This window comes from Aquarana catesbeiana, linkage group LG05 (genome assembly GCF_042186555.1).
Source record: "Aquarana catesbeiana isolate 2022-GZ linkage group LG05, ASM4218655v1, whole genome shotgun sequence".
NCBI classification, from domain to species: domain Eukaryota; kingdom Metazoa; phylum Chordata; class Amphibia; order Anura; family Ranidae; genus Aquarana; species Aquarana catesbeiana.
Window position 1 is genome coordinate 559130617 of NC_133328.1, and position 144179 is coordinate 559274795.

The 144179-nt window shown below is 43.4% G+C and overlaps 1 protein-coding gene and 1 pseudogene across 2 annotated transcripts; one reads left to right on the forward strand and one right to left on the reverse strand.

Annotated features, from left to right (window-relative positions):
• Positions 1 to 1520: 1520 nt before the first annotated feature.
• On the reverse strand, positions 1521 to 1976 carry LOC141146070 (ER lumen protein-retaining receptor 2 pseudogene; annotated as a pseudogene).
• Positions 1977 to 15748: 13772 nt separating this feature from the next.
• On the forward strand, positions 15749 to 119952 carry CPNE3 (copine 3). Of its 2 annotated transcripts, none has more exons than XM_073631914.1 (16): positions 15749 to 15885; positions 58566 to 58705; positions 64621 to 64800; positions 66404 to 66478; positions 67310 to 67381; positions 68066 to 68149; positions 69806 to 69895; positions 76950 to 77048; positions 78819 to 78905; positions 80498 to 80557; positions 84888 to 85021; positions 95187 to 95241; positions 98190 to 98241; positions 105731 to 105864; positions 107527 to 107763; positions 112517 to 119952. In XM_073631914.1, the coding sequence occupies exons 2-16, from the start codon at positions 58574 to 58576 to the stop codon at positions 112625 to 112627; spliced, it is 1602 nt and encodes a 533-aa protein (XP_073488015.1). In that variant the 5' UTR covers positions 15749 to 15885; positions 58566 to 58573; the 3' UTR covers positions 112628 to 119952. The 2 variants fall into 2 exon arrangements, with proteins under 2 accessions (XP_073488015.1, XP_073488014.1); XM_073631913.1 differs by lacking the exon at positions 15749 to 15885 and adding an exon at positions 16816 to 16928.
• Positions 119953 to 144179: the final 24227 nt, after the last annotated feature.

The following is a 144179-nucleotide window of genomic DNA, read 5'->3' on the forward strand; positions in this document are numbered from 1 at the left end:
AGTGACGTTCCGTCACGGCCATTTTGGTACACCCCACATCCGGCCGCAGTAAGGATACAGTGAGAAGGTGGTAAGCGGGGACATCTTTTTACACCCACCGAAGTCTTGCATTTCACACTTATATAGTGAAATGCAGTATTTTGAAATCCTTCTCACTGTTTTGATGTTGAATTTCAAAAGCAGCGGTGTTCTGTCAGATTAGCAAACCTGTGAGATCAACAGGCTTTTGCCACTGCTTTTAAAATTCAACATCAAAACAGTGTCACAGATTTCTAAAAACTGTATTTCACAATAGAAGCTCAGTTTACTGTTAAAAATAAGTTTAAAATGCCTTCTCACTGTATCTTTACTGCGGCTGAGTGCGGGGTGTGCCAAGGTGGCCGTGCGGCAACATCACTTCTGTTACAAAATCTGACAGGTCGCCTAATCTGATGGAACACCGGCAAGCGAACATCTTTTTACACCCACCGAAGTCAGCAGACATCTTTTTACACCTACCGAAGTCTTGCATTTCACACTTATTTTTACCAGTAAACTGAGCTTATATTGTGAAAGACAGTATTTAGAAATCCGTGACACTGTTTTGATGTTGAATTTTAAAAGCAGCAGTAAGCCTGCTGATCTTACAGCTTTGCTAATTGACAGAACACCGCTGCTTTTAAAATTCAACATCAAAACAGTCAGATGGATCTTTAAATACTGCATTTCACTATATAAGCCCAGGTAAAAATAGTAAAAACGTCACGGGGAATGCCACAGGGAAGTCCCCGTCAAGTCCCCGTGCGTCAGAGGGGGGCAGGGTCCCCCTTTTGGCACGGGGTTCCCCTTAAAATCCATACCAAACCTGTTGGGTCTTGTATAGATTTTGAGGGGGGCCACACGCCATTTTTTTTTTTTAATTTTGGCCGGGGTTCTCCTTAATATTCATACCAGACCTGAAGGGCCTGGTATGGAATTTAGGGGGACCCCCACGCCATTTTTTAAAAAATTTTGGTTCGGGGTTCCCCTGTGGGGAATTCCCATGCCGTTTTTATCAATGAACCTTTATGTGTATTGCCGGACCGGCAATTCATTAATAGCCGCGAGTAGTTTTAAATGACTTTTTTTTTTTTGAAATGTCATTTTGCTGTCAGACTGTTCTAAACATGGGAAACATGCGCCCCTTTACAGGCATACTATAGACACCCCCCAGGTACGAAATTTAAAGGGATATTACACTTTTATTGTTTCACTTTAAGCATTATTAAAATCACTGCTCCCGAAAAAACGGCCGTTATTAAAACTTTTTTTTGCATTGATCCATGTCCCCTGGGGCAGGACCCAGGTCCCCAAACACTTTTTATGACAATACCATGAATATATTTAAAATTAGCACTTTTGATTTCTCCATAGACTTTTAAAGGGTGTTCCGCGGCTTTCAAATTTGCCGCGAACACCCCAAATTGTTCGCTGTTCGGCGAACTGGCGAACAGCCGATGTTCGAGTCGAACATGAGTTCGACTCAAGCTCAAAGCTCATCACTAATAATGAGTAGTGATTGTCTCCGCTTCACCTGTTTTACTAATAATTAAGAGTTGAGGCAGGATGGCCACAGACTCCAGGTAAATAAAAAAGGTCCATATGATCTCAAGGGGAGAGAAGTCATCATTGACAAAGACGGACAATTCAGCAACAGGAAAGATGAGAAATTCCACTCTGAATGTGTCATGATTTCCATTGTAGGGAGGCTTGAACTTCATGTATATGAGATAAACTGTTGGATATGCACAACCAATGTAGATCAGCTTCATAAAAGTGTTGTAGAGTGAAATGAACGAAGTGAAGAGATCAAGGTACCGAGTGGTAAACACCAGTGCAAACAGAAGCTGACTCTTTCCAGAAATACCGGCACAGGATCGGCTCTTCCAGATCTTCAGCAGCAGGATGATGGTGGCTGCCATATGGGACAAGTCCCCGTTGAGTCGGAAGATATTCATGGTGTGCCAAGAGGTGGGTGAGCAGGGGGAGAAGACAGGGCACAGGTGACCCGGGGGCCGCGGAGACTGCCTCTGACGCCTCTCACTTCAATCCCTAAAGCTTGATATCAACGTGCAGTTGGAGGGCTGCAAAAATGTGCATCTCTGCCATCTGCCCACCCCCCCTCCCCTTAAATTGCAATAGGCAGCAGGTAAAGATTACATGCAGTGATTGCGATACTTTGCACCCATGGCAAAGTTTACACCAAACGCTAGCAACTGGCAAATCCCCTGCAATCACGTTCACGGCTGTGGCACGTTTGTTAAAATAGGCAGTGAGGAGACATTCAGAGGAAACTGATATTTAGACGCACATATAAATCTACCCCAACATGTCCACTCTTTTTGGGTCAGTGGCATGAAAATGGAAAATGAGTTCAAATACTTACAGTAAAATTCCTTCCCTAGAGCTAATTCTTGCCAACTCACATGTGGTAGTATGCTGCCATGTTGGCACCAGGAAAGAAGTGGTCATGCCCCACTGCATTCTGGGATTGCTACATTATGCCTATCCCAGGAGGCAGTGTGTCCCCAGAGGTATACACATGCAGCAAGATGCAGTGCATGCGCAGAGCAGATGCACACTCGCAGCACATGCGCAGATGAGTTTCCAACTTTTTGAGATGGGAACGAGGGCCACTTATTAGCAAACGTATGTAGGCATGGGACACACCCCCACCACACCCCCTTAAAGGAGAATTATATTATTATAAGTTAAACCCACAAGTGCTTCTTTTTACTACTATTCATTTATACTGGCTTTTGAAATGTACAAATGCAGCAATTTAGAAAGTGAATGAAGAGTTTAGCTTTGTGAAACACTTTTTGAAATATAAAAAGTGCATTTTATATACAACAATATAGATCAGACCAAAATGAGGGACACGTGAGGAGGAAAGAGGGACAGAGGGACATTGTTCCAAATCAGGGACAGTTTATTTATTTTTTATTTCAGGTACTTATATAGCGCCATCAATGCAGCGCTTTACATATACATTGTACATTTACATCAGTCCCTACCCTCAAGGAGCTTACAATCTAAGGTCCCTATCTCACATTCATACATACTAGGGACAATTTAGACAGGATCCAATTAACCTACCAGCATGTCTTTGGAGTGTGGGACGAAGCCGGAGTACCCGGAGGAAACCCACGCAGGCACAGGGAGAACATGCAAACTCCAGGCAAGTAGTGTTGTGGTTGGGATTCGAACCAGCGACCCTTCTTACTGCTAGGTGAAAGTGCTACCCACTACACCACTGTGCTGCCCAGTTGGGAGCTATGCGCATGTGCACAAACACTGTGGACCAATATAGTGCAGGATTTTTAAAGCTGGCGACGTGGACGAGGGGGGAAGATACCTACTAATTCCCCCACTCATGTAATGGAGATAAAGAGAGAAGAACGTGTTTTTAGTACTGTGAATTACCCATAAAGTGGGTAATCCACAGTATCGCCAATTAAAAATAAAGGAAAGAAAGCCTAAAAATAAAGCAAGAAAGAAAACAAATATAGTCACTGTTTCTAAGGACTGCTAAGCTGCAATTAAATACATTTTTGTTTTTGGGTTTATTTAAAGTGCATACTGTACTTGTTTGCAGTAATTAGAGACAATTTCTGAACTGCTGCTTCCAACCTCAAGAGGGCAGCAGACCCCAACAATTTGCCCATAGTTACTTACTACAAAGTAACAAGTTTTTTTATACAGAAGGCAGTATGAACAGTCAGTGCTTACATTCTTTTGCTTCGCTACCAGCCTGATGCTATAAAGCCCAATGAAGACTTGTAAAAGGACTAGTAGATTGTCACACAAAATGTAGGTAGCAATCTCATTCATTATTAAGTGGCTGGTTCACATCTATGTACATTTTTATAAAAAGAGGACAATATTTGTGCATTCACTCTCCTTAAAGCGGACCTTCAGTCATTTTTGCAACTTTCCATCTATTGAATCTTCTGCCCTTGTGGTTTTAACTTTGGATAGTAAAACATTTTTTTTTTCTGCCAGTAAATACCTTATACAGCTCACTTCCTGTTTCGTGTCTGGTAAAAAGCCTAGGATCTTTCTTTCTTTCTTGTTAAAAAAAAAGCCTAGGATTATGAAATCATGCACAGTGTAGCGTCACATATTGCGACCCATCACATTTCGCTACCCGCTGGAGTGCGCATGCACGACGCTGCCATATGCATTCCAACACTTTTACTACAAAACTCCACCCCTGAGTCCAGGTTCAAGCCCCACCATCCAAGTGGACATAGAGTCAGAATATAATTATGTTGAGCAAAGCGAGGCCGTGCTCGAATCGTGGCGAGCGAAGCGAGCCCGGGAGGGCTGTGGAGTTTTGTCGTAAAAGTGTTGGAACGCATATGGCGGCGTTGCGCATGCGCACTCCAGCGGGTAGCAAACTGTGACGGGTCGCCATATTTGACACTACACACAGCTCTCTCTCTCACTGTCCTGAGAGTTTGCCAGGAAGGGAGGGGGGGTGAGTCATAAAAGGGCCAATGAGAGCTGCAGAGCTGGAGGTGTGCCTCTGTGTAAATCCAGGAAGTGAACAGACAGCAGCTTCAGCTGCCCACATTTAAAATGGTTGCAGCCAGACTCAGTGGAGGGATATTTTTGCAGCATATTTGGCAAGTACAGAATCACAGTATATGCAAAGTGGTTGCAGGGAAGCTTCAGAATGGCAAAGATGTTTTTATTACAAATTATGTGAGCAGACTGAAGTTCCTCTTTAGGTCTTTATCTAACCTTGTCCTGGGAGGTCTCCAGAGTGTGTTAGTCAGGTAGACTGGGAAGAAGAAGCAGCCAGATGGGCTGGTAAAATGGCAGTCAGGTGGGCAATCATTTCTGCAGGATGTGGAGCTGGGACCAGTATCTACAGGAAAGCAGATGGTGTTGCAGAAAGCAGTTCACCCCACATGTACTACTTTCCACAAGGGACTGAGAGTTCCTAGACTGTAATAGGCTGTTGCTGAGCTAACTAAAAGACTGTTAGTTCCAAAGGAATGAACCCAGCAGAGCTGTGCATTGGAGCAAGATTTGTGCAGGAGGATGAAGTGGAAGCTGTAAATAGGGAGGAAGTTTTCCCTGGTTCTGTTGTAATTATCAAGTTGGGCATCCCATAATCCCTAACCCCATCCAAGTTCTTATCCCCAATAAAAAACAAACAAAAACAAGCTCAAGGACTGGTCTTCTGTCTGGATGCAAGAAGAAAATGCTATGTGACTGGCTGTGCAGCAATGAGGAACCGTGACATTCGCAACTCCTTCAAGGGTAGTGCCACAATTATCACACCTAGCGGACTGGAAAAGCATGTTTTTCAATGTGCTGCCATACGTGCATCAAACATGCAAAAGTAGCTCAATGATCTTTTTGCCACACCCCGGTTTGTGTGTTTTTAAAATTAATTTACTGCACACTTTTTCTCATTTGTTGCGTGTTTATGTGCCCAGTAAAATGTGCACCAGCTTCCCCGGTATGGAGTTCCATTAACAAACAATGGCACAGTAAGCGTGACACACACTTTTTGCATGTTCCCGGAAGGCACAGAAATGCTTCTGTGCGCATTCCCGCAACACTCAGATGTGAACAGAGCCTGTGTGATCAATAAGATGAAGAATTAATGAAGTCGTCCCCTGCACACCTCCTTCTCCTTCTTTAGATTGGAAGCTCTTATGATAAGGCCCCTCCTGTATTGAATTGTATTGTAACTGCCTCCCTTAGTTTGTGAAATGCTGTTCAAACCGTTGGTGGTACATTAATCCTGTATAATAATAATAATAATATGCACATTCAACAAGCCATCTTTCACTCCAACGATGAGAACATAGTATGTCAGACAAGCACACCATAAGTAAAGCAGAGTGCAGAAGTCAGGAGTAAGTATATGTAGCACCCTCTAGATAGGTAGGTGCTAGAGGTAGGATTTTTGTTAGGACATTAAAAATTAGGCAGGCCTGGCTGGCTGTCAGGCTTGTTTGTTTTGTTCTGATCTGGGCTGGGAGTGGCTCAGGGTAGCAGCTGGTGACTCACAGGAAGCGTCACTAGCACCTCCCTCTTCTTTCCAGAGTCTGCTAGAAAGATCTGGAAGAAGAGGAGGAGAGAAGAGCTGGAGCTGTCTGGGGTGTTTTAGGGAGCCCTGACCAATCCCCAACCTGGATTGGCAGGGGGCAGGCCTCCCTAAATGTCCAGGGTCATCCCAGCTGGGGGGGGGGGGGGTTGTCGGGTGGAAGAGCTGGAGTGAGAGAAGTGTGGAGGCTGTCAGGGCCTTGAGGGAGCTCCTCGGTCTGGGGGATGACCTTGGGCCTGGGCTCAGGTGCAATCGGGACCACCTTCAGGAATGCATGGAGAGGTCCTGGACTGGAGGCACAGGAGAGAACAAGGAGAGGAAAGCGGGAGACAGCACTGCTAGAGGAGAGGAGTACTAGTCACAGCCAGGAGGGCTGGTGAGTGAGGCACAGTCAGGAGGACTATGGAGGCACACCTGAGAGGACTGTGAATTTGCAGTCTGAGATGGGTGCAGAACCAGAAGAGTGGACTGTGGTGAAAGAGGCAGCTGCAGCCAAGAGGGTTGGCAGGGCCTGAAGAGGACTTGCTGGGATCAGTAGCTGCATTAGGATAGCTAGCACAAGGACTTTTGCTATCTTCTCAGCTAGACTATAGGGGCCAGTGGTCCTTGCCTGCAAAAGGCATTTGCTAAGGCCTGGCTGAGCCAGTGTCAGGCCTACCCATACAAATGTGCTAGCTGGTCCTGGGAACTAAGTGATGTGCTGGAGGTGATAAAGAGTAACAGTCTGCAGCAAGTGATGTGCTGGAGGAGTGAGGAAAGGTAACTTCAAGCAAGAGTGTGCAAGAGGAAGTTGAAGGAATATGTACAGGGAGTGTACATAGTTTGTCCCAAGCAAATTGTTGTTGAACCAATTGCTATTGATTCTTTACTCGGCATCTCATATACTCCATCCCCATCCAAGTTATATCCCTCAGTAAAAAATCACCTTCCAGGTTTTATTGTCAAAGCTTAATTCAACAAGCTGAAGTTAGAAGCTGATTGGCCGCCATGCAGAGCTGCTCCAGATCTTGCACTCTCTAGTTTTAGTAAATCAATCTCAGAGTGTAAAGGTTAAAAGTAAATAAAGCACAGAGTGTCTCTCAAGCAAAAAATCCCCCTCCTGATATAACCCCCTACCCTCCATGTCAAAACCGCCTCCAGAAAAAACTGCCCCTTCCTTTTTCGAATTGTACTCACTGGACCTTGGCATTGCATCTACTAGAGAGTTCCCCAGGTCCCCACACCGTGACCACCCACATACAAATGGTCATGTATGTATGTATGTAATGAAGAGTACAGAGATCAGTAGTAAGTAACACGGACTGCAGAGGTCAGTAGTATGCAACGTGGGGGTACAGAGGTCAGCAGTAAGTAAAACAGAATTCAGAGTTCAGTAGTAATGTAAAGTTCAGAAGTCATTTGTAAGTAATGTAGATTTCAGAGGTCAGTGGTAAGTGACAAAGTTCAGAGGTCAGTAATGAGCAACTGTGGGGTCAGTACTAAGTAACGCAGGGGTCAAAGTAACGCAGAGTGCAGTAGTAAGTAACCCCTGTACAATGCAGTGTTCAGTAGTAAGTAATATAGAGTTTGAAGATCAGTAGTAAGTATCACAGAAGGGTTGATTTACTAAAGGCAAATCCACGCTGCACTACAATTGCACTGCAAATACACTTGAAAGTGCACTTGTAAGTGCAGTCACTGTAGATTGCTGTAGATCTGAGGGGAAGCTCTGCTGATTTTATTATCCAATCATGTGCAAGCTAAAATGCTGTTTTTTATTTTCCTTGCATGTCCTCCTCAGATCTACAACGACTGCGCTTCCAAGTGCACTTTCAGTGCACTTGTAGTGCAAAGTGGAGTTGCCTTTAGTAAATAACCCCCCAGAGTGTATTAGTAAGTAACAAAGAGTGCAGGGATCAGTAGTAAGGGCATTCATGCCCACCTCATTACTGGCCATGCCTATTTTTTTTACAGACACACAATTAATGAATGCAAACTGCATTGTCCAGGACCAGACAGCATCTCCTCAAACTACCCACCTCCTCATCTACACAAGCCGGGTAGCGGTAACCACCTGATATCGGCACAACCAATAGAAGAGGACACTGATGCCATTGAAGCAGGGAAGTCTCCTCCATCCAGAGCAGAGCAGATTTCAATCCAGTGCCCTAATCTGGGGATGACAGCGTTGAAAAGGATAATGAGATAACAAAACCGGGGATGAGATTTTAAAAGTGGGGATTAAATCTGAGTTGTAAACCAGAAAATTACAGACAGTTCGTAAAAAACAGACACTTTTCTTTTTGTCTATAAATGTCCGTAGACAAGCGAAAAGTGACCCTAATAAATCTCCTGATCTCTGGCTCTGAACTGGGCATGCGTGGTACCAGAGCTGGCTGAGTCATAGGCTGCTGGGCTCGGCCTCAATTCGGGCAGTGGGGCAAGTTCTAGTGGTGATGACAGCCAGCTGGCACACCCTTCGCAGAGGAGCCTGCCAGTCCTTCCTTGCCTGGGACTCATTTGTTTAGGGAGGAGGGCCAAGCTCCCCCCCATGTCTAACGCAGCGCTTCAAGTTCTCTCCAGCCAGGGGCATGTACTAGTGGTAGCTATGTTTACATACAGCCTTGTGCTTACCTCTCCTCGTCAGTGAGGACTGGGGGAAGTCTCTGTGATATGTGGGGCAGTCTCTGTGACATGGTGGGCAGTCCTTGTGATAGCACTCTATGGTACAGTCTCTGTGACTGGCCCCCCACAGAGCCTATGAGGCAGCTTGATGAAAAGGGGGACTCTGATGTAAGGTAGACTCTGCGGACTCTGATGTAAGGAGGGAATGCTGAAGACTCTGATGTAAGGGGTGAATTCTGGGGACTTTAATATAAATCGGTACTCTGATGTAAACAGAGGGTTCACCCTTACTGCTACACTTTATATGTTGTTTTGTATGTTACTTACTTCTGACCCCTGCACGCTATACTATGGTGTTTATTTACTCAAGCTGGAAAGTGCCAAATCAGGCTCACTTCTGCATAGAAACCAATCAGCTTCCAGGTTTTATTGTGAAAATATATAAACTAAATATATGTGCTTGCGCTAATGGTGTATCCAAAAAATATATATAATACAAAATGCAGCTGCTATACACAAAGTGCTAATCACTTGGGAAACATATGAATATAAATATAGGGCTCGCAAACACAATGAGTGAAAATATAATAGATGATGAACAAAACAAAGTCCAAATAAAGTGACTAAAGGTGCTCCAATCCAAAGTGAAGGAAATGTAAGGTGCTTCAGAAATATTCAGGTGTACAACACCCCCTCATGTATCCCCACTCACCAGATCAGAACGACCCCCAGCTTTTCAGTCTGGTGGGTCACTTAAAGCTTGGTAAAGATATCCTGGGATGGCGGATATGGTGTCAGGTCATCAGGTCCAGAATTCCTTTATGAAGTTTCTGAGCCAGAGAACAGGTACCCAGAAGTAAAAAAGTACCATTAAAAAAGGTTTTATTATAAAAAGGGTGTACTTACTTACAAAAAGTAAGATCAAACAAACCTCAAACATGGAGCTGTGAGTGTAAAAACGCTGTTCCTGGCGTGCGTTTCACGGGACCTGAAGTGACGTCAGTGATACCGGAAATAGCATCTAATTGAAATGAATGGCTGCGCTGCTATCAATCTATCCAATCAAGAATCGAGAACCCGTGGAGAGAGGGACGGTGGGGACACGCCAACGGAAATTCGGGGCTCAGGTAAGTAAAACAGGGGGGCTAGGGGGCCGATGACTGCCAGGTGTTTTTTCACCTTAGGTCGGGTTCACACCTATGTGAATTAGATGTGCGGTTTCCCCACATCTAATTCGTATAGCAGGAGAATGTGACTGGCTCCCTATGGAGCCGGTTCACATATCTCCGTTGCAGCTGCGGAGCGCACTGCACAGAAACATTGTGCGTCTTTGGCTCCGTTTCAGGGCCGAATTCAGGCAAAGATTCTGCCCTGATTCATCCCTGAAACGGAGAACAGGGACGGATAGCGATGCTGTGCGATCCGCGGCCGGTTGAGGTGTGAACTGAGCCTGAATGCATAGGATGCATTAAGGTGAAAAAACACAAGCCTTTACAACCCCATTAATTGAACAAGCTGAGGTTAGAAGCTGATTGGCTACCATGCACAGCTGCACCCAATCCTGAGTGAACCAGCTTTAGTAACTCTACTCCATTACATTGTACATTACACAGTCATGACCAAGGTGTTCATTGTCTCAACAGTTGCAGGGTCTAAAGAAGTTATTTTTAAAAAGAGAAGTATGGGATTTAAAAAACAAACACACATACTCACCTAGGTGGATGCAGCATCGGTCCAATGCTACATCTGTCCCCTCTAGTCTGAGAACTGAGTGATCAAAGACTGCTGATCTCTCAGTGAACAGAGAGTTAGTGACTGTCAGTCACCGGTTCTCTGCTTTGTCCCTCCAGCACTCACTGGAGCATCGGGCTGTGCTGTGGATGGGGCAGGAGAAGCTGGCTCTGGATGAATGATGATAATAAAGTAAGGATCCCTCCAGAGCCTGGACTGGCTGAGTGATGTCAGCCGACAGTGGACTTTAGCCTGCTGTCGGCTGAATATGGGTCACGGGAGTGCAAAATGGAGTGCACTCCTGTGACCCACAGAAGAAGTAAGGCCAAAGGAGCTTCTCCTCTCCCTGTTAACAACGATGCAAATTCTTTGCGGATTTCATCCAATCTGAAAGGCATAGATTTGCATGTCATCTGAAAAAACATTGTTTTCAATAAAGGCTGTTCATATTTATGTGGTGCAATTCTGATCCGATCAAAAAAAAGGGTCCTGTTCGGGTTCACAGCAGTGTGAATTTAATCTTCATAGACTGCAGAAGGACTGGATTGAAGTCGCAATACTATGTTCACATCAATGCGAATCCAGCTGTCTTTTTTCTAGATTTTACATATTTCCCTCCTCCAGCTCCTCCCCTCCTCTCCTGTGAATAGCGGGTTGTTAAGGAGTGGGCGGCCACCACGTCCTTAACTTCTTCACACCCGTGCTATACCTGAAAGACGGCTACAGCGTGGGCCTTAATTGCTGGGACGGCGGGGCATGTGTGGCGCGCTCTGTGATCAGTGAGTCAATGAGACCCAACTGATCATAGATCGGAGTAGGGGGCCGATTCTGTCCCCTTACCATGTGATCAGCTGTGAGCCAATGACAGCTGCTCACGTGATGTAAACAGAGCTGGTAATCGGCTATTTTTTTCCTCACGCTGATAGCGTGAGGAAAAAAAAAAAAAACAGATCAACGGCTTCTGTCAGACGGACATCGGTCCCAAATGCGGAGAGCCCCTGCCGACTCATCTGTGCCCACCAGTGCCACCTGTCAGTGCCCTCCAGTGCCAATCAGTGCTGCCTATCAATGCCCACCAGTGCCACCTATTAGTGCCAATCAGAGCCTCATCATCAGTGCTGCCCATCAGTGTCACCTACCAGTGCCTATCAGTGCCCATCAGTGCAACCTATCAGTGCCACCTATTAGTGCTCTTCAGTGCCACCTATTAGTGCCATCTATCAGTGCCCACCAGTGCCGCCTCATCAGTGCCCAGCAGTGCTGCCTTATCAGTGCCTATCAGTGCAGCCCATCAGTGCCCATCAGTACAGCCTATCAGTGCAGCCTCATCAGCGCACATCAATGAAGCAGAAAAAATGACCTGTTTGCAAAATGTTATAACAAACTTTGAAAAACTGTTTTTTCTTTGTTTCTCAATATTTTTGGTCTTTTTTGTTTGTTTAACAAAAAATAAAAATCGCACTGGTGATTAAATACCACCAAAAGAAAGTTCTATTTGTGTGAAAAATAAAATGATAAAAATTTCACTTGGGTACAGTGTAGCATGACCGCGCAATTGTCATTTAAAGTGAGACAGCGCTGCATACAGAATCTGGTGCAGCTGCGCATAGTAACCAATCAGCTTCTAACATCAGCTTGTTCTATTAAAGCATAACTAAAGGCAAAACTTTTTTTTTTTTTTTTTTTTTAGTTTTGAATAGAGTGAAGAGGGATTAGAACCCCTGGTAGTTTTAATTGCTGTCTGTGGCCCTGTTAAGGAATTTCACCCTCTCTATTTGTCCTGTTTAGGCTGCAGTCACACCTGAGCGTATCGTCTTTAAACTTTTTTTCGGCGTTATTTTCACGTGTTTTTATGCACAATTTTGGCGCATTTATACAGCCTTTTTGAGCTTTGGCCTTTTTTTATTAGCCAATAGAGAAAACTATCATCTGTTGCATCATTTGTTGCAAGGTTTTTTAGCTTTTACAGCTTTTCCATCAGCTCTTTTAAAAATTATTTTATTATTATTATTCACTTATTATTATTATTATTATTATTATTATTATTATTATTATTATTATTTTAGGGTAAGGGGTTATAGTTAAAGTTAGGTTACGATTAGGATTAGGGGTTGGGGTTTGGGTTATGGGTTAATATTTTATTTATTGTCTTATTATTTATTTTTATTTTTTTGTTAGGTTTAGTATGTTAATACTACTACTACTACTACTACTACTAATAATAATAATAATAATATTAAATGAATAAATAAATGTAAAATAAATAAAAACACAAATAAATAAAAATAATCATAAATAATGAATAAAATACAATAACTGAATACTATGTAATAATAAATAATTAACCCCTAACCTTAACTTCAACTCTTAAAAAATAAAAATATAATAATAATAATAAACACCCTAAATACATTATTATTATTATAATTGTTAATAATGACAACACATTATTATCATTATTTGTTATTATTATTATAATTATTATAAATATTAATGTTATTGTAATAGTATATTTTATTTTTTGTTCAGGTTTGATTGTTTATTATTTTATTGTTATTTATTATTATTAATAATAATAATAATAATAATAATAATAATAATAATAATAATAATAATAATAATTCATTTTTTAAATATATTTTTATAAAGTGATACTAAAGCACCCCCTTTTTTTTTTTAAATAACAAACATATACTTACCTCCTTTGGGCAGTGGATTTGCACAGAGCAGCCCCGATCCTCCTCTTCTCGGGTCCTCTTCAGTACTCCTGGCCCCCTCCCTCCTGCTAAGTGCCCCCACAGCAATCAGCTTGCTATGGGGGCACCCGAATCGAGCCACAGCTCCCTGTATCCATTCAGACACTGAGCAGGGTTTGGCCCTCTCCTGATTGGCTAACTGACTTTGCTTGACAACAGTGGGGGCCAATGGTGCCGATGCTGTGTCTCAGCCAGTCAGAAAGGAGAGTCCTGGACGGCCAAGGCACTTGTGTTCATCGCTGGATAGAGATGGGGCTCAGGTAAGTATTAGGGGGCCTTGAGAGGCTGCAGCACAAAGAAGGCTTTTTATCAGAATGGATAGAAAGCATTAAAGTGATTGTAAACCCCATACTAGCACTTTTACTTACAGGTAAACCTATAATAAGGCTTACCTGTAGGTACCGTGAATATCTCCTAAACCTGCACCGTTTAGGAGATATTCACTGTATCCGCATGTGCCAACGTGATCGGCACATGCACACTGAAGAAACGGCTCATTCCTGCCATTTCTTCAGCAGCTGTACCATGACCGATGGCGCTTGTGCATGTGCGGGAGTGACATCACCGCAGCTCCAGCCAATCACAGCGCTGGGGCCCACGAACCTGGAAATAACTCCGGAGAGACCTGTTGCCGTGTACGGTGTACGGGGTGTACGGGGACCGCTGCAACAGCTTCGGTCTAAGGCAGGGGTGTCCAAACTTTTTTCAAAGAGGGCCAGATTTGATGAAGTGAACATGCGTGAGGGCCGAACATTTTGCCTTTTTACATTATTTGAACCATTAAAATTCGGTCTAAGTATGTTCGTTCGAGCACTAATACGCTGCCCAACAAGAATTCTCTTGCCTTTGTGCTGTGTGTGGTGAAAAGATGAGCTTGTGTTATTTAAATATACTGTATTTATTGGCGTATAATACGCACCTTCACTTTAAGAGGGAAGTTTCAGGAAAAAAACTTAAATTTTAAATAAAGAACTGTGAAGCAAAAGGGTCAGTGCCCATCTGCAGCCTCACAAGTGCCAGGAATGCAGCATCCACCATTGCCAGGAATGCAGCCCCACCATTGCCATGAATGCAGCACCCACTATTGCCAGGAATGCAGCACCCACCATTGCCAAGAATGCAGCACCCACCATTGCCAGGAATGCAGCACCCACCATTGCCAGGAATGCAGCACCCACCATTGCCAAGAATGCAGCACCCACCATTGCCAAGAATGCAGCACCCACCATTGCCAGGAATGCAGCACCCACCATTGCCAAGAATGCTGCACCCACCATTGCCAAGAATGCAGCACCACCATTACTATGAATGCAGCACCCACCATTGCCAGGAATGCCGCACCCACTATTGCCAGGAATGCAGCACCACCATTGCCATGAATGCAGCACCCACTATTGCCATGAATGCAGCACCCACTATTGCCAAGAATGCAGCACCCACCATTGCCAGGAATGCAGCACCCACCATTGCCAGGAATGCAGCACCCATCATTGCCAAGAATGCAGCACCCACAATTGCCAAGAATGCAGCACCCACCATTGCCAAGAATGCAGCACCCACCATTGCCAGGAATGCAGTACCCACTATTGCCAGGAATGCAGCACCACCATTGCCAGGAATGCAGCACCACCATTGCCATGAATGCAGCCCCACCGTTGCCATGAATGCAGCACCCACTATTGTCAGGAATACAGCCCCACCATTGCCATGAATGCAGCACCCACTATTGCCAGGAATACAGCCCCACCATTGCCATGAATGCAGCACCCACTATTGCCAGGAATACAGCCCCACCATTGCCATGAATGCAGCACCCACCATTGCCAAGAATGCAGCATCCACCATTGGCAAGAATGCAGCACCCACTATTGCCATGAATGCAGCACACACTATTGCCAAGAATGCAGCACCCACCATTGCCAGGAATGCAGCACCTACTATTGCCAGGAATGCAGCACCACCATTTACAGGAATGCAGCACCATCATTGCCATGAATGCAGCCCCACCATTGCCATGAATGCAGCACCCACTATTGCCAGGAATACAGCCCCACCATTTCCATGAATGCAGCACCCACTATTGCCAGGAATACAGCCCCACCATTGCCAAGAATGCAGCACCCACCATTGGCAAGAATGCAGCACCCACCATTGCCAGGAATGCAGCACCCACCATTACCAGGAATGCAGCCCCACCATTGCCATGAATGCAGCACCCACCATAGCCAGGAATGCAGCACCACCATTGCCAGGAATGCAGCACCCACTTTTGCCAGGAATGCAGCACCACTATTGCCATGAATGCAGACTCACCATTGCCATCAGTGCAGCCTGATGCCCATCTGCAGCCTTGGAGGGGACAGGGAGGGGGCGCCAAAAGATTACATACAGGAAAAACTCCTGTTTTCTCAGCGGCCTCTTTAATAGAAAGTCCCACCCCCTTTGATGGACAGAACAGTCGTCCAATGGCAGCGCAGGAGACTGAACTTCCTATTACAGAGGCTGCCGTGTAAACAGGAAATACTCCTGTGTGTACGGCACTCGTCCCACCCCCTCCCTGCCCCCTCCAAGGCAGCCAGCATATATACCTATTGTGGCCCCGGCGCTGGGAGCCACAAAAGATACATACTGTATGTCCAAATAATCAGGCGATCAGGCCATTCAAAACTGGAACGCGGGCCGGACTTTGGACATGCCTGGTCTAAGGTGAGTATTTCATAATGAGCCGGTATGCAATGCATACTAGCTCATTATGCCTTTGTCTTGCAGGTTCTTGTTTTTTGTGTGTTTCAATTAATTTCTATGAGAATAAAAATGTGCAAATCTGCCCAATCTGACCTACAAAAAAGCACCAGAACTTTTTTGAGCTTCAGGCGTTTGGCTTCAGGCGACATGGAGTGGAGATGTGAACCATCTCCATAGAGAATAATTGATTTTTTCTCCTCCAGTGCTTTGGAGCTTCAAGCTGCAAATCACTGAGGTGTGAATGGGGCCTTACTGTTACCAGTGAAAGTAAAAGAAAATCACAAACATTGGGTTGTCCCCAGAAAAGTAATAGAGGGGAAATCCTCCAAGGGGCACACTTGTTCTGGTGACCTGGGGGTCCCCAAGGAATCCCCTTAATTTGAAGGGATTTCTAATCACTTCCTGTTTGGCTATGGGACAGGAAGTTAAAGGAAATCTCCGCAAAAATCTGACAGGGGTTATAATCCATTATGAAAAAAAAAAGTTTTCCCTATAGTAGTTCTTCTTTAAAGGATCTGCTACTGACAGTTTAGAGTCAGAGCCCAGAGGTCTAGGGGTGTCCATGCCTGGAAAGGTCAGGGCTGTTTTGGTGGTTACTCATATATCTGGTGGGTGGTCATAACGTTATGGCTGATCGGTATTTATCTCTGCATGGCATGCTCTGCTCATGAGGACTGTAGAATTCTGCAGACAGATGTCTGATGACAGTATGCTGCTTGCAACTTCTACAACAAGCAGGATGAAAGATGGAAGCCATGTTCTCGGGGATACAGAACGAATCTCACACTGCAATGTGAAAGAGAAAGGCTTCTACCAGCAGCACTCCCTCCCCCCTGATCACATCCACACACTCAGCACTCCCCATTCCGGGGATCAGAGGAGGAAATGCTCTCACTAGTGTGTGTGGAATGTGGGCGGGGCAGGGGCGGGGCTCCTGACTACACGACACTCTCCCTGTACGGAGCAATCACATCGGAAGAAGATCTGGAGGAGTCCGTACAGAGGTGAGTGTCATCGGGGTGACCGGCTGTGATTGGTGACAAGAGGACCGGTCCTGTCCGGGGTGTGCTGCCTGCTCAGTGTTGTGTGATTTCTATCTGGAGCTCCTTCTTCTGCATTGTGTCTGATCACTACGAGAAACTTTCCTTATGGTGGGAGGGGCCCCCTTTACATAGGAGGAAGGTGGAGGGGCCCCCTTTACATAGGAGGAAGGTGGAGGGGCCCCCTTTACATAGGAGGAAGGTGGAGGGACCCCCTTTACATAGGAGGAAGGTGGAGGGACCCCCTTTACATAGGGGGAAGGTGGAGGGACCCCCTTTACATAGGAGGAAGGTGGAGGGGCCCCCTTTACATAGGAGGAAGGTGGAGGGGCCCCCTTTACATAGGAGGAAGGTGGAGGGGCCCCCTTTACATAGGAGGAAGGTGGAGGGGCCCCCTTTACATAGGAGGAAGGTGGAGGGGCCCCCTTTACATAGGAGGAAAGTGGAGGGGCCCCCTTTACATAGGAGGAAGGTGGAGGGGCCCCCTTTACATAGAAGAAAGGTGGAGGGGCCCCCTTTACATAGGAGGAAGGTAGAGGGACCCCCTTTACATAGGAGGAAAGTGGAGGGGCCCCCTTTACATAGGAGGAAGGTGGAGGGGCCCCCTTTACATAGGAGGAAGGTGGAGGGGCCCCCTTTACATAGAAGAAAGGTGGAGGGGCCCCCTTTACATAGGAGGAAGGTGGAGGGGCCCCCTTTACATAGGAGGAAGGTGGAGGGGCCCCCTTTACATAGGAGGAAGGTGGAGGGGCCCCCTTTACATAGGAGGAAGGTGGAGGGGCCCCCTTTACATAGGAGGAAGGTGGAGGGGCCCCCTTTACATAGGAGGAAGGTTAAGAGGTATTTATAGCCACAAACGTTTTTTCTTTTTGTATTAGATGGACCGGGGAAGGATTAGACCCCCTGTCTGGTATGTACTGAGACACCATTAGACATATACAGTGGTGTTTACTGCCCCTCTGAAGAGCGATCACATTTGACAGGTGGCTCAGAGGTGATGTGCTTCCTCCCGAACAGGGGTGAGCTCAGGCAGATTTCAGACACAAGCCCTGAACCCGCTTGAGCTATCCCACTAGGAAGCTGTCAAAGTGGACAGCCAATCATAGGCAGCGGAGGTGTTCTTGAGCTCATCCCTACTCCTGAACGCCTGTTTAAGACCCCTTTCACACTGGGGCAGTTTTCAGGCCCTGTAGCGCTGGAAATAGCCTCTGCTAAGCGCCTGAAAACCACCTCTCATTCATTCCAGTGTGCCTTTTCACACTCGGGCGGTGCGCTTGAGGGACGGGAAAAAAAAGTCCTGCAGGCAGCATTTTTGGGGCGGGTTGCCAAAAGGCCCCTGCCCATTAGAATGAATGGGTAGCGCCTTCAGAGCGCCTTAAAAGCGATTTGAGAGCGCCACAAAACGGGTGTTTTTAACTCCTTATTTGGGGTTAAGAGTGCCCCTCTAGCGGGGGAAAAGCTGCACAAAAGTGCTGCTTAAACAACGGTAAATTGCCGCTGTTTAAGGGGTCTTAAAGTGGGAAGCTTAAAGGTTAGTTCACCTTTACAAAAAAAACTGCCTATGTAGGTAAGGGGTGTCTGTACATAAAAACAAGATGTGCAGCTCTGGCTAAAGTTGAATAATGCCCTTGCTGTAGGTGTAGGCCATTTACATACCACCCGAAGCCTGACTGCAATACCCCCAGGATATTTCTAGGATGTTGCTAAGAGAGGCCTAGTCATTACTATTCACCTTCAGCATCACAGAAGTGAGCTCCTTCTCCAATTCAAAGCCCCATACATGCTCTTTCTCTATCCTGTGATGGAGGAGATGAGCAGTAATGACTAAGCCTCACTTAGCAACATCCTGGGATTATTACAGCCAGGATTCAGGAGGTATGTAAATAGCCTACACCTATAGCAAGGGCATTATTCCACTTTAAACAAAGCTGCTTTGTTTGTTTTTAATCTACAGAGACCCCTTATCTGCATAGGTGGTTCTTAAGTAAAGGTGAACTAACCCATAAAAAAAAGCTGACAGGCAGGCGTTTTATGGCAGAGAAGATCCTATTGGTCTCTTCCGCCATACATTCTTCTTCCTGCTTGCACAGGAGAGGTTGTACAAATGTCCCCGCGCATGCACAGCTCACAGTATATTATGACACCCACTTTGCAGGAGGGACATCATCACAGCCCCGCCATTCAAGCCGGCCAAACAGAGCAAACCTGGAAGGAAGATGAAAGTGCCCCTGTGCTGACAGGTGAGTCTGTCATAATGTGCTAGTATGTGGTGCGTACTAGCATATTATGGCATAAAGCTGCTAAGGGCCCGGATAAAAAAAAAAAAAACATTAACAAGCCTTGAAGTTAACCTCTTTTCTGCCAGTGTCATTAGTACAATAACAGTGCATATTTTTTTAGCACTGATTACTGTAATAATGTCACCTTGTTCCCAAAAATGTCAGGTAGGTGTCCGATCTGTCCGCCGCAATGTCGCAGTCCCGCTAAAAATCGCAGATCACTGCCATTACTAATAAAAATGCCATAAATCTATTCCCTGTTTTGTAGACGCTATAATTTTTGCGCAATCCAATCAACATATGCTTATCGTGTGTGTGTGTATGCATATATTATATGTATGTTAGTATAGTATTTTGTGTGTGTGTGTGTGTGTGTATATATATATATATAATTTTTTTTTTTATATGTAGAAGAATATATATCGGCCTAAACTGAGGAAGAATTTTTATTTTTTTTTTAAAGCGGGGTTCCACTCAAATTTTTAGCTTAATCTTACCCCTTTCAGTTAATTGCATAGATGTTCAAATGCCGCACAAAGTTTTTTTTTATCGCTGTAATTACCTTTATATTGTACTTTATTGTGGCACTTCCTGTCTCTCCTCCCATGGGAGTAGGCGTGTTTATTGCCTTTCCCCGGCGCCGCACTGTCTCCTGGGAGCTTAGTGTCAGGCTTCCCAAGATTTAGTGCGGAAACAATGATCATGCGTGTGAACAAGCTGTGAATGAACAGCATTCACCGCATCCAGGAAATCAATGCTTGTGGTCTTCGTATGCCCACAAGCAAGATGGAAACAGCCAGCATCACATTTGTTAAGTTATTCTTCAGTACGAAAACAGACAGAGGCGGAAATATTACACCCAAACTGTGAGTATTATTTTGGGATTAGCAAAGTGTCTCAATGACCTAAAAAAAAAAAAAAAAAAAAAAAAAAAAAAGATTGGTCGCCGGACTCCCGCTTTAATATATATATTTTTGGGGATATTTATAGCAAAAAGTAAAAAATTATTGCTTTTTTTTTTTTTTCAAAATTGTTGCTCTTTTTTGTTTATAGCACAAAAAATAAAAACCACAGAGGTGATCAAATAACACCAAAAGAAAGCTCTATCTGTGGGATAAAAAAGGGTACAGTGTCGCATGAACGCGCAATTGTCAGTTAAAGCGGCGCAGTGCCGTATCACATAAAAATGGCGTGGTCATTAAGGGGGAAAATCTTCTGGTCCATCTCTTGGAAAATGATTTCAAAATATTTCTAACTACCTGTTTGACGACTTTGGATACTGTAGTGTATTTGTCCTCCTGTGATATTTATTCTCTTTTGTATATCACTAATAATAGCACACTGTGGCCACATGTCTGTTGACATAAGGATGGGCTGGGTATGCCCGCTGTTGGCTTTTTTACGTTTATAGACTTTTTTCAGTGAGTGATCGAATAAAGTGAGATCTCATTATGTTTATTTACTGATTTGTTTAACGAGCAGAATACAGTGTTATCAAACATGCTTTGTGTACATAAGAGATGACAACCTTTTATTGTGTTTATAAATAAATGAAGTTTTACAATGGCTTTGATGTGGAATGGCAGAATGGACCCAGGTCAGGTCTCCATATACAAGGCAAGGTCGGGGGGGGGTTATCAACCTGTTGTAGGAATAGAAGTGATTGTATGGAAAGAGGCAGCATATCATCTAGTACAGTCAGACGGAGCCCAGCGATAAGTCACTGTTTACATTTACACAATATTTCTGATTGTAGAAATAATTTCATAACTGTTCCTGACGTGAGATTGTGACATAAACAGATCCTCTTGTCTGTTATCCTGCCTGGCAAGGAATACTTTGTCATGGAATTATCACATACAAGTCATTTCTGGAGTTCAAAAGTCGAAGAAGTGTGACCTTCATGATTCATCCCTTGCTGTAATCATCTGGAAAATGGAAAAGTATGACACGTGTGTGTGTGTGTGTGTCATAAGGGCCCATTCATACCAACGGACATGTGTTATGGTCTGGTTAATGAGCACCCGTTGGTGTGCGCTGTGGAGGGGTGGTGCTATGGCTTATTACAGTGCTTCTTTTTTTTTGTTATTTATTTTTTTTTACTTTGCTTTATTGAAACTTCATAAAATGACATTGCATTCTTGGCTTTGCGATGCATTGTAGTGTGACATAAAAATGCAGCACATCCTTCTCTTTTTAAGTGCACAGCAACCCAACACATGGTGTGAATAGAAAGTATAGTCAATTGCCTTGTCTGTGCATTGGGACTGTTATAGGCAACCGAGTCCTTGCTAGTTTTTTTTTTTTTTTTCGGGGGGGGGGGTCTAATGGAGATTGTACAGTCAGATTCTATAGTCCATGGTCAGCTTTAGGGCTCTTTCACACACTGATGTCCGTTTTCACGGACTCCGCTGGCTGGACTCCGCTGGCCCATCCTTTTCATCTGATCCGATCAGGATACCGATGGAAAAAAAGGGTTTCCATCCATCTGCATTTAGCGGATTGGATGTCAGCGGACATGTCACCGCTGACTTCCGTCGCTCCATAGAGGTACATGGAGCGTCTGTTCAGGTCCGCCTGACAAACTGACAGGTGGATCTGAACGGTCCGCATGTGTGAAAGAGCCCTAGTAAGGCTCACAATCTGATAATACAATATTCAACTTTAGACAAACTAAAGCTATGTGTATGCAGATTATAAATAATTATATTATTAACAAATTATGCGGTTAGTTTGTATCCATTCAGTCAGGTTTTGCGCTACATTTTGCTGGTGGCTCCTATACTCCGAATTGCTGTTACTGAAACTTGGCTTCAGGAATCTGTCTCTGCCTCTCCATCTGCTCTCTCACATGGTGGCCTCCACTGGACTCATTTAGAGCAAGTAGCCAAAAGGGAGATGAACGTAGAATCCTTCCATCCCCACAGAGCACTTTTTAAGTTCTTCCTACATCATTGTCTTCTGATTTGAAGCTTACTGTATTTTTGTTCAGTTTCTCTGAATATTGCTGAGGTTTATTGTCCTCCTGGACCATTATCACGTTTCCTTGATGACTTCTCTGTCTTGTTACTTTACTTCCTCTCCTGTGAAATACATACTATTATCCCTATTAATTCTAACACCCAGTTACCTCCTAAGCTTCTCAAACTAACCTTATCTTTTGACCTTAAGCAAAGGACACACATTCCTCCTAGTCACTGTGATGACAACACCATCAACCATGTTCTCCCACCTCTGCACTCCCTTCAGCCTCTCAAACACCCCTTTTCCTCTTTCTAATAGCAACCTAATTGGTTTCACATTCTCCCTGTCATCAATGTCCTATTTCTCCCACCAGCAAACAGTTACCCATAGAAACCTTTTGCTACTTCGACCCCTGTCTTCTCTTTTCTGCTACAGACTACCTATAGGACAAAATCTTACCCCTGTCCTGACCTGGCCACTTCTGTCTACAGCTCACCCTCATCCTCCCTGGACACACTTGTCTCCCTCACGAAACACATAATCAGGCTCTCATAAGACATAGCCATGCTCTTGAGCGAGTGTGGCAAGACAATCTCTATATGACTTCCCCCTCTATAAATCTGCCCTCCTAACATATCATTCCTGCCTCCGTATACCAGACTGACCTATTTCATCTCTCTCATTAACACCCTCTTATCCAGTTCTCATCAACTCTTTTCTACCATGTAGAAGAAGTAGAGCATGCACTCTGTGGGGGCAATGCTGCAGAGGCTCTATGAGCCTGCAGATTATTGCCACCAGTAATAATGAAGGATGAATGACTGTGCATTATAATAACAGATAATTTATCTATAAGGAAAGTGCTCATAAGCAGAGAGAGCACAGAGACACGAAATATTAGTTGTAATGTTTTTTACTTTTTTTTTTGGGGGGGGGGGGTTCTGACACTTTTTAAAAAGCACCCGCTGGACAACTGCTACCTGACCATCTTGGGACCTTGCTCCAGTTTACTTCCACACTCCTCCAACTCCTAGTGTACAACTGTCTGAGTTACTACCTCACTGATAACAGCCTTTTAACCCCCTAAAGTCTGACTTTCACCCACTCCACAGGAACTACCCTACTAAAACTCATTCATGAATTTTTATAACTAAGAGGAAGTTAACACTGCTTCTTTTTTTTGGTCACCTGCAAAGTAAAGGCATAATGTGCTAGTATGCATCACATACTAGCACATTATGTGAAACTTACCTGCAAACGAAGCCCTTGTCATCCCTGCTTGAGGCCTCATCCATCTGGGGGAGGCATGGGAGGCCGTTACTTCAGAGCGCATGCGGCGATGACGTCATTGGAACAGTATACAGTAAATATCTCCTAAACTGCAAGTTTAGGAGATATTTACAGTGCTAATAATAATAATAATAATACAAACATTAGAGGGAAGTTTACTTCCTCTTAAAACCAATAGCTGCTACTCTGCAAACATACTATTAGTCCTTTGACACCGTTAACCACCCACTCCTCCTCAAAATGCCTCCACCCTGTTGGCCTCCCAAGACTCTAATCTTTCCTGGTTCTCCTCTTACTTAACTTTCAATGTTGCCTACAAATCTTTTCTTCTTGTCTCTTCTTTCCATAGGGGCTCTCGAAGGCTCTGTCCTTAGACCCCCCCCCCCCCTCATTCTCTATCAACACCTACTCCCTTTTGTCACTTGATAATCCCCTATGGCTTCCAATACTATCTCTATGCTGATTATGCTGATTACTAACTGACATATCGGTATAGATGTTACACCACTTCCTAAAACTCTATAGTTCTAAAACGAATATTTCATTAGTATGTCTGCTTGGCTGTGACCACTTATGTTGACTAATACTACGTGGAATTTCAGCTCTTGGGTGCCACCCTTTGGGCACCTTCTGCTAATGTCGTGTTTGGTGAGCATTGATTCCGAGCAAGCGTGTTTGTACTTTGGACTTTTGTGTGATGGACTTGTGTACAGACGATACGAAAATCTGACAACAGACCGTTGTCTGCCGAAAATTTACTAGCCTGCCATCCAACATTTGTTGGCTGAAAGTTGGACATTTGTCTGAAGGAGCGTACTAACGGTCAGATTTTAGGCAAACAGTCTGTCATCACACAATTCCCTTCCCGAAAATCCGATCGTGTGTACGAGGTTTAAGACTTGAAGTACTCGTATTTTGGAAATAGAGCTCCTCACATTCACCTGACAAGTTTTCCTCACACCAAGCAGTACATGAAGTATAATGTAATTATAGTGTAGGAGTGTACTGTATTACTCCTGAGGCTAGGGTTGTGTGTCGGGAATTTGGCCCACGTGACAGTAAGGTGAGAGAGTGGTTTTAACTGATGTGTTGCATCAGTGCATGTGTTACATAATCTTTGTGCAGTGTCAGAATGTTGTACAGTTCTATTACTCCTATATCTGGCTCTCATTTATATATTCACTGGGTAGAATGGAAATGAGGAAGGTCCAACAATAATTCATCATTTGCTGCTTGTTCACACCATGTAGGCTACCTTGTATTGCATAAGTCATTGCATGCACACATAGAAAACAATTGTATTTTATGTGCCCTGTTCACTCCATAATGTTAAGTTCACGTGCATTGCATAAAAATGACACATGTCTGCATTGTTACACAGTAGAATGCATGACACTGCAAATCACCGCAGTGAATCGGGACACGCTGCAGTGCATAAAGTTGAATGAAGCGTAATTTCGTGACACGTCAATAAAGTAAAAAAAAAAGGGAAATAGCAAACCATGCAATGTGTTGTAAGAAGGCATTACACCGCCCATCCATGCCTCTACACAACGCACACCAGCGTGCATGTGTATTATCGTACAGGCTGGTATGAATGAGGCCTAATGCCACGTACACACGGTCGGACTTTTCGGTTACAAAAGTCCGACAGCCCGTCCGACAGACTTTTGACTGACTTTCGACGGACTTTCGGCGGACATTCTAACGAACGGACTTAACTACATACGATCACACAAAAGTCCGACGCATTCGTACGTGATGACGTACATCAGACTAAAATAAGGAAGTTGATAGCCAGTAGCCAATAGCTGCCCTAGCGTCGGTTTTTGTCCATCGGACTAGCATACAGACGAGCGGATTTCTGGGTCCGGCTGAGTTACGACGTAAAGATTTTAAGCAAGTTCCAAATCTAAAGTCCGTCAGATTTGCGACTGGAAAAGTCCGCTAAAGGTCCGGTGGAGCCCACACACGATCAGATTGTCTGCCGGATTTGGTCCGTCAGCGTCCGTCGGACCAGTCCGGTCGAAAAGTCTGACCGTGTGTACGCGGCATAAGGCTTAGTGACAGAGGTGAGAGTATGTACACATCCTAATGGCTCAGTATGGAAACGTGTACTAAATGAAATGTTGAGGTTGTCATTGTAACTCTAAAAATACTAGTTGCCTGGCTTTTTCTAGCTTCAAGTCCTATGTTCAGCCAAAACTCTCTTTTTTTTTTTTTTAAATTAATTTTGGATAGACGGGAAGGCTTAGAACCCCTGTCATGTTTACTGCTATCCAGGCCTCGTTTCCTTTCCTGCTGACATTTTACCTGACAGGAAGTGAGGTGAATTCTCCAACAGCAACACCGAGAAGTGTCAAAGTCTCTGCTTATGCAGACGATCAACTATTTTCTCTGACCAATCCTCACGTTTCTTTGCTGAATCTTCTGAAAGAAATTGATCATTATGGAGCACTATCAAATATGAAAATGAACTATTCCAAATCGGAGGCAATGGGAGTCGCCTTGCCCTCCCCTTTGCGGCACACCCTCCAGCTCAACTTTAACTCTAAATGGACCTCTTTGGCGTTGAAGTATCTGGGCACCCACATCCCACCAAATTTAGTGGATACGTTTAAGGTGAACTTTCCACCCCCTGCTCAGTGAAGTCTGCTCCCTTTTTAGACAAATGGAATCGATAATTGCATTCATGGTTTGGCCACTGTAACATCATCAAAATGAGAATCCTGCCAAAGTTCCTGTTACTCTTTCAGACTCTACCCATCTCTGTCCCTTAAACCTTCTTTTGCCAAATCAATTCCCTCTTTACCAAGTTCACAAATGGCCTAAGATCTGTAGATACCTCCTGACACTACCTAAAATCTATGGGGGGGGTAGCGCCCTGGACGCTTTCAAATACTACCAAGCGGCCCATCTGGGCAGGGTAATAGACTGGTGCAGACACAAAGGCCTTAAACTATGGACGCACACATAACAACAGTTTAGCCCTATCCCTTTGAACAGGACGCCATGGTGCTATGCTTCCTTACCAGCTTCCCTCGAGTCTCATACCACTATAGGACCTACTCGTTATGTCGGTCATATGGCTTGTACGAAACTGGAGCTTCCTTCCGCCCATTCTCCACTATTTCCCATATTGGGAAACCCCGGATTCCTGCCAGGGGTGGAACATGGCTCATTCCGGAATCTCCGGGAGGGGGACTGCTTTCAAACATCCCGCTTTTTGATTACTAATGCCTGGCCCACGCGCTCCATGTTGCTGCTGCTGAATGGTCAGTTTAAGCTACCTTTCTGGCAAGCGCATCAGCTTCACCACTTCTTCCGAACCCTGGGTCCCCCGACTCATTTCCTTAGCCAGCAGACTCTGTTTGAATCTTACTGTGAAGACAGAGACCCCTCCCCCACACCCTTTTGAAGATGTATGCTTTGCTCATCTCCCCTCCTGATGATTTTATCATGCCGAGCCCGAGCACGTGGGAAAGGGACCTCGATAGGACCTTCACAGCCACTCAACGCAAAAACATCATCCACCTTTGCCTAAAGTCATCCATCTGCACGCGTACACATTTACGTCGGCTTTGAGTAAATGATTTCCGGAGGCTTCGGAGCATTGGAGATGTGGAGACGAGAAGGGAACCTTTCTTCATATCTTCTGGTCCTGTTTTGAAGCTCCAACAGTATTGGTGAGAGGTACAGAGGATTTCCCAACAATTTACAGACTTCCCTATACAGGATCCTGCCTTCCTGCTCCACTGCTCACAAATACCGATTCGGACATACAAAAAATCAATCCTCCGTCACTTGACTAACGCTGCCAAAGCTTGTGTTGGAAAGACCCCAATCCTCCTTCCATTGCCTTGTTTGCTCAATAGGGTTAGGAGCGTCAATACCCTGGAAGATCTAGTACTTACTGCTCAAAATAAAAGAGAACGATATTCGAAGATATGGACATACTGGGACATGTTTGTGTATTTGGTAGGGTTGCACCGATACCACTTTTTTAAGACCGAGTACAAGTACAGATACTTTTATTCAAGTACTCGCCGATACCGAATACCGATTAAAAAAAAAAGTATGTGACAGTTTTCAAAGCACAATACAGATTAATGATATCTTTTCAGCACTGATGGGTGGCACTGACTGATGGGTACTGATATGCAACACTGATGGCTGGCACTGACTGATGGGCACTGAGATGCTGGCTCTGATAGGTGGCACTGATGGGCGGCACTTATGGGCAATGACAGGTGATGGGCAGACAGTGGCAATAAAATAGCATTGGCAGTTTCTGGCAGCCTGGCATGATGAGAGACAATCAATGATGTGACGCCCATCTTGGTACACCCTGCATTCGGCCTCAGTAAGCAGCAGCCACAAGGCACCAGTGGACATCTTGTTACACCCAGCCCATATAGTTGGTGAACTATATGGGCTGGGTGTAACAAGATGTCCGCTGCCGCCTTGTGAATGTTGCTTACTGAGGTCGAGCGCAGGGTGTACCAAGATGGGTGACGCGCTGCTCAATCTCCATTGGAGACCGGGGCCGTCGATTCAATTAACGAATGTGACGACCCTGGTCACCGATGCTGTGACCCACACGCCTGCCCCCGGCCAGCTTACCTTCCGCTGCTGCCAGCCTGCCAGGACTCACTCTCCACTCCGCCCACTGACTTCCGAGAGCCGCCTCTTCATGCAAAGGTATCAGGTCAGGCATCGGGAGTGTGTGCCCGAGTACAAGTACTCGGGCAAACACTTAGTATGGTGCAACCCTAGTATTCAGATGAAGGGAAGTCCCTCCTGGAGAGTTGCTCTGAGGATTGAAGTCCTCCTATGATTCGTACTGTTGCATCCAAGCGTCCCATCGCCCTGGCTCCTTCTCCCCCCACCCCCACAGTACAGTGCTTTTTTTTTTTTTTTTTTTTTCCCTCTTTTTTTCTTAACCATAAATAAGGACATGTGTGTTCCAGTGCATTTAGGTGCATTCCTGTGCATTTTATAGCGGTCCAGTGCAGAACAAATGCAGCATGTTCTACTTTTTTTTTCTGGAACGCACTGGAACTGCAAGCACTGATGTAAACTATGCCATTGAAAATCAAATAACCTACTTTCCATGCGTTTTTGATGCAGAAAAAAATGCACTGGACTGCATGTGGTGTGAACTGGCCCTAAAAGTAACAAACATGTTATACTTACCATAGTCTGTGCAGTGGTTTTGCACAGAGCAGCCCTGATCCTCCTCTTCTTGGGTCCCTCGCTAGCGCTTCTGGCCCCTCCCTCCTGCCCGAGTGCCCCCACAGCAGCTGCTTGCTATGGGGGAACCCAAGCCAAGCCGCTTGGGTGCCCCCATTCAGACACTGAGCCGCAGTTCAACCTTGCCCCCTCTATCTCCTCATTGGCTCACTGACTTCGACAGCACCGGGAGCCAATGGCGCCATGCTGCTGTTAAAGCCAATGAGGAGGCACAGTCCAAGGCAGCCGAGACTCTCCTGCAACATTGCTGGATCGAGATGGGGCTCAGGTAAGTATTAGGGGGGCTGGGGGCTGCTGCACACAGAATAGAGACATAGAATGTATTAATATTTAAAAAAAAACAAAAAACTTCTAACTTTACAACCACTTTAAGCTTCACTTTGCCAAGACTATCCAGTCATATGCAAGGAGAATTAAAAAAACATTGTTATTACTTGCACGTGATTGGATGATGGGAGTCAGCAGAGCTTCCCCTCATTTACTAAGCTCTGGGGCAACTGTACTTGCAAAGTGCACAGTCTACTTGCCTTTAGTAAATCCACCCCTGTATTTCAGATTTTGTTTGCTATTGCACTGATTTATTTGAGTTGAGTATTGTTTATCCACCAGTTCTATGGTGACACTTGTTTTGTGTATACACAATATCTTTCATAATATCTTTTATGTCCATTGTTTTGTATATATGGAGCTTGAAGTTAGAGGCACATTATAAGGAAAAAGTTATATACATTTTTTTTATATTTTGAATATCTAAGGCTGCCATCTCTCATTTCACAAAAAAACACAGGTCTGGCCTTCCTTTTCTGTGACCTCCTACCACTGCTTCTAACTACAGTAAGCCAGCTTCCTGCCTGATCATCTAACATACCCCTTCGCATCGACCACATTAACCACTTGCTCAGTGAGCAGAAGACTCCTTTCAATGCTGTCCGGATCTCTCGTTAATTCAATTTGCTGCTCCAGATCTCTAATGTGAGCTTCCAGAATGGCAAAGCTGTGCTGTGTGTCTATAGATGCACACAACCTGGCTTGGCAGCAAGCCCGCAAGTGCGCCTGCAACAACAGGGCTGATTTGCCGGATCTGTTGTAGCTGGATTCCCACTGGCTTCCCTTTCCCCAACCCTGTCGGTGCTCCCTTGTCTCCCCTGCAGCAGCCATTCACTGACACAGAGGAGATGAGCTCCATGTGACCAGAATGAAGCAGATTGAAGCAGTGGACACAGCCACATGTCAAAATTTGCCATGCGTGCAGGATCAGAACACAGGCAGGGTAGACTTGGTTCCATGCATTGGCTCCTTCACACGTATTACATTTTGACGTGTGGCTGTGTGCCTGTACAGCTGATGCATCTGCATCCTAGTCTGTATGCATGCAGCTCGGTGCAGATGTAGGCGAGGTAACAATCACAGCCTGTGCTCAGAATGGGTGTCATTCCCACTTAGTTCACAATCCCAAATGCTGCTGCTAGTTGTAGGAATTATTAGTTCTTTTACACAAATCTCTTATGCTGCGTACACACGAGCGGATTTCTCGTCGGAAAAACATATGACGGCTTTTCCGACAGGATTCCGCTCAAGTTTGCCTTGCATACACACGGTCACGCAAAAGTTTGCTGAAATTACTACCGTCAAGAACGCGGTGACGTACAACACTACGACGAGCCGAGAAAATGAAGTTCAATGCTTCCGAGCATGCGTCGAATTGTTTCCGAGCATGTGTAAGGATTTTGCAAGTCGGAATTGCCACAGACAATCGCATTTTCGGATAGGAACTTTTCCCGACCGAAAAATAGAGAACATGCTCTCAATGTTTTGCTGGCAAGACCGATGGAGCATACACGCGGTCGCATTTTCCGCCGAAAAACTCATCTGTCTTTTGCGGGCTGCAATTCCAATCATGTGTAGGCGCAATTATTCTAAATTTCCTAGGAAATGTAATCTGACAGCAGTAAGGTTTCATTTTAAATGATGTCTGCTTTGCTTTTACTATAATTACATTACAACTTCATGTTGTTTCTGGTCTGTTTGCTTAAGGTGGTTTACAAAAGAGAGGCCTGCGCCCTCCTGTGACCTTCCTGGATCTGGAGACAGATTGGGGCCTTGTCTGGTACTGCTGCTCCTGTTGGATTGTGTTCTGTTACAAAAGGATATTTTGGCTGTACACTTTCATTTTGTTATCTTTTATGCCATTGATGCTTTATTTATTTGAGCATATTTTGAGCATATATTCTTAATTAAAGCTAGAGAAATAGAAAATAGATAGAACTGGGTTTGAACTAGACAGGTTATTGTTCGGTAGACCTTGCACTAAACCAGTGCAATGCATGGTACTGAAAAAAAAAAAAAAAATTAGCGCAACAAATATGACGACTGTAATCAAAAGGAAGTCCAATAGAGTTCATGTAAGCATGTACTCAACAAATCCTGACCATGTACCGTCCATAATCACACACACAGACTGCAGCTCCTTTATTGGGATCTCAGGGGAATCCAGCTGAAAAGCATGTAAGTCACACAACACAAGGTGCAAACCAGTTCTAATGATGAAGAACACTTTAAATAAAAATGGGTACTTTCCAATGTAAAAAAAAGAAGTGCTTCACCCATTGCTTCATTAAACGTGGGCAGAAAACTTTTTTTCTGGTAACGGCAGAACTATCAGGGCTCATGCATACAGATGCATTCATGTGTCTATTTGCTTTTTTTTTTGTGTCGCAACGTTCTTGAAATGCCCTCTGCCTCTCTTCTGCTTACTATGGCATTACTCCATAGTTTGTGGAGACAGAAGAAACAAATATTCCCTCCTGTCTGATGCCTCTTTATTAATGGCTTTCCTCTTTAACCCCAAAATGCCACCTCTCAAATGATTTCCCCTTGGATGTCGAAAAACAGAGTTCATTTTGGCCATTTAGTTGATCCTATAACGCGAACATTGCTCTTGTTTGAGGAACTCGGAGAAGCATGATCTACCCCCGTAGAGCTTATTTTGGCTATCTTCGGGTATGCCATTATGCGCTCTCCTTTGCTCCGACACAACAGTTCCCTAAATTGACCCCTTTTGAGTGTATAGTCCTTGCTGGCCCATCACAAAAGAGCTTAATTTCCGATATTTATGAACTGTTGAATGATTATTCTATAACCACTCAGGGCAAGCATAGGTACATGCTCAAATGGGAACAGGCGCTTGGGGAAGAACTACCTTTGGAGGCATGGTGGGTAATATGGTCTCAAGCTAAAAGTAAAATTTGTACCCTTAATAAGGAAAATACAAATAAAATACTATTCTTTTGGTACCTAACTCCTTCTCACCTTCAAGCCATATATCCCGCTGCCTCGACCGCTGCTAGTGATGCTGTAGATGTTGAGGCACCTTGCTGCATATCTACTGGCAGTGTCCGCTGCTACAACCATATTGGCGGTTAGTTCAGGACCTCCTCGAACGCATGTTTAATATAGACTTCCCATTTTGCCCCAAAATCTTCCTATTGGGCCTACTCCCACCCAGGTTGCCCAGACTTGCAAAGAAACGTGCCATATTCTCAGAGCAGCTAGATGCCTAGTGGCACTCCACTGGAAAAAGCCAACCCCACCTACCTCTATCAAGTTCTATGCTAGGATTCAGGACATGAACATGGCGTCTCTCGCAGCACATCTTTCTGACAAGCTTGAAGGTCACAAAGCGGTATGGGAGCCATGGCACCTGCGGGAGGACCCCCATTATGGTCAATATATTTCTCTTTAGCCATTTAGCCAGCTCTCTCTTTTCCTAAGAATGATGAGCCCAGAACTTTATATTTCCTTATACTGCTTTTTTTTTCCCTTACTATTCTTCTTCCCTGCTTGTGTGTGGACGTTTTCTCTGGGCTCTCTGGAAAGAGTTTTCCCTATCCCAAGCAAGATGGCTTGTCATTTATCTAGATGCCTCTTCGGGTTAAACACAACCGTGAGATCTTGTAATTGGGTTGCGTAGAGCCTTGTCACTCTATTTTCACATTTACTCTGTCAGCATTTTTCCTTTTTATGTCATTGTATTGATGCATTTATTAAGTCTTTGCATCTTTTTTTTTTTTTCTACACACTGGTCTGCTGTTAGCCCTGTGTTATGTCCACTGTTTGTTACCTTTTTTCCTTCTTAATTCGAAAAGATAAATAAAATAGTCAAAGAGATTTTTGCAAGTGATTCATTCAGTTCTGTTGGCCGCAGTGCTTTTTTCCTTGTCTTTCACCTGGTGAAGTGATGCAACATATGTGATTTCCATTGTTGCTCTGTTGTAGCCTCCAACATCTCTTTTCTGGGTCTGGCAACTTTGGTTCTCTTGATAGGTTGTCCCGACAGTTAGTTAATTCCAGCGCCAAAGGCATGCCCATGTGTGGCTTGCTGTGCAATAAAATCCTACTTTCCAGCTATTAAAAACACATTTTAAATCTGCTTTAAAGTGCACCCGTCATGAGTGAGGTACAGGGCTGCCATTGCTAACCACCTTTGGAAAATGCTAGTTGCTTGGTTTTAATACTTTGAGTCACAGACCTGGAACATGCATGCTATAAGTGAGTTTCAGAAGAGTGTCAGATATTTTTCTGCTTGTTCTGGGCCAGGAATTTAGAAACCAGAGCATCATTATGACAGTCAGGGAGGGGTCAGCAATGGCAACCTACATAATTCTTATATTACAGGGGATCTTTCTGAATGTGGAACTAAACTCATTTAGTAAGCAGGCAACTCTGCAGAAAAGAAATGCTATGTCTTTGAGAATGCACTCTGAGGTGTGCATGCGCAGCTCAGCATACATTCTCAGAACACTATGGCTGTGCCGGAATGACAGACTCCCATGTGCAATCAAGATGTCAATAAAGAGGCCAAAAACCCGACATCCAAAAGTAGTCGGGGAGAAGATGACAGCGGCCAGCGAGGGTTTTAACCAGTGGAATGAAGAGGTGAGTATTTCTGTGGGTTTAGTTCTACTTTATGTCCTTTTTCATTGTGACCTTTTACATTTTTACATCCTTTCCCTTTCAATTTTTTATTGCTCTATTAAATTCGGATTAGTCTACAGTAGAGCTGTACAATAGGGATGAGCCGAACACCACCCTGTTCGGTTCGCACCAGAACATGCGAACAGGAAAAAAGTTCGTTCGAACATGCGAACACTGTTAAAGTCTATGGGACACGAACATGAATAATCAAAAGTGCTAATTTTAAAGGCTTATATGCAAGTTATTGTCATAAAAAGTGTTTGGGGACCTGGGTCCTGCCCCAGGGGACATGGATCAATGCAAAAAAAAGTTTTAAAAACGGCCGTTTTTTCAGGAGCAGTGATTTTAATAATGCTTAAAGTCAAACAATAAAAGTGTAATATCCCTTTAAATTTCGTACCTGGGGGGTGTCTATAGTATGCCTGTAAAGGGGCGCATGTTTCCTGTGTTTAGAACAGTCTGACAGCAAAATGACATTTTGAAGGAAAAAACTCATTTAAAACTACCCGCGGCTATTGCATTGCCGACAATACACATAGAAGTTCATTGATAAAAACGGCATGGGAATTCCCCAAAGGGGAACCCCGAACCAAAATTAAAAAAAAAAAATGACGTGGGAGTCCTCCTAAATTCCATACCAGGCCCTTCAGGTTTGGTATGGATATTAAGGGGAACCCCGGCCAAAATTAAAAAAAAAAAATGACGTGGGGTTCCCCCTAAATTCCATACCAGACCCTTCAGGTCTGGTATGGATTTTAAGGGGAACCCCGCGCCAAAAAAAAAAAAAAAACGGCGTGGGGTCCCCCCAAAAATCCATACCAGACCCTTATCCGAGCACGCAACCTGGCAGGCCGCAGGAAAAGAGGGGGGGACGAGAGTGCGGCCCCCCCTCCCTCCTGAACCGTACCAGGCCACATGCCCTCAACATTGGGAGGGTGCTTTGGGGTAGCCCCCCAAAACACCTTGTCCCCATGTTGATGAGGACAAGGGCCTCATCCCCACAACCCTGGCCGGTGGTTGTGGGGGTCTGCGGGCGGGGGGCTTATCGGAATCTGGAAGCCCCCTTTAACAAGGTGACCCCCAGATCCCGGCCCCCCCCCTGTGTGAAATGGTAAGGGGGTACATAAGTACCCCTACCATTTCACGAAAAAAGTGTCAAAAATGTTAAAAATGACAAGAGACAGTTTTTGACAATTCCTTTATTTAAATGCTTCTTCTTTCTTCTATCTTCCTTCATCTTCTGGTTCTTCTGGCTCTTCTGGTTCTTCCTCCGGCGTTCTCGTCCAGCATCTCCTCCGCGGCGTCTTCTGTCTTCTTCTCCTCGGGCCGCTCCGCACCCATGGCATGGGGGGGAGGCTCCCGCTCTTCTCTTCTTCTCTTCTTCTCTTCTTCTCTTCTTCTCTTCTTCTTTTCTTCTCTTCTTCTCTTCTTCATTTTCTTCTCCGGGCCGCTCCGCAATCCATGCTGGCATGGAGGGAGGCTCCCGCTGTGTGACGGCGCTCCTCGTCTGACAGTTCTTAAATAACGGGGGGCGGGGCCACCCGGTGACCCCGCCCCCTCTGACGCACGGTGACTTGACGGGACTTCCCTGTGGCATTCCCCGTGACGTCACAGGGAAGTCCCGTCAAGTCACCGTGCGTCAAAGGGGGGCGGGGTCACCGGGTGGCCCCCCCCCCCGTTATTTAAGAACTGTCAGACGAGGAGCGCCGTCGCACAGCGGGAGCCTCCCTCCATGCCAGCATGGATTGCGGAGCGGCCCGGAGAAGAAAATGAAGAAGAGAAGAAGAGAAGAAGAGAAGAAGAGAAGAGCGGGAGCCTCCCCCCCATGCCATGGGTGCGGAGCGGCCCGAGGAGAAGAAGATAGAAGACGCCGCGGAGGAGATGCTGGACGAGAACGCCGGAGGAAGAGCCAGAAGAGCCAGAAGAGCCAGAAGAACCAGAAGATGAAGAAAGATAGAAGAAGCATTTAAATAAAGGAATTGTCAAAAACTGTCTCGTCATTTTTAACATTTTTGACACTTTTTTCGTGAAATGGTAGGGGTACTTATGTACCCCCTTACCATTTCACACAGGGGGGGGGCCGGGATCTGGGGGTCACCTTGTTAAAGGGGGCTTCCAGATTCCGATAAGCCCCCCGCCCGCAGACCCCCACAACCACCGGCCAGGGTTGTGGGGATGAGGCCCTTGTCCTCATCAACATGGGGACAAGGTGTTTTGGGGGGCTACCCCAAAGCACCCTCCCAATGTTGAGGGCATGTGGCCTGGTACGGTTCAGGAGGGAGGGGGGGCGGAACTCTCATCCCCCCCTCTTTTCCTGCGGCCTGCCAGGTTGCGTGCTCGGATAAGGGTCTGGTATGGATTTTTGGGGGGACCCCACGCCGTTTTTTTTTTTTTTTTTTTTTTGGCGCGGGGTTCCCCTTAAAATCCATACCAGACCTGAAGGGTCTGGTATGGAATTTAGGGGGAACCCCACGTCATTTTTTTTTTTTAAATTTTGGCCGGGGTTCCCCTTAATATCCATACCAGACCTGAAGGGCCTGGTATGGAATTTAGGGGGACCCCCACGTCATTTTTTTTTTTAATTTTGGTTCGGGGTTCCCCTTTGGGGAATTCCCATGCCGTTTTTATCAATGAACTTCTATGTGTATTGTCGGCAATGCAATAGCCGCGGGTAGTTTTAAATGAGTTTTTTCCTTCAAAATGTCATTTTGCTGTCAGACTGTTCTAAACACAGGAAACATGCGCCCCTTTACAGGCACACTATAGACACCCCCCAGATACGAAATTTAAAGGGATATTACACTTTTATTGATTGACTTTAAGCATTATTAAAATCACTGCTCCTGAAAAAACGGCCGTTTTTAAAACTTTTTTTTGCATTGATCCATGTCCCCTGGGGCAGGACCCAGGTCCCCAAACACTTTTTATGACAATAACTTGCATATTAGCCTTTAAAATTAGCACTTTTGATTTCTCCCATAGACTTTTAAAGGGTGTTCCGCGGCATTCGAATTTGCCGCGAACACCCCAAATTGTTCGCTGTTCGGTGAACTTGCGAACAGCCAATGTTCGAGTCGAACATGAGTTCGACTCGAACTCGAAGCTCATCCCTACTGTACAATTAATCGTTAAGAGATTGCAATCTCGATTCAAACCCCCCCCTCCCGATCCTAATAAGCCATTTCTGCGATTTAGCAGAGACCCTAGAAGAGAAATTGACAGTCGTTGCAATATTTTATGTCGCACTGTATTTGCACAGCGGTCTTTCACACGCAATTTTTGGGAAAGAGTACACTTCAATGAATACAAAAAAAAAAAAAAAAACCCAGTAAAGTTAGCCCAATTATTTTGTATAAAGTGAAAGATGTTATGCCGCAAGAATCGTTAGAGAATTGTGATCTTTATTCTAAGCAAAAATATTGTGAGTCTCATTTTATCTAGAATCGTGCAGCTCTAGCCTACAGTTAGAGTAAACTAATTACTACAATGAGTGTGCCTCAAGCTTAATCATTACCAGATTACTTAACACAATGTAGCACATTTATTTATTTAGACAAGCATTCATGTTTCCTTCAGAGGCCAGCTGCCAGTTTTTATTACTTGCTTTACTAGTTTGGGGGAAAACAATAGCCAATGGGCAAGTAAATCCACTAAACACCCCAAAGTAGGCTTGGCCAGGGAGCATTATGCCGCGTACACACGAGCGGACTTTCTATCCTACTTGGTCCGGCACACTTTCCGACGGACTTTGTCCGCCAGGTGCGCCGGACTTTAAAACGAACGGACTTGCCCACACACGCCGGGATTTTCCGGCGGGCTAAGTCCGCCCGTCTTTCCGACGGACTTTCGCCGGAGTTCCGGCGGACTTTCAGAATGAACGGACTTGCCCACACACGGACAAGTCCGTTCATTTTGAACGTGACTCAGGTGCGACGGGACTAGAAAAGGATGTCAATCTTGCCGCTTTTATCGGCTAGATTGACACCTTGCGAGCCCCGTCGCGGGGCATACCAGGCCCTTAGGTCTGGTATGGATTATAAAGGGGAACCCCGCTACGCCGAAAAAACGGCGTGGGGTCCCCCTAAAATCCATACCAGACCCCGATCCGAGCACGCAGCCTGGCCGGTCAGGAAAGGGGGTGGGGACGAGCGAGCGCCCCCCCCTCCTGAACCGTACCAGGCCGCATGCCCTCAACATGGGGGGTGGGTGCTTTGGGGGAGGGGGGCGCCCTGCGCCCCCCCCCCAAAGCACCTTGTCCCCATGTTGATGAGGACAAGGGCCTCTTCCCGACAACCCTGGCCGTTGGTTGTCGGGGTCTGCGGGCGGGGGCTTATCGGAATCTGGGAGCCCCCTTTAATAAGGGGGCCCCCAGATCCCGGCCCCCCACCCTATGTAAATGAGTATGGGGTACATGGTACCCCTACCCATTTACCTAGGAAAAAAGTGTAAGTAATAAAACACACTACACAGGTTTTTAAAATATTTTATTAAACAGCTCCGGGGGGGGGATCTTCCTCCGGCTTCGGGGGTCTTCTTCCGGCTTCGGGGGTCCCTCCGCTTCATCTTCTCCCGGCGTCCGGTTGGTTCTTCTCCGCTCTCCGGCCTCTTCTCCCGGTGTCGCAGGTCTTCGGCCGGCCCCTCCGCTCTCTTCATGTAGCTCTATTGCGAGCGGAGGTCCGGACTTCTGGGCTTCTTGGCTTCTTGGCTTCTTGGCTTCTTGGCTTCTCTTCTCTTCCCCCAGATGTTGACACGACGCTCTCTCCGGCTGGACTGGTTTCTGAGGGCTGCGTTGTGACTTATATAGGCGGAGACCCCGCCCCCATATGATGTCACAGTCCCTGGGCATGCTGGGACTGTGACGTTTTAGGGGGCGTGGTCGACCACGCCCCCGACCACGCCCCCTAAAACGTCACAGTCCCAGCATGCCCAGGGACTGTGACATCATATGGGGGCGGGGTCTCCGCCTATATAAGTCACAACGCAGCCCTCAGAAACCAGTCCAGCCGGAGAGAGCGTCGTGTCAACATCTGGGGGAAGAGAAGAGAAGAGAAGCCAAGCCAAGCCAAGCCAAGAAGCCAAGAAGTCCGGACCTCCGCTCGCAATAGAGCTACATGAAGAGAGCGGAGGGGCCGGCCGAAGACCTGCGACACCGGGAGAAGAGGCCGGAGAGCGGAGAAGAACCAACCGGACGCCGGGAGAAGATGAAGCGGAGGGACCCCCGAAGCCGGAAGAAGACCCCCGAAGCCGGAGGAAGATCCCCCCCCCGGAGCTGTTTAATAAAATATTTTAAAAACCTGTGTAGTGTGTTTTATTACTTACACTTTTTTCCTAGGTAAATGGGTAGGGGTACCATGTACCCCATACTCATTTACATAGGGTGGGGGGACGGGATCTGGGGGCCCCCTTATTAAAGGGGGCTCCCAGATTCCGATAAGCCCCCGCCCGCAGACCCCGACAACCAACGGCCAGGGTTGTCGGGAAGAGGCCCTTGTCCTCATCAACATGGGGACAAGGTGCTTTGGGGGGGGGGCGCAGGGCGCCCCCCTCCCCCAAAGCACCCACCCCCATGTTGAGGGCATGCGGCCTGGTACGGTTCAGGAGGGGGGGGGGCGCTCGCTCGTCCCCACCCCCTTTCCTGACCGGCCAGGCTGCGTGCTCGGATCGGGGTCTGGTATGGATTTTAGGGGGACCCCACGCCGTTTTTTCGGCGTAGCGGGGTTCCCCTTTATAATCCATACCAGACCTAAGGGCCTGGTATGCCCCGCGCTCGCCGCAATAGGAAGATTTGTTTTTCCTATTGCAGCGAGCGCGAGATGCAATACCATCCCCTCGTGTCGCATTTGGTCTGTCGGACCAGCCTACACACGAGCGGGCTTTCCGTCGGACCAGCACACACACGAGCGGACTTTCCGCCCGAAACTGAGTCCGACGGAAAGATTTCAAACATGTTTGAAATCTAGGTCCGGCGGGCTTTTGGGAAGAAGTCCGCCGGAAAAGTCCGCCGCCGCCCACACACGGGCGGATTGTCCGGCACACTCTGGTCCGCCGGACCAAGTATGCCGGAAAGTCCGACCGTGTGTACGCGGCATTAGGCTGTGTTGTGGAATAGCCTGTAAACAGACCTATGCATCTTGACTCAACCATAAATGGCTGTATCACGTCATTGTTCTGGCATATGTGTAGATACCTAAAAGCAGTAATAAAGTCAGGGAAAAAAATGCCACCACCCCCCCTGCAGGTTTAGATGGTAATGCACATGTATAAAGCTTGGTACTCTGAAGCTAGACAATTGAATAAAGGTTCTGTTAAAAAAAAAAAAAAATAAAAAAAAATAAAAGCTGGTTGGAAATCTGGTCATGTAACCTGTCAAGGTCACATGATGGGCTTTCTTCCATTCATCGAGTTTTAAAGTGGATGTTCAACCCCCGCACTTTTCAATATTTCACTTCTACCTCTTTGTCTCTCACGATCAGACATTTTATTTTTTAGAAAACTCTCCCCATTTCCAGGATTCTGGCTTAGGCAACAATGATGTCCTCTGTTGCGTTAAGCCTCCCGGTATATGCATGTCACTCATCTCAAGAGGCTTTGGGGTACTCTACAGTGCATGTACCATGACCCATCATCGGGGTCCAGCTGTCACTTCCTAGGTATTGCAGCTGTCTTGTGCACATCCTCAGAGGGCTGACTGTCTTTCTGTTTCCTGTAGGCGGCACATGGGCATCATAAATGGGCTGGCCATCCCTTCTTGTTTCTTGCACCCGCTGTATGCACATCATAAGGGGGCCAACTGTCTCTTGCCTGGTTCTCGCAGCCGGCGTGTGCACATCATCAGGGGGCGGCTGCAAGATGGTTTGAAAAGATGATTGTGTGGGACCAGGTGTGGAGAGGTAGATCACTGCAAAACACCACTGGCTTTTTTACCAACCCAGCGAAAAGAGGGGAGGGGGAGATAAAGTTTCCCTTTAGACAGAGAGAACTCTGTGGTCTAATTTTAAAAAAATGAGATATAGTACAATATTGGTAGCTCAGTAGTGTATACCAGAGAACAGGTAGTCATATTCACTCTCCATTGTAAATGAGCCCTTTAGTGTTTGAAGCCTAGGAGGAGAGCATCCCGGAGTGTACATCCATGCAGGACCAATGCATAGATCAGTCTGGAACACCCATGAATCCTGCACAAGTGAACACAGCCCTTTGCACGAGTGTTTATGGATCGGTATCCCTGTGTGAATGAGGCCTAATTGCTGCCCTTTCATATCTCTTCTGGCTAGACAATGAATCTGCATTGTAGAGATTTATGGAGATAAAAGTGACATCAAGAATTCTCAGATTGCAGAAAGGTTTTGTTCATTAGGGGCAATTACCGGGAGGAGGAAGTGATAATGTGTGCTGCAATGACTGTTCCATTTTATTTATCCATGTAGAAGAGATAACACTCTGCCAGTCGCCATAATCCGCTGCTAATTCACTGCATCATGCAGTGTTTTGAGCGTGGTGAAAATTCATAACTATAATAATAATAATAATAAACTTTATTTTATGTAGCGCCTTTAAAGATAGCTTCTCAAAGCTCTTTACAAGGGAAAACACAAGAAATACACAAGATAAAAGGAAAAAAGGGACACTAAAGTGAAAGCTTGTCTAAAGAAAAAAAGTTTTTGGATTTGATTTGAATGAGTTTAGAGACTCTCTAATGTTCATTGGAAGTTTTATTCTAGAGTTTTGGGCAGGAGAAGGCTCTCTCCCATCGAGTTTAGATGAGTAGGGGACACACACAGAAGACCAGAATTTGAGGAGCGGAGGTTACGACGGGGGGTTGATAAGTTTAGAGAGATAACGGGGTGCCATGCGATGAAGAGTCTTATAGAGGATCTATGCGAAACCTGACTGTTAGCCAATGCAAGGACTCCAAGATAGGGGTATTATGGTCACTTGTACCAGACCTAGTCAGGATTCTGGCTGCAGAATTTTGTACATATTGTAGTTGATTAATAATGGATTTAGGTACACCAGTGAGTAGAGCATTGCAGTAGTCAAGTCAGGAGAACACAAATGGTATAGTTTAGTTAGTGTTTGATAGCATAGGACACAGCTGAGCAATGTTTCTCAAGTGGGAAAAAAGATGTTCTGATAACATTTTGTACATTTTGTATTAAAGTTAGACTAGCATTAAATATCACCCCCTAGATTTTTCAATTGAGACTGAAGTTCAAGTACAGTGCCATCTATAGATAAGCTATCAGAGCTGGCCTTTCTTAGTTGATGGGGGGTGCCAATAAGCATAACTTTAGACTTATCACAAATACAGTTAAAGAGAAGAGAAGCAGCCAAAGTAGAATCCAGTTTCGCGTGGGTGTAAATCTGAATGTTATCGTCGTAGAAGTGATAATTGAGCCTGTGTGATCTAAGCAGCTGGCCAAGTGGAAACGTGTACTATAGATGCTAATAAGTAAGGGACCCAAGACTGAGCTCTGAGGAGCACCGTCGTTGACTGGACCAACTTAAGACTGGAATCCACCAAGAGAAACAAAGTGACAGCGATCAGTGAGCTATGACTTAACCGCTTCAGCCCATGAAGATTTTACCCCCCTCCTGACCAGAGCACGTTTTGCGATTCGGCACTGCGTCGCTTTAACTGACAAATGCGCGGTCGTTGGACGTTGCACCCAAACACAAATAGAGCTTTCTTTTGGTGGTATTTGATCACCTCTGCGGTTTTTATTATTTGTGCTATAAACAACAAAAGAGTGAAGATTTTGAAAATAACGCAATATTTTTAACTTTTTGCTATAATAAATAGCCCCAAAAATATTTTTTTTCCTCAGTTCAGGCTGATACGTACTTTTCTACATACAGAGTATTGGTAACTGTAAGCGCAAACACACAAGTCCATATATAACAGGAGATATAAAGGGCTGAGCAACTTAGTCCATAGGGGACAGGCTGGAAATTCAAGGGTTAAGTGGTAACCGGTAATGTAATGGTTAAAGTAGGCTAGGCGGCTTCTGTCCTCAGAGAGCTGGCTCTGTGATGGATGAGAGAGGGGTAGAGAAGGAAGCGCCACCTGAGTGTAGTATTAACAAATGATGTTTAATGACACCAGGTAAAAACACACTTACAGGATAAAAACATATAAAAGGCTCATCTGTATAGGCATGTGGTCCTTGGTGTTCCCTCTGATCCTGTGGTGGTGACGCTGCAGGGATGCTGGGCTGCAAAAGGTGGATTACCAGCCAGGAGCTCCTTCTGTGGCCATCAGGAAGAGACTAGGGGCCGGTGTGGAGCATGCGTGACGTCACAGGTCGTCCGTCCGCTTCCGGGTTCGGTATCCAGGGGAGGGATCGTCCAGGGAGGAGGGCTTGCAGGAAGGTTGAGAGAAGGCTACGCACTTTGACACTATTTTGGGACCATTGTCATTTATATAGCGATCAGTGCTATAAAAGTGCATTAATTACTGTGTAAATGACACTGGCAGTGAAGGGGTTAAGTGTGTCCTAGGGAGTGATTCTAACTGTGGGAGGGGGGATGGGCTACCACTGACATGACAGAGATCACTCACTGCTCTCGATGACAGGGAGCAGTGATCTCTGTCATGGACACAAGCCAGAACAGGGAAATGTCTTGTTTGCATAGGCACTTCCCCGTTCTGAGGCTCCGTGACACGATCGCCGGTCCCACGGTCACGCTGTACGTGGCGGGCGCGCGCGCCTGCTAGCCCAGGATCTTAAAGGGGACATACAGGTACACCCATTTGCCCACCGTTGCCATTGTGCCGACGTAAATCGGCGTGCGGCAGTTGGCAAGTGGTTAATCGATTTCAGAGACACTTCTGTGATTCCAAATATGGTTTCAAGGCGAAAGTGTAAAAGATTGTGGTCTACAGTATCAAAGGCAGAACTAAGATCCAGTAGTATAAGAATAGTTAGTGAGCCAGAACCAGAGGGGTTCAGATAGTCAGGTGACTGCATTCACACCTGAGCAGAGTGATTTTCAGGAGTTTTTATTTGAGCTATTTTGAATATTTTTGCAAGTGTCATTTTTTTAAGTATATTGCAGGCTTTTTACATGTGTATTCAATTCAGGGAGGCAATGCACATGGCTTATTCAAATTTAGCATCAGGAAGAGCTGTTTGTATATGCATCTACAGCCACACATCCCACTTTATCAGGACTGCGGCGACAGGTGCACAGTCCCGGATACACACTGTCTGTGTTCATGTCCATTCACCTGTCCCTGCGTATCTGTCAAACTCGGATGTGTGGATTTGTCTGTACAGTCGCTGAGTCTCCATTGACTAAAACACAGGCTACCGGCATGCAACTCCACACCGCGTGAAGTGGATTTGAGAGATGAAACCTAGAAAGAGAGCTAGAAGATGCATTCTAGTTATATTCAGACATTTTATTTTATTTTATTAAAAAAAAGTGTCACTTTAAGGGCTTGTTCACACGGGCATCACTACCCTGTGTTTAAGCGGCATTTATGCAGAGTTTTTTTTCATCGCCTACCATGGATATTGCAATGGCCACCACAGAATGCAGTACACAAAGCTGCAGTAGCTTTGTGTTGTGTTAAGAATTATGCAGCTTGTCAGCTGCCTCTATTCATTTCAATGGTATTGCGTCAAAACCACATCTTAACTGCACCTACAGCATGTATGATGTGTTAGTGAAGCATTTATAATGTATTAGCCGCGAGCTGGGGGAGAGACAGTGGAGGTTCTTGTATCCCAGAATGCACTGTTAAAGCGGGGTTCCACCCAAATTTTGAACATTATCTCTGCATTCTCTTCCTTGCCTAGATGCTGACATGCTGTGTAAAAAAAATTAAATCGCCGTAATTACCTTTTGTTTTCTTCTTAGCACTTCCTGGTTTTCCTCCCATGGGAGTAGGCGTGTTTCTAGCCTCTCCCACAGTCCCCTGGGAGTTAGTCTCAGGCTTCCCAGCATGCATTGTGCAACAGCGTCATCACAACATCTCGGTGAATGCTGGGAGCACAGCATTCACAGCATCCAGGAAATACATGCTTGTGGGCTTCAAATGACCACAATGAAGATGGAAACCGCCTTCAGTGAATTTTATAAGTTATTCTTTACAACGAATTCGGACACAGGCGTACTTATTTCACAGAACATGTGAGTAGATAATCATGAGAAGAAAAGTTTGTGAATGAACTCCAAAAAAAAAAACGATAGATAGGTGGACCCCCGCTTTAAATAGAGAACTAGGACAGAGCAGATCATGCCACTTCCTGGTTAAGGATGAGCTCAGGCTTGTTCGCAACTCCACGTGCCCGCTCCTGCCCGGAAGCTTACACTCCGCAGCGCTAATCACAGGTGGTGAGACAATTCCCAATCTGTGCAGCCGCAGATCGGGAAATGTCTCACTGCCTGTCATTAGCGCTGCGGAGTGTCCGCTTCCCGGCGGGCGTTGGCACGTGGAGTTGCGAACATGCCTGAGCTCATCCTTATTCCTGGCTGTACAGAGAAGCTGTGTGGTAACACCATTTTGCTTCTGTGTGCGGCCAGTAGGAGCAGAGGTTTTGTGCGTTATTGTCACCAGCAAAGCTTTTTGTACCAGCAAAGTGTTGGTGGCAGCAAGTTTCAATCCCGGCAAGTGACCCTGACAATCTTTCCATTATCTTCTTGAGCTGGACCAAGCCAAGTGTCAGAGATCAAAGTATACAAATCCAATCCATCTTGCAGAGAATTCACATGAATGCCCACTATCACACCACAACCTAACCGCAACCCCCATTGCCATTTAAGCCCTTCCCCCTAGAAAAACAACACTTTTCATTGGCGTTAAGCATTCTTGATGCTTTTTCAACCCTCCAAAAGCACTACAAAAACGCATCGAAAATGTGTCATAAATGCTTTAGGCGCATTAATAAGCAGTGCTTAGTTTTTCATAACCAACATGCATTTAAATGAGCCCCAAGAATACATACTTGAATGTTTGTTGTTTTTTTTAACCAGAGTTTAGTGTCATTTTAAAGAAGAATAAATCCTGATGGGTTTTACTTCCTTTTTTGTTCCCTGCAAAGTAAAAGCGTAATGTGCTACTATACATCGCATACTAGCACATTATGTGACACCTGCAAACAAAGCCCGCGCTGTCACCGCTGGAGGCTGCATACATCTTCGCCCCTTATCCTTCCGAGGCTGCAGACTGTGACTGGCCGGAATCGCGTGACTTCACTCCCGTGCATAAGCGCGGGAGCCGCCATTCAGCACTCGCTGGTGAAGAGGCGGCACGGAGGGCGGAGTGCCAATGACATCAGTGCAGTACAAAGTAAATATCTCCACTGAACTGGCTTTGCTGAGTCTGCTATTAATATTTTTGGTAATTGTCTCCTGCTGCCATATCTTTAAACTTCCATATTTACTGCTAGCTCTATAACAAACACACTGCAATAGCAATATTACTGGTGATTGATTCTCATCTCCATGTGGCTTGAGTGATCAAGAGAGGTAATTAGCTTTACGACCCTAGCCTGTGTCTGGCCTGGCCCTGGCCATCTCCTCCCCATATTCAGGTGTCTCACATCAGACCCAATAATGACCAACTGAGAAATGCATCCCAGCTTAGGCTGTCTATAAATTTATGGCAGCTTATGGGGTGGCGCAGACATCATGGCTCTTTCCTGAGTGGCTCTGTCACGAGTGATGCGCAGTTTCACCGACGCAGTTTAACGAAAGCAGGATAACTAAAGCTGCATGAACAACAGGAACTCTGCTCCACTCTGCAAGACGACAAGCAAACCAACTTTGAAATTTATTTTATATTAGGTTAGTTTCCCACTCTCTAGCCACTAACGTGCTCCTTATTCTCTTCCTTCTCACATTGGTGTCTTCTATCCTCAAATTATCTTTACTCTACCCCTCCTCTCTTCCCTGCAGCATGCACATATCACCCTCACTCCTACCCTCTCCCTACTATGGCACCCATCATCTCCTGCATTTGCTGCACCCACATGCTGACATAAACTCCAGGGCCACTAGACACGTGCGCTCATGCACATCCCACTCCCACCTTGCCTTCCTCACCCTCCTCCTTCTCCTAGTCTCAGGTGATATTTCTCCTAATCCTGGTCCGCCATTTTCCAAATGCAAGCCACATATCCAATACCCCTCCCCTCTGGCAACCACCGCAATCCACTCAGTTTAATTTCTATCCCCCTACTTCCTCAAAGCACCCCACCAATCTCATGTGCCCTGTGGAACGCCCGCTCCATCTGTAACAAGCTAACATCTGTACATGACCTCTTCATCTCTCATGGCTTGAACATACTGGCCATAACAGAAACCTGGCTGCAAAATTTTGACTCAGCTTCTCCTGCTGCCCTCTCCCATGGTGGTCTCCATTGGACTCACTCCTCCAGACCCAACAGACAGAAAGGAGGTGGAGTTGGCTTCCTTCTGTCCCCACAAAGCACCTTCCAAGTCCTTACTGTCCCTCCCTCTCTATCCCTCTCTTCTTTCGAGATGCACTCTATTCGTCTGTTTTCTCCCATTTCTCTGAGGATTGCAGCAATTTATAGGCCTCCAGGACCGGTATCGCGCTTCATTGATGACTTTGCTGCCTGGCTACCCTACTTTCTCTCCTCTGAAATACCCACCATTATTCTTGGTGACTTTAACATTCCTGTCAATGTCAACAGCCCAACTACAGCTAAACTTCTCAACTTAACCTCATCTTTTGACCTAAACCAATGGACACATACTTCCACTCACTCCAATGGTAATACCCTTGACCTTGTATTCTCCCATCTCTGCAACCCTGGCAACCTCACCAACACCCCCTTTCCTCTATCTGATCACAACCTCATTACTTTCACTGTATCCTTGTCTCCAACCACCCATCCCTCCAAGCAGCAAACAATTACTTGTAGAAACCTTCGCCACTTTAACCCTTCTCTTCTCTATTCTGCTACTGACAACCTATATGACATAATCTCTCCCCTGTCCTGTCCTGACCTGGCCACTTCTGTCTACAACAGTTCACTCTCATCATCACTAGATGCACTTGCTCCCCTAACCACACGCAGAATTAGGCCCCGACCGTTACAACCCTGGCAAACTGACAACACTAGAAATCTCAAGAGACATTGCCGTGCTCTTGAACGACTGTGGCGTAAAACCAAATGCCTGCAAGATTTCACCCTATATAAATCTGCCCTTCTAAAATACAATTCATGCCTCCATGCTGCCAAACAAGCCTACTTTGTCTCTCTTATTAATTCCTTGTCATCCAGTCCCCGTCGGCTCTTCTCAACCTTTAACTCTCTGCTTCGTCCACCACCCCCTCTACCCACTAACTCACTCACTGCCCAAGAGATTGCCAATCACTTCAAAGACAAGATCAATGCAATTCGTGAGGACATCTCCACTGTGCGTACATCTTCCCCACCCATCATACCTTGCCCAGCAGCACATTCAACCCTCTCCTCTTTTGAATTGGCTACTACGGAAGAGGTTACAAAAATTTTCTCGAATGCCCAGCTAACCAATTGTCCCTTGGATCCTGTTCCCTCACAACTACTACGGTCACCCTCTTCTTCTATCCTATGCTCCCTCACCCACATCTTCAACCTCTCCCTTTCTAGTGGCATTTTCCCCTCCCCTCTAAAACATGCACAGATCACTCCCATTCTTAAAAAGCCCTCACTGGACCCTACCGACCTGAACAACTTAAGACCCATCTCATTACTCCCATTCACCGCTAAACTTCTAGAACGCTTAGTCTACAACCGTCTTAGCTCCTACCTCAATGAAAATAACCTTCTTGACCCCTTACAGTCTGGCTTTCGCTCGCAGCACTCCACGGAAACTACCTTACTAAAACTCACTAACAATTTACTAACTGCTAAAACCAACAGCCAGTACTCCATACTCCTACTACTTGACCTCTCTGTGGCCTTTGATACTGTTGACCACCCGCTCCTTCTCAATAAACTACATTCCCTTGGCCTCCGAGATTCTGCTCTATCCTGGTTCTCTGGCTATTTATCACAGCGCTCCTTCAGTGTCACCTACAACTCTGTCTCCTCCTCTCCATTGCCCCTTTCTGTGGGGGTCCCCCAAGGCTCGGTTCTTGGACCCCTTCTCTTCTCTATCTACACCACCTCCCTTGGTCACCTAATAACTGCCCACGGCTTCCAATACCACTTATATGCTGATGACACCCAAATCTATCTGTCTACTCCTCACCTCACTCCTTCAGTCTCCTCTCGCATTACTAACTTAATAACTGACATATCAGCATGGATGTCGCACCACTTCCTTAAACTAAATCTCTCTAAAACTGAGCTATTAATATTCCCCCCCGCCCGTGCCCCCCTCCATGACTTTTCCATCAAAATCAACAATGCAACCATCAGTCCCTCCCCTCACGCCAGGGTACTAGGTGTAATCCTAGACTCCGACTTGTCATTTCAGCCTCAAATCCAATCATTGTCAAAAGTTTGTAGAATTCACCTCCGTAACATCTCTAAAATTCGCCCTTTTTTAACAAATGAAACCACCAAGCTCCTCATTCACTCCCTTGTTATCTCTCGCCTTGACTATTGCAACTCCCTTCTCATTGGCCTACCGCTCCATAGGCTATCCCCTCTTCAGTCTATCATGAATGCTGCTGCCAGACTTATCCACCTTACCAACCGCTCAGTGTCTGCCAACCCTCTACTTCAATCCCTACACTGGCTCCCAATCACCCAGCGAATTAAATTCAAAATTCTAACCACAACATACAAAGCCATTCACAACTCTGCCCCAAGCTACATCACTAATCTTGTCTCCAAATATCACCCAAATCGTCCTCTCCGCTCTTCTCAAGACCTCCTGCTTTCAAGCTCTCTCATCTCCTCCTCCCATGCTCGTCTCCAGGATTTCTCCAGAGCCTCTCCCATCCTCTGGAACTCGCTACCTCCATCTATCCGGCTAGCCCCTACTCTTGCTACCTTCAGGCAATCCCTGAAAACTCATCTCTTCAGGAAAGCCTATCACGTCTCCAACTAATCTCCTACCACTTCCACCAGCTCATTCCCCACAGTTACAACCTTTTGTACCACCTGCCCCACCCTATTAGATTGTAAGCTCTTCTGAGCAGGGCCCTCTTAATCCTATTGTATTGTATTGTATTGTATTATATTATAACTGTATTGTCTCCCTTTTATATTGTAAAGCGCTGCGTAAACTGTTGGCACTATATAAATCCTGAATAATAATAATAATAATAATAATAATAATATCTCCTAAACAGCGCATGTTTAGGAGATATTTAAGGTACCTCTAGGTAAACCTTGATATATGCTTACCCAGGGCTTTTTTTTCTCAGAGAATAGGTGCAGGAACACCCCCCTTCTGAGTTACCCTTCGTTTCTGCTCCCTACCCACCTCTGAGCATTGTCCCTTGGTTCCACCAACTACCCACCTCCCAGAACCAACGCTTTTAGAGAATACAGAACCAAGTATCATCTTGTGCTACTAATTGATTTGCATGGAATTTGTTAATGATAACAAGAAAAACAGTAAAATAGAGTGCAGTAAGCAACAATAAACTCCACCCCAGATAGACTTCACCCTAGCAACAATAGATCGCTCACACAACAATAGACTCCACCCCCAGCAACAATGGACCCCTTGCAACAAAATACCACCCCAGCAACAATAGACCTCCAGCAGCCGGCATCAATAGACCCTCCAAGAGCCAGCAACAATAGACCTCTCCCTCAACAGTAGATCCCTCCCAGCAACAATTGACCCCCCCAGCAACATAACACCCCCCATTGGCAACAATAAACCTACCCAGCAACAATAAACCCCCATACAAAAACAGGTTCCCCAGCAGCCAGCATCAATAGACCCTCTAGCACATCCCAGCACTCCTTGCTATTACTTACATTCATTGCTGGAGGTGCCGGAACTGCATTCCCCCGCGTTCCCCCTGAAAACAAGCCCTGGGCTTACCTATAGGTTAGGGTTGTCCCGATACCACTTTTTTAGGACCGAGTACAAGTACCGATACTTTTTTTCAAGTACTCGCCGATACCGATTACCGATACTTTTTTTTTAATGTCACGTGACAGTGTTTTTTCTTTTCATTTTTTTTTTTTTTTTTTTTTAACAGTGCTTGCTTTTTTTTGGGGGGGGGGGGGGGGGGGGGGGAACGTTGTATGTGTGTGTTATTTTTTTTTTTTTACAATTTTTATTTTTTACAATAATATTTCTTTTATTCTTTATTGTTTTTTTTTTTTTTTTTAATCAGCCCTGTTGGGGGGCTTTGGTGAGATATCAGGGGTCTTAACAGACCTCTGATATCTCCCCCTTGAGACAGAGAAAGAGACAGAGGATAGAGAATCCCCAGTCCCTTTCTCTGCAGCGTCAGCTGCACTGACAATGAATGGAGAGAAGACCGCAGCTTCTCTCCATTCATAAACTGACACATCCTAATCACAGGAGATTACAATGTTTCAGTTATGTGAATGGACAGAGTCAGCTGACTCTATCCATACACAAAGGAAGGAGGAGGGGGAGGACGGAGGAACTGAGGGGGAGAACGAAGGGGACAGATAAGAGCAGAACGGAGGGGACAGCTGAGAGGGACAGATAAGAGCAGAACGGGGGGGACAGCTGAGAGGGACAGAGGAACGGAGGGGGCACGGAGGAGGATGCAGTGACAGTCAGCTGTGAGCGATCACCGCTGTCTGTCACTAAAGCTGCTGAAAGCCGCTGGGGGAGAATCTTGTAACTCCCCCACGCGCCGATCACAGCTGACAGTTCAGGTATCGGGGGAGGCATCGGGAGCATTTGCCCGAGTACAAGTACTTGGGCAAATGCTCGGTATCGGTGCCGATACCGATACTAGTATCGGTATCGGGACAACCCTACTATAGGTACAACTTGAAAATGGAGGTTTACAACCTCTAAGGCTTATATGAAGTTTCAGTGACTGGGTTTACGAATACTTTAACGTAGACCTTCATTCAAAAGTGAAAGTGCTGCTTATCTCCCTCCCCATCCCTGCCCCTACCAATTTGTTCAGGTACCTGTCCCGTTTCCTCAGTTCTCACCTAGGTGAGAATTACATCTCAGTAGCCTGTAGGACCAGTCTCCCTGTGCCCTGCGATCTTGTGTATGTAGAGTAGGCAGCTGGCTGAGATTCATCAGGAAGTCACAGCCGGCTCACAAATCCAAGATGGCGGTTCCAGGGACCCGCAACAGTGAGTAGAACTGGCTGCAGGTAGACTGGGACTCCAGGCACTGGTAACTACTTCATTTTTGAACGTAAGCAGCTACAGTATTTGTAGCTGCTGACTTTTATTTAATTTTTTTTTGAAGTGTGAAATTCCTCTTTAAGGTGCCCATAGACATGCGAGTCAAGATATTTTGGGGGAAGTTGCAGTTGGACAAATTGGAATCCTGTAGTTTTTCTCCCAGAGGTTTCTGTGTTTACTCCCCCTTTCTTCCTAGTTTATTCTTCCATATCCACTTCTGGATTTTAGGTGGTTAAACTGGGATGATGCCTGCCGCTGCAGACATCACCCCAGTATTGTTTTTTTTTTTTTTTTTTTAGAGCTGGTGGTCAGCTTTCTTTTAAAAGTAATTCTAGCGGGTAACTAGCTACAGGACTGCTTTTACAAGTACCTGGAGGGGGTGTCCCCCGCCTTCTGTGGCTTGCTCGGGCTCTCCTGCCCCACTGGAAGACCCGAGCGACCAGCTGGCACGTCCGCCAGCTGGTCGGAAAGCCAAACAAAGCTGGGACTTGATATCCCTTCCGGTTTACCCAGATTTCAACTGCGCCATTTAAAAAAAAAAAAAAAAAAAAAAAGCATTTGAAAACACCAATCTTGCCAGTTTAAATGCTTTTAAGGGCAGAGGAGGGATTAGGGTTCTTATAGACCCCAGATCTCTCCATAAAGAGTACCTGTCACAAACCTATTACTGTCACAAGGATATTTACATTCCTTGTGACCGCAATAAAAGTGATTTAAAAAAATGTAAAGCAACAGTGTAAAATGGGAAAAAAATAAATGAATCATTTTTTAAAAAGTGCCCCGTCCCGCCATGTTCATGCACAAAGGTGAACTCGCGGGTTGGTTCCCGCACGCATGCAAACAGCGATGGTCTCACACATGTGAGGTATCACTGCGAACATCAAATCATGGGTAATAGACCTCCTCTGTAAATCCAAAGTGGTAACTTGTAAAGGCTTTTAAAGCCTCGCCTATGGATAGTACAATTTACAACGTTTGTTGACGTTGCACAGGCACGCACAATTTTAAAGCGTGACATGTTTGGTATCTGTTTGCGCTGCGTAACATCATCTTTTACCATCTACCAAAAAATTGGGTTATGTACTGTTTTTTGCACTCAATTCAGAAAAGTGTACCGTATATACTCAAGTATAAGTCGACCCGAATATAAGCCGAGGCACCTAATTTTACCACAAAAAACTGTGAAAACGTATTGACTCGAGTATAAGCCTAGGGTGAGAAATGCGCAGCTACTGTAAGTGGAAAAGAGGGTCAACAATGCCCATTTGCAGCCTCACTGTGCCCATTTGCAGCCATAGGTCCCCCGAACTTCAAACTCAGTAGTTTATGGTTCCTAGATGTCCCCTAGCTGCAGCCAAAATTTGGGGTCTCTGGACCCAAAGGGTCCCGAAATGACATTGCTGCAGATGGACACAGTTGACCGAATTTGGGGCCCAGTATCTCGGGGCCAGTTAGTGCTAGGCACCCCAAATTTGGTGTGCAAACCCAGTGGAAGTCGCACTACAACATATCCAAAGCTGGGGTTCCTAGCCCCAAGTGGCCCCGAAATATGGTGCCCCAAATTCGGTTCAGAAAATGTCAAGCACTTTTCTGCAGCAGAGAATGACATTTTCTGAACCGATTTTGCTGCCCTGTATCTCGGGGCCACTTGGTGCTAGGAACCCCAGCTTTGGATATGTTGTGGTACTAGTTCCACTGGATTTGCACACCAAATTTAAGAGTTCCGAGCACCAAGGGGCACCAAAGTCAGTTCGGAAAATGACATTTTTGCTGCAGAAAAGTGCTTGACTCGAGTATAAGCCGAGGGGGGCAATTTCAGCACAAAAAAATGTGCTGAAAAACTCAGCTTATACTCGAGTATATACGGTATTTATTTCCCAAAAAATTGCGTTAAAAATACACAAGGTGTTTGGGGGTTCTAAGTAATTTTCTAGCAAAAATGACTGATTGTTACATGTAAACAAAAAGTGCCAGAAATGGCCCCAACTGGAAGTGGATATACTGCACAGTACATTAACATGAGCACTGTTGTTGGTTCTGTAGCAGTGCTGAACATATTCTGACCTGGTCATACCATGGGCCTAAATAGGCAAGTGAGTCAAAATGACATGAAGTTTGTGCATTTTTAGTAACCTGAATAGAGCAGGACCAGAGGCTATAAGTGTAATGCTTTTTATTAAAAATTAACCTTCTACTAAAACACATTTTGATCTCATCTCATATCTCCTCAAGATAATCGTTCCTCTAGTAAATTATTTTCAGGGAAAGCACATTCCTTCCTTTAATTACTAAACCCCTCTCTGCTAAAGGTTATGTGAATACGGATATGGAAACAGAGGTTGGGGTGAGGATTGTGTTCAATTGTTAAAAGACAGAATTATCGTCTATATTTGAATTGAAGACGTGCCCAGAACCCAGCTCATCTCTACCCTCCCTTGTTTAGTGTAAATAGATATCATGTCTGCTGTCCACTGTGAATTCTAGGTTGTACCTTAAAGCAGTATTATCAAAATCAGAATTGTAATAGATTGCAGCTTACCAATGCTTAGATGTGGTGGCTGCATTAGTTCTTCTTTTGAAAGACTCAGAAGAGGAGAAGAGCGAGCACAGTGTGTCACTTCTTTTTGTTTTTAATTTGAATTTTTAATGTTAACATATAGAGTAACTTCACCCCTATCTAGCTATTTTTTTTTTATTCCCTGATAACTGTTGCTATGTGTAAATAAAATATATATACTTAATAGTCCGTGGCATCCAGCGTTGTCCTCCTTCCAGCCCAATCTTCTTCTTTGTCGCTGTGCTCCCACGCCCACATCTTGTCCAGACATTCTGAGCATGCAATGACACTCCATGGGTCTGTCACTCCATTCTAACTGTCTAGTGCAGTGGTTCTCAACCTGGGGGTCAAATGATGATTTTCCAGGGCTCACCGAATCCTGGGCTGTTCCTGAAGCCCACACCACTCTCCCAGCCTTTTCCCGGCTGCCCAGCAGGGCTGTCCCTGGAGCCTGTGGAAGCCCAGCTGGGCTGTTCCTAGAGCCCACTGCCACCCACTCAGCCTCTTCGCAGCCGTCCTTTCAGTTCACGGCATAGGTGGGGGGCAGAGACTAGAGGTCAGCTGACTGGTGAGGATTGTGAAGTGGGAAGGCTGGAGGACACCCTATCTCCTGATTTCGACGTAGGTGTCACTGCTGCGAGACACAACAGACCTGGAGACACAGTGAAGCCGGAGACGCAGTGAGTAACACTACTTGTGATTATAGTTGCCATTAAAAGTCCCCATTACAGTTCTCAGATCAACAGGTGACCTTGATCAAGAGCACCTAAGTTGGCTGATCAGAACTCCCACCAGCACTGCCACTGATCCAAACTCCCCACCAGCACTGCCCCTAATCCCATCCCCCCACCTAGGAGTAAGAGAAGGAATAAAATAGAAAATACATGGAAGGAAGAGTAAAAGAGGGGGAGGAACAAAGAAAAAGGGAGAGAAAGGACAAGAAAGATAGCTAGAGAGAGGGATGGGGGGAAAAAAACAAGAAATTAGGATAGAGAGAGATAAACGGGAAAGAAAGGTGAACAAAGAGAAAGAGTGGTACATCCTAAAATGTACCATAAGGGATTTTAATACTGTACAAGTGGAAGGAACTGAGGGAGCGCTAAATGTCCATGGGTTAGGGGCGCAGATTACTTGTCTTGCCTTGGGTGCTGACCCACGCTACGAAAATAATTTTACTGTTAGGGGTCCCCACATCTTGGGAAATTATATCAAGGGGTCACGGCACTAGGTGGTTGAGAACCACTGGTCCAGTTGCTAGATCCTCTAAGAATCCAGAAGAGGAGTGACATCACTGGAAGGAACTGTAGGGGATCGGTGTTCTTGGGTACATCTAAAGAGCTGGATTATCGGTCCCCCACATCATTGGCAGTGACCTGGACAGGAGACCTAGGTGAGTATAACCTTCTTCAGTAGTAATATAGGAAGTAGATCTTGCAGCAAAGAAGAGTCTTTCTCATCCTTTTTTTTCCCAGAGGAACCCTTGAAATAGTTTTCAGGCCTCAGGGAACCCCTGCTAATTTAATTTAAAGAGATATTAAAGGAGAAGTCCAGCCTGAGCTTTTTAGGATGGGCTTCTCCTCTGGGTCACAGGAGTGCAATTGGGTGCACTCCTGTGACCCATTTTCAGCACAGAGCGGTTTAAAACCCGCTCTCCGCTGACGTCACTGCCATCAGTCGAGGCAGCGCGTCATCCCGACTTCCCAAGCCTGGATCCGCCAGCTGTCTTAATTGATGGCAATCTCAGCTCCCCGCTGAGCCGGCCGCTCCCCGCCTCTCTGCAGCTTAGCGCTCCAGTGAGCGTGGATAAGCAGAGGAGAGACGCTGACTCACAGCAGCTCTCCTTTCGGGGATCTGTGAAAACCAAGCCATCGGCGATGTTCAATGGCTCAGTTCTCAGTGCAGAGACGGCGGGGGACAGATGCAGCATCGGTCGTATGCTACATCAACATAGGTAAGTATGAATAAAAAAAAAACATACTCTCTTAAAGGCAATTTTATTTATTTATTTTAAAATAACAAACATGTCATACTTACCTTCTCTGTGCAGCGGTTTTCCACAGAGCAGCCCCAATCCTCCTCTTCTCTGGTCCGCTGCCACCACTCCTGGCTCCTCCCTCCTGCCGAATGCCCCAGTAGCAAGGAGCTTGCAATGGGGCACCCAAGCTGCTGCTCAGCTTGTCCATTCCCACATACACAGCCCCAGCTTGGCCCCATTCCCCTTTTCCTCATTGGCTTATGGACTGTGATTGACAGCAGCAAGAGCCAATGGCTCCCGCTGCTGTCTCAGCTAATGAGGATGGAGAGTCCCTGGAAAGCTGAGGATCTTGTGCACATTGCTGGATCGCAATGGGGCTCAGCTAAGTATTAGGAGGGGCTGCAGCACAAAGAAGGTTTAATACCTTCATGAAAAGAAGGTAAAAAAACATTGAGCCTTTAGAACCAGTTTAATATGGGTCAGGGGAAGAATGCTCCTTACATTGGTGATGTGTGAAGGATGTCCCTCTTAAAGTTGTGGTCAATATGCAACACTTACAGACTAAAAACATTGTTAGTGTCATGCTGCTGGCTCTGCCATGTGGCATTGACCATGTAAATTGGCAATCCCCATCAAATGGATGGAGCCAAAGTTCAAGGAACCCTTAGCAACCTTTGGAGGAGCCCTGGTTGAGGATGGCTGGCTTAGAGAGTAGAAGGGGAGTGGATGGAGGAAGGTAATATTTGTTTTTTAGCTGGCCTGCTTTCCTAACTCAAAATTCATATTGAGTGAACATCCTAAATAAAATGTATGTTTTTTCATGCATATCACTCATATTTTACTTTCAGTTTTATTTTATCTAAAAGTAGCAAAAACTACACCTGATGAAACCTGTAAGGGCCTGTGATGAGGAATTCTGTACTGTTGTAGCTATTGCCACTGCTCTCATCTCTGTGCGTCTGTTCAGTGCATTTGTCTCATTTTACTTATTCTCCTCCCACCCAGAAAGGCATACATATACCTAAGAAACAGGGTGGATATAAATCAATGTTTTTTTTTAAAAAAAGGATTTTTTTGAAATTTAATTTGGATTTTTTTTATTTAAATCGATTTTTTTTTGGGGGGGGGGGGGATTTTTATCAAATTTATTTTAATAAAATGCTTTTGCAGTAAAAATCTATCTGAAGATAGTTTTCTATTTAAGATACAATAATAATTTAGTTTATTCAGCATGAAATGGAGCTTAGGTATGTAGCGTGAGACTGTATATTCTGCTATATTTACATTTTTGATAAACTCATTCAATGAATCCAAACTCTGCAAGCTTAGATAACATGCACTGCAATAATGCATTCTCGCAATTTCACGGTAACCATGAGATAAAAGTTCAGGAATATTCCTTTATCCCATTGTTTTGCAAATCTATGTACACTACAAACTGTATGATTGAATTGGTTCTGATATCACTGTTTTACTAACCTGACAGCTTATTATTCTAAATAGGAAACCTTAATTTTGTTTGCAAATATTAAAGATTCTAACTACCAGCACGAATAAGTCCTTACATTTAAAGAGCACCTGTCATTTCAGATCCAACCATGGCAGCGACTGTTAGCGGGCATCCACTCACCTGCTGCTGCCATGTCCCTCACCTTGTTGTGTCATTGCCGCATCACCAGCCGTTCCATTAAAAAGAATGGGAGTGAATGGGACTGTCGGTGAGTCAACAGCGGGTCAGAGGAGGATCTGCTGCAGGACAGAGATGACAGTTGCTCTTTAGAAATTATGATTTAAATTGAGTTGATTTAAATCAAGCCTTTTTACTAGTGACCCCTGTGCCGTCTGCCTGGCAGCCACCCCGGAGATGTGTTAGCTGGTCACAATCTCCTGTCATGCGGATTTCCGCATCCAATTCACATAGGTGTGAACCCAGCCTGAATCGGAACCATAAAAAAAAAAACTAATTTTTCTGTGCTGAATAATTCTTCTGAATGTAAAATCCTCTTTTTTTTTTTTTTATTTTGTTAGAGCTTCAAATGGCGGCGCAATGTGTGACCAAAGTGGAGCTAAGCATTTCCTGCGACAACCTTCTAGATAAGGATATTAGTTCCAAATCTGATCCTTTGTGCGTTCTCCTAATGAACACCAGTGGCCAGCAATGGTTTGAGGTATGTAACTTTATTGCTATAATTTATCGTTTGATTCAATAAATTGTTCGGTCAAATGCACAAACTGCATACACACTGAAATGTTTGCTAATAAGTGTGAAAAGTTCTGTAATGTGCCTGAGGTTGTATAGTATGAGAGATTGTATAAACATGCACTAAATTGGGCTGTGCTTCGTCCCATGCCTACAGATTGCTCCCCAGACATCAGTGCAGAGCGAACATAGTCCATTGTACTAAAGGACTAGAGACCATTCACTTAACAAAGTGAAAGTTCTAGATCAGTGGTTCCCAACCTTAGTCCTCATGAAACCCTAACAGATCATGTTTTCAAGATTTCCATTAACGATGCTTTAAATTCATACCAATGGCTTGGTATTTATGACTTTTTTTTGTTTAAAGCAGAACTATAGTAACGTCTACTTCAGTGCTTAGGTGGAGCTCCTTCACTGGCCTCTGACCTCTTTATCATGTCTTCTTTCTGGTTCTGATTTTTGCCTATTTTGATTGGCCAGGCTGAGATGTTGTCACTTCAGCGCATACATGGTAGTTCATTCATTTTGACAGATGCTGAAATTGTACACTAAGCTTTTCTTTCTTGTTTCTGCATTAAAAACCTGCCTGTTTGCTTTTTTTAATCTTTAATTAAAGTTCCACTTTAAGGGAAATTTCAAAAACATAGCTTGTTGGGAGTACTTGAGGAAGTGAGATTGGGAACCACAGTTTTAGAATAAGAAAACAACTTTTTTTTTTTACAGCTATCACCAGACTACTGTTTATTGCACCAAAGTTCAAAACTAGATATTTCCCACCCTGCCTACTTTTCATCTATGGAAACAACATAGGGGTGTCCGGAAAAAAATGTATGAAATGACTGAATACTTCAGGCCTAGGTCCTTCACAGTTGACACTACACAAGCTTGTGAATTAGATAATCACGATGTTACTCAGCGCACCTCTAGGCCAAAAAGAATTGAAAAAACATGCAGCTAGACACAGGAAAGTATAGAGTAAAGATACTTTAGTCTAGTAACCTCAACAGTTGTTATCATACATTATACAAGCCTTTCTCAACCATTGAAATTTGGAGGAACCCTTAAAATAATTTTCAGATCTCAGCGAACCCAACTATTAATTACTATATCTAAAGGTCATGGTACGCTAGTGTGAGTGTATTTAACAGCTGGGGCTGCTCTATATGACACAGTATTTTTCGTAAAAAGAATGAAATGAAACAAATAATAATAATGGCCAGAAAAGAAATGCAGACAGTGAAAATGATAGTGTTGCCTCACGTTGGTGGTTGGTAGAGAAATGCCCATGATTGTCACTGCAAAAGTGTCCCACTACAAATGTGTTTAGTAAAATGCTCTCTAACAATGGTAGTCCGTGAAGAAGAAAACGCTCTTGCATTGTTGGGAAGAGGCTCCCCTTATCTTGGTGGTCATTTGGAGAATCAATGAGAGAAGGGATCCATTTGGAAGATAGCCCTCTTATGGACAGCTTAAAAGATCATTGGTCAGAGAGACACAAATCACTCACTTTTCAGTGAACCCCTGGCAACCTCTGGAGGAACCCATTGTGCTCCACAGAACCCTGATTGAGGAAGACTGTATTATATTGGCAATGGTACAGTGCAGAAAATAAACATTTGTATATGCTATTAGACACAATTCAGATTTGGTTTCCATAAAGAAACTTTCCTTTATGTGACTGATAAAACTGCTGCCTTGCTGTTATTTTTGCTGTATGTAAAATCAAACATATGGAACTTATTGCCTTATAGCCTTATTGGCAAGTGGGTGATGACTTCTCCAATCTAATTCTAAAAAAAGTGAGAGATTCTAAACCTTAATTTTTTCTAAATAATAAACACGGTATACTCACATGCTCTGTGCAATGGTATTGGATAGACCAGCCCTGACCCTCCTCTTCTGGAACCGCCGCTGGCGCTCTTGGCTCCTTTGTTGGAATTTTATGTGATAGACCAACACAAATTGGTACATAATTGTAAAATTTTAACCACTTGCCAACCGGCTCACGCTGATATATGTCGGCAGAATGGCATGGGTACGCAAAACGTTGTACCCGTACGTCAATCCGTCATCGGCAGCAAGCAGGCACATGCACGCCGGCGGCGGCACATGCGGGTCCCGCGGACTCGATGTCCGCCGGTGGCCCACAATCGTGGCATGGAGAGGCAGAACAGGGAGATGCCTATGTAAACAAGGCATTTCCCTGTTCTGCCTAGCAACATGACAGGGATCTACTGCTCCCAGTGATCAGGAGCAGTGATCTCTGTCATTCTAGTCAGCCCATCCCCCCTACAGTTAGAACACACTGAGGGAACACACTTAACCCCTTCATTGCCCCCTAGTGTTTAACCACTTCCCTGCCAGTGACATTTACGCAGTAATCGGTGCATTTTTATAGCACTGATCGCTGTATAAATGTCAGTGGTCCTAAAATGGTGTCAATAGTGTCCGATCTGTCCGCCATAATGTTGCAGTCATGATAAAAATCGCAGATCGCCGTCATTACTAATAAAAACAAAATTATAATAAAAATGCCATAAATCTATCTCCTATTTTGTAGATGGGATAACTTTTGCGCAAACCAATCAATATACGCTTATTGCGATTTTTTTTTTTTTGTGGTTTTTGTTTGGGTACAATGTCGCACAACCGCGACATTCCAATTTTTTTACAAATAAATATGTGAAAAGTGTGGCGTGCATTTGTATTCAGCCCCCCTGAGTCAATACTTTGTAGAACCACCTTTCGCTACAATTACAGCTGCAAGTCTTTTTAGTGATGTCTCTACCAGCTTTGCACATCTAGAGAGTGACATTTTTGCCCATTCTTCTTTGCAAAATAGCTCAAGCTCTGTCAGATTGGATGGAGAGCTGTGAACAGCAATTTTCAAATCTTGCCACAGATTCTCAATTGGATTTAGGTCTGGTCTTTCACTGGGCCATTCTAACACATGAATTTGCTTTGATCTAAATCATTCCATTGTAGGTCTGGCTGTATGTTTAGGGCATTGTCCTGCTGGAAGGTGAACCTCCACCCCAGTCTCAAGTCTTTTGTAGACTCTAATGCCGCGTACACACGAGCGGACTTTTCTCATCGGACTAAACTCCGAAGGACTTTTCGACAGAGTTCTGACGGAGTTCCAACGAAACGGACTTGCCTACACACGATCACACCAAAGTCCAGTCGTTTTGAACGTGATGACGTACGACCGGACTAGAATAAGGAAGTTCATAGCCAGTAGCCAATAGCTGCCCTTGCGTCGTTTTTGGTCCGGATAGGAATCGAGTCCGTCGGAAAGATTTGAAACTTGTTCTATTTCTAAGGTCCATCAGATTTTTAGACAGAAAAGGTCCGATGAAGCCCACACACGATCGAATTGTCCGACGGATTCGTTCCGTCGGACTTTTGATGTAGAAAAGTCCAGTCGTGTGTACGCGGCATTAGAGGTTTTCTTCAAAGATTTCCCTGTATTTGGATCCATCCATCTTCCCATCAACTCTGACTAGCTTCCCTGTTTCTGCTCAATAAAAGCATCCCCACAACATAGTTACATAGTTACATAGTAGGTGAGGTTGAAAAAAGACACAAGTCCATCAAGTCCAACCTATGTGTGTGATTATGTGTCAGTATTACATTACATATCCCTGTATATTGCGGTCAATCAGGTGATTATCTAATAGTTTCTTGAAGCTATCAATGCTCCCCGCTGAGACCACCGCCTGTGGAAGGGAATTCCACATCCTTGCCGCTCTTACAGTAAAGAACCCTCTACGTAGTTTAAGGTTAAACCTCTTTTCTTCTAATTGTAATGAGTGGCCACGAGTCTTATTAAACTCTCTTCTGCGAAAAAGTTTTATCCCTATTGTGGGGTCACCAGTACAGTATTTGTAAATTAAAATCATATCCCCTCTCAAGCGTCTCTTCTCCAGAGAGAATAAGTTCAGTGCTCGCAACCTTTCCTCATAACTAAGATCCTCCAGACCCTTTATTAGCTTTGTTGCCCTTCTTTGTACTCGCTCCATTTCCAGTACGTCCCTCCTGAGGACTGGTGCCCAGAACTGGACAGCATACTCCAGGTGCGGCCGGACCAGAGTCTTGTAGAGCGGGAGAATTATCGTTTTATCTCTGGAGTTGATCCCCCTTTTAATGCATGCCAATATTCTGTTTGCTTTATTAGCAGCAGCTTGGCATTGCATGCCATTGCTGAGCCTATCATCTACTAGGACCCCTAGGTCCTTTTCCATCCTAGATTCCCCCAGAGGTTCTCCCCCCAGTGTATAGATTGCATTCATATTTTTGCCACCCAAATGCATTATTTTACATTTTTCCACATTGAAACAACATGATGTTGCCACCACCATATTTCACGGTGGGGACAGTGTTTTCTGAGTGATTTGCAGTGTTAGTTTTCCCCCACACATAGCATTTTGCTTTTAGGCCAAAAAGTTTAATTTTGGTCTCATCTGACCAGAGCACCTTCTTCCACATGTTTGCCATGTCCCCCACATGGCTTCTCGCAAACTTCAAACAGGACTTCTTATGGCTTTCTTTCAACAATGGATTTCTTGCCACTCTTCCATAAAGGCCAGATTTGTGGAGTTCACAACTCCAATAGTAGTAGTAGTAATAGTTGTCCTGTGGACAGATTCTCCCACCTAAGCAGTGGATCTCTGCAGCTCCTCCAGAGTCACCATGAACCTCTTGGCTGCTTCTCTGATTAATGCTCTCCTCGTCCGGCCTGTCCGTTTAGGTGGACGGCCATGTCTTGGTAGGTTTGCAGTTGTGCCATACTCTTTCCATTTTCGATTGATGGATTGAATAGTGCTCCATGAGATGTTCAAAGCTTGCGATATTTATTATAACTTAACCCTGCTTTAAACTTCTCCACAACTTTATCCCTGACCTGTCTGGTGTGTTCCTTGGCCTTCATAATGCTGTTTGTTCATTAAGGTTCTCCAAAAAACCTCTGAGGACTTCACAGAACAGCTTTATTCATACTGAGATTAAATTACACACAGGTGGACTCTATTTACTAATTGGGTAACTTCTGAAGGCAATTGGTTCCACTAGATTTTAGTTAGGGGTATCGTAGTAAAGGGGGCTGAATACAAATGCAAGCCACAATTTTCAGATATTTATTTGTAAAAAAAAATGAAAACCATTTATCATTTTTCTTCCACTTCACAATTATGTGCCATTTTGTGTTGGTCTATCACATAAAATCCCAATAAAATACATTTACGTTTTTGGTTGTAGCATGACAAAATGGTGAACATTTCAAGGGGTATGAATACTCTTTCGAGGCACCGTAAGTATAAAGGGGCTGGGGATTATCCTGGACACAGAAGATTTTTTTTTTACTAAAAAAAAACAAAAAAAAAAAAAAAAACCTTAGGACTTAATCACTATAATCAGAACATGATCTTGGAATATGTTTTCTTGGACTGAAGTCTTCTACAATACCAAGTAGAAAAGCTACAAGTGTAATGAGGACCATAAAGTCTAATTTGTTAGTGAGAATTACCTGTAGTTGTTGCCAAAGAAAGAAGAGATCTTGAAGTTTAGCTTATTTACTAAGCTGGTTGTTTAACAAGTGAACATTTTATTTTAATACGTGAATAGTCTCTACTCCTTTAGAAAATCAACCTTATTGTGTTCAAAGGTTTACAACTCGTGAGTTTTCTATTTAACAGACTTAAATGAAGGTCTGGTGGCATTGATATTGCAGCATCAGTTTATCTTCATGGTGCACATGTGTGCCCACCCCAAACTCAGGAGACTTAAAGAACTAATAATTAAAGAAAAATATACATTATAACTGCAGATCTGTATCTTTTCACGAATGGAATGCATTAATGATGTTTACGATCTTGTTGTGTTCAGGTTGACCGCACGGAAAGGATTTCAAATTGCCTAAACCCAAAGTTTGTGAAGAAGTTTGTGATTGACTACTACTTTGAAATAGTTCAGAAAGTAAAGTTTTCCATCTATGACATTGACAATAAAACCTATGACCTGGCAGATGATGATTTCTTGGGAGAGTGTGAATGCACCCTGGGGCAAGTAAGTGTCTTTCCAGTTTTATGCTGGGCTAGAAACATTTGCTACCAAATAACAGTGTGGACAAAAAAGAGACACCGATGTCACCGTACTTATTTATCCGGTGGGGATTTTAGAACTTCATCCTGCAATGTTTAAGAAGAACTCCAGTCTAAAGAAGACCTAGATATAGTTTTAAAACAAGTAGATGTTGGAAAAAAGCCCAGCATACTTTAGCCAGTATTTTTTAAAGAAGGGGAGACGGTTATCTGCAGTCTGGTTATTCAACTCAAATCCCAACTACAGTCAGAATTTTTTTTTAGTGGTAAAGGGAAAGGGTTGGAACCTCCTATTTTATTTCTGCTTGTTTCTTTATTAGTGATTTTTTTCTGTTTCTCAGTGACCGCCCTGTGACAACAGGACAAGAAATCAGGAAACAAGTGTTCCCGTAACAGGAAGGCACAGACAGCTAAACTCAGATGGAGATTCTAACCCTACCCCATTCTATCCAAATGAAACAGAACTGACTTAAAGGATCACTAAAGATACACTTTTTTCTTTTTTTAAATAACAAACATGTTATACTTACCTCCACTGTGCAGCTTGTTTTGCATAGAGTGGCCCCAAACCTGGTCTTCTGGGGTCCCTCGGCGGCTGTCTCGGCTCCCCCCCCGCAAGGACTCAACACTTTCATGCGAGCTCCCTCGCATGGTGTTGAGTGCTTGTGGGTGCACTCCCATAGGAAAGCCGGCGGCCATAGCCGCTCACTGTATCACTCGGCCCCGCCCACGGCGCGCCGCGTCATTGGATGTGATTGACAGCAGCGCGAGCCAATGGCTGCGCTGCTTTCAGTCCATCCACTGTAACCAATCAACAGCCAGGCTGAGCGGCGAAGAGGATGTTGGGGGCAAGGGACTTTCGAGGGGTCAGGTAAGTAAAATGGGGGGGGGGGGGTTTAGGGGGCTGGGGGGGCCGGTATTGTCAGATGTTTTTGCACCTTAATGCATAGAACGCATTAAGGTGAAAAAAACTTTTACCTTTACAACCCCTTTAAGTTTGGCTTTAAGTTTCTGCCCAATTACAAAATACTGACTGACATGGAGCAGAAGAGACTACTGAACTTGTGGGAGAATGCATATTTTGCCCTGGTTCAAATTTGCTCAGTTATGACAAGACAGGAGTGACTAATCATACCCTGTGATTTTTATATATTTTTTTAAATTGTGTAAATCATTGTTCGTACAAAGATGGTTGTTTTGTTAAGAAATTGCATTGGGGTTTAAAGAAGCCTGTATAGCATATTATGGTGATGTGATTCCTCTTCTTACTGTATGGAATAACAAAGAGGCATCATTCCGGTGCTGTAATCCTAATAATCCTAATCATAGAAAGCCCTTAATACACAATCATCACACATCTTTCCCTGCTGACATGCAAGCACTGTGCACAGGAATATTGGGAAGAGGTTATTTTTTTAATGGGTGGTGCTAAGGCCCAAGCTATATCAGAAATAATAAGTTAAACATTGGCCCATGGCTACAGTTTAAGCTTTAATATTTATTTATTGCTGAAGTGGTAGCATCCCTTTAATTATTATTAACACTTTCATTGTTGTTTTGTTTTTAAGATTGTGTCTAGCAAGAGACTGACCAAACCACTTGTAATGAAAAATGGCAGACCAGCAGCCAAAGGAACAATAACGGTATAGTCATCCATTGTGGTTTTTTTTTTTTTTTTTTTGCTTTTATTTTGATTGTGTGGATTTTACTTTGTCGATTGACCTCTTACACCCCATTGAATGAGGTTTAAAGGAGAATAGAGGTAAACGTTTTTTGTAATATCCAAACACTATGAAATTGTAAGATGCATGAATGCATACCTTGAAAACTGTGTTTCCTGTGGCTGTCTAAACTGTTTCCCACCTGGACCCGTTTTTTCCATGGCTAACAGCGTGGATGGCGGAATCTCCATTGTATTAAGAACCCATGGCTTCCTGAATACTGAATACGGTTGTTCTGACAAACTGGCTGCATCTGACAGGATGAAGTCACTCTTCAACCAATAGTTTTTCTATAAGCTCCGTTTATTTTTAAACCGATTTTGTCAAGTTGTATGGTGCTTGAAGACCACTCATGGTTCCAACGTTGGCTAGTTCAGCATCAGCTAAAATTAAAGCTGTTTATGCCCAAAATGAGGCCAGCTAGGAGTAGGCAAAATACAGATTTGTTTTAAAATTGCAAGTCTCTAAAACACATAGGGGTCGATTTACTAAAGCACGAGCACTCAGAATCTGGTGCAGCTGTTCATGGTCGCCAATCAGCTTCTAACTTCAGCTTGTTCAATTAAGCTTTAGCAATAAAACTTGGAAGCTGATTGGTTTCTATGCAGAGCTGCACAAGATTTTGCACTCTCCAGTTTTAATAAATAACCCCCAGGTCCTAATGTAACCTAATAAATATTTTTGTTCTTCAAAAGGAGCATATCTATTATATAGTGCAACTAATGTTTCAGTATTGGTTTTTACTTTTTTCAGATGTTTGCGGAAGAGATTAAGGATAACAGAGTAGTACAGTTTGAAGCGGAAGCAAGAAAATTGGACAATAAGGTAAAATGCTGTTCTTTACTGATTACAGTGGAACCTCGGATTACGAGCATAATCCGTTCCAGGAGTATGCTCGTAATCCAAAGTACTCGCATATCAAAGAGAGTTTTCCCATTGAAGTCAATGGAAATGAAAATTATTTGTTCCGCATTGACTTCAATGGGATGCAATACCGCATGCGGCCAGAGGCGGGGGGGGGGGGGGGTTGCGGGAGAGCCTCGGAAACGGCCGAAAAGGCCCGAGGACACTTCGGCGGACCTCGGGCAAACCTCAGAAAGACTTCCTACCCAAGATTTGCCGTGGTCAGCCGTGCTGTACTCGGGCCTTTCCGTGCATTTCCGAATGTGACGTTCGGCACTGCTCGGCTCCGGCGCCCCCCCCACCTCAGACCAAAAGCGGTACTGCACACCGCTTTGGCCTGAACACTCACAAACCGAGTTACGATTTTTAAAAATACAGTGCTCGTATTGCGAAACACTCGTTAACCGCGTTACTTGCAATTCGAGGTTCCACTCTATATTTCAGATTCTTGTAGCTTTTATTAACTGATTAGATATTTGACCTTCTTATTGGTCCACATACAGTGGCCTTGTACAGTCTTCTGCAGTCTAGTATTTTTCAGTAATTAATGTGTTCAGAGAGTGGTGAGGAATGTAATATAAAACATTTACATGGTAATTTTTGCAGGATTTCTTTGGAAAGTCGGACCCTTACTTGGAGTTTTACAGACAGGGGGATGATGGAAGATGGCAGATGGTTCACAGGACAGAAGTAAGTGCAATCATAGGTAAAGGAAGGTGCAACATAATCATGTCCCTAATGCTGTTGTATGCTAAGGAGTTATCCAGCAAGATAGATGAACCAGCCTTAAAGTGTTACTAAACCCACAACAGTAAAATCAGTCTGTATATGCAGCATAGCATGCTTGTTATACTCACTGTGGAACTTTAGGGGTTAATCCTCTGCATTGTGTAAAAAGGCTATTTTTATCCTGTATGCACAGATCCTTCCTTCCTGCACTGTCTTTCTGGGGAAGGCCATCTAACAAAGGCAGAGTAGCCAACCTGCGCATGCTCAGTTATGTATTTTATGCTGAAGAGAACAGTTACTTGTTCTCAGAGCTAGCCAGGTCACATGATATTGACATCACACTTGTGGGCGTGTATACAGTCTGAAGTAAAAATCTCCTCCTACCTGAACGCTCAGCACTGGAGAAACTGTGCAGTTTATGATGTAACCGTGGTATACAGATCATCCAAAAAGGTATATAGTGGCAGTATTTTAATGTAAAAAGATTTATCAGCCGTGGGTACTGTGGGGGGGTTGAACTATTTTCATATTACTGAGTTTAGTAACACCAGAGACCAGCCATTTATAGTATAGTTACTTTCTGATCTAAATGATCTTCCATTACAGAGTGAACATTCATGTCATGTAAAAGCTCAAACTTTCAGCATCTGTCTGTTTCTGAATGATCATGTCTGATCATGTTTGGCCACTTGCAAAGCGAAATGTATATCTGCAGCCTGATAACCAACACCACTAAATCATTTCTGTTAGTAGCAATGCTTTTGCATTTTTTAATTTTTTTTTTTTGTCAGGAAAAAAATAGTTTCCTTTAAATTGAACTTGACCTGATCCTTATCTTTATTAGTTAGTAATAATAAAGTGCAAGTACCCCTGTCTTGAGATCACTGTCTGTATCCCTGCGGAGTTCCCCCGGATTCCAGGTCCAGACTGTGTACCTTTTTGCCAAGTTGCAAATAAGTGCTGCCCCCTCCTGGCACTAAGCTACACCCTCTGTCCTTTAACATTTAAATGTGACAGAGGTTGTAGTTTGGTGGCTGGATGAATTAGGGCTTATTATCGACTTTGGTAGAATTTGAGGCTCCATGTACAGCCTGGGCCTGGAGTCCAAGGGTCTGCATAGGGACACACGGAGCAATTTGAAGACCAATACAGCTACAGACACAATAAGGTACCTACTTTTTTTTTTTTTACAACACTGTTATTAGCATAGAAATACTTTATGGCAGATGAGGTTCACTTCAAACTGCATGCTGGTTTCTAGAAATGGTGTGATTGTCTCCTGAATTATATAGTAACCCCCTCCCCCCCAACCCATAGAACAATTCAATTTTTATATTGGTAAATTATTTTCTCAGAAATAATTTATAGTGGGTTCTAACCAATATATGAATCATAGGCTATAGGACAGTGATGGCGAACCTTGGCACCCCAGATGTTTTGGAACTACATTTCCCATGATACTCAACTACACTGCAGAGTGCATGAGCATCATGGGAAATGTAGTTCCAAAACATCTGGGGTGCCAAGGTTTGCCATTACTGCTATAGGAGATAAATACACTGCATTTACTGTACTGTGTTGTGTGGACATTTTTTATTGTGTATAATTTCTTCTCAGGTGGTCAAAAATAATCTGAATCCTGTCTGGAGACCCTTCAAAATACCACTGCGGTCCCTATGCAATGGAGATATGGAGAAGCCAATTCGGGTAAAGGATATTTACTAGTAATATACTCCTAAAAATTGTGCATGTGTCTGTTATTATAGAACCACCAGCACTTCAGAAGTACCTGTTATTAAAATATAGAGGAAGCTGTTACTCTTCAAGTTAATTTATCCTGTTCTTTTAATAGCAAAATCAAAATGCTAGTTCCCTGACTGCCTTTGGCTTCAGTACTTTAGTGCATTTATCTACAATAAGCATGCAGATCAGAAAGATTAGAATGAAGGCAGAACTCCTAATCTGTGTATTTATCAGCATGAAAGAGAACTAGTATTTTTAAAAGGGAAAAACAACAATATTCCTTCCAAGCACTATTAAACCCTTTTAGCGTTTTTTTTTTTTTGATTCACACATTAAGCACAAAAATATTAATTCCCCAGTAAACTGTTTATTAACATTCTTACCCCAATACCTGCAGTTTACAGCTTTCTATGCTGCTGGCTCCTGCCCTCTCAGTGTTGCTTCCCTGAACTTCCGGTCTGCACAGGAAAGAGTTAACTGTGGACAGTGTGGCCTACCGGCAGTCTGTTAGTTTGGAGAAGGGGAGGGAGGAGCAGGGGAGCGTCCTTGCCATCCTAGGCTATGGGGCTGTGTGTTTCTATTGATGTTTGCAGTGTAGGGAGACACAGTTCTAGTATATGCATGCAAGGGTGGCTCCATAGGATGCTGCAAGAGAAAGGAGCCTCCTTTGAAACAGGAAATCTGGGGCAGCAGTTATGGTACCAGCTTGAACAGGAATACAGTCAAGGATTCAAGGATTAAAAGATAAAGAAGCTGCATAGTAAGTAAATGATTAAATCAGCTACTGAACATGCTTAAAAAACTATAAGTATTTAATATCACTTTCGTTATACAGTGCCTTGAAAAATTATTCATACCCATTGAAATTTCCCACATTTTGTCATGTTACAACCAAAAACGTAAATGTATTTTATTGAGATTTTATATGATAGACCAATGCAAAGTGGCACATAATTGTGAAGTGGAAGGAAAATAACAAATGGTTCTCAAATTTTTTTACAAATATGTGAAAAGTGTGGCGTGCATTTGTATTCAGCCCCCCTGAGTCCATATTTTGTAGAACCATCTTTCGCTACAATTACAGCTACAAGTCTTTTTGGGGATGTCTCTACCAGCTTTGCACATCTAGAGATTGACATTTTGCCCATTCTTTGCAAAATAGCTCTAGCTCTGTCAGATTAGATGGAGAGCGCCTGTGAACAACAATTTTCAAGCCTTGCCACAGATTCTCAATTGGATTCAGGTCTGGACTTTGAATCGGCCCTTCTAACACATGAATATTCTTAGATCTAAACCATTCCATTGTAGATCTGGATGTATGTTTTTAGGGTAGTTGTCCTGCTGGAAGGTGAACCTCCGCCCCAGTCTCAAGTCTTTTGCAGACTCTAACCGGTTTTCTTCTAAGATTTCCCTGTATTTGGCTTCATCCATCTTCTCATCAACTCTGACCAGCTTCCCTGTCCCTGCTAAAGAAAAGCATCCTCACCAGTGGCAGCCGGTCCACTAGGAGCACAGGGGTGCTGTCCCCCCAGCCCACGGCACCGCCCCCTAGCTTGCATCATCTGTGTGGCCATATACTCTGCGGAGCGCCCGACCAATAGGTTTCTACCAGGTCCGTCACCCCATTACAGGCATGTGACCATATCCAGAGGCCCCAATTGGCAAATTTTATATTGTCCTTGGGGCACAGAGCACTGCGCCCCGAGCCCTCCCACCCTGTAATGCCAGCGAATCGGCATCCACTTCCGGCTTCCCGGCCATTCACAACCCGGAAAGAAGACTGGGTGAAGACAGAAGCTGTAACGTGGGGCAGTCCTGGGGAGCTCCGCCGTGGGGTGAGTTTGGACCTGGAGGGGGCCGCCCGCGCCCCCCCCCCCCCCCAAAATCCTCCAGCACCAGCCACCACTGATCCCCACAACATGATGCTGCCACCACCATGTTTTATGGTGGGGATGATGTATCCAGGGTGATGTGCAGTGATAGTTTTCCGCCACACATAGCGTTTTGCTTTTAGGCCAAAAAGTTCAATTTTAGTCTCATCTGACCAGAGCTTCTTCCACATGTTTGCTGTGTCCCCCACATGGCTTCTCGCAAACTGCAAACAGGACTTCTTATGGCTTTCTTTCAACAATGGCTTTCTTCTTACCACTCTTCCATAAAGGCCAGATTTGTGGAGTGCACAACTAATAGTTGTCCTGTGGACAGATTTTCCCATCTGAGCTGTGGATCTCTGCAGCTCCTCCAGAGTTACCATGGGCCTCTTGGCTGCTTCTCTGATTGATGCTCTCGTTGCCCGGCCTGTCAGTTTAGGTGGACGGCCATGTCTTGGTAGGTTTGCAGTTGTGCTATACTCTTTCCATTTTCCGATGGACTGAACCGTGCTCCATGAGATGTTCAAAGCTTGGGATATTGTTTATAACCTAACCCTGCTTTAAACTTCTCCACTATTTTAACCCTGACCTGTCTGGTGTGTTCCTTGGCCTTCATAATGCTGTTTGTTCATTAAGGTTCTCTAACAGACCTCTGAGGGCTTCACAGAACAGCTGTATTTATACTGAGAATAAATTACACACAGGTGGACTCTATTTACTAATTGGGTGACTTCTGAAGGCAATTGATTCCACTAGATTTTATATTGAAAAAAAGATTGCGCAAAAGCTCAAACACATCAATAAATAATCATGCAGAAAACCCATAACGTGAGTGAATAAGTCACTGTGAATCAATTATTATCGTGTTGAAAAAGTCCCAACAAACACAGGATGAACTTTAAAATAAAAATTCGTAAAAACAACTTATAATTAATGTGTTAAAAAGTCCCAAAACGGACACGATGAATTTACACGCTTGTTACAGGGAAACGCGTCGGTTGGAGAGAATCTTGTGACGTCACCACGCACAAGCTGGCAGCTTGATAGCTTGTAGCTGTGTGTTGCATTGCATTTCTTTGCTGTGCTTAAGAAAAATTTTGGAATAAACTACCATTATTTACTGTACTGTGAAGTTCCTCTTTTTCTTCTAAATCCCTTTGAAACCTATTGGAGGAGTATTGAGCAGAGTGACTGGAAGGCTGGAAAGTTATTAAACCATCTCGCTGTCCCAGACGAGAGGGAGAGCGTCTATTCCTTTTTGGAGCGACCGTGTAAAACATCACAGCTGACAATGTGGATATTAGGCGAGTTTGACCCTTATAATTTGGGGTCCATCGTGTCCGGTAAGAGGCCATCTGGCTTTTTTTAGCTTGCTTCTCCGTTCGGATATTAAGCATTTACCAGTCACCATTGCAGATTTCCAGGAGCTGCATCAGAAGTTGCCTTCATTGTCATCCTATTTCAAATTTATCGTGTCCGTTTTGGGACTTTTTAACACATTAATTATAAGTTGTCTTTATGGATTCTTTATTTTAAAGTTCAACCTGTTTGTTGGGACTTTTTCAACACAATAATAATTGATTCATAGTGACTTATTCACTCACGTGTTTTGTGTTTTCTGCACGATTATTTATTGATGTGTTTGAGTTTTTGCGCAATCGCTTTTTTTTCTATATATGTTTGTGAATTGAGTATTTAATTCATTGAGATAGCAGCATACGTACACACATTTTTTTTTCTTTTCTTTCACATATGAATTGTATTTTTTTACACAATATTTTTATAATATTGATCACATTACTAGTTTGGTGAGCTCAGAATAATTAGATTATCCACTAGATTTTAGTTAGGGGTATCAGAGTAAAGGGGGCTGAATACAAATGCACGCCACACTTTTAGATATTTATTTGTAAAAAAAAATTGAAAACCATTTATCATTTTAATTCCACTTCACAATTATGTGCCACTTTTTGTTGGTCTATCACATAAAATCTCAATAAAATCCATTTAATTTTTTTTTGTAACATGACAAAATGTGGAAACTTTCAAAGGGTATGAATACTTTTTCAAGGCACTGTATATGTGCCTAGGGTTGTAAAATTGGTTGAATTGCTCCAATAGCAGTCACGTTCTTTGGACATCTTGGTGTGACATTCAAAGCTGTTGGGGTGTTGCTGAGTGCGACTTGACCCACATGTGATCTCCTAACTGCATTTACTAAAGTATGGATGATGATTGCACATCCTGGCATGCAGATAGATATCTTCAGATTTGAATATAAAATATGGACATTAAAGTATGAGACAACAGTAAGTAAGGTATGCAAATCCGTTCAAAACCACCAAATGAAACGCAGAAACTGGTTTATAGTTTCATTTTTTTTCTTGTGCAGTTTATATTATAAACATAATGTTTATACCACAAACAATTTACTGACCTGCACAAAACCACTCCCTCTATTCATTGTGTCACGCATGACTACTTGTCTGATGTTACATTGAGCTGTAGCAGTGTTTAGTATTTCTGGTCTTGTGACTGTAGAGACCGAGTATGATTTACTTCAAATTTATATATAAATATACAGTATAAAATGTTCCTGCGCTGCTCTTAAACACACTGTCCCCTTATCAGATGCTTGCCCTTCATGTGAATCACTTACAAATAATCATATCATATAAAAAAAAACAAAAATGCGCAGCACTCTATATACCTAAAGTGATTGTAAAGTCTTTTTTTTTTTTTTTTTAATAATACACATGTTATACTTGCCTGTTTTGTGCAATGGAATTGCATAGAGCAGCCCTTACCCTCCTCTTCTGGAGTCCTCTGCCAGCGCTCCTGGCTCCTTCTCTTCTTCGAGTGCCCCCCCTAGCAAGCCACTTGCTTTGGGGACACTCATGCTGGCTCAATCCTGAGCCGCACTGCCTGCATCCATAGACAGAAAGTGAGACTCAGCTCCCCCGCTTCCTGAATACAGGATTTGACTGACAGGAGCAAATGGCTCTCAGCCAAGCCTGTGAGAGAGAGAAGAGAGCCACTACAAACAGGCACAACACTGGATCTACAGAGTGAGGGAGCGATACTGCTACCTAAACATTTTTTACCTTAATGCAAGGAATACATTAGTGAAGTGATATTAAACCTTCCTTTTTTTTCTTCTTTTAAAATGTCATACTTACCTGCTCTGTGTAATGGTTTTGCACAGAGTAGTCTTGATCCTCCTTTTCTGGGGTCCCCGGCCAGCGCTCCTGGCTCATCCTTTTTGGCAAGTGCCCCCACAGAAAGTTATTTTCTTTGGGGGCTCTTATGCAGGCTTGCTCCTGAGCCACCCTGTCTGTGTCAGACGGGGTGGCTCAGCCCCATCCCCAGCTACCTTGTTGCAGTTTGATTGACAGCAGCGAGAGCCAATGGCTCCAGCTGGTATAAACATACCCTGTGAGGAGAGACAGAGCAAGGAGAGCCGCTTCTCTCATGCACATTGCTGGATCGACATCAGGCTCAGATAAGTATAAGGGGGGTGGGGCTGGGGGATCCTGTAGCACCATGCCCCACCACAATAATCAACAAAAAATTGTCTCTTAAACAAATTAAAAATGTTCATCAAGTGTCCAGATCCTAAAGAGAAAATCGACACTACTGATGATCAAATAATTCAATACAAGTCCAGTTTATAAAAACCACTGCAGCAATATTCTATATTGGACTTTGTGCTACCCTAGTGGCTTTTCTCAATATAACATCATGGTTCTGTTTGAACACTGTAGAGAGGATTTTAAAAGTTCTGAAAACAGCTGGATAATGTAAGTGTTTTTAACCTGTATCTTAATAAAGTAAAAACGGAGAGCACTATGGTTTTCTGATCTTTTTATTGAGGATAAGGCTGTACAGATTCTGGTCCTGGAAATGAGTGACTGGGGGTGAGTAGTTGCTGGCTGCCACTACTTTGTGAGATGCACTAGAGCTGTGTATGACCTCCTATGATTTGGAGGTCCAACAATAAGGGTGATCGTACATTTCACTAGATTGGTGAAGGAGTAGAACACTTTTAGTTGGAGGAATTGTGTAGTTCACATTAAGCATGTGGGTGGCACAAAGTTCAATACAGAAGATTGCTGCAGGAGTTTTATAAGCTGGACTTGTATTGAATTATTCGATCACCTGTACAGAAATGTGGATTTTCTCTTTAGGATTTGGACATTTGATGAACTTTATTTTATATTTGTTTAAAGCGGTTGTATACCCGCTTTTTTTTTTTTTTTTTTTTTACACCTGCAAGGGAAAAGTTATAATGAGCTAGTATGCACCGCATATTAGCTCATTGTGAGATACTTACCTTAGAACGAGGCGCCGGCATCTCACCCTGTCCACGCCGAGGGAGCTGACATCTCCCCTCAGCGTGTCTTCCGGGTATTGCGGCTCCGGCGATGTGAGTGGCCGGAACCGCATGCGCGCGGGAGACTTCTGCCCGTCAAGCTCCGGAGTTTGCCGGGCTGTCAGCCGAGAGTCCCCTGTGCGCATGCGCCGCTGCAGTCAGCGGCTCATTGCGAGGGGAATATCTCCTAAACCTTACAGGTTTAGGAGATATTTTTTTTACCTACAGGTAAGCCTTATTATAGGCTTACCTGTAGGTAAAAGTTACAAATAAAGGTATACAACCACTTTAAGCACCAGTTTTTTGTTTTTTTTTAATTTTATGTCACTTTGTAATATGAGCATGGATTTGCTATAGGAAGAGTTCATTATATCAGATGTATGATTTCTATTTAAGGTCACATAGAACGCTGCACTATTTTTGTTTTATATACTTCAAATTTAAAAGAGATATAAGTAACAGTATTCCTTGAGCCGGTGCATAATCTGTAAATTTAAATTTAATCCCTATTGGATTGTGCAGTAAAATTCCATGCTTTTCACTATGAACCACAAGGGGTGAATTTGCAAACATATATAGGTAGAGACCATAGTAGGATAAAGAAACAGCTAGATTGCTGCTATACAGCTAGAGCTTACAGTGCTAGTACAGTTTGCCTTTAAGAGGAATGTATAGTCATTTAAGTGTATATTGGATGGAGTGCATTTTTATTCATGTTGGTGGTTTCTATTTGCCTTCTCTGCATGTATCTTCATGGGTCCTTTCTGGGTTCCAGGTTGAATGTTATGACTATGACAATGATGGATCACATGACCTCATTGGAATCTTCCAGACCACCATGTCTAAGCTAAAGGAAGCAAGTCGTTCGATGCCAGTAAGTGTTCCACAGGCAGAAAATATTGCAAGTCCTAAGGTAGATGTACATGTCCCCACCTACATTGGGCTGCACTTGTTAAATGCAGTGCAGAGGATGTCAGTCCTGGAAAAGGAAAGGGTCCTGTCGAAATGTTTGGCACTGCACTTGTCAAGATAAGCACACATACACAGTAGGATTGCTGTTTGTGGATGAACACTAAGCAGCCAGTGGGGGGGTATCATGGTGACACGAGGCGGAACAGGCTTTAGAAGGCCTCTTGCTCCCAGTCTGCTCTTTTTTACTGAAGGTTCTAGATTGTAAGATCTAACGACCAGGACCCTCTGTTCCCTCCTGTATTGAATTGTATTGTAACTGTACTGTCTGCCCCCATGTTGTAAAGCGCTGCGCAAACTGTTGGCGCTATATACAGGCATACCCCACTTTTAAGTACACAATGGGGTTTATTTACTAAAGCTAGAAAGTGCAAAATCAGGCTCACTTCTGTATAGAAACCAATGAGCTTCTAACCCCAGCTTGTTCAATTAAACTTTGGTAATAAATCCTGGAAGCTCATTGACCTCTCTTCACCAAAGGCAAATGTAAGCTTTGTCTTATTAAAATATATTAAACATTATAGTAAAATTATTTGTGGTTGTTATGCTGCTTATTCATGTGTATGTAATGTAATGTATTTATTGGCGTATAACACGCACCTTTTCTCCCTGAAAATCAGGTGCAAATAGCGTGTGCATGTTATACACCAATACTCCAATTTTATCTGCCTCAGAGGGGACAGGGAGGGGGGCGGAATGAGCGCCGTCAGATTACATACAGTGAGAATCTCCTGTTTACTTGGCGGTCTCTGTAATAGGAAGTCCCGTCTCCTGGGCCGCCATTGGACCACTGTTCTGTCTATCATAGGAGATTCTCACTGTATGTAATCTATCGGCGATCGTCCCGTCCCCCTCCCTGTCCCCTCTAGGCTGCAGATGGGCATCGATCAGGCTGCACTGATGGCAATGGTGAGGCTGCATTGATGGCACTTGTGAGGCTGCAGATGGGCATTGATCAGGCTGCATTGATGGCAATGGTGAAGCTGCAGATGGGTACTGACCCTTATTTTGCTTCAAAGTTCCTTATTTAAAATTTTAGTTTTTTCCTGAAACTTCCCTCTTAAAATGAATGTGTGTGTTATACGCCGATAAATACGGTATTTTAAAGCCCATTCAAATTATCAGCTAAATACATTTTAGGTGTATTAAAACACAAGGCACGCAAAGTCTTACAGCTGGTTTTCTTTTGAAAGCTCAGCACAGCCACTCGTGGACTCACACGTGCGGCATGTGGGCATTAAAGCCCACCCTCTTTGCCACTGCAAAATGTATTACGTGGACAGCAAGAGGTTATGTAAATCTATAATAATGTACATTACAAATCTAGTGCAGGTTATCCGTAAATGCTAAGCAGTACTTTTTCTTTTAAGGAATGTTACAAGGTGTTATTTGTTTCTCATTAGAAGAGTTCAGGTCATATATTATACTGCCAATATCTAGCTTGTTGCCCTCTACAGCTGTATACTATTCTTTGTGTCTGCAAAGATGCCCTCTGGTGCCCAATTACAGTCACAGCCACATAAAAGCAGTGACAGATGTTCTTGCAGTTCTTTGGCACAATGTGCTTGCTTAAGAAGTCATAAATTACTCCAGTTACTTCAGTATCTATAAAGCAGGCTGGAAACACCTGTAAGTCTTTGCATGTCAATAGCGCATCAACTCTATGTAATTGCAGGTGGAATTTGATTGCATAAATGAAAAGAAGAAACAGAAGAAGAAAAGTTACAGGAATTCTGGGGTTGTCAGTGTGAAACATTGCCAGGTTGGTAGATTGTCTCAAAAGGTATCAAAACTGCTAACATTTGTATTATACAAAGAGTCCTACATAGAGGGAAGTGGCATGGGATAACATGAAAATGAATGCCAGGGTATAGCAAGAGTTGGTTCATATGACCCTGGAACAATTGACCTAAAGTGAACCTGTATCCAGACTATGCACATTAAAATGTTTACATATTCTGAACAATCAGCAAAAGCACTTTAAAGGAGAAGTACGTCCAAATCTCTTTTGACCCCCTGGGGATCACAGGAGTGCACTTCATTCTGCACTCCTGTGACTGTATTGAGCCAACAGCTGTATGCAGATGTCACTCACCCGGTACCTTCCTCTCCTCTCCGTTCACAAAGTCACATAGTGCCGGTGGTCCCAGGCTCTCCCTGATAGAATGGGAGAGCTCAGGAAAGGCAACAGTGGGGGGCTTCTTCCTGCTGTAGAAGTGGTTGGGTGGCTGTAGAGCCGACAGGATCACTTCCCCCTTTTTTTTTTTTTTTTTTTTAATTATTTTCCTTTTTATTAAATTTCATATTACAAAATTTAAAACAGATACATCATGAAGTGACATGTAGTAACACATAGTACTAGAAAAGAGAGAAAAAAAACTATTATTATTTTATATTCCCTCTCCCACCCTACCACCCACCCTGCTCCCAGCCCTTTACCACACAACATCAAAACATTGATTAGACATATCTAATTATCTATCAGCTATTAGAAATGGAGAAAGATAGGGAAGAAACCCACTCTGTGGGCTAAAAAAGTTTATGAGAGAGACCTCAAGCAGCAAACAGGTGGGAATATGGTGAGGAGCGGGGGAGAGGTTCTCCCCAGGTCCCCATAATCCCCTTATAAGGGACATCCCATCCCCTCCAACCAAGGACTCCATAAACTCACAAACTTACACGCAATAGGATCACTTCTACATTAAAGCCCATTGCAGGCTGAAAATGTTGGTACCGGGATCATGGTTGCAGCTAGCTGGTAAAGCAACTTCGTCCTGAGGATGTACCTATACGTCATAAAGGCATGAAGTTGTTAAAGCAAGCCTTCATTCATCTCTATAGCTATAGGAATTGTGGAGAAAACTCACATTTTTTTCCCTATTACTTTATATATTACAGGAATCATGGCATCCCCTTTCTTTTGGATTGTAAGCAAACTGTTGGCGCTATATAAATCGTGTATAATAATAATAGTAATAATAATAATAATAATAATAATCCTGTTAGCTTTCTAATGTAAACACATGAGGCATTTCTAAGCTGTAAGGTGTTAGACTTTAGAGTCTTTGTTGTGATCTTTGAGGATTTTTAAAGCCAAGCCCCAACTGGGATGACTCGTTTTTAAAGCCACTTGACTGCTGGATAAGTATATTTAAATACTTTAATGTCCACATTCTGCACACAGATGGGAAAATTGTTAATAATATGCCAATTATGACACTGCCCAGCAGATGGCAGATTCTGCAAGCTAGAGGTGGATATTTTTTTCTATACAGAATAGACATTATTCACATTATTTTATTCTTTTAAATTGTCTTTGATATTTATGTATTGCTTTTTTTTTATTTATTCAAGATCACAGTGGAATACACTTTCCTGGATTATATAATGGGTGGATGTCAGATGAATTTTGTTGTAAGTATTCAATTTTTCTTTTTATTTTCTCTGATGCATAACATAGTCTTTTTTGCTTGCCTTTTAAAGGATAAGTTCATCTTTTGACAAAAAATAAATGCACATTTTTTTTGCAGGAAAGAGAATGTGCATATAGTATTTTTTGTTTTGGGAGCCTGTAAAGCATTGCACCAGCGATCAGCAGATAACTGATGCCATACAGGTCTCCTGTAGATTTATCAGTGTATCGGGCTTGCTCATACCTACAACTTCAAGCTGACAGACACAAAGGCTGCCGGACCTTGTAGTTTTCCATTCACAGAGAACTGTGAATGAGTGACACGGCCAGGCGGGCGGATGTGTGTTTGAAAAAATCTTGACATCGGGGGGGGGGGGGGATCCCCACTGTCCCGGTCCGTTCATTACATGTTACACCCTGAATGTAAATGTTATGAAAGGTGAACTTATCCTTTTAACTTACATAAGCAACAGGATCCTCCAGGTATTGTTGTAAGCTTTTTGGATCAAAATAAGTGATGTCTGTGGGTTAACAAAGGGACTTTTCCCCAGCGTCACCTAAGAATTTTTTTTTCTGTGACAACACCCTTAAAAGGAACCTGGCAAAAAAGAAATATGCCATTTTTGAAGCTGTACGCTTTAAGACTGTCATCCTTATCCTTTCTTTACTACATGATGAGTTACTGACCTGGGAGAGGCTTCTGCGTGCCAGGTGTTTCAACAATTTACTAGTTAGTTGCTTTTTGTTGAGTCAGGTAATTAAGCAGTAAAGCATGGACAGCAATAACAGCTAGAGCTGTGGCCAAAACTTTTGAGAATGACACAAATATTAATTTTCACAAAGTCTGCTGCCTCAGTGTTTTTAGATCTTTTTGTCAGATGTTACTATGGTATACTGAAGTATAATTACAAGCATTTAATAAATGTCAAAGGCTTTTATTGACAATTACATTAAGTTTACGCAAAGAGTCAATATTTGCAGCGTTGACTCTTTTTCTTCAAGACCTCTGAATTCGCTGTGGCATACTGTCAATCAACTTCTGGGCAGCCCATTCTTGTATAATCAATGCTTGGAGTTTGACAGAATTTGTGGGGTTTTTTTGTTCAACTGCCTCTTGAGGATTGACCACAAGTTCTCAATGGGATTAAGGTCTGGGAAGTTTCCCAGTCATGGACCCAAAATTTCAATGTTTTTTTTCCCCAAGTCACTTAGTTATCACTTTTACCTTTATGGTAAGGTGCTCCATCATGCTGAAAAAGGCATTGTTCATCACCAAACTGTTCTTGGATGGTTGAGAGAAGTTGGTTTTGGAGAATGTTTTTGTATCATTCTTTATTCATGGCTGTGTTCTTAGGCAAAATTGTGAGTGAGCCCACTCCCTTGGCTGAGAAGCAACCCCACACATGAATGGTTTCTGGATGCTTTACTGTTGGCATAACACAGCACTCATGTAATGCTCACCTTTTCTTTTCCGGACAAGGTTTTTTGCCCCAAACAATCGAAAAGGGGATTTATCAGGGAAAATGACTTTACCCCAGTCCTCAGCAGTCCAATCCTTGTACCTTTTGCAGAATATCAGTCTGTCCTGGATGTTTTTCCTGGAGAAAAGTGGCTTCTTTGTTACCCTTCTTGACACCAGGCCATCCTCCAAAAGTCTTCTCCTCACTGTGCATACAGATGTACTCACACCTGCCTGCTGCCATTCCTGAGCAAGCTCTGCACTGGTGGTGCCCCGATCCCACAGCTGAATCAACTGTAGGAGACGGTCCTGGCACTTGCTGGACTTTCTTGGGCGCCCTGAAGCCTTTTCACAACAATTGAACCTCTCTCCTTGAAGTTCCTGATGATCTGATAAATGGTTGATTTAGTTGCAATCTTAGTAGCCGCAATATTATTGCCTGTGAATCGGCTTTTTGTGCAAATCAATGATGACTGCACATGTTTCCTTGCAGGCAATCATGGTTAACCGCTTCAGCCCCGGAAGATTTTACCCCCTTCCTGACCAGAGCACTTTTTGTGATTCGGCACTGCGTCGCTTTAACTGACAATTGCGCGGTCGTGCAACGTTGCATCCAAACAAAATTGACGTCCTTTTTTTCCCACAAATAGAGCTTTCTTTGGTGGTATTTGATCATCTCTGCGGTTTTTATTTTTTGCGCTATAAATAAAAAAAGAGCGACAATTTAGAAAAAAAAAAAACTCATTATTTTTTACTTTTTGCTATAATAAATATCCCCCAAAAATATATAGAAAAACAATTTTTTTTCCTCAGTTTAGGCCGATATGTATTCTTCTACATATTTTTGGTAAAAAAAAAATTGCAATAAGCGTATATTGATTGGTTTGCGCAAAAGTTATAGCGTCTACAAAATAGGGGATAGTTTTATGGCTTTTTTATGTTTAATTTTTTTATTAGTAATGGCGGCGATCTGCGATTTATTTATTTATTTATTTATTGGGATTGCGACATTATGGCGCACACATCGGACACTTTTGACACTATTTTGGGACCATTGTCATTTATACAGTGATCAGTGCTATAAAAATGCACTGATTACTGTGTAAATGACACTGGCAGGGAAGGGGGTTAACCACTAGGGGGTGATCAAGGGGTTAAGTGTATCCTAGGGAGTTATTCTAACTGAGGGGGGAATGGGCTTCAAGTCACATGACAGCGATCACCGCTCCCGATGACAGGGAGTGGTGATCTCTGTCATGACACAAGACAGAACGGGGAAATGCCTTCTTTACATAGGCACTTCCCCGTTCTGAGGCTCCGTAACACGATCACCGGGAGACCGGTGGACATCGTCCTGCTGTACGCGGCGCGCGCCTGCTAACTCTGGCTCTTAAAGGGGACGTACAGGTACGCCCATTTGCCCACCGCTGCCATTGTGCCGACGTATATCGGCGTGCAGCGGTCGGCAACTGGTTAAAGAGTAACTCCGCTTTTGTTGAGAAAAAAAACATTCCACTCTGGGCGATCTATGTGAATTATAAGGATTCTGACAAACTTTGTTGCAGAGTTCTACCTTTTGTTATTCTGAAGAAATCGCTGTGTGTTTGTCTGTGCCCATGTGCTGCACCTGCAAAGCTCTAATGAGGAAAATTGTAGGGCCTGCATCCCATTGTACAGGCTGTACAGCTTAAGGATGAGTTCAGGTCTATTTGAACATGAGTCCAAATCTGCCTAAGCTATCCCTGCAGGAAGCTGTCAAAGCGGACAGTCAGTAATAGGTGGTGGAGGCCACAAAAATGCAAGCGGTGTATATACATGTGGCTGTGAGGTGGGAAATGCCTCTATGACTGGCTGTCTACTTTGACAGCTTTCTGGCAGGATAGCTTAGGTGGGTTTGGTTGGACTTCTGTCCGAACATGCCTAAGCTCATCCCTGCAGCAGATAATGTGTGTTCAAAAACAAGTCAACCATTGCAGCTTTCATATGTCTATTTCTTTAAACTTTAACAAAATTTAACTTCACTTTAAATTGTATTGAACATCCACAGAATTTAAGTGTGACCCTCCACTATTAGTGCCCACAAAAGCCACATCTCATGATTTCAGAAACTGTGATACATATGACCCAATTTTCTAAGAACAAAAATGTCCCACACTGTCTGTATTTCAGGAAACAGTCAAATAAATGTATAAGGCGCCTTTCACACGGACGGCTGTTCTGCCGCAGGTAAAAGCATATAATATGTTCTGTGAAATTCAAGACTCCAGGCACTGCGATCAGCTACATTTGTACAGTTAGATTACCTGCGTTTAGGTGCGTTTACGTGCAGCTGCATTTGGAACATTCTTGACATTTCTGATGTGCTTCCTGTTGCTTTTCTTTCCTTCTTGCCGCTACTATGCGCAGGAGAAATAGTACACTGCGATTACCTGCAGTTATGTGCAGATAGCTGCGCTAAATCGCTCCTGGACGCAGTCAATTCTATTTTTTCTATCCGCACAGAACCGCATGTAACTAAATCGCAGTGTAAAAGTCACCAAAACAAGATTAGATGGAAAATGCTTGAATGGAGACACTAGTTCCAGTGACTTCCCTCACTTTCAGTTATTTCCCTTCACTTCCTGTTTTAGCTATGGGACTTGAAGTTAAGGGAAATCTCCCCAATGGGACACAGATGGCATAAAGAAAACACAGAGAGGTTATAATTTCCCCCTATTCTGTTTGTCACAAAAAATTACCTTTTAGTATTACTTTAAATATTGTGTAAGTCTCAGTATTGTAGTTTGCCTTCAAACACGCAACAGCTTTCACATTGTTGTATCATGCTATTTCTTTCTTTTAATAAACTGTTCACTTTGCTGTGTTCTATGTAGGTTGGTATTGACTTTACTGGATCCAATGGTGACCCTCGCTCTCCCAACTCTCTACACTTCATTAGTCCTAATGGTGTCAATGAATATCTGCATGCCATCTGGTCTGTGGGTTTGGTCATTCAGGATTATGACGCGTAAGCTCTTTACACTCTGAGTTTATTCATTAAGACCGTGCAAAGATTTTAGCTTCCATTGTTTGGTTCCTAATGTTCTGCAGGAAGCTGTACTCTGGGAGGGGGGGAGAGATTTATTATTCTGCCGCAGAGCAAGGCACTGCAAAACAGAAGCAGTGAGACAAAGTATGAGACAGAATTACTATAGGAACTCAGCTTGATTCATAAACCCCCCATCTGCTGATCAAAAATTGACATTATAAAACATAGCCCTGGCTACTTCCTAATTGTGCTTTAGGTGAAAAAGTGTTGCAAATGAAGTGATAAATCTATTGCAGATGTTTGTAAAAACTAGAACACTTGTCTGCCTAAGATTGTAGAATTATAAAACTGTCAGACAAATGGAAACCTGATTTGCACACATTGTTATTCTGATTCTGTTGGTAGCTGCAGCATAAATCTCTGTTTCAAGTGGTTATGCTTTGCTAATCAAACTCGTGTATATGGCATATGCATTACTTAATACACTTGGAATATGAAGTTGCAGGTAAGACTGAGCTCTAAAATTGAAATATATATACGAGAAATGTTTTACCTGTGAAGGGATCTGTTGTCGTGTTCGGCCACTTTTGTCATCCAGGTAATCTTGCCACGCAGTGCAGACAGCTCCTTGATTTTCCTATGCATGTAAGGCCTCATGTACACTGCTGCTAAACAGACATTTAGGAGCAGTTGGGCGTTTTTTTCAACTGCCCCTGAACTCTCCTCTATTATATTATCAGTACGTGTACACAGGGTCGTTTCTAGGCAGCTGAGTTTACAGGCATTTCAATTGCTAAACGCGGTAACTCACATTTAGCCACTTTTCGTTTACAGGCGTTTTTCATTTTTGGCTTAAAAAAAAAAAAATGAATGCATTAAGATAAAAAAACCTTCTGACTTTACAACCACTTTAAAATCTCACTATTAAAAGAAAAACTTAACATAAATACTCAGGTTTTTAGAAAAATGTATAACTGTATACCCCCAAATTCCAGGCATATAAAAGTCAATGTACATATAACATTAACAATAAACTTTCTTTGCAAAAATTCCCCAACGTATTTCAATTGATATACATAATCTTCATCAGGGGGTTGCAGGGGTACCTACAGTGGATATAAAAAGTCTACACACCCCTGTTAAAATGTCAGGTTTCTATGATGTAAAAAATGAGACAAAGATACATAATTTCAGAACTTTTTCCAACTTTTAATGTGACCTATAAACTGTACAACTTAGTTGAACAACAAACTGAAATCTTTTAGGTGGAGGGAAGTAAAAATAAAAAAAAACTAAAATAATATGGTTGCATGAGTGTGCACACCCTTAAACTAATACTTTTGTTGAAGCACCTTTCAATTTTATTACAGCACTCAGTCTTTTTGGGTATGTCTATCAGCATGGCACATCTTGACTTGGCAATATTTGCCCACTCTTCTTTGCAAAAAACACTCCCAATCTGTCAGATTGCGAGGACATCTCCTGTGCACAGCCCTCTTCAGATCACCCCACATATTTTCAATCAGATTCAGGTCTGGGCTCTGGCTGGGCCATTCCAAAACTTGAATCTCTTTCTGGTGAAGCCATTTCTTTGTTGATTTGGATGTATGCTTTGGGTCGTTGTCATGCTGAAAGATAAAGTTCCTCTTCATGTTCAGCTTTCTAGCAGAATCCTGAAGGTTTTGTGCCAATATTGACTGGTATTTGGTATTTGGAACTGCTCATAATTCCCTCTACTTTGAATAAGATCCCTTTTCCAGCTGAAGAAATACCTCCCCAAAGGCAGGGGCGGCGGCCTCCGCTGTCACACTCTAGAAGAAGATCTCAGCGTCAGACCCAGGCTCAAAAGAAGTCCTGGTGTCGGAAACCTGCAAGCCAGAATCCTAAAGCCTCATTATGAAGAGGCAACCCCCCTCACCAAGGTGGGGGGAAGACTTCTGCAGTTTAAGGATGTCTCCAGCCTCGTCATTCAAGGAGTAGAGAAGATGGTGTCACCAGTAAAAGTGGGGATAAATTCAGAATTTTGTGTAAAAAGGAGGTGTACTGGATATTCTCTTTCCTACTTTTACGAATGAAGATGTGTATGTTTAAGTGCATATGCGTTAAGTGCTAGTTATTGATTCAGGGTAGCTCCATCACATGCTCTATTGTATCTTTTACTGTATGTTTTACCATTATGAGTTTATGTATATGTCTATATGCATACATACAATGTCGGAGATCTTAGTTATCTTTTATGCATTAGACATAAAGCTCCCTATATGATCACAATCAGTTACATATTCATTTATATAACAATGACAAAGCCAAGCGTACAGAATACACAAATAAGTATATAACCAAAGGTATCATAAACAATAGGGTCAAAACATATGATAACTGACATTTGCATCACGGTCAAAGTTTGTGGGGATTATACCCCAGCATAACACTATTGCCATAGTATGAGACCTCGGAGGTGCTCTAGGATCTTCATTGTTTGGTTCGATACTGACTCCTTTGAGTGTTAGATTGCATCACTCAGTGATAGATATATTTTCTCTTAAAGATGATAAAAATAGTAGGGTAGGGAGCTGGATGGCTATGAAGCCCAGACATGGGACCACATGCGAAGGTAAATGATTTTAGGATTTTCTTTATATCTGGCTATAGAGAAACCCATGTATGGGAATGTATTATGTAGAGACTAATACCCCCGTGGGGAAATGAGGAATGTGACCAGGATAAAAGGGGGGAAGGCAAAAAGGGAAGAGGAAACAGGAGGGGGAATAGAAGCGGGGGGTTAAGATATTAGAGAGAAAGAGTGCAAGAGATACCAGAATATGAAATATGGGAAATGGGGTGCATTGACCCCTGCCTGAGGTGTAGAACCGGTTCATTCACTTAACTGGATTGCGCCATTTCCTGAAGATATGCTTCCGTGTATGTAAAGTGCTGCCAGGGTCTCCAGGTTTCTCTGAAGGTCTCCTCCCTATTGTGTAGGGTAGCCGTAAGGTCTTCCATGTCCCTTAATTCATTTACTTTAGTAAACCATAGGGATTTCGCCGGTGGTCTCTCCGATTTCCAACACAGGGGAATGCATGCCTTTGCGGCATTCAGGAGTTGGATGGTGAGAGAGGTCTTATATTTTTTGATGGGTCGTTCTGACAGGTGAAGCAGACAGGCTGCAGGGTTCCCCTCCAGGGAGACACCTGTGAGGTGTCCGATTGTGCGGGCCACCCCTAGCCAGAAAGGGGCAAGTTTGGTACATGACCAGAAGATGTGTAACATCGTCCCCTCCTCAGCACCACAGCGCCAGCATAGGCCGGGTACCTGAGGGAAGAAGCGATGTAGAATGGCAGGGACCCTGTACCAGCGTGTCGTGATTTTATAACAAGTTTCTTGCACCCTAGTCGCAATGGAGGATTTCTGAGCAAAATAGAGGATTTTTTGTTTCTGTACCTCGGTGAATTGGATTCCCAATTCCTCCTCCCATTTAGAGAGAAACGGGGGAACGTATCCTTCTTCTGGTTGGGTTAGGGATGAGTAAATCAATGAAAGGCAGTGTCGTGTCGGTTCCCCCCGGTGGCAAATGAGCTCCAATTCAGTTAGTTTGCGGGTAATGCCTGGTTTCCATAGATAGCTGCGTATAAAATTCCTTAGCTGTAAGCTGCTCCAGAAATCTAGGGGGGGGTCTGTCACTAACGTCCCGGCATTCAGGGAAAATTGGCCATTGGGTTCCATAAAATCGTGTAAGCACAGCCTGGTGCTCATTGCGAGCCGCTTAAATTGAGGGTTCTGCAATCCAGGTAGGAACTCTGGATTACCCAGGATCGGCACCATAGGGGACGGCTGTGGGGATACAGATGAGCGCCGAAAAGCATCTCTGGCCACCGTTAGGGTAGTGCCAGGAGTGGGGTGTTCAACGATATCCTTGGGTAATGGTGTTGTAATCCAGGGCTAACTCCTGGCCAGACCCCCGGAGTCCTCCTCCTCCATTGCAACCCAGTGTTTCGCCTCCGCATGGCAGTGCCAATCCACCAGCCTGGTCAGGTGAACTGCTCTGTAATAGGCCTTAATGTCTGGCAAGCCCACCCCCCCCTATTTTTCGCCAAATGGAGAAGTTGGAGTCGGACTCGTGGTTTGCGGTGGGACCAGACAAATGCCCGGAACGCTTTATACATTTTTGATGTGTTCTCGGTTTGCTAGGAGATGTAATTGGATATTTAGGCCTCATGCACACTGGAGGATTTGGACGTTTTTACAGCTGATGTTTTTGGCTTCAGACGTTTTTTTTTCTACAGTCAATAAACTCTCCAGCATGTTATCATATGTGTCCATGCACACATAGGCTGGTATCAAATGTTTTTGGCTGGGGTGTTGCTTGGCTGTAAAAAAACAAACAAAACTAGTGGGTTCTGAGAGGAGTTTTTCAGCTGTTTTCAGCTGTAAAAACGCTCTAACGTCAAAAAATGGCAATAAATGCTCAAAAACGCAGCTCGCCAATGTTTTTTAAAGTTTTTGATCCATTGGAAAAAGAAAAAAAACGTTAAACGCTAACACTAAGAAACAATATTGCAAAAACGTTGAAAAACTCACTGCAAAGCTACTGCCGTGTTTATAACGTCCAGTGTGCATGAGGCCTTATGGTTTACCCATAGTAGGATTGCCACGATTTTGGCACCCCTCGATACACATCACACTGATGTGGTTCTTGGTTTGCCAGAATTGTGACCAATCTTTTCCTATCGATCCTGGAACACATTATATTTTTTATATATATATATATATATATATATATATATATATATATATATATATATATATATATATATGTTTGTTTATATGATACATAACGATTTTTATTAAAAATGGTCTGCGCGCCCCCCCAAGATACAGGTGGGCATATGATTAAATGATATCAGGTGTCTCCTATTTAACATGAGTTTGAATGTGATTGCCCAATTCTGAACAGCGCTACATTCCCAGTTATAAGAGGGTGTGCCCTTATGCAACCACATTATTTTATTTTTTTATTTTTACTCCTTCCCCCTAAAATATTTCAGTTTGTTTTTCAATTGGGTTGTACAATTTATAGGTCACATTAAAGGTGAAAAAAGTTCTGAAATGATTTATCTTTGTCTCATTTTTTACATACAAAAATAAAGAAAGGAGCATGCTACCATAAATGAATGTAATACTACTCAACAATTTAGTTGATACATAGCATGAATCTACAAACTTTCACAATACCAAGAGTAGCAGACAAAAGTCGTTCAATTCTGCCATAGGGATCCCAGTCGACCCATACAAGTCCCTGCACCAAAGCTCTCAAGGGACCAGGGTGACCCACCCTAGCCGGTCTGGGTGAGCAGCCACCCACGGCAATATCTGTGCAAAAATGAATATTATAGGTACAAATCTAGAAAGACTTCAAATTAATTAAAAAGCCACAAAATCATCTCCTATCTAACGCCAAATGTTGAAATCTTTGGTATTAGAAATCAGGAAGGTAACCCCCATGGACTTCACAGGATGAAGTTGGAAAGGAGGCCTGAAATATAATATATAGATATCTAAAATTAAATTGTGCCAATTAAAAAAAAAAAAAAAAAAAAAACAGAAAAGTCCCCCTTATCAGAAGTCCATTATGGAAAAAATTGTGGAATATACTCACTAGTTACTTGCTTTGCCCTGTCCTCCTGTTAGCATGTTCACTGTGAGCACATGTGCTGTGCAGTGCAGCTTAGCCCGAGTGGTAATTAGAATGAGTGCTGCTCTGCAAGGCATTGCAGGCGGCTGATCTCAATATAAATTAAGCACGTTGGTACACTAGCTGTAATTAGATACATTAAGTAAAATACATTAATATGTTTTTCATATCTGCCTTAAGTTCACTACTCAACCATCTCAACTTCTTGCTGCCCATGTAATGCTTATGTGCGTCACCAAGGAGAGTGGGGCTTGTTACCCACATGCGGCAAATATGCGGCAAGGTTTCTGTGTTGAGAGCCTGCTCCCTTCCAGCGCAGTGACCAATCTCTAGTAATGATTGGGGAGCCAGTGGCAACTTCTCACAACCATGCACAACCATGTGACCACTGTGACAGCCAATCACAGAGGTCATGTGATTGGGCAACCTTGCCCCTGGGAAAAAAGCTCCTGTTTAACCACTTCGCATCCAGGCCATTTCTGACACTTCGCTCCTACATGTCAAAAATCATAATTTCTTTGCTATAAAATTACATAGAACCCCCAAACATTATATATGTTTTTTTAGCAGAGACCCTAGAGAATACAATGGCGGTCATTGCAACTTTTTATCTTGCACGGTATTTGCGCAGCAATTTTTCAAACTCGTTTTTTTTTAAAAAAAAAAAGTTTCATGCTTTAAAAAAAAAAAACAGCAAAGTTAGCCAAATTTTTTTACATTGTGTGAAAGATGAAGTTACGCTGAGTAAATAGATACCTAACATGTCACGCTTCAAAATTGCACACGCTCGTGGAATGGCGCCAAACTTTGGTACTTAAAAATCCCCATAGGCGACGCTTTAACATTTTTTTACTGGTTACATGTTTTGAGTTACAGAGGAGGTCTAGGGCCAAAATTATTGCTCTCGCTCTAACCTTCGCGGCGATACCTCACATGTGTGGTTTGAACACCGTTTTCATATGTGGGCGGGACTTACGTATGCGTTCGCTTCTGCATGCGAGCTCACGGGGACAGGGGCGCTTTAAATATTTTTTTTTTTTCTTGTTAATTTTACTTAAAAATTTTTATTTTGACACTTTTTAAAATTTTTTTTTTTGATCACTTTTATTCCTATTACAAGGAATGTAAACATCCCTTGTAATAGGAATATGACACGATCAGTCCTCTTTACAGTGAGATATGGGGTCAATAAGACCCCACATCTCACCTCTAGGCTGGGAAGCCTAAAAAAAAAAATAAAATAAAACGATCGCCGCTTCACAGCCGAAGCGGCGCCATTTTTTTTTAATGCAGAGGGCGGGCGTGACGTCATAACATCACGCCCGGCCTCCGAACGATCATAGAGACTCCGGCGACCATCTGGTCCGGCGGAAATCTCTATGGTGAACATCCGGCGCTGGCGGATCCGCTATCTGACTCACCGATCGCTGAGGTGAGTCGGTAGAAGCACCGAAGGGCGGCGGGAGGGGGGGGGACGTCCCCTCTCGCCGCTCGTAAGAACGATCAAGCGGTGGAACAGCCGCTATGATCATTCTTATGGTGTACGGAATCGCCGGCTGAAAATGCCGGTATCTGAATGATGTCTGTAGCCTCAGGCATCATTCAGATATAAGCCCCGAAAGTCGAGGCCATCATATGACGGCCTCCGGATGCCAAGAGGTTAAAGGGACACTTGGGCTGGACAGAAAAGGGTTAATACATTTTCGAAATGGGCCCTTTATTTCCTAGTCCTTGTGTTTCTAATTTGCACCCCTTTATTATTTAATCTACATTTGTCTGTAATTTTTGGAGCTTTATAAATAGAATATGATCATTAAATGGTTTTCAGCCAGTATATTCCAGTGTTTTAATGGATTTCTCTTCTGAAAGTTGGCATTCATACCATAAAGCTGCTTTGTGTAACATTCTTTGTACAAACACTTCTTTGTTCTAATCTGATGTGAAGAATGCAATTCTCCTGTGGTGAGGAGACACAGAGGGGAGTTCGGGTTTTTTAGCACATGAGGTCATTTTTAAAGTGCCCTTTTTTGGTGTCTGTATAAATGTGCCCTTATCTAACTGTATTCTCTATATATTACTTTAATATTACTTTATGACATTTTTTCGTTTAATTTTAAAGCAGAGAGGGGTTAGCACCTTCTTCAAATTTCTATTCCTCTCCGTGTCCTTATTGGAGAGGTTTCTTGGTGATTCTCCTTCCCATTATTTCTTGTCCTGGGGTGACAGGGACAGGAAGTGTGGGAAATCTTCCCAATAGGGACTCAGACAACCAAGACTTGGGTATTGGCGGGAGTGTGGATTTAAATTGTATCTATATCGCAAACTCGTTTCTAGTTTTGGATAGAATAGGGAGACGTTAGAACCCTTGTCAGAGCTCTGAAATAAAGCTTTGTTGGACAGATTTCCTTTCACTTCCTGTTTTGAGGACGTTTTACAGATAGGAAGTGAGAGTAAATCTGTAACCGTGAAAAAGACAACAATAAAAAGCTGACAGGGTTCCGGTATCCTCCTCATCCTTCTGTCCTTGTTGCTGTTAGGTTTCATTCACACGGCCGTACTATACAAAAGTTTTTTTTAACGGCTTGCCGACCAGCCGCCATAGTTATACTGCGGCAGGTTAGCTCGGCTGCGCGAATCGCTGTCATTGTAAGTCGGGAGCGTACACGCCTCCGGTGGCACGCATGTCCGTTTTCTAGCGCAGGAGCCAATCAGCGGGTCCGGCGGACTCGATGTCCGCCGGCCACCCGCAGGTGCTCCAAGGAGAGGCAGAACGGGGATCTGCCAGTGTAAACAAACAGATCCCCGTTGTGTCTGGGGAGTAGAGTGAAATTGTCTGTTCCTAGTGATTAGGAACAGCGATCTCTCTCTACTCCCTGTCAGTCCCCTCCCCCCACAGTTAGAAAGCACCTCCCTAGGGAACATTTAACCCGTTGACTGCCACTGATGTTAATTCCTTCCCTGCCAGTGTCATTTTTACAATAATCTGTGCTTTTTTATAGCACTGATCGCTGTATAAATGTCACTGGTCCCAAAAAAGTGTCAAAAATGTCCACTGCAATGTCCCAGTCCTGCTAAAAAATCACAGATCACCGCCATTACTAGTAAAAAAAAAAAATAATAATGCCAAATCTATCCCCTATTTTGTAGACGCGATAACTTTTGTGCAAACCGATCAATATATGCTAATTGGGATTATTTTTACCAAATTTTTTTGGGATATTTATTATAGTAAAAAGTTAAAAATTATTATGTTGTTCTTTTTTTAAAAAAATTGTCACTCGCTTATTGTTTCTAGCGTAAAAAATAAAAACCGCAGAGGTGATCAAATACCACAAAAAAGCTCTATTTGTGGGGAAAAAAAAGGACATCAATTTCGTTTGGGTACAATGTCGCACCACCGCGCAATTGTCAGTTAAAATGACACAGTGCCGTATCGCATAAAATGGCCTGGTCGGGAAGTGGGTAAATCCTTCCGGGGCTGAAGTGGTTTCAGATCTGAACACAGCTGCATTGTTTTCAATGGAGCTATTCACACAGGTGTGTAAACATGCACTGCATTCAGATCCGTAACATGTTATCCAAAAATCTGTGTCTAAGAACATGCAAGTTACGCACTACACATTTGTAAGCACGTAAAACCAGTCTAAACAAAGGGGGAAAATAAATGATCATTATGTACACATACGTGTATACACATTTAAACACATTCATACACAAGTATTTTACTGGTCATTAGGCAGAAACTTTCTTTCTAGAAAAACACATGCAACAACATCAATAACATTTTTATGGCTGTGTGAATGAAGTCTTAGAGAGATTTTCGATCGCTTCTTGACCTGGGGACAACCATTTTGCCGTAGGGGAAGTGAAGGAATCTCTCCAATGGCAGTAAAACCTGTTTGTTCCAATCCTTCCTCATTCTATCTAAAAGGGAAAAAAAAAAGAATACATTTTTTCTAAATACAATTCATGCCTCATTCACACGGGGCCGTATCAATGTGTACCTTCATGCGACGGTGTGGGTGCTTGTGCATGTCCCCAAATGCACACTATGTGAGTTCAGGGAAACGCACCTTCACCCACACATGTCCAGTTGGCGGCAGTGTTTGTGTCCCGATTGACATCAATAGGACTGTCTGCAGGGGGATGCATGGGAGTGCCTGCACTGAATACCTGTGCATTCCTATGTGGGTAAACACGACCTCGCACAGGGGTATGCAATGATATGTGGCCTTAGGGTGTTTAATTGATAAAGTCCAGGAATAGCAGGAAAGTATTCTGTTTTTGCAGCTTTGCTCAGGATTCATATTAGTGGGTTTAAAAAGCGGATTTGAAAATGTATAATTACAGAGCAAATTTAGTACTTTAATTAAAGTCAAAATGTCCCTACATTTTTAGAGTTCACATACTTGAGGATACTTTAAAAACGTGTATTTATTTTGTTGTTTTCAGAGACAAGATGTTTCCAGCTTTTGGTTTTGGGGCCCAAATACCACCATCGGGACAGGTAACACACACACACACACTTATACACACATACACACACACACTCATACACACACTCACACACACACTCGTATACACACATACACACACTCATACACACATACACACATACACACACTCACACACTCACACACATACACACACTCACACACTCACACACTCACACACATACACACACACACACTCATAAACACACACACACACATACTATATATGCACACATTCTCTCCGTCTGTCTGTGTCCATCTGCTAGTCTCTTTTGTCCCTTTTTGTATTTTTTTAATTCTCTGGTTCCCCCTGTACCTCTTTATTTATTTTTTTTTATCTGTCAGTTTTTCTCTAATTTCTCTCTCTCTCTTAATATCCGACTTTTTTCTATCTTTGTCTCTGTCTGTTGCTCTATCTCTGTGTCTCTTATATTATTTACACAAACAACATTTTATTGCTACAGTTATTTCCATGTATTAAAGCCTACATTTACCTCTATAAAACATCAGCACAATGGATATTCCTTGCCTTCAATATATGTATCCCTTGTGCTGATGTGTCCAGGTTTAGGTGAAATCTTCCTCCTCCGATGACCCCCCCCCCCCATCCATGCTGCCATAATATTCATCGGGGGTTAATAGAGCTGAATGAAATGGGATATATAAATAGAGAATAGGCAGATGATTGAAAAGTCTGTCCCCTTCATCCATAGCTTGTGTTTTATTCATAGAGGCTGTAGTACTGGCTTCTATGAATAGAGTAGCTGGGCGGGCATAGGCAGGCACTCTAATGCCCCGTACACACGGTCGGATTTTCCGAAGGAAAATGTGTGATAGGACCTTGTTGTCAGAAATTCCTACCGTGTGTAGGCTCCATCACACATTTTCCATCGGATTTTCCGACACACAAAGTTTGAGAGCAGGATATAAAATTTTTCCGATCGTGTGTACACAGATCCGATGGACAAAGTGCCATGCATGCTCAGAATAAATAAAGAGATGAAAGCTATTGGCCACTGCCCCGTTTATAGTGCCGACGTACGTGTTTTACGTCACCGCGTTCAGAATGATCGGATTTTCCGACAACTTTGTGTGACCGTGTGTATGCAAGACAAGTTTGAGCCAACATCCGTCGGAAAAAATCCTAGGATTTTGTTGTCGGAATGTCCGAACAAAGTCCGACCGTGTGTACGGGGCATAAGGCTGGGTTCACATATAGACAAGACACCACATGTGATTCAGATAGGAGTCGCACTGTATTCCTATTCAAATCACATGCGACGTCTGTGCAGTGCAAATTGAGCCATTTATTTGTATGGCTCATATGACACCTCATCTGCACAAAAAAAGGTGCAGGACCCTTTCCCCTCCCCACCGGAATTGGATCGCAAGGGTGTTCAAACCTATGCAATCCGATTCTGTCAATTGCACTGTGTTTTGCAAACCAATCTGGAGTTTGGTTAATTTATTATCGACACCCACTGCAGTTTGCATGAATGCTGTGCGATTTCAATGCAGTGCATGGAATGCACAGGATTTGCTGCGCTTCCTGCACTGCATATATGTGAACCAAGCCTTAATGAATGCCTGTTACAACTCCCTCCATTCTATTAACCCCTGCTGCACTGGCAGATAACATTGGGGGATGGAGGGTAATTCTTAGGAAGATGAAAAAAAGTCAAAAAAAGCACAAAATTTGCTAGAAGTGGTAATTATGCCTGATCAATAGCCGGTTTTAAATTCCTCTTAAAAAGTAGCTTCCCGGTATTTGAGAGCACCTAGGCCATCCTGTGCCTCCAACCTTAAATATCTGTAATATGGGATCATTTAAATCCTGGCTGCCTCTAATAGCTAACCTCATAAGATTTGGTCATGCCACTCACTGTCACTCACTGTTTCCCTTGCTGGAGAGAAAGCTGCATTGCAATGATCTCCCTGCTTCTGCTTCATTCATTCTGTGGATCTGTGCCTCCTCTACCTCTCCTGTTGCTTCTTAAAGTGATTGTAAACCTTTATTTAAAAAAGAAATGTAAATAAAAAAGTGCAAGGGTATTGCACAGCGCAGCCTCTTACCGCCTCTTCTGTGGTCCTCTGCTGGTGCTCTCCACTTCTCCACCTTTTCTGCATGTACCCCCCTTGCAAGCCATTTTCTATGGTGTAATACATGCAGACATGCTCCAGAGACATACACAGCATGGTTCGGCCCAGCCTCCACCCTTCTTAGAATTTGAAAGACAGCATCAGGAGCCAGTGGCTACCAGTGCTGCCTTAGTCCCTGTGAGGAGAGGGAGGGTGGAGAGAAGACCAGCAGTCAGGGACAGTTCTGGATCAATGTAGGACTTGGGTAAATGTTAGAGAGGGGGAGGAAAAGGTAGTGGCAGGTTTTTTTACCCTAATGCAGACAATGCGTTAAGTAAAAAAAAAAAATCTTTAGAGTTTAGAACCACTTTAAATTTTCCCCCACTAGTCATCAGGTTACCAGTCATTTAGGGAGGTACACGAGGTAGCAAAGCCCTGCCTTTATCCAAGATGGCAACCTCTATACAGGGACACAGGATGGAAAAAGGCATGGTAATTCCGTTATGGAGAAAAGAGTAGCTGCAGGGAGACAGCAGGCAATACTATTGACTAGTCCTTTGTCATCTACTTACCACTGTTCAAGGACTTTTTAAGCAGAAATAAGCAGGCATTGCGTGTCAAAGGCACTAAAGGGCCAGATTGAGGTAATTGCAAAGGATTGGCCTGTAGTTATGGTAAGGTTGAGACATTCCCTCTTCAGATACCATGACCAGCTCCCCCTTCTCCTAAAAACTGGCGTTCTTTATGCTGGCCATCATGCTCTTCATGTTAGATATTCACCACTGTCGTTACCTTCCACAAGCCCATATTACAATAATCATGTGTGCGTTATGGTTCCTGCAAATATTCTTATTAAGATTAAGTTTTTCCTTTTTTATTTCAGGTTTCACATGAGTTTCCAATAAACTTCAACCCATCAAACCCTTACTGTGCTGGTAAGAACTAATAAGTTATATAAATGAAAAAATCATATAGGGTGCCTAGCTCTAAACAGTTGATACAAAAGAGTGTAGTTGCCCCTTTAAGTGTTTACAACACCCATAAACCAATAATATAAAGTGCAGGTGCTTCGCTTATACTCCATATACCAACAAATGTGCATCAGAAGGTCCACATAAATTAGGTAAATTCAATAGATCAAAAGTCCTGATAAACAAAATTTTATTTTAATAATAATAAACTTTATTTTATATAGCGCCTTTAACCACTTCAGCCTCGGTAGGATTTACCCCCTTCCTGACCAAGGACCAAGGCATTTTTTGCGATATGGCACTGCGTCGCTTTAACTGACAATTGTGCGGTGGTGCGACGTTGTACCCAAACAAAATGTATGTCCTTTTTTCCTACAAATAGAGCTTTCTTTTGGTGGTATTTGATCACCTCTGCAATTTTTACTTTTTGCGCTATAAACAAAAGAAGAGCGTCAATTTTGAAAAAAAAAAAACACAATTTTTTACTTTTTGCTATAATAAATATCCCAAATTATAAAAACTAATTTCTTCTTCATCAGTTTAGGCTAATATATGTTCTTCTACATATTTTTTGTAAAAAAAAAATTGCAATAAGAGCATATTGATTGATTTGTGCAAAAGTTATAGCGTCTTCAAAATAGGTGATAGATTAATGACATTTTTATTATTTTTTTATTTTTTACTAGTAATAAGAAAAAGGAGAACAGTTGGGACTTTATATGAGGTGGTGACCTGGTAAGGTCAATTGCCTCCATCCCTATCTATATGTCAAAAAAAGAGGGGAAAGGGGATTGGGACTTTGAATGAAGCACTTATGCCCCATACACACGATCAGATTTTCCGAAAACAAATGTTGGATGTGAGCTTGTTGACGAAAAGTCCGACCATGTGTATGCTCCATCGAACAATTGTTGTCGGACTTTCCACCAACAAATGTTGGATAGCAGGTTCTCAAATTTTCCGCCAACAAATGTTTGTTGTCAGACTTTCCGATCGAACAAAAGTCCACGCATGCTCGGAATCAAGTACGAGCCGGAGATATAACTAGCGTTCGTAATGGAGATATCACGTACGTCTTGTACGTCACTACGTTCGTAATTGTTGGCCAACATTTGTGTGACAGGATGTATGCAAGCCAAGTTGGAGCCAACATCCTTCGAACAAAAATCCATGGTTTTGTTGTCATAAAATCCCATCGTGTGTACGGGGCATAAGGTATAAAGAATTCAGTTGTATAAATTAACATACAAACACATAATCATGAGTAAGTGTATATCCAATACAATTATAATAACTGGTACAATTCATAAAAATGTATATCTATACATACAATGTAGACGGGTTGCCACATGATTATAAACGATTAATGTCAAAACCTATACATACTGACAGATATCAATTGAATCATAGGGACACGGCATATAATAGCTCTATGCATTTCGTGGTTTGATCCATTCTTCAGGAGCATGGGCGTCAGTTCAATAAAATATTCTTTATACCTTTGTGCTTCATTCAAAGTCCCAAGCACCCTTAGGATGGGGCTGTTACCTCCCATCCCTTGATTAGATATACAGCGTCCCTTGCTCTATTTAGTGTGCCATGTGATCTGGTTTAGGAGCCCTCTGGCTCTCATCCCTCCTGGGAGCTGCGATGCATACCATGTACCCTTCTCCTCCCCTTCTACTTAGGGTGGGTGGACATTCATGCGCCATGCATCGACGTCACCTTCTGTGTGTTGCAGGTGCGGTGTCACTGCTGTGGCACCGCCCCTCCTTTCCACGGTAGTACTATCTGGTGGCTAGATGGAGGAGTGTAATGGTACCGACGCTGGGCGGTTCTCCACCTGGCCAAGGACATTTTACTAGTAATGACGGCAATCTGCAATTTTTTATCGGAACTGTAACATTGCAGCAGGCAGATCAGACACTTTTGACACATTTTTGGAACCATTGACATTTATACAGCGATCAGTGCTATAAAAATGCACTGATTACTGTGTAAATGTCACTGGCAGGGAAGGGGTTAACACTAGGAGGCGATCAAGGGGTTAAATGTGTTCCCTCTGTGTTCTAACTTTGGGAGGATGGGACTGACTTGGGGAGGAGACCGATCGGTGTTCCTATATACTAGGAACACACAATCTTTCTCCACACCCCTGACAGAACGTGGATTTGTGTGTTTACACACACAAATCCCCATTCTTGCTCTGTCAGGATCGATCGCGGGTGCCCGGCGGCTGCCGAGCACGTGCATCGGCTCCTTAGGGACGCGCACGCGCCCTCTATACTCAAAGCGACCGCCGTACAGCTACAGCTATTTGCGTAGGAGTGCTATTCTTCTGCCGTCAATCGACGGCGGGCAGTCAGCAAGAGGTTAAAGGTAGCTTCTCAAAGCTTTTAAATTCAAAATTAAAGGATAAGTTCACTTTCACTAAATGCGCATTTTTTGCAGATAAGGGATAGTATATGGTGTGTGTGTGTGTATGTATGTGTATTATCTTGTTTATTCCTATAGTTAAGGTTAATGAACAAAGAAAAAACTTTGCGCCAATGGGAAAGTGGTTGCCAGCAGCAGTGCGAATGTGAGCTGACTAGCGTCACAGTGAGATAAAAAGGTTAGACACCACGCTCAGCTAATAAAAATTCCAAATATGAAAACAACGTGTGAAATTCATTAACAGTTCCACTTCGTTGTGAAAAAAGTACTCGTACGTCGATCAAAACTAGAGGTGCTCCAATTCAGTGTGCAGACAGAGGTGCCCCACCTGGATGTGCACTCACTCTTCTGAATTGACCACGTATCGCTAGAGTAGTCACTTGTGCTTCGTGGGGATATGTAACCCCTAAATGGTTAATCCAGATCAGCTGCGTTTAGAATGGTCCTCCATAAATAGGGAGACAGAATGACAGAGGGGCGCACTCATAGTGTAAAACCGTAATTTATTTAAGGATGTGGTAACGAAATGGGATAAACTCACATTTTCTGATGCCTATGCCTGGCACCCGGTGTGATCAGCATGTATTTTAATCAGGGGTATCCGGCCATTCTCTCTCAGGGCGCTGCTGTATTGCGGTGACGCTCGATTCCCTGTGATCGTCTTTACAGGTGGATGTGTGGCCGCGATGACGCGATCAAGCCTCAGCGAGTTTCAGCCAAAAGGGATGGCCGTTATCAGGAGCTATGTGGGACTGTTAATGAATTTATTTTTTGCCATTTTGATTCACACATTCTTGTTTTCATATTTGGAATTTATATTAGCTGACCGCTGATAAGGTTAATGGTGGTGATATAATATGATATGATATAATAACAATATTCACTATAGAAATAAACACGATGCTAAAATAAGCAAAGGTCTCAATTATTTACAAAGTAAGTAGTAATGCAAACATAAAACACTAAAAGAATACTACACAGCATATAAAACAAAAAGAGCAGGGGCGATGTGATACCGCATGTCCTTCCTTTCGGGTCCTGTATGCTGGCTGGGCTCCAGGATAAAGAGAAAGAGACCGACCATGGTGTGCCGTGGTCTTTTAATGCATTCTCAAAAACAACCCACACAAACACCCTCTGCTCGCCCGTGTAGTCCTCTATCCAATGAGAAAGGGGTTGTTCGTCCTAATCACCAGGGAGTACCATATGTTATTGCCCCGAACATAAATATGTTACCGTCTTCCACCAGGGGGCAGCATTACTCTATTAACACCTGCCTTGACCCAGGTCAACATCCCAGCAACATCTGGCTTTTTGATGTCTTGGTTACAGGCAAGGCAAGTAGGCACTTTACTCTTCCCATTACCAGGTGGTCTGAAGCAAAGCTCTCCTGTTCCCATACCCCACCACCAGGAGGTATGCGTGAATCCTTTTTCCAGATGAAGATTCTGATACGCATTAGTCTGCTATACACACCTTGCTAGGTAATCTTGCTCTGCTGGTATTCCAGGCTACTTCTTAGGCCGCGTACACACAGGCGGACTTTCGACGGACTTTTGACAGACTTCCAACGGACTTTTTAACGAACGGACTTGCCTACACACGATCACACCAAAGTCCGACGGATTCGTACGTGATGATGCACACCGGACTAAAATAAGGAAGTTGATAGCCAGTAGCCAATAGCTGCCCTAGCGTCAGTTTTTGTCCGTCGGACTAGCATACAGACGAGCGGATTTCTGGGTCCGGTGGAGTTACGACGTAAAGATTTGAAGCATGTTCCAAATCTAAAGTCTGTCAAATTTGCGACTGGAAAAGTCCGCTGAAGGTCCGGTGAAGCACACACATGATCGGATTGTCCGCCGGATTTGATCCGTTGGACAAGTCCGGTTGAAAAGTCCGACCGTGTGTACGCTGCATAACAGGCCAAATGGCTTTATTAACCAGGCAGTAAAAATCCAGAAATGTGTGATATTAAGCATGTTGCCTTCCAACACATTTGTTTTTTTTTTTTTTGTTAGGAACCTGCAAAGACGGTCAGCAGAATGTCTGTGTAATGCCACGGTCCGGCAGACTGTCTACCCATACCTCTGATACAAGCAGACAGTTACACTCCGACACAAAGCTTAGTAAACTACCAAGAGCCTTCAATAGTGCTCTGGTAATTCATTGAAAACTACAAGCCTGCAGCCGCAAAGTCTGTTGGGACTTGCAGTTTCCTCATTCACAAAATACTGTGATTGAATGACACGGCCAGGCGGGTGGCCCACTAGCTGTCACAACAATGGGGGGGGGGGGGTTTGGGGGTTGGTGCATTTATAACATGTGACATGTTACACCCCGAATGTAGGTGTGACATGTTACACCCCGAATGTAGGTGTAACATGTAACATGTTACCAAAGGTGAACTTATCCTTTAAGTGACTTGACACCAAAAGAGGTTATTCATTCCCTTGTGGTTCTTCGTGTTCCTCACATGTGCATGCTTGTACCACCACATACAGTATGTGTAAAATGCACACTCACCACATGGAGATGACTCCTTAGTTTAAGAAGGTCATTAAGCGCTTTATCCTGATGTGGGAAGTTACTGTGTACAAAAATCTTTCTAAGGTCAGCTGTCTGCTCTCTGCTGTTACATCAATTGGGCTTCATGCACTGATCAATTCACGAGAAATGCCAAGAGATCAAATCATAGCGCAATATTTATTATAGTAGAAAATGTTCAACAAACATGAAAACCACACATAAGCCAATGCTTCCTCTGTAGCGGCGGCTCCTGTCCCAGGTGGAGTGATACCAAGTGCACTTCGCCTAGGACCTTTCTAGCAGCTTGAAGAGCGATGCCAGCAGAAGCGGGAAGAGGAAGCACTGCGGTGTAGCACAGTGCACCTGCGGCTTTCCTGTGGGTTAGTTGCACTCAGCCATAGACTTCTATTTTATCCTGTGGGTTTGCTGTGCTGTCGGAAAGCACACCAAAACTCCTGAATGCAGGAGTTTTGGTGCACTTTTAGGAAGTGCACCACACCCGCAAAATGTAATAGTCTATGGCCCAGTGCAGCAAAGCCACAGGTGCACTGTTCTACATTGCGGTGTGGATAAACCACAGTGCATTGGTGTAAAAGCAGCCTTCTAGGGGGCTCAGGACAGGTCATGTACATTTGTGGTTTGGGGGTGGTAAAACCCCATAGTTTATTCTGGCCTGCAACCGGTTACCACATCACTTAAGTGGCCCTCGCTCTTCAAAAGGTTAAGCACTCCTGGTGAAGATATTGTAGAGATTTACAATTTATTTCTAGTTTTATCTTGACATGCACTTTAACCACTTGCTGCAAAATCACGTACCTGTACGTCATTCTGCTTCAAGTGGTTGTACTGGGGTGATGCAGGCATCACCCTGGTACTGTTTTTTTTTTTTAGAGCTGACGGTCGGCTTTCTTTTTATAACAACCGATGTGGATAAGCAGCCGCTCGATTTTTATCACATGCAGCGGGAGGGGACGTTCCAACACCCCCTCCCAGTCCGCTGCTCCCCCCTGAGAGGCCCAAGTGACCAGCCGGCACAGCTTTGATCGGGTCTCGGATCTAGTAACCCGGCAGCAGTGTCACAACGTCACTTCCGGTTTATTGGAGCCTTAAAGGCGCCAGATTTTTAAAAAAATATCACTATTCAAAACAGCCAAACTTGGCATTTTGAATGCTTTTAAGTGCAAAGGAGGGACCCCAGATCCCTCCAAAAAAATACCTGACACATGAATATTGCTGTTACATTCCTTGTGACAGTAAAAAAAGTGATCCAAAAAAAAAAGAAACAACCAAAAAAATAATGTAAAGTGTCCCATCCCTCCGTGCTCACGTGCTGAAGAGAACACATACGTAAGTCGCGGCCGCAAATGTTCAAACCACGCGTGAGTTATTGCTGCGATCGTTAAAAAAAAAAGCAATAATTGTAGCACTAGACCTTCTCTGTAACTCTAAACTGGTAACCGTTAAAACTTTTTAAAGCTTGCCTATGGAGATTTTTAAGTATCGTAGTTTGTCGCCATTCCACTATTGCACAATTTTAAAGCGCGACATGTTAGGTATCCATTTAATTGGTGTAACATCCTCTTTTACGTTATACAAAAATTTGGCCTAACTTTACTATTTTTTTATTTATGAAAGTGTATTTTTTTACCAAAAAATTGCGTTTGAAAGACCGCTGCGCAAATACAGTGTGACATAAAATATTGCAAAGACTGCCATTTTATTCTCTAGGGAAGGGATATTCAGTTAGCGGACCTCCAGCTGAACTACAAGTCCCATGAGGCATAGCAAGACTCCGCTATGCATATCCCTGCTCTAGGTTCTCTGTTAAAAATATATATATAACTTTTGGAGGTTCTAAGTAAATTTTTTAGCAAAAAATTCTGATTTTAACTTGTACGCTACAAGTGTCAGAAAAAGAAAAAAACGGTTAAACCTTTCAAATACATGTTTATTCATACTATAAATTCTTGAAATCCCTTGACTATACAAATGTGGTTAATTGTTCTGTGACAATAAAATATGAAAATTTGCATTTCTGGTTTCTTGCTAGCTCATATAATTAGATGTATACACAGCAACCCAAAAATAGATAGTGTTAGGCAACAGTTCAACCAAAAACACTGGAAAGAGCTTCAGTCAAAGCTTGTGTTTTTACTTTTTGGATAGAATGAAGAATGGTTGGAACATCTACAAGGATTTTAGTGTTTGTGGCCACGTTGAGCATTTTACATACTTTTGTTTTTTCCCAGTGATCCAACAAGAGGTGAGGGGAATTCCCTAGAAATTGTCAGAAGTTCTAACCTTTCCCACTCTTCCAAAAATTGAAGTCTGTGGGAAAGGTTCCAATTCTCAGGAATAAATGCTTCCATACAGAACTACCTTAACCAGAGCTTCTGGAGAGCAAACCCATAGATAATCTCCACTGGAAATATATTTTATTCTCTATAGTATCTATAACCAAGACCTATTTTCTTTTCTATTCTTGTAGGAATTGAGGGGGTAATAGATGCGTACCGCAGTTGTCTTCCTCAAGTTAAACTGTATGGCCCCACCAACTTTTCTCCAATTATTAACCATGTCGCTGCATTTGCTGCTGCTGCAACTCAGCAAAAGACTGCTTCGGTAAGTAAGATTTTTTGGATGCTTAGTTGATAAAGCTGGATCAATGAATGCTTGCTTTGAGTTGTAATATTATGTTTATTTATTTTTTAATTTTCCTTGCTCCATATGTGCTGTTGTAAAAATTGTCTTTTACATTGACATGCAGAATAAAGCTTCCAAGAGCCTTTTAAAGTATATGTGAACTCTCACCTTCTAAAACAACCCATTCAGTTTAAAACAGAAACAAACGGCAAAACATTTGTATATAAAAAACATAAATGCCTTTTTTCTTATAAGTGATCACATTTCCCCTGTTCTCAGCTGCTTAAGAGCTGGGAGAGTAGAAACAGCAGCAAACTGAGCTTCATACAAGTCTGATCATTGGAGGAGAGCAGGCTGAGTTCCCAGCACAGCTATAGAACTGACAATTGTGTGTTGTCCTGCTTAGTGTGGTCAGTTTTTAATAGGAATACAGAGGGACTGACAGGAACACCATGGATTTTGCACAAAGGAGCAATAAAAAGAGAACAGGATACTTTTTCATACAAGTACATTATACAGCAGGCACATATCAGGAATATGAAATGTTAGGTTTGTATATTCTTTAACTACCTAGAACATCCTTTTTTATCATAGAGCAACCCTCAAAAAATATTTTTTTCATGCCTCAGGAAACCCCGCTATAATGAATTGGGGGTCAGTGGGAGAATGCAACCTCTTACAGTGGTGGCCAGGATACCACCCTTACAGACAGCTAAAAACTAGATAATTGGTGTGCTGCTGGCTCTGCCAAGTGCTTTTGGACCCAGAACTATGCAGGCATTATTAAATGTGAGGTCAATTGACCACAACTCAAGGGACCCCTAGCAACTTCTGGAGGAACCTCAGGGTTCCACGGAACCCTGGTTGAGAATGGCTGATCTAGAAAATGTGTACCAATTTGTACACGGGAGAGAGGTTAGTGATGAAACAAAAATCGGAGAAAGTAGAATATTTTAAGTCGAAGGTGAAGGAAAACACTACTTTAAGGGTCAGTCCATTAAAATGTAGTATTTTAGCTAAAAATGGAACCTACTGGGCTGAGTCCGTCCCTGACTATTATATCTTGGATATTCCACCAGCGAAATCTCCCTACTATAATTCGCAGCTCTGTTCCTGTCCACCTTTTGGTTGTACCTGCCCAGCACTTTCTGTATTATAATATAAAATAAATAAACAATCCAGCAGGGAGAACCGGACCTTTTTTAATGGCCACAGCAGGTGTGCAGACCTAGGAGCTCCAGCAACCAGATCTCACCAATAAGTCCCTGAGGGGTATAAAATTGTCATGTGGTTTAACTCTCCAAAATCTATGAAATGCAGACAAAACAGATTTTGGATGGACGCTTTAAAATCAAGAGATCGCAAGCTATTCTTTCAGGGGACACCTTAACAAGCTGCAGATGAATGTAGACTAAAATCCTACCATCGAAGCACACTGACTACCATGGGGAAACCTTTTTTTGGCTGTGCACAATACCAGGCGTTATGATCAGCCACTGCAGATGTGTCATGAGAGTTTTTATTATAGTGTTATTTTATGTCTATTCTTTACATATAATGTTAACCTATAATGGAGCAAATACAACATCAGTCTTTTTAGTTTTCAAAGTTGTTAACATTTAATCTCCTTTTCTTTTGTAGCAATACTTTGTCCTGCTGATTATCACTGATGGGGTGATAACAGATCTTGATCAGACACGACATGCCATCGTTAATGCTGCCAAGCTTCCAATGTCCATCATTATAATTGGCGTGGGAGGGGCTGACTTCAGTGCCATGGAGTTTCTAGACGGTGACAATGGAGGTCTTCGATCACCCACTGGAGAGATGGCTATAAGAGACATTGTGCAGTTTGTGCCATTCAGAAAGTTTGCACAGGTCAGAGAATTGTTTTCTTAAAAATACTTTCTTAAATTTCCTAACGGGGCTTTAAAGCAGCCAATGAATGCAATGTAGATGGTCAAAAAAATAATTTTATTGGTACAAAAAATAGTGTAAAACAGATGAGTTCTGACCTATAAAGTCAGGACATGAACTGGAGTACAATATAAAAATCACAACGGACAGTGCCCGTAATTGGGAACAGTGTAAAATATAGTGTATTTAGGACAACAAGATCATAGGTATTAAAATCCTGACGCGTTTCGACCCTCACTGGGTCTTCTTCAGAGGATAGTTGTCAACTGTAGGGATGTAAGCATATATCAAACATAGCATAAAACTCAAAAATAATAGACCTATGTATGTACAACACAGCATGTCTGCATAAATTGCATAACTACCCATCACAGAGTTCCCGATAATTCAGGATGTTCGTGATGAGAAGGATGTGGTCCCTCCTATGTCCTTTGCCTCCCCAGTGACAGGCCAGCTCCCCAGAGAGCGGGTAATAGGCCAGACGTGCCTTGCAAGGGATCACGCGTATACTGCCCCCCACAGGGGGAAAAGGTAAAAACGGACAGCAGGTGGCACACACTGCACCCAAGATGGAGTAACGGTGACGCTGGAATCAGATTAAAAGCAAGGAATCATTAATTCCCCCAGAAAGAAGGTAATTCCCCTAATTAAGGGCAATTTACTCGTATTAGAATATAGGTCCGTGGGAATGCAGGGAACAAGAAGGTGCAGCAAGAAGAGGAAGAGAGGAGGAAAAAAGGGGAAGGGAGGGAGAAAAAAAAAGGGGGGGGGGAAGGAAGGGAGGAGGGGAAAATGGAAGAGTGGAGGGGGGGGGGGGAAGAGGGGAAAGTGGAGAAAACAAATACGAAAGGGAGCAGTGAAACCCAAAGGGTGAAAGAAGTGAGTATGTGACTAGCGAGAGCAAACAACAAACGACCGGCTGCCCATTTAGGACCATACAGCGGTAGAGGTATTGGAGTAATAGTACTAGCCGTACACCAGTGAAAAGGACCAAAGTGCAAGATGGGGAAGACCAGCCGGAGCTGGAAGAAAAAAGGGAGAATGGGGATGGTGCAGTAGTGAGAATATAGAAAGAAGTGGCTAGGAATAAAAGAAAGGGAAGAGAGGGAAGACTCATGTGTGTGAAAAAGACCCAGCGATAACGCAACAATCCACATGACAAAACCAAACAATACGTGATACATAAACACAAGGAATAAAAAAGTGCATGTGGTGACGGCAGTGCTTATTACCCGATAAAAAGGACCGGAATGGCTCGAATCAGATTGCCCAGGGTTCTGGAAGGTTAAAATGTTATAATCAGACATCGCTGGATAGAAGGAGTAATAAAGGAGGAATGCTGAGGAGCCGTGGTATGAACCACAAATAGATAGAAGCAGTTAGGACGTTTTAAATGTACTCACCAATCACTCAGACTGGTAACTGCATACAAGGTATCACCAAGTCAGGAGAGAGTCAATGAGCCTCCCCTGGAACTTTGCATTAAAAGGAAAAGTTAATTAACTAAACCCCATCAGGTGCGGGTGCTCATTCACTCCCCTCCCTCCTCCCCCTTCATTGGGGGAAAGAGCAGCACAACAGTGCGCTCGCTGCGTGACCCCCCCCCGGCGTTCCGGAGGAGAATGAACTCTCGGGTCCCCCGTCGCTTCCGCTGCAACTGCGCAGGCGCCGTGACATCACGCGCGCGTGAGCTCGGCGTCCGGAAGGGATCCGGGACGCCGCTGGCAGACAAGAAGCACCCAATCCCAGGTGCTGCCACCTGGTGGGCGCATCAAGGAGACGCAGGGCCCAAGCGTCACCCCTCTTGTCCTGCCAGGAAGGCATGAATGGTACAGTCCCGCCCCCTAAATGGAGAGCACAGCCGATCAGGGGGAGACAACAAGAGACACAGCAAGAGGCAACAAGATGATTATACATATTGTCAAGTGATATTAAGAGAATATAACCAAACTTGCCATAGTCAGACGCTGATTAGGCATTATGCATAAAGTATACGGGATCCTTTGTTGACCATAATATATACATCATACTGTATTTTTTGACCATCTACATTGCATTCATTGGCTGCTTTAAAACCCCGTTAGGGGGTTTTCGTATAATTTTTATGCATCTTGTGGGGTGCGCAGCCTATTTGTCTGTACTCATGTGAGTGTCCCTGGTTGGCCATACTTTCTTAAATTTAATGATAGACTCCAAGTACCATCAAATAAATATGCTTAGACGTGTTATGATCCACTTACCTTTGCCCAACATCGGTGCTGCAGCTATAAATGACTCTAGCTCTAGTGTTGTGTGTATGCTTAGCCCCTCACAGTATCAGTATCATGGGCTGCTTTTGTGATTGGACAAAGCGTGAGGAGGTAGCTAGATCGTAAGACATTTGAGCATGCAGTTCAGCTATAAAGTAGAAGGAAAGGCAATACAGTCACCCACCTATTAAATGTTGCCTTCCCATTGCTCGTATTTTCTAGTTTTTTTCGTTTCCAATAAATATCTCAAAGTAATTAACATTTTTTTTTAAACTTTTTCCAAGCATATAGCCTCAAAGCTTCGGTGAGTGTGTCAGTTTATAGAAGGCACTGACAACATCGCTGAATCCTTAGAGCAGTGACGTCATCCCACTGGCGTCAATAGCTGTAAGCCTGCCAGCCCCAAAATAATTTATGCCCACTACCTGCACCAGCCACACACAGCCAGTCATATGACTGCGAAAAAAAGTTTTCCTTTTATTTTAAAAGGTTTCCTTCTACTTTAAAATGTTTCAGCCATTGTTGGAAATACATTAGTAAAGTAAAGAAAATGCAAACAAGTTTATTGCATGTATAAACCATTTTCACTTTAGTCCAGCTGTGGGAATTCGGTCAGCTGTTGTGTCAAACAAAAAAACTTTAAAGGCAAATCACATTTTTGAGTTGTGGCGCTGCACATTACACATGTCCCTGATGCTGTGCCATTCACAACTTCCCCACTGCATTCTTGCTCATCTTCCCTAATGCAACTTTGATGTAGTTTGCCACAACGCACAGTAGGGCGTTGCGTTGCAAAAAGGGGTTTGTTGGACATGCTGGAGTGTGTATGGGTGAGACATAACATAATGCACCACACAAATATACAGTAAATGGGCCCTAAGTGATTCAATAAAACTTAGCGTTAAGGTTTAAATTAATCTTTTCTAAAATGTGCTAATTCAGTAGAGAAATTTGACAGAATTTGCAAACATTTGTATTCCTTAGGAGCAAACGTACTGAAAATGTTGGTTAGTTGAGTGCAAAAGTGTTGCAGATTCCAATAAACCAGGTGAAGGCATTTACTAAGCATGAAAAGCCACTAAAGAACTAAAAGAGCTGTTACAGGCTTGCATCGAGAGAGCCCAACTATTATTCCCCCCCAGCTGCTCCATTCATAGAAGCCACACTACAACTTCTATGAATGGAACACAATCTATGACTGTAGGGGGCGGAGCTATCAATCAGATGCCTGTCCTCCATTCATAGATCCTGTTCTAATCATAGTAGCTGTAGTACGGCTTCTATGAATGGAGCAGCTGCAGGGAAAGGGCAGGAATAATCAGGCTATTTTAATGAGAGGCTGCAACGGGCCTTTAGTTTTATTAACCCCCAATGCACGGAAAGATTAGGGTGGGGTGGAGCAGGATGCAAGAGTATTACTACTAGCAGCAAAGGAACAGCATAAAAGACACACCCTACTGACTGTAAGTTGTCTCCCGTTCTAATTTTTCTGTTGTTGATTTTGGCTGCACTTAGGCTTTAAAGTTCTGATGAAAGGAAACTCATGTTGAGAGAAATACAAAGAGTTTTTTTTATAGAATCCTTCTTTTAAAAATGTTAGTTGCCTGACTATCTTTAGCTTCAGAATCTAATGCTGTGAAATAGGCATGATACAAGGGAAGTCACTGAAACTGGAACACCTGATCATCATACTTATAAAGGCAACATGTGATTTCCTTCTGTATACACTACAAATTGCAATGACATCTTATAATATATACTTCACTATCATCTTTTCTATCCTACAAAAGCTGTTAAAAAAAATGATAATCTCTCATTAAAGTGATTGAAAAGTCAGAAGGTTTTTTATCCTAATGTGTTCTATGCATTAAGATAGAAAGTCTTCTGTGTGCAGCAGCCCCCCTAATACTTACCTGAGGTTCCTCTACATCCAGCGATGTAGCAGGAGTATCTCGGCTGCCCGGGGCTCCCCTCCTCATTGGCTGAGACAGCAGCACAGCGCCATTGTCTCCTGCTGCTGTCAATCAAAGTCAGTCAGCCAATGAGGAGAGAAAGGGAGTTGGGTCAGGCCACGGCTCCATGTCTGAATGGACACAGGGACCTGTGGCTCGGCTCAGGTGCCCCCATAGCAAGCTGCTTACTGTGGGGGCACTCAACAGGAGGGAGGGGCCAGAAGCACTGAAGAGGGACCCATGAAGAGGAGGATCTGGGCTGCTTTGTGCAAAACCACTGCACATCGCAGGTAAGTATGGCATCTTTGTTATTTTTAATTAAAAGAAACAAAACTTTAGTATCACTTTAAGTCTATGAATCATGACTCCTCTGCATATTCATGCTAAGGGGATGACATGTTATGGGTTTTTGAGATTCAGGAAGATTGGTAAAATGGGATTTGGTGCCTTGACTAACATAAATTGTTATATTGTCCTTTCTGCCTCTCAATAATTCTTCTGTTCTGATTTTAGGCTCCCAAGGAAGCCCTCGCTCAAAGTGTTTTGGCTGAGGTTCCCCAACAAGTTGTCTCTTACTTCAACATGTACAAACTAAAGCCACCCAAAGATCCAGCAGCTAATTAAAAAAAAGAAAAAAATAATCAATTTGCCAAAAAACAATATTTCAATACTAAATGTATGTCTTATTACATTTGTTAGACCAGGACTGCACATGTCCCAAACTGCTAAAGAATTACAGCAGGATCCTAAAATCTACAACATAACAGATAAGCTGTACTGTTGGCACCGCAAGGTGTCTTCTCTTCCTTTTACTGCGCTAAAACGGTGCCTCAATCTGCTGTCAAAGATCCCCGCAATTCCTGTGCATGTGTCTTCCCAGTCATAATTTGCGCATGCCTAAGTATATTCCCCTTGTCCGACAACGCTCAGGCCTAGTGATAGGTCCCTCAGGCTTTGAGTGCTGATTTGTGGAAGGCAACAGGCCGTGTTTGTGCCCCCCCCCCCCCCATCCCACTTAGAATTGGGACTTTCTTAGGGCTCTGACAACAGATTGGACACCACAGCACACTTTAACACACTAAGTCTGACCATACATTATACAACTTTCTTGTTCAATTTTTCTTTAGATTTACCAAAATCATATAATATGAGATCAAATGTAAACACTCTCAATATGTGTGCAGTCAGGTAAGCCCTTGCACTTCATAGCTCAAGGTAAATCTAAAGGAAGTTAAATAGGAAAATTGTATAATGTATGGCCAGCCTTTGCGTTACAGCACAGCCTGACTGCTAGGGTTCATGTTGATGGGCGTTCTCTTCAAACACTGCGTTTGCTATGTGAATACATTCAGCTGCATTTGAATAAAAAAATGGAACATTTGACAAGAAAAGGAAATGCTACTACCAAACAAGTGTAAATGCAGGTCAAATGCAGCCTTTGAATTGTTATGTGAACTACTTAATCAAAATTAATAGGATTTTGCTGTCCTGGGTTTGAATTGTGTTGCAAAGCACACCCGTCAGCATGACCCTTTACTTTGCCTACTGACAGGCATGTACAGACTCTGTTTACACCTTTAGCAATGCTGCTGTTTTTTTATGTCTCCTTTTATACTTTTATGTATATACCATTGTTTTATTGTAATATAGCTAAATATATGCAAGTCATGTCTATCTTTTTTCAAGTTTTATGTGCCAGCTGTAACAGTTTTCCAAATGTGTTCTTAAATACTTATACCACAGCTAATGCGATGCCTGTAACTCTCAGATCCCCCTCATTGACATGCTGATCATAGGGAAGACCCACAGATGGATGTGTCCTTTATCACAGAAACGTTGTGTACAGTGCAGGAGTGTAATTGGAAGAATCCTGATTCATCTCCCATGGTTGGTCATTTCAACATATATTGAACTTGACAGTTTAACATTGAGCTAAAGACTCAGGAGATTGCTCTTAATTCCACCTCAAATATCAGCTGTCTGTTGCTGTCTGCTGGGCAGATTTTACTGTGTATTAGTTATCTATTCATCTGTCCTTGTGAAAGGAAACTTACCAGGATACAAATGTCTAGCTCAGGTCCAGCTGCTGAAGCTGAGCAACTACAAGTTCCAGCATGCCCCTCCAACTCCAAATTTCATCTAAAGGGCTAGTAAAACTAAACTGACACTTAAAGTGCACGTGCCCAGACTATGGACATTAAAGTGGGGGGTAAACTTCCATGCATAATTTGTACCTATAGGTAAGCCTATAATAAGGCTTTACCTATAGATACTGTCAATATCTCCTAAACGTGCACCGTTTAGGATCTATTTACTGTACATGCTGCTGGTTACATCACAGGCGCATGCGCTCTAAAGGAACAGCCCCTTGGGCCTGTGCCGTAAACGGCCGCTTTCGCGTGCGTGGCCCGGAGTTCGCAAACCCAGAAGGAAGACAGGTGAAGATGGAAGCCTTGTCAGCTGTGACAGCTCACCGCTGGAAGGCTTCTTTCTAAGGTAAGCTTCACATAATGTGCTACTAGCATAAAAATGGCTTTACCTTGCAGGTTCCAGCAAAAAAAAAAGCAAAACAGCAGTTTACTACCGCTTTAAACTGTTTACATAACAAGTAGTAAAAGAGCTGGTCCCTAATGACCTCTCTAGCTGCCTACATTGTGAAATAAATAATTCTCAAATTCCGACAGACTCTAATGCCCCATACACACGATCGGACAACAAAACCATGGATTTTTGTTCGAAGGTTGTTGGCTCCAACTTGTCTTGCATACACACAGTCACACAAATGTTGGCCAACAATTACGAACGTAGTGACGTACAAGACGTACGGGATATCTCCATTACGAACGCTAGTTTTACAAGACCGAGCGCTTCCGGCTCGTACTTGATTCCGAGCATGCGTGGACTTTTGTCCGACGGACTTGTGTACACACGAACGGAAAGTCCGAAAACAAAAATTTGTTGGTGGAAAATTTGAGAACCTGCTAGCCAACATTAGTTGGCGGAAAGTACACAACAAACGTTTGATGGAGCATACACATGGTCGGACTTTCTGCCAACAAGCTCACATCCAACATTTGTTGTCAGAAAATCCGATCGTGTGTATGGGGCATAAGGCTCCATAGAAGCTGTTAGCATTTTTTTCTGCTCCTAGAAGCTAAATAGCGTTATCCTATGTGTCCATGCACGCTACTTTAGGCCACATTTTTTTGCTTAGCTTTTTTAGCATCTAGGAGCAGAAGTTTTTTTTCTTCTTCTGTAGAGTTTCTTGGAGCGTTTTTCCAGCAGAAATTCTCCTAAACGCTACTAATAGCATTTTTTTGATTTTAGCTTTTTTTTTTTTTTTTTTTTTTAAGGAACTTAAAAAAATGCTAATAAAATGCTAACGCTCCTAAAACGATACTACAAAAAAAAATATTACCAGCATTCTTTAAGCTAAAAACGCTGGTGTGCATGGAGCCTAACAGTTTATAGACACATGCTGTGTGTTTACTATTTGAGGGCTGACAGATTCTGCTCGATTTCAGTGCCTCTGTTGTGAACTTTGAAAATTAATTTCTCCACAATGCCTAAAGATACTGAGGTGAATGAGGGCTTCGATTTTACTGGTTAGAAGATGTATTGTAAGATATATGTCTAAAGTAAAGCATTTTTATTTTTTAAATACAATGGAAAATGTTGATCGTCCCTTGTAAGGAGAATTGCTCTCTCTATTTGTCCTGTGACCATTGTCACTGCAACAGAAAGTGATGGGGAATCCAAAAAGTTATAGTTGTCATTAGAACAGAAAAAGGAAATCTCCCATTAGGGGCAACTTTTCCGGTGAGAGCTATCTAAGAGGAGATTTTCACTCACTTTGGATAGATTTTCTCTCACTTCCTGTTGTGTCTTAATGGCAGGAAGGGCATTCTCCCCAACAGGACACAAAAAAGGACAGATTTTCTAACTATTATCTAAGGAGAATCCTTCTGAAATGATACATAGCACATTATTATTAATGAGTTGCAACAATCTTGCTGTATGTTGTCCGCATGAGAACGCCATGTGAATGAGTCCAAAGAACGTCAGCTATGTGACACGAATAGTGGGTTAGGTATGCTCACTGATTTGGATCAGGTCGAACAATAATAAGCATGAATAATAGAGGGAATCACAGTCGTTAGTGTGTATAAAACACATTTATGTGTTTTTAAATTACTAATCTGAATGTATACTTCCATATTTAGTCTCTAGATAAGTGGGCAGGCCAAGTTGTGCAGTGAATGCTGGTAATGTCACTTGTCAGTGGAATAGTGTCACCTGTTTTATTGTAGTGTATAAAGTCATGTACCCTGTAGGTATTACGTTATTCGAATCTTAGTAAAACAGCAGTACTCATACAATAGCCTCTGTGGCCTATAGACACCTGTACTTGGCTTCACAGTTAATGTACATACAGTGCCAGCTATCTCAAAAGAAAATGACATGGATATAGAAACATTTAAAGGTATATTTGTAAGCTGCTTTAATAGTGTTTTTTTATATAAAGATTAGACGCATTTTATTTGCATTTGCCTGCAGATTACACCTGGAATACATAGCAAGTAATCTGTAGTTTAAAGCCAACAGCCAAACTTTTTTTTTTTCTTCAGTTTTCGCTAGACGTGGAAAGAATAAATACTCTTGTCAAAGTTTTATTTTTGTGAGTCTCCCATTGAGGAGTAAATGCTTGTGTCAAATGTTTATTTTGTGCATGTCTTCTTGAGGACATCTAAACCTCACTTCCTGTCCCTGAAAAGAAAAATAAGAGTTGCTTTGCCATGTTGTGCTTTTTTACAGCAGAATTCAAGCTAAAACTCTTGAAAATAAAAATAACAAGTTGCCATTGCTGCATCTATAGTTGAGTTGTCCCCTGCAGTAATTTCTTTCCTCCACTAGATGTCACCAGTCTTCTGGGTTGAATGACAGCCACCATCATTCAGTTCACATCCTCCAAACCAAGGCTGTCATGGTCATGCCTTCTGAGGGTGGTGTCATCACAGTAGCCTGGACTCACTATACCACTACACTAAACTGAATTCACACAGCACTATGGGACACTTTTTATTTTATTAATTTTGCATTTTTTAATGCAGCTTAACTTTTCTATAAAAATTCAGTTGCCCTCTCACCTCCTAAGCTGAAGTAGCATCTGCTTTAATGAAGATTGCTCCTTTTACATGGAGACAACCCACCCCCAAAAATGCCATGTGTATAGTTCATACAATAGTATCTAGCAGGGAAAACACTGGAGGTTATTTACCAAAACTGGAGAGTGCAAAATCTGGTGCGGCTCTGCATAGAAACCAATCAGCTAACAGGTTTTATTGCCAAAGCTTATTTGAACAAGCTGAAGTTAGAAGCTGATTGGCTACCATGCACAGCTGCATCACATTGAGTGTTCCAGTTTTAGTAAATCAACCCCACTGTGTCAATGCTTCATAGGTTAGAGAATAAGTTCATCTCCAAGTCATTCTTATGACTTACCTGTGTATTGCTGACAATCAATCAAAGTGTGTTTTTCTGTACAATGTCTAGGTGCTTCTTATGGATGTTTTATATTAATGTTTTTTGTAATTCCTTTTCTCAACCAAGTGAGACAATGTTGTCTTTTCTACATGACAGTTTTGACTATTCTGATATCTACGGTAATTTAAAGAAGCTTGTAAGTTCAAGTCTTTTATAGACATATATCATAAAATGTTGTTTCTGGGAAATTGTGAGGCAGAGATAAGTTTGCGACTTGTGTCTCTCCCTTGTGTCACGCTGTCTGTTCTTCTTCCCACTCACTTCTGTTGCAAGTGGATTTACTTTAGAAAAAGGAATTTGAATTTAGGCAGAAATCTTGACTTGTTAAATATTTTCTTTTTCTGTGCAGCTTATTGTACATCTGTTTTTACTCCAAAGACAAAGATCACCTTTTCTGGATTTACATTTTATTACAATACTGTACAGTAACTCGCCCCCTTCACCTTGACCACTAATCAACTAATCATAGGCTTCTTGTTGCCTTTATATTTATAAATGCTTACCCAAATAAGCCTTCCAAAACGCAACCCTAATAGTAAACTGAACCTACTAGCCAGAGCTTTTTTTAGGGTTCCTCTTACATTTCTTAGCCAGATAGCTTCTTTTGTGCCCATCTCTGTCCCAGGGATTTTGGTCTTGCTTTATTGCTAAGGGCCATGTCACACTTGCAATTTTATTACTACTGATAACTCACCAGTGAAAAGATCCCGAACAGGTGCTGAGACAATACTCGCCTACCTTTTATGGTGTCCTTCCCTCATCAGCCAGATGAGCAAAGTTTTGTTTCCTTGCTGATGTAAACACTGCAAAATGTCATTTACAAGCCAATGAAGCATTACTTCAGTTACAGAGCCTGTAATGCCCTGTATGCATAAACTCTGAAGCTTTTTCCGACGGAATTTCGCTCAAGCTGTCTTGCATACACACGGTCACACCAAATTCCGACCGTCAAGAACGTGGTGACTTACAACACGTACGACGTCTCGTACTTGCTTCAGAGCATGCATCATTTTTGGTACGTCGGAACAGCATACAGACGAGCAGTTTTCCCGATAGGAATAAGTTCCGTCGGAATAATATAGAACATGTTTTCTAAGTCCGTCTGAATTTTCGAAGTAAAAAGTTTGATGGGGCATACACACGGTCAGAATATACGATGAAAAGCTCCCATCTGACTTTTTCTGTCAGAAATTCCGACCGTGTGTACGGGGCATGAGTTAGGCCGGCCATACATGGTGCAAATTTCTGAAAGAAATTTGCACGATTCCCCCATTAACACAGGCAGTGCTGATTGGGAAATCCCTCTTGCCGAGACATTGTCTGCTCCCGGTGGCTGGGAGAAGACAGTGATTATTATAATTGCAAGAGAATCCATCAGGCTAGTTTTACCCAAGGTAATCAATCAATCAACTTGGACAGCTCATTAATGGTTCAACCCGTGTGTGGCCGGCCTTACACAATAGAAGTATGTAAGTATTTCTTTCTTGTTCCCTGTAAAGTGATCCAGTCGATGGCAAGGTGATGGCCACAGGATCACAAGTGGGCCATGAGCCCCAATGCATTCGGAGCTAAGCCCTCCTCATCCACTGTCACCCATACCTGTAAGTATACCTCATTGCCCAATAAAGGCAATGTTATTGAACAGAGGGAGCCTTGTGTATAGGTGGGTGTGTATGCCTTAATGGCTAAATCCACCTTCCTGACCATGTTTCATGTTATACCCATAATTGGAGTGTAACATGAAACATGGACAGAGACCCCCCACCCTAAAACTGCCCCCTCTTACAATTTAAAGTCTTAGTGCCCAGTGTGCCAGAACTGGCATTTTGAACATCCAGGTAACATTACAGAGAATGCTCAGCTAAGCAGGAACTGAATGATCATGGACCAGGACACATGGTGGACACTGGTTCACATTGGCTTTAGAGAAGAGCACAAAAAATACGATTTTGCTAACAAAGTTAAATGTAGGCTCATTGTGGTACCTATTCTTAGAGAGAATTTTATTTATATTATAGCTGACGGGTATTCTTTAATATTTTAATTACACATTTCTCCAAGACTTATCAGTTTTTCAAAGCCAACAGTGTAAAATGTCAGATGTTTTTCTCTTTCTAAAAGTTATGCAAATTTTACATATTTATAGGATGTTTCTATTAAAATGATAAAGGCCAGCATGACTGTTACACCGCTGCATCTATTAGATTCTTTTTTGCACTATTTTGCTCAGTATGATCTTGCAGGATATCAGTAGAGAAAGTTACAAAATGTATACTAAGCAAAAATACTAAACCATGGAATTCATTAAATATACAGCTTGTATGTGGCTAGGTTTGTTGTCATTTACAGTAAGTATTGTACATAATATACAATATATATACAATAAAACTCTGGCTTTTATCACATTCTTTGTGTTTTTAATTTTACACCATACAATGTGCTTATTGGTAGTGATATCCTTGGTGTTCCTGCCGGTCTCTCTGCTTTCCTATTAAAAACTGACCAAACTAAGCAGGAGAACACACCGTGGTCAGTTCTCTATCTATGCTGGGAACGCAGTGTGTTCCCCTCCAATAATCAGACTTGTCCTGACCCCCCCCCGCTGTACAGCCATTCACTGGGAAGCTCGGTATGCTGCTGCTTTTCCTCCCCCAGCAGCAGAGAACAGGGGGAATATTATCATTTTATAAAAAAGGGCAAAAATATATTTTATAATGTATTTTTTAAATCTATACAAAAATGTTTTGCTTTTCATTTATATTTTAAACTCAATTAGTTGTTTTACAAGGTGATCGTTTAAAATCACTTTAAGTTCTACAATGGAAAATTTTGTATCAGAAGTGCACTGCATGTGAAATTAAAAAGCAAAACCTGAGATGCATGCAAGAAGTGCAGAATACTTCAGTTTTCTATCCAGGCCTTGTTGTAGGGCAGCAGTCCACTGAACTCCCTTCTGATAGTACACGGAAGATCTGAGAACTGCATGCTTGCAATGCAGAAGAGCTATTCTCAAACACACCCACTGCAGGTTTCTTGCTGCCTCTCAGAAGAAATCTGATGTAGAAGAATCTCAATACTAAGGGACATTTCACACATAGTGCTGTGACCAGCGTTTTTCCGCCCTGAATGAATGCCAGTCACCGCTTAGACACAGAAAATAATTGTTTTATATGTGTCCTTTTAACACTGCAATGCAGCCTGGATCTGCGCTGCAGTGATCAGCGATAAAATGTAGACATTCTGCATTTTATTGCAGCGCACTGGACAGGATCGCATGTCACTGTTTTGTGCACTTCAAATACAGTAGAGTGGAAATACAAGAAACTGTGTAATGCGCTGAAACGGGCATCACACCACCGCCTACCACCTGCTTATTGTGGCTGAAATGGACAGCTGCCTCACAGTAAACTATTGTGGTTCACTGTGTGGCACCTGTCCCTTTTTGTGTGAATGGGCCCTAAGAAGTGTCTCATAGCCACCAACCGGATTCATCCCTGCCTTGATGATACAAGAAACAGAAGGCTTCACAGCACAGGCTTCAGTCAGTACACTCCTGACCTTACTAGTACTACAGGCATACCCCGCTTTTAAGTACACAATGGGGTTTATTTAATAAAGCTAGAAAGTGCAAAATCAGTCTCACTTCTGCATAGAAACCAATAAGCTTCTAACCCCAGCTTGTTCAATTAAGCTTTGGTAATAAAACCTGGAAGCTCATTGGTTTCTCTGCAGAAGTGAGCCTGATTTTGCACTTTCCAGCTTTAGTAAATAAACCCCATTGTGTACTTAAAAGTGGGGTATGCCTGTACTGCCCTTGTTAGGAGCTCTCTGAATATTTTTTGCAATGGATTATAGAGAACTGTGATTACAGTAAACAGAGTGAACTTTCTGACTTTAGCATAGTTGCTGTGTTAGTAGCTCATTGATTGGTTTGACTAATGTGCTGAGAAAATATGGAACCACTCCATTTGAAAATGCTACCTTCATGGCTGTTATGCTGATCCATTTTCTTTCCTATTTCTAGCTAAGGACCTGAAACAAGCATGCAATGAGCAAGTACTGCCTTTATGCTGACTATACTTGTTCCATGCCGATTTCTGAGTTTGTGACTTAGAAAACATAGAGGACAGATACAGCCAGATAACTAGCATTTTATTATTTTTTTTATTTTTTTTTTAACTTGATAGCAGTGTAATCTTTCTCACAGTACTGGTTTCTTTTCTAGGCAAAAAACAGCAATTGGACATGCAGCAGTTTACCAATTAGGTGAGATTAACTTTAGGTTTATGCATTTAGGATACCAAAGCAAAGGCCAGCATACCTTAAATCCAATTCAGTCCTTCATTCAGCTTAGAGGAGCATATAGTAGATATAAACATAAATGTTTAGAAGACACTCAGAGGTCCTCTTTTTCACCAAAATCGTATTGTTCTATAAAATGCTCACTGTACTCTGCCTCTGCTGTGGGTTTTGGTGGGTTGGATCCTGAGACATATTTAAGTCTTTGGAGCTTGCGTCCAATCTATGTGCGGCCATCCTTGGCACATCCCAACAGCCTGGTAACTAAGACAAGTGCTGAGGTGGAGAATAGAAAACAGATACTAAAGAAAGTTATGCAGGTGCTCTTTCAGCACTCAGTAGAATTACTTGGCTGTAGGACAGGAAAGTGCAGTGCACCATCCAAAGCTAGCAGGATGTGCTGGAGATAGCACTTCTCAGAACTGGGGTCTGAATCTCACTCGCTACTTTCATTGGCTCCCAGTACTTCATAGAACATTTTAAAGCCGGAGTATGTAAAATGAACAGAGTGCATTTTACAGACCAAATTTTGTTTTATGATTTCTAATGTGAATCTGTTTGGGATGGAAATATAGCTTCTATTGCTAGCTTGTTTTAAAGGTGCAAACTCCAATGCTTTCATCTTTGTTCCTGCTTTACTACTTGTTGAGGATGTGTTTAGGTGTGTGTCAGCTCTGAACCAGAATCCAGATTTGTTTTGAGGTAGAGAAACAGGTGTACAACTTGTAGACTCTCTGATGGGTTGTTAGTGAGAACTTGTGAACGTCCTGGGCATTTCTGAAGATACCAAACAGGTTACTGGATCCTCACACTTAAAGCTTTTGTATGTGTGCATTGAGGGGAGCCTCATGGAAAAAACTTAAGTCCAAGGCAAGCCACCCAAGCAGTTTCATGGCACACACCATATATATTATTCAGAGCCCTGAACAAAGGAAACTAGAAATCCCAAGAAATTTGGCATTGTCAATTTCTATTAATTATCAAAGTCTGGAAACAATGGTTTCATATGTATGAGTCTTGACTTGAGTCACCCTTACTATTTATTGAGATTGACCACACCCAGACATACAATCAGTGAACTGATAGGACACCTGATATCCCTGTTAGTAATAAACAAATGAAGTGCTGTTTTTCCATCTTACTTTATACTATAGTAGATGGCAGGACCACTGTAATAACTGAACAATTAAGATAAGGAATATAGTTCAGATAACCCTGATGTATGCATTACTATAGGTTTAATTATGTGGAAAACCTAATCCATATAGCATTTCTATGTCATTTAGTTAGACTTATGGTCTGTTCTTGTTTGTAACTTTAACAGCTATCTGATTAGAAGATGCAAGTCCAGCTGAGCTACAACTCCTATGCACAAGTATCTGGGGTTGATAATGATGAAGAGAGATACAGGGGTGTTTCTAGGATTAAGAGCTGGCAAACCCTAAAGAGTGACTACATTCAGCATTCTCCACAGCATGCTATGAGTGCCTTATTATTGCAAATTGGGCTAAAAGTGGGAGGGGCTTTAAGAGGTATGCATAATTAAAAACCTGAACCTACTGACTGTATACATGGCGCACATATAGCACAGGCCTTGTACCCACAATATATGCTTTGATAACTGTGCCACAAACGAGTGTCTTACAGACACATATAAACCTCAACACAATCATTTCTAAAAATGTAAACCTGTGCATTACATATGCTTTTATGCATGTAGAATATAGACAGAGTGCAAACAGTTTGTCTGAACCTAACTTAAAGTGGTTGTAAACCGTCACGGTTTTTCACCTTAATGCATTCAATGCATTAAGGTGAAGAACCTTTTGTGCTGCAGCACCCCCTCAGACCCCCCCCCCCTTTTTTTCTTACCTGAGCCCAATCGTCCAGCAATAGGGACAGGCACAGCAGCCCCATCCGCTGCCTCGGGTCTTCATTGGATAGATTGTCAATCAAATCCAGTGACACGGGGGGTGGGACCGAGTCCTGCTGTCTGACTTGGGAGAGAGCGCCCACATGAGTGCCCCCATGGAAAGCGGCTCTCCATGGGGGCACTCGAGAAAAGGAGGAGACAGGAGCGCCGCGGGGGAACCCCAGAAAAGGAGGTTTGGGGCCACTCTGTGAAAAACCCTTCCACAAAGGAGGTAAGCATGACATGTTTGTTATTTTTAAGAAAAACGAAGCTTTACAATCACTTTAAAGAGAAACTTTAATAAATAGGCACAGAAGAATAACATTTTGGAATTGGGTAAGGTATCCAAAACAGATTCAGATCCTTGTTTGATTCATATTTAAATCATAGCATCCTTTGTTACATTTGGAATAGCACAGTTCCCTTTAACACAAAGCTGCATGCTATGATCTTTCCATCAAGGATCTTGTTTAGGCCCTTTCTACTATAATGTGACAACGCTGGCTTCTAGTGGCTCTCTAAATTGTCCCCTTGTTACTTGGGCTTGTGATGGAGACTATAAGAGATGCCAGCGCTCAATGTGCAGTAAATTTTCCCTATTGTAACCAGAAGGAAACTGGTCGAGGGCAATAATGTAATACTTTGCAAAGTGAAAGATTGTAAACCTGCGTTCACTTTGATTACCCATTCCTGGCTGCACCATAGCTGCCACTGCTACTTCCTGCATCTTCCAGATTTGTGGACTCCTTCACTGTGCGTTGGGTTAATTTATCCAGAACCACAAGGCAAATTACACGTCCAAAGGTAAGAAGTCTGATAGCCTTGTTCGTTCAGACTTAGCCCATGGTTATGCAAAGGGTGGCAGTCTATCTTCACAGAGCCCTAGTACCCTCTGTTTAGATAGTTGCCCCATTCTAACTCCCTGCCTTGCTCTGGGCACTCCACTGGCCCTCTCGGCCTTGCAACTTTCATCGTTTTTATCCAGAGAGGATTTTTTTCTGCCACAATGTTTGATTTCTTGGGGACATTTTCAGGTCTTATAGAGGCCATAGATAACGGGTGCCACAAGCAAGACCCTGCAGTTTGCCCTTCTGAGGTTTTCACTCAAGAGGGGAGACTGCTTGGTCTTGAAGCAGACATACTACCTGAGGGAGGAGGTAGCTGAGGAATATTCATTTTCCGAGGAATCGGATCAGGATGAAATGTCTTCTCCTGAAATTTCATCCAAGCTTCAGGATACTGTTGCTACCCTTACTGACACTGTACAATACTATTGAGCATTAGAACAATTGGAGTATTTACACCCAAGGTCTCCAACATCTCTCTCTCAATTACTCAAACCTTTCTAAGTCCTTTCCAGTCCACTCACTCTTAGAGCCTGTACCTTATGGCGCTTTGCCTCTCCCAGAAAATAGGATTTTTTAGTAATTACTATGTGGGATGTCCCAAAGCAATGCCCTTGAGGGGAGGGAGACACATATCAAAGCAGGCCTCCATCAGACGTGAGGACCTATACTGCTGCCTGACGTACACTGTGGCTAAAAGCGGCATCCTCCTGCCGCCTTACATCCATCTGGTAAAATTTAGTAAATGTATGTACTGACGACCAATTCATGGCCTTGCAAACCTAAGCCACAGAGGCCTGGTGATACACTTCCCATGAAGCACTTACTCCCCCAGTAGAGTGCGCTCTAATTTGAAAAGTGTGTCCAAAGTATAATTTCCAAACTGGAATTTCAGACTGCATTCTACCACTCTGAGCTCCCCAATTTGTCTCACCCCTCAAAAAAAAGGTAGATCTTTCTGCAAAAGCTCCATCCAAAGGAGGGTCATTGCCCCAGTCCTGAGACAGAAACAATTTTAAGATTTCTACTTAAAGCTTTCAGCCAATATCAAGTCAGCAGTTCAGTTGTCCCTTCATGAATGGACCCCTCAGCTGTAAGGTCACCTAACAGGAATCCAGTTGAACAAAGTCATAGCTGTAGCCTGCATCAACCATCAAAGAGTGACTAGAGGTTTCACCCTCAAAGAGAAGTGGACTTGATCCTCTCCTGGGCAGAAATTCACGTTCTGGCCCTGTCTGCTGTCCACATCCCAGGCATGGAAAACTGTCAGGCAGACTTTCTTCTTAGTACCTGATCCAGGGGAATGGGTTCGCTATTCAGAGGTGTTTCAAGCTCTTCGCCACAGGTGGGAAATGCCAAATGTGAATCTTCTGACATCCAGATTCAGAAACTAACTGCACAGGTTGGTTGCCAGACCTAGAGAGCATCAGGCCTTCTCTCTGCTGACTCAATGGGGTCAGTTTCACCTGATCCATACCTTTCAACTCCTCCGGCTTTTTCCTCATCTGCTCCACAGGATCATGATGGAGAGTATGCTTTTGATTCTAATCGCACCAAACTAGCCCAGAAGTGATGTGATATTTAGACAGACTCTCAATGAGCACTTCCTGATCATCAAGACCTTCTGTCCCAAGGACTGGTCTAACATCCTGCTTCTTGGTCTCTGGCTTTAATGACTTGGCTGTTGATACCTAGGTCATGGAGGACAGAGGTTTATTGGATTCTTGAAGCAAGGAAGCTGTCTTCTTGGAAAGTATACCATCACACCTGGAAAGCCTATTTTGCGTGGTGTGAGACTGAAAAGTTCTATACTAGGAAATACTCCATGGGATGCATCCTGTCCTTTCTACGGTCTGGTTTAGATCAGTGCCATCAAGGGATAACCTCTACCTCGACCACTCTCTTTTAGGGACCACTGGCCTCTCATTCCTTAGTTAAGGCTTTTGGATAGGGTGTTAGACACATATTTCCACCTGTAATTTGTCAGGTTACTTCCAGAGGACCTTAATCTGGTTCTTTCAGACCTTCAGAAGCTGCCTTTGAACCTATTAGGGATATTATTCTACCTGATCTAACTAACAAGGTAAACTTCTTCATTGCTATCACTTCTGCACAGAAGATCTCTGATTTAGCAGCCCTATCCTGTAAAGTGCCTTTCCCAGTGTTACACAAAGGCAAGAGCCTAATTTCTTAATAAGGTGTTTTTCCTCCTTCCATTTCTTTTTTTACCAATAAAAATAACAAATAGTGCAATAAATTAGAGATTAGACAAAAGGTTTTGATAGTTAATGCGGTTGCATGCCCTGAAAAAAATAAATAAAAAACCTGTAAGGCAAAGGCATAATGAGCTAGTATGCACCGCATACTAGCTCCCTATGAAATACTTACCTTAGAACGAAGTGCCCGCTTCGCCCGGTTACCGCTGAAGGAGCTGACATGTTCCCTCGCCGTTTCTTCCGGGTTCGCGGCTCTGGTGCTGTGAGTGGCCGAAGCCGCAATGACATCACTCCCGCACATGCACGTGGGAGTCCTCTTTCCGGGAAGGTCCGGCTGCATCCGCCTGACCTTTAGAGCGCATGTGCCGCTGACATCAGCGTCTGCATGCAAGGTGAATATCTCCTAAACCAGGGATATGTAATTAGCGGACCTCCAGCTGTTGCAGAACTACAAGACTCTGACAGCTACAAGCATGACACCCAGAGGCAGAGACATGATGGGACTTGTAGTTTTGCAACAGCTGGAGGTCCGCTAATTGCATATCCCTGTCCTAAACCATACAGGTTTAGGTGATATTCATTTTACCTACAGGTAAGCCTTATTATAGGCTTACCTGTAGGTAAAAATGTACAAGTAGGGTATACAACCGCTTTAATGCATTTTTATATAGCATGCAGATACCACCACACACTGTGTTCAACTCCAATGTAAGGTGAATCAAAAACTGGCTTTAGTTCGGATCCCAGCCCATCAGTCACCCTCATCTGACATGTTTTACTCCCATTTGGCTTAATCATAAAGGTCCTCTATGATTAAGCGCAATGTGGGTGTTTTTCATTCACCTTACATTGGAGTTAAAGATAGTATGCAGCGGTATCTGAATGCTATATTACATTTTGGAGTAAGATGTGCTCTATTTTTGCCAGCAAAAAAAGTTGAGAAAATGAACAACTGACGAGGGAAGAGGGACAGAGGTGTGGATGTCAAAAGAGAGATTATCCCTCAAAATGAGGGAACTCTGGGATCTCTGCAAGAAGAGAAGGGATACAAACCGCAGCTTCCCATCCAGAGTATATACCAGCCAATTCTATCCTCCTCTTCGTAAGTGATAAACCAATCCTACAAATCGAACAGGTGTACAGGCATTTAAAGGCGTTTTCACAAAAATATAAACTATATAAATGTAATAATAAATATATACACAGTGAGGGAAAAAAGTATTTGATCCCCTGCTGATTTTGTACGTTTGCCCACTGACAAAGAAATGATCAGTCTATAATTTTAATGGTAGGGTTAGCAGTGAGAGACAGAATAACAACAAAAAAATCCAGAAAAACGCATTTCAAAAAAGTTATAAATTGATTTGCATTTTAATGAGTGAAATAATTTTGATTTTGATCCCCTATCAATCAGCAAGATTTCTGGCCCCCAGGGGTCTTCTATGCAGGTAACAAACTGAGATTAGGAGCACTCTCTTAACTACTTTAGCCCCGGAAGGATTTACCCCCTTAATGACCAGGCCATTTTTTGCAATACTGCACTGCGTCATTTTAACTGACAATTGCGCGGTCGTGCGATGTTGTACCCAAACAAGATTGATGTCCTTTTTTCCCACAAATAGAGCTTTCTTTTGGTGGTATTTGATTTTTTGTGCTATAAACAAAAAAAGAGCGAAAATTTTGAAAAAAAAACTATTTTTTACTTTCTGCTATAATACATATCCCAAAAAAATATATAAAAAAACAAATTTTCAACAGTTTAGGCCAATATGTATTCTGCTCCTTATTTTTGGTAAAGAAAATCACAATAAGCGTATATTGATTGGTTTGTGCAAAAGTTATAACGTCTACAAAATAGTGGATAGATTTATGGACTTTTATTTTTCTGTTTTTACTGGTAATGGCGGCAATCTGCGATTTTTAGCGGGACTGTAACTTTGCGGCAGACAAATCTGACCCCAAGTGACACTTTTAGGGGACCAGAGACAAAATTACAGTGATCAGTGCTAAAAAAAAATGCACTGATCAATGTATAAATGACACTGGCAGGGAAGGGGTTAACACTGGGGGCAATCAAGGGTCAACTGTGTTCCCTGGGTGTGTTCTAACTGTATGGGGGCTGGGCTCACTGGGACAATACAGAGATCACTATTCCTGATCACTAAGAACAGCAGATCATAATGTTGTCCCCTGTCAGAACAGAGATCCCCATTCTGTCTCTCTGTACCGTGATCGCGGGTGGGCGGGTGGACATCGAGTCTGCCGGATCCGCGGGCGTGCTCCCGCTCGCGCCCACAATATCTACTACACGAAACAACATGCAGGTACGACGTTTCGCACAATAGAGCCACCCTGCTGCTGTATATGTGTGGTGGGTGGTTTTAAAGTGGTAAGGCTGGGTTCACACTATTGCGAATAGGATGCGGAATATCCGCCCCTAAACACGCCCTCACAGAATGACACCTAAATGTTTTATGCAGAATTAAGTTATACAAATAAATATTAACAACAACTTTATCCATGCCCACCAATGCAGTCTGTGTCCACCAATGCAGCCTGTGTCCACTAATGCAACCTACAGTTCATTGAGGGAACAGTTCATTGAGGTTACTATGAATTCCAACATGTACTGTGACATACTGAAGCAGAGCATGATCCCCTCCCTTCAGAGACTGGGCCGCAGGGCAGTATTCCAACATGATAACGACCACAAACACACCTCCAAGACAACCACTGCCTTGCTAAAGAAGCTGAGGGTAAAGGTGATGGACTGGCCAAACATGTCTCCAGACCTAAAGGTGGAGGAGTGCAAGGTCTTTAACATCCACCATGGCAACCTGTAAAACTCTGGTGAGCTCCATGCCCAAGAGGGTTAAGGCAGTGCTGGAAAATAATATTGACACTTTGGGCCCAATTTGGACATTTTCACTTAGGGGTGTACTCACTTTTGTTTAGACATTAATGGCTGTGTGTTGAGTTATTTTGAGGGGACAGAAAATGTACACTCTTATACAAGCTGTACACTCACTACTTTACATTGTAGCAAAGTGTCATTTCTTCATTGTTTGTTTAATCACTTTCCGCCCGCCATATAGCAGAATGACGGCGGCAAAGTGGTTTCAATATCCTGACTAGGCATCATATGACGTCCGCTGACACCCCGCAACACCGATCTAGGTAAAGGGTCTCTGACAGAGACTCTTTACCACGTGATCAGCCGTGTCCAATCACCGGTGATTGGCTTTTCCTCACTCGTGTCTGACAGACGCGAGTAGAGGAGAGCTGATTGGCTGCTCTCCTGACAGGGGGGGTCTGTGCTGATTGTTTATCAGCACAGCCCCCCTCGGATCCCACCCAGGACCCAGGGAAGCCGCCCAGGACCACCAGGGAAGCCATCCACACTGGACCACCAGGTATGCACCCTAGACCCCCAGGGAAATATTCTGTGCCCAGGCAGCTGCCAATCAATGCCCAGGCAGCTGCCAATCAGTGCCCACTCACAATGCCTACCAAGGCCAGTGCCACTAGGGATGCCTATCAGTGCCACGTATCAGTGCCCATCAGTGCCGCCTATCAGTGCCCATCAGTGCTGCCTATCAATGCCCATCAGTGCCACCCATAAGAACCCATCTTTTCAGCCTTTCAGTGCCCATCAGTGTTACCTATCAGTGCCCACCAGTGCCACCCATGAGTGCCCATCAGTGCTGCCTATCAATGCCCATCAGTGCTGCATATTAGTGCCTCCTACCAGTGCCCATCATCAGTGCCCATCGTCAGTGCCCGCTCATTGGTGCCACCTCATCTTTGCCGCCTTATCAGTGCCTGTCAGTGCTGCCTTATCAGTGCCCATCAGTGAAAGAGAAAACTTATTTATTTACAAAATTTTTTAACAGAAACAAAAGCAAAACTTTTATTTTTTTCAAAATTTTCGGTCTTTTTTTTATTTGTTTCGAAAAAAATAAAAACCACAGAGGTGATCAAATACCACCAAAAGAAAGCTCTATTTGTGGGAACAAAATGATAAAAATTTAGTTTGGGTACAGTGATGGATGACCGCGCAATTGTCATTCCAACTGCGACAGCGCTGAAAGCTGAAAATTGGTCTGGGCAGGAAGGTGTATAAGGGCTCTGTATTGAAGTGGTTAAAATATGTGAAAGTTATACTAAAGCACTGATATGAATAAATAAGTATATAATATATAAAAGATGGCCAAATGATTAAGCTGCAACCATTCTATGGTGTTCTGACACCGTGATATGATAATATGTCTAACAATTAATAGTGCGCTACAATCAACCTTCTATAAACACACAAACTAAAATAATAATATTATAATAATAACCCTATTAGTGCTCAGTGCAATATACTGTATAGATACAATAGATCCAGAGGCATACAAACACATCAACAGCATCAATGAGGGGACCTGATAACACCCCCACACTAAACAGGAATATCCACAGATGCTAATAAATAGATATAAATAGCCTGTCCAGAGAATGAACGGGAATGAAAAGCACAATGATTAACCGGTAATTGCTCCAAACAGCTACTCCTACTACACTCTCAATCCATTAGGGGTATTCAGCTGTTTTCTCTTGCTGCTCCTCTTATTTTTCCTCATTAGATATGGGTAGTCACATGAAACAAGAGAGATGCATCATTGCGCAATGATAAGAACTTGTAAAGGTATAGGAAAAAAAAAACAAATCCACTCACATTTGTTTAGATCAACCAAAGCTTATTGCAAATGATCAGATGCCTATAGTGCGATTATTCCTCACACCGCATCTGTTGTGCTCACTGACTTGCACACTAGATGTCGTCACTGGCTCCTCCCGATGCATGGTTTCCCCAAACGCAGCGTATCACAACATTTTGCGTCGCATCATAATAAAGACCCCACGTGCTTAAAATTTTGGGGTATTGACAAATATAAGCCCAACTGGAGGGGAAGTAACCGAGTAAGAGAATTAAGCAAAAGAGAATCAACATGGATTTTTGAAATGTGTACTCTCTCTCCTAGGGGTTTGAATATTGATTTTTATTTAAATTGTTTTATCTCTGACTATTAGATTTTTAAAACTTAATTTTACCTCCTTTTTATATTATACTTACTCTATGTCATATAGTATGGTTTTAGTATCATAAAGTGGATAGTTCCACATACCACCACTGGAGGGAGTGTTAAAATAGGTATCAGGCAAGCGACAGGTGTAATCCCAGCTGGTGACCACAGGAGGGAGTTTTTATTATGTCTTAATATTTTTTAGATTTAGTGCCAAAATTGGGTCTTTTTTATATGTTTTAGTTTTTTTTTTATATGCTATAGTTCTTAATGTCATGTTATTGTATTATTAAAGTATTGTTAATTTATTGAGAACTTGGTAAACGTAATCATCGCTTATATGTGCTAAATGGCATGATGATCCAATGATGACCGAGGTCACTATGGCAACCGGCACACTGGCCTGTGTATAAATACGGAGCTCTGTCTGTCACATGGCTAACCTTGAAAAAGTCACGTGACGCAACGCGTCGGGAGGAGCCAGTGACGACATCTAGTGCGCATGTCAGTGAGCACAACAGATGCGGTGTGAGGAATAATCGCGCTATAGGTGTCTGACCATTTGCAATAAGCTTTGGTTGATCTAAACAAATTTGAGTGGATTTGTTTTTTTTCCCTATACCTTTACAAGTTCTTATCATTGCGCAATGATGCATCTCTCTTGTTTCATGTGACTACCCATATCTAATGAGGAAAAACAAGAGGAGCAGCAAGAGAAAACAGCTGAATACCCCTAATGGATTGAGAGTGTAGTAGGAGTAGCTATTTTGAGCAATTACCGGATAATCATTGTGCTTTTCATTCCCGTTCATTCTCTGGACAGGCTATCTATTTATTAGCATCTGTGGATATTCCTGTTTAGTGTGGGGGTGTTATCAGGTCCCCTCATTGGTGCTGTTGATGTATTTGTATGCCTCTGGATCTATTGTATCTATACAGTATATTGCACTGAGCACTAATAGGGTTTTTATTATAATATTATTATTTTAGTTTGTGTGTTTATAGAAGGTTGATTGTAGCGCACTATTATTTGTTACACATGTTTCTTCATTGTTGTCACATGAAAATATATAATAAAATATTTACAAAAATGTGAGGGGTGTACTCACTTTTGTGAGATACTGTATATCTTTATATGTTTGTATAGAAAAGAATATCCAAAACAACTTACTTAGCAAATTTGTTTGGCCTGCATGGATGGTTTACATGGATAAAAGTATAATTAAAATACTGTAGTGTGAAATAAAGTTATTAAGATACACTCTTTTTGGTCCTTTAATGTAAGGTTGAAAAAAGTAGCAAATTTCACAAGGTGAAAAGTCACACATTCTACACAAGAGCAATTTTTATTTCAGCAATATTTTGCTATAAGGTTTATAAATGACCCATTCAATGTCAGTTGCAGTCATTGTGCCTATAAAACGTGTGAAGTGTTTTATGATGGTGAAAAGAATGGTTATTACTAATATGGCCACTAGATGTCCCCAAAAACCAAGTTGTAACCCATAATCCAAGTCCAATTCCTTTGCCTCCTTATTTCTTAACTTTGTCTACAAACTCTAGATAAATGAAATGTGGAATGCTCATTGAACATTTCCAAAGACAGTACTGAAAAAAAATCTACAGAATGAGGAGTGTAATCAATAATATAGAATAATTTTTATCTTGAAGTCCACATATTATTTTTAATTTGCTGAATTATAGGTTGTTAAATAATATAGTACCTCCTGTTTTGCTCTGTACTCGTGAATATAAACCTGCCATATGGCATTATCATTGTCTAGGCTTAAATGAATATACAGTACAAGTTTTTTGTATTGATAGATACATACTGCAGATAGGTTAGATGGGATGGACAGATTAAAAATAATAAAAGACCAATGGGCTGATGAGCTATACATATAATACATACATATATATATATATATATATATATATATATATATATATATATATATATATATATAGCTATAGACAGATATACAGAGAAGAATAGACAGACCTATAGTTGTGTGAAAAAGTATTTGCCCTCTTTCAGATTTTTTATTTTTTTGCATATTTGTCACACTTACATGACTCAGATCATCAAACAAATGTTATTACACAATATATTACACAAAGCAGTGGCGTAACTAGAACCTTCAGGGCCCCGGTGCAAAAAACCATGATGGGCCCCCCCTTCCATCCGAGTCCCGGGCTTCCAATTTTGGGAGGGTGTCTATGTACATCGTCCCAAAACCGTGCTTCCCACATGCCCCATGGGATGTGCATCCAGCGCATGCACAGTGGCCCTTTACCATGCGATGTCAGCTGATCACATGTAAACAGACTTGCTGGTTATCCGCAGCCCTTTCCTCCCACGCTGTGTCTGTGTTAGGAAAGGACTGCCATTAACTGTCAAGAATGTCAGAAAATTATTTACACTGATAATCAGTGCCCCAATCATCAGTGCCCATCAATGCCACATATCAGTGCCCATTAATGCCACCTACAAGTGTTACCTATCAGTGCTCATTAATGCTGCCTAACAGCGTCCATCCGTGCCACCTATCAGTACTCTTCAATGCTGCCCATCAATACTGCCTGAGATTTGCCTATCAGTGTTCTTCAGTGCCCATCAGTGCAGCCTATGAGCTCTGCCTATAAGTGCCCATCAATGCCTCCTATCAGTGCCCACCAGTGCCTCTCATCGGTGCCTGTCTCAGTGAACCCTAGTGCCTTCTCAGTGCCCCCTATCGGTGCCCCCTAGTGCCTTCTCAGTGCCCCCTATCAGTGCCCCCTAGTGCCTTCTCAGTGCCCCCTATCAGTGCCCCCTAGTGCCTTCTCAATGCCCCCTATCAGTGCCCCCTAGTGCCTTCTCAATGCCCCCTATTAGTGCCCCTAGTGCCTTCTCAGTGCCCCCTATCAGTGCCCCCTAGTGCCTTTTCAGTGTCCCCTATCAGTGCCTTCTCAGTGCCCCCTATCAGTGCCTCCCTTCAGTGCTCATCAGTAAATCCTATCAGTGCCTCCAATCGGTGCCCCCTATCAGCGTCCCCTATCAGCACCTTCTATCAGTGTCCCCTATCAGCGCCCCCCATCAGTGCTTTCTATCAGCGCCCCCTATCAGTGCCCCCTAGTGCCTTCTCAATGCCCCCTATCAGTGCCCCCTAGTGCCTTCTCAGTGCCCCCTATCAGTGCCCCCTAGTGCCATCTCAGTGCCCCCTATCAGTGCCCCCTAGTGCCTTCTCAGTGTCCCCTATCAGTGCCCCTAGTGCCTTCTCAGTGCCCCCTATCAGTGCCTCCCTTCAGTGCTCATCAGTAAATCCTATCAGTGCCTCCCATCGGTGCCCCCTATCAGCACCTTCTATCAGTGTCCCCTATCAGCGCCCCCCATCAGTGCCTTCTATCAGCGCCCCCATAAGTGCCTTCTATCAGTGCCCCCTATCAGTGCCCATCAGTGTCTTCTATCAGTGTCTTCTATCAGTGTCCCCTATAAGTGTCCCCTATCAGTGTCTTCTATCAGTGCCCCCTATCAGTGCCCGTATCAATTTCCCCTATCAGCATCCCCTATAAGTGCCTATCAGTGCCCATAAGTGTCCCCTATCAGTGTCCTCTATCAGTGTCCCTATCAGTGCCCATCAATGTCCCTATCAGTGCCCATCAGTGTCCTCTATCAGTGTCCCTATCAGTGCCTCCTATCAGTGCCCATCAGAGTCCTCTGTCTTCTCAGGACAGCACGGCTCTGAGCGGAGAGCGTGTCTCTCATGTAATAGCAGCACAGAGAAACCGGCATTGACAGTTTTATATCCCTCTCCGACGGAGACCGTCCAGTCTGTCCTCTCTCACACGGGATGATACAGGACACACAGCTGATCTCTCCCTTCTCCCCCCTCCCCTCTCCTGTGTGCTCCGCAGGAAATGTGAGCTTGTTAGCTTCACACTTGACTGCTCCCCCCCCCCACTTTAACTGACAAACCAAACAAAATTAATGTCCTTTTTTTTCCACAAATAGAGCTTTCTTTTGGTGGTATTTGATCATCTCTGCGGTTTTTATTTTTTGCGCTATAAACAAAAAAAGAGCGTCAATTTTGAAAAAAACACAATATTTTGTACTTTTTGCTATAAAAAATATCCCCATGTTTTTTTTTAAAAAGCTAATTTTTTCCTCAGTTTAGAGTTTATATATTCTTCTACATATTTTTGGTAATAAAAATCGCAATAAGCGTATATTGATTGGTTTGCGCAAAAGTTATAGCATCTACAAAATAAGGGAAAGATTTATGGCATTTTTATTATTATTATTTTTTTACTAGTAATGGTGGTGATCAGCGATTTTTATCGGGACTGCGACATTATGGCGGACAAATCAGACACTTTTGACACATTTTTGGGACAATTGGCATTTATACAGCGATCAGTGCTATAAAAATGCACTGATTACTCTGTAAATGTCACTGGCAGGGAAGGGATTAACACTAGGGGGTGATCAAGGGGTTAACTGTGTTCCGTAGGGAGTGATTCTAATTGTGGGGGGAGGGGACTGACTGGGTGAGGAGAGCGATCATTGTTCATACTTAGTATGAACAACAGATCTCTCTCCTCACCCCTGACAGCACGGAGATCTGTCTGTTTACATTGACAGATCTCCGTTCTGTCTCTGTATGGAGCAATCGCTGGTGCCCGGTGGTCATCGCTCCCCCTAGTGTTCAAAAGGTGAACCGACGTACAGTTATGTTGGTTCGCCCAGGGGAACCAACCTGCCGCAGTACAGCTGCGACGGCTGGTCGGGAAGTTAAATGATGGTTTCATTTATTAAGGCAAAAAAGCTGTCCAAACCTGCATAGCTTTATGGGAAAAAGTAATTGCCCCCTAAACCAAATATTTGGTTGTGCCACCCTTGGCGGCAACAACTGCAATCAAGCGTTTGCAATAACTGGCAATGAGTCTTTCACATTGCTGTGGAGCAATTTTGGCCCACTCTTTTTTGCAGAATTGTTTTAATTCATCCACATTGGAGGGTTTTCCAGCATGAACGGCCTATGTAAGGTCATGATACAGCATCTCAATTGGATTTAAGTCCGGGCTTTGACTTGTAGTTTGCATTTGTAGTGCAAAGTAGATTTGCCTTTCGTAAATAACCCCCTTTGTGTTCTTTTTGGTCAGCAGTGGCTTTGGCCTTGGAACTCTCCCATGGATGCCATTTTTGCCCAGTCTCTTTCTTATTGTTGAATCAAGAACGCTGATCTTACCTGAGGCAAGTGATGCCTACAGTTCTTTAGATGTTGTTCTGGGTTCTTTTATGACCTCTTGGATGAGTTGTCGTCATGCTCTTGGAGAAATTTTTGTAGGCCGGCTACTCCTGGGAAGGTTCACCACTGTTCCAAGTTATCTCTATTTGTGGATAATGGCTCTCCCCGTGGTTCACTGGAGTTCCAAAGCCTTAGAAATAGCTTTGAAACCCTTCCTAGACCGATACATTTACATTACTTTGTTTCTGATCTATTCTTGATTCTTTTTAGATTATGGCATGATGTGTGGCTTTCCAAAAAATTGTTGTTAATCACAGTTCATTCACGATTCAGCATGGGAGGGGGCAATTACTTTTTTACATAGGGCCAGGCAGGTTTGAACAGCTTTTTTCCCTTAATAAATGAAATAATAATTTAAAAACTGCATCTTGGATTTACTCGGATTAACTTTGTGTAATATTAAAATTTGTTTGATGATCTGAATCATTTAGAGCTCCACTTTTGTTGAGAAAAAAAACATTCCCCTCTGGGTGATCTATGTACATTGCAAGGATTGTGACAAACTTTGTTGCAGATTCCTGCCTTTTGTTATTCTGAACAAATGTATGTGTGTTTCTCTGTGCCTCTGTTCTGAGTGAATGTAATGGGAGTGGTTTCATAATTAACTGTCAGGTGTGAAGCTACAGAGCACTAATGAGGAAATATGTTGGGCCTGCATTCCTTTAGACGTGTTCCTATTGAAAGTATCTCTCAAAAAATGACATTTTTGTTGCAAGGGATACCTGAAATCTGATTTGTATCTTAGGCAGACTTCTGGGAAAATTGGTGAGCCAATCACAAAGCAGGAAATTGTTTCCGGGGAGTGATCAGTACACACTCTGTGTACAGAACAGCTCCAGGTAGCCATATTGCAATGTATTCTCAGAAAATTACATTGGCTGCAGATTGAAAAAATAAGGAAAGGTAATTTTTAATAACATTGAATTACAATATTATTAGTGTCGCAATTTTATGCGCTATATTATTTTTTCTTTATTTACTATTTTTTTCCCCCCACAAAAGTGGAGTTACCCTTTAAATGTGAGACCTATGTAAAAAAATTTAAAAAATCAGGAAGGGGGCAAATACTTTTTCACACAACTATATATGTACAGATAGAGAGTGGCTATGGTACATGAAATTATTATGTTTTTGTTTTTGTTTTTAGGACTGGCCATAAATACATGTGCATAAACGTAGAACTTTTTTATTTTATTTGAATACTTTTTTTTGCAATCTGTGTCCCAACTGTGAGATTTTCCTTCACTTCCTGTCCCAAAACCACAGGAAGGGAGGGAAGAAATCACCACAAAGTGACGGAATCCCTGGTTTTCAGCAGAACTAGTGTCCTCATTGGAAGACTTCCCCTCTATTCCTGTTCTGGTCACAACACAAAATTTGGGATTTTCTTTCAAGTTCACTCTTGGTAATAAAGGTAAACAAGCAGGGACGATCCTGGCCGGGGTGCACGGGGTGCACCGCACCCCAGCGCTGTCATTTCTCTTTAGAAGAGGGGCGCCGAGCTAGAATCGCCGGCCGCTTGGCCGGCGTCTAGCTGTGGAGCACAGTGACGTCACTCAGGGATGCCGCGGCCGCCCCAGCATTCAGAGCGCGCCGCAGCCGCCCCAACCAGGGACGATCCTGGCCGGGGGGGAACGGGGTGCACCGCACCCCAGCGCTGTCATTTCTCTTCAGAAGAGGGGCGCCGAGCTAGAATCGCCGGCCGCTTGGCCGGCGTCTAGCTGTGGAGCACAGTGACGTCACTCAGGGATGCCGCGGCCGCCCCAGCATTCAGAGCGCGCCGCAGCCGCCCCAACATTCCTTGCACGCCGCCTCCGCGGCTAGTAAAGAAGCTCGGAGGTCCGCCCACCTCAGCCATCTTCAGACAGCGTGAGCATGGCTAAGAAGAGGGAGCGGAGCCGGAGCGGCTGCAGCGGACTTGTGCTGGCTGGTCATAAGAAGAGAAGAGGAACAGGAAGAAATCCTCCCGGAGAGAGCAGATCTGCGGCTGCCTGCCTCCCTGTCCCTGCACTGTCTGCACCAGGCGTCCAGGCTGGTCAAGGAAGTTGGAAGTAAGTAGTCTGTGCTGCCCATCAAACACAGCTATTGTTGTGCCCACAGCCCATCAAAAAAAGCTGCCACTCTGCCCCATCAAAAGCTGCCACTCTGCCCCATCAAAAGCTGCCACTCTGCCCCATCAAAAGCTGCCACTCTGCCCATTAAAGCTGCCACTCTGCCCATTAAAGCTCCCACTCTGCCCATCAAAGCTGCCACTCTGCCCATCAAAGCTGCCACTCTGCCCATCAAAAGCTACCACTCTGCCCATTAAAGCTGCCACTCTGCCCATCAAAGCTGCCACTCTGCCCATCAAAGCTGCCACTCTGGCCATCAAAAGCTGCCACTCTGCCCATTAAAGCTGCCACTCTGCCCATTAAAGCTGCCACTCTGCCCATCAAAGCTGCCACTCTGCCCATTAAAGCTGCCACCCTGCCCATCAAAAGCTGCCACTCTGCCCATCAAAAGCTGCCACTCTGCCCATCAAAAGCTGCCACTCTGCCCATTAAAGCTGCCACTCTGCCCATCAAAAGCTGCCACTCTGCCCATTAAAGCTGCCACTGTGCCCATCAAAAGCTGCCACTGTGCCCATCAAAAGTTGCCACTGTGCCCATCAAAAACTGCCACTGTGCCCATCAAAAACTGCCACTGTGCCCATCAAAAGCTGCCACTGTGCCCATCAAAAACTGCCACTGTGCCCATCAAAAGCTGCCACTCTGCCCATTAAAGCTGCCACGGTACCCATCAAAAGCTGCCACTGTGCCCATCAAAAGCTGCCACTGTGCCCATCAAAAACTGCCACTGTGCCCATCAAAAGCTGTCACTGTGCCCATCAAAAGCTGCCACGGTGCCCATCAAAAACTGCCACTGTGCCCATCAAAAGCTGCCACTGTGCCCATCAAAAGCTGCCACTGTGCCCATGGCTAAGAAGAGGGAGCGGAGCCGGAGCGGCTGCAGCGGACTTGTGCTGGCTGGTCATAAGAAGAGAAGAGGAACAGGAAGAAATCCTCCTGGAGAGAGCAGATCTGTGGCTGCCTGCCTCCCTGTCCCTGCACTGTCTGCACCAGGCGTCCAGGCTGGTCAAGGAAGTTGGAAGTAAGTAGTCTGTGCTGCCCATCAAACACAGCTACTGTTGTGCCCACAGCCCATCAAAAAAAGCTGCCACTCTGCCCCATCAAAAGCTGCCACTCTGCCCCATCAAAAGCTGCCACTCTGCCCCATCAAAAGCTGCCACTCTGCCCATTAAAGCTGTCACTCTGCCCATCAAAGCTGCCACTCTGCCCATTAAAGCTGCCACTCTGCCCATCAAAAGCTGCCACTCTGCCCATTAAAGCTGCCACTCTGCCCATTAAAGCTGCCACTCTGCCCATCAAAGCTGCCACTCTGCCCATCAAAAGCTACCACTCTGCCCATCAAAGCTGCCACTCTGCCCATCAAAGCTGCCACTCTGCCCATCAAAGCTGCCACTCTGCCCATCAAAAGCTGCCACTCTGCCCATCAAAGCTGCCACTCTGCCCATTAAAGCTGCCACCCTGCCCATCAAAAGCTGCCACTCTGCCCATCAAAAGCTGCCACTCTGCCCATTAAAAGCTGCCACTCTGCCCATTAAAGCTGCCACTGTGCCCATCAAAAGCTGCCACTGTGCCCATCAAAAGTTGCCACTGTGCCCATCAAAAACTGCCACTGTGCCCATCAAAAACTGCCACTCTGCCCATCAAAAGCTGCCACTGTGCCCATCAAAAACTGCCACTGTGCCCATCAAAAGCTGCCACTCTGCCCATCAAAAACTGCCACTGTGCCCATCAAAAACTGCCACTGTGCCCATCAAAAGCTGCCACTGTGCCCATCAAACACAGCCACTGTGCCCATCAGACACAGCCACTGTTGTGCCCATCTGACGCTGCCACTGTGCCTATCAAATGCAGCCACTGTGCCCATCAAACGCTGCCACTGTGCCCATCAAACACTGCCACTGTGCCATCAAACGCAGCCACTGTGCCCATTAAAAGCAGCTACTGTGCCCATCAAACGTAGCCACTGTGCCCCACCTAAAAGCAGCCACTGTGCCCATTAAAAGCAGCCACTGTGCCCATTAAAAGCAGCTACTGTGCCCATCAAACGCAGCCACTGTGCCCATCAAACGCAGCCACTGTGCCCATTAAAAGCAGCTACTGTGCCCATCAAACACAGCCACTGTGCCCATCAAACGCAGCCAGTCTCTGACCATCTCTTGTATCATATCTGCAGTCTTTGACCATCTCCTGTAGTATGTTTGCAGCGTCTGATCATCTCTTGTACTATGTATGCAGTCTCTGACCATCTCTTGTACAATGTATTCAGGCTCTAACCATCTCTTGTACAATGTATGCAGGCTCTGACCATCTCTTGTACAATGTATGCAGGCTCTGACCATCTTCTGTACTATGTATGGAGTCCTTGACCATCTCTTGTACTATGTATGCAGTCTCTGAACATCTCTTGTATCATAACTGCAGTCCCTAACCATCTTCTGTAGCATGTTTGCAGTCCCTGACCATTTCTTGTATCATGTCTGCAGTCTCTGACCATCTTCTGTAGTATGTCTGCAGTCTCTGACCATCTCTTGTATCATGTCTGCAGTCTCTGACCATCTCTTGTATCATGTCTGCAGTCTCTGACCATCTCTTGTATCATGTCTGCAGTCTCTGACCATCTCTTGTATCATGTCTGCAGTCTTTGACCATCTTCTGTAGTATGTCTGCAGTCTCTGACCATCTCTTGTACTATGTCTGCAGTCTCTGACCATCTCTTGTACTATGTTTGCAGTCTCTGACCATCTCTTGTATCATAACTGCAGCCTCTGACCATCTTCTGTAGCATGTTTGCAGTCCCTGACTATTTCTTGTATCATGTTTGCAGTCTCTGACCATTTCTTGTATCATGTCTGCAGTTTCTTACCATCTTATGTATCATGTCTGCAGTCTCTGACGATCTCTTGTACCATGTCTGCAGTCTCTGACCATCTCTTGTTCTATGTCTGCAGTCTCTGACCATCTCTTGTACTATGTCTGCAGTCTCTGACCATCTCTTGTACTATGTCTGCAGACTCTGATCATCTCTTGTACTATGTCTGCAGTCTCTGACCATTTCTTGTATCATATCTGCAGCCTCTGACCATCTCTTGTATCATGTCTGCAGTCTATGACCATCTTCTGTAGTATGTCTGCAGTCTATGACCATCTTCTGTAGTATGTCTGCAGTCTCTGACCAGCTCTTGTATCATGTCTGCAGTCTCTGACCAGCTCTTGTATCATGTCTGCAGTCTCTGACCATCTCTTGTATCATGTCTGCAGTCTTTGACCATCTTCTGTATTATAACTGCAGTCTCTGACCATCTCTTGTACTATGTTTGCAGTCTCTGACCATCTCTTGCCCATCAAACGCAGCCACTGTGCCCATCAAACGCAGCCACTGTGCCCATCAAATGCAGCCACTGTGCCCATCAAACGCAGCCACTGTGCCCATCAAACGCAGCCAGTCTCTGACCATCTCTTGTATCATATCTGCAGTTTTTGACCATCTCCTGTAGTATGTTTGCAGTCTCTGATCATCTCTTGTACTATGTATGCAGTCTCTGACCATCTCTTGTACAATGTATTCAGGCTCTAACCATCTCTTGTACAATGTATTCAGGCTCTGACCATCTCTTGTACAATGTATGCAGGCTCTGACCATCTTTTGTATCATGTCTGCAGTCTCTGACCATCTCTTGTACTATGTCTGCAGTCTCTGACCATCTCTTGTACTATGTCTGCAGTCTCTCACCATCTTTTGTACTATGCCTGCAGTCTCTGACCATTTCTTGTATCATATCTGCAGCCTCTGACCATCTCTTGTATCATGTCTGCAGTCTATGACCATCTTCTGTAGTATGTCTGCAGTCTATGACCAGCTCTTGTATCATGTCTGCAGTCTCCGACCATCTCTTTTATCATGTCTGCAGTCTCTGACCATCTCTTGTATCATGTCTGCAGTCTTTGACCATCTCTTGTATCATGTCTGCAGTCTTTGACCATCTTCTGTAGTATGTCTGCAGTCTCTGACCATCTCCTGTACTATGTTTGCAGGCTCTGACCATCTCTTGTACTATGTCTGCAGTCTCTGACCATCTCTTGTATCATGTCTGCAGTCTCTGACCATCTCTTGCATTATGTCTGCAGTCTCTGACCATCTTTTGTATTATGTCTGCAGTCTCTGACCATCTTTTGTATTATGTCTGCAGTCTCTGACCATCTCTTGTATAATGTCTGCAGTCTCTGACCATCTTATGTATCATGTCTGCAGTCTCTGACCATCTCTTGTATCATAACTGCAGTCTCTGACCATTTCTTGTATCATATCTGCAGTCTCTGACCATCCCCTGTAGTATGTTTGCAGTCTCTGACTATCTTGTTCTCTTTATTGTTAAGAGATCATGGGAGGATCCCAGGTTAACAAAGACTCCTTAGGGGAGCATATCTGTGTTTGAGTCGTTGCCATAGAAACATTTGCAAAGGGGAGGAGTTAGTAAGATGACCACGCCCCCGTGGGGGCGCCCAAAATATTTCTGCACCCAGGCGTCTGTGACCCTAGGATCGGCCCTGTAAACAAGACAAATAGAGATGGTGAATCTTCCTAAAAGAGGGACACAGACAGCAACAAAAACCCCCGCTACCCCATCCAAAACTATAAAAAGGCTTTAGTTATACTTTAATGCATCTGTATCGTGTCGTAAGCTGCAGTGTGCTAAGGAAGCCCAATTATGGTCTGCCAACAAACAGGAATGGAACCAATAATTGACTTGTAGTATTTTTTCTTACGCAGCGCACCTCAATGCACAGTGGTGTGTTACCGTGTGTTGTAGTCCACTGCAACGTATGTGCATCTGAGCTGCATCACCTTAATGCATTTGGATGCCATTCAAAATAAATAACACCACAGCATGCTAGTG

Excerpts from the sequence above, each read along its gene's own strand:
- CPNE3 (XM_073631914.1), top strand. The coding sequence starts at position 58,574 with ATGGCGGCGCAATGTGTGACCAAAGTGGAGCTAAGCATTTCCTGCGAC. Across the intron at positions 69,896-76,949 it reads ATATGGAGAAGCCAATTCGG|GTTGAATGTTATGACTATGA; the intron begins GTAAAGGATATT and ends TCTGGGTTCCAG. Across the intron at positions 95,242-98,189 it reads AAATACCACCATCGGGACAG|GTTTCACATGAGTTTCCAAT; the intron begins GTAACACACACA and ends TTTTTATTTCAG.